The sequence below is a fragment of the Rhinolophus sinicus genome, chromosome 8, assembly GCF_057876585.1.
Source record: "Rhinolophus sinicus isolate RSI-liver-muscle chromosome 8, RSI-T2T, whole genome shotgun sequence".
Taxonomy (NCBI): Eukaryota; Metazoa; Chordata; class Mammalia; order Chiroptera; family Rhinolophidae; genus Rhinolophus; species Rhinolophus sinicus.
This window is the reverse complement of record NC_142508.1, coordinates 795,218-938,240: the sequence shown is the minus strand read 5'-3', so window position 1 is coordinate 938,240 and position 143,023 is coordinate 795,218. Positions and strand designations below refer to the sequence as shown.

The 143,023-nt window shown below is 47.9% G+C and overlaps 1 protein-coding gene and 1 long non-coding RNA gene across 3 annotated transcripts; one reads left to right on the top strand and one right to left on the bottom strand.

Annotated features, from left to right (window-relative positions):
• Positions 1–26,469: 26,469 nt before the first annotated feature.
• On the bottom strand, positions 26,470–35,943 carry LOC148757355 (uncharacterized). Of its 2 annotated transcripts, none has more exons than XR_016021868.1 (3): positions 35,841–35,943; positions 28,075–28,146; positions 26,470–27,719 (listed from the first exon to the last, which is right to left on the bottom strand). It is a non-coding gene; the product is annotated as an uncharacterized LOC148757355 (long non-coding RNA). The 2 variants fall into 2 exon arrangements; XR_016021869.1 differs by lacking the exon at positions 35,841–35,943 and adding an exon at positions 35,691–35,825 and having other exon boundaries at positions 27,541–27,719.
• Positions 35,944–36,349: 406 nt separating this feature from the next.
• On the top strand, positions 36,350–117,993 carry UBE3C (ubiquitin protein ligase E3C). The gene is made up of 23 exons (XM_074315031.2): positions 36,350–36,488; positions 50,358–50,411; positions 51,723–51,797; positions 52,267–52,413; positions 53,996–54,111; positions 55,840–55,997; positions 58,864–59,017; positions 59,436–59,656; positions 60,125–60,279; positions 63,240–63,427; positions 70,332–70,418; positions 73,823–73,980; positions 74,129–74,361; positions 82,328–82,432; positions 84,491–84,578; positions 84,829–84,926; positions 86,080–86,212; positions 89,556–89,803; positions 103,353–103,565; positions 110,008–110,196; positions 110,277–110,343; positions 113,359–113,489; positions 116,443–117,993. The coding sequence occupies exons 1-23, from the start codon at positions 36,423–36,425 to the stop codon at positions 116,611–116,613; spliced, it is 3,255 nt and encodes a 1,084-aa protein (XP_074171132.1). The 5' UTR covers positions 36,350–36,422; the 3' UTR covers positions 116,614–117,993.
• Positions 117,994–143,023: the final 25,030 nt, after the last annotated feature.

Here is a 143,023-nt window from a genome sequence, read left to right as displayed (position 1 = left end):
TTTGGGCACACAGAGAGGGCCACCAGGGCAAACCAGTGACAACTCACGGAGAAAAATAGCCGAGTGCCAGGGCCATCTGAGGCAAATGAAGACATTATAAAGCTATGCTTTGGTGCTTGGGGATGAGGCAGACAGAAAGAAATGAGAAAGAAGATGGAAAAATCTCCAGGCAGTTCTGGAAATGGTTCCCAATACTGCTCGGTAAATGTTAACCATAAAACCGTTAGGGATAACCCTTAAAAAGCCAAAATAAAAACTACAGAACTCTGACCAGAAAAACAATCGTAGCCACAGGGGTGGGGTGGGGGGGAAGAGAGATGCATTAAAATCTTTGAGGCTGCCTTCTCTGGCCATGTCTCGGGATGGACCCCAGTGAGGGGCGGGTGGCTATGGGTTCCAGCCTTTCTGTTCCCCACTTGGGGGAACTCCCAGGAGATAGGTCCCTCTAGGGTAGAGGGGCAAGCACCCAGGAATTGACATAGGCAAGAGCTAGTGGAATCTGAGATGAGAGGGGCCAGGCGTGTAGCACTGGGGAAGGAGAAAGGGTAGAATTCAGGCCAAGGTAATTGTGGAATGCTGCCCGAGGTGCGTGTTTGTCTGCTGGACCTCAAAATACCATGAATCATTGACAAGAAACCAAACAGTGTTGGATCTATGCAGCAAGTTGGACCCGTAGTGCTCCAGGTAAAATCTACTTTCCCCAAGTAGATTCTGCGAATGCTCACACAGACCACAGATAGAGATGTGCTCGGTCCACGTGATGGCAGCCCCCATGTCACACCTCACACGCGCGGATCCTCACAAGCACAGAGTCCCAACACCCAGCTTGTGTCAACACTCCACCTCTAGGTAATGAATATGAGACGCCACAAACACTGCTTTTAATTGCATCGATAAACTGGGATTAACCCCCAAGTCAGGCTTCACTATTGCAATTAAATGTCCTCAAATAAATTGTTTCCTCAATAAACAAATGGAAGGGGCTGTGTTTGCCCTGAATAATAACAGGTGTAATATTTTACTGGCTACAGTTAGCTATTAAGTGGAATCACTTGCTGGACCTGATTTATTCCCTGAGATTGGAAAGTCATTTTTCATCCGTCATGTGCTTCTTCGGTACTGTATAAACAGCTAATAATGCACTAAATCAGCCTCGCGTGACCTTGCGTTTCAGCTAAAGCCACCAGGCCTCAAAATACTGGTGTTGAGGGTTCTCGAGAGAGGGCAGTAGACACTGTCCTGGGGAGACAGCTGCTTTGGGGGTTTTGTCTTTAGCTTCTGGTTCTAAAGTTCCTACGTGAAAACCCACGGAGTCTGAACAATCCAAGAACTCTCTGTGGACTCCCATTCTCTTTGGGGTTTCTGGTTGCAGTAGAAGGAGCCGGAAGGCTTGTCCTCAGGGGAGGCTAGTCCTTTGGCCGAGGGCTGACTTTTTGATGGGGTGGGGTGGGAGGTGGTGATGCGTCCTGGGAGGCTGTTCACGAAAACGGCATTGCTTCTGAAGTGACTGGGACCTACTCTTCTTCTAGAGTCAACTAGGATAGAGTCATATTCTTGTTCTATGGGTCGATCGGGGGGAGGTCAGTGTTTTCTAAATGGTGAGTGGCGATTTGTTAGAACAAGGACGACTAAAATGTCCTGACGACTGGTTCTTAATTTTATCTGGTCCTTTGGAATGTGTGTATTCCTTTCCTCTGGTTCCTAACCAAATATCTAGTCATGAGAATTTGTAGTCTAAGCATGTTGGTGCTCATTAGACACCTATTGGATACGTTTATCTGTGTATACCCTTTCTATAATTTATTTAGTCTTGCTTCTTAGACTTTGCCGCATGACAGCTCCCTCTCACTTTTCCCTATAAACCTTATACTTGCACGCCAACCTGTATTTAAAATAACGCCCTGCTCTGTCTTCTGATTAGTCAACTACCTCCTGAGCTTCTTGTCCACATGTAAGCGACAACACCAAGCTGAGATAATGTCGGTCCAACCAGACATTCTGAAGCCTTTAGTTAAGGCAGCCTCATGGGGAGGAAATGCAAGATTTCTGTTAAGCTTTTAATATTAATACATTGCAATGATCTGAGAAACACTGCCCTCCCCTCCCCCATGACTCACTTCTTAGATGCCTGGAGACCTGGGGATTCCAGGTTGGGATTTATTGATTTACTTAAAGAGCAATTTGGGACACATTTTATTAATATTCCTATCGTCAGCATCACCATCACCCTAACCTTTTCAGTTTTCATCATATCATTCTAAGTGATTACCGAGCCACACTTATGTGTAGTTAGTGAATCTTTCACACTTACGTTGCCACAAGGGGAAAATGCTTGCTCGGGCTCCTACTCAGACAAAAATATGCATAGGAGTCATTTCATGTCTTAAATATATCAGATAACCTTCCTTTAAACGAAGCTCTGTAACTGAGGAGATGGAGAGAGTTTGGTTTGCCTGACTGTCATGAAACATCACTAGGTGACAAAGGCTATCAGAGGAAGACGATGAAATATTCAACGCGCAGACCCTCACTCAGCATGCATATATCCATAGATAATTGTAAGCTCCACGGAATCCTTGATGGGAAATGTATTGATAATGCAATCTTTCTTTTGAAAGGGATTGTAATGATTGCAAATTTGGTTAAATAATTAAATTAGTAAGAACGATTTGATTCCAACATGGGCCTCTTAATGATATATGGCGATTAATACTACCTGTCTGGCCAGCTAAGAAGGTTTTAAAAGACCTATTGGGCCTCTTCTGATTAGGCCACCTACCTGCCCTTTAGAAATGCAGTAATCTTTATATAAAAACGCACTTAAACGTGGCCTCTGAAAATATTAAAGAAAAAACAAATATAAAATAGTTCACAACAATATCCTTGTTTTACTGTTGCAAATAAAAAATGTTAATATTTGTCCATAAAAGAGGGCTCTTTAAAATTTAGGCATCTGTGGCAAATAGAGACACAAATATCGAGTGTTAGAGCGTTTTGGAGCAGGGTCGCACCAGCTAGTGATATGTTAGATGTTCAGAAAGCAGTGTCCATATTTTACACGTAACATGTGCCCGTGCGACCAGCTGCTGCCTGTGAGGCAGCGTGCGTCATATGGGGGCCACACTGTATGTTGTTACGTGACCCTGGGGAGGTACACGTCCTTCTCAGCCGCGGTTTATCTGTATCTGATCTGCAAAATGGGGATAATAGCACCTGTCAATCCTAACAAGGCTGCTGGGAACGCTGATGGAAGCACACGTATGGGTATTGGCATATAGTAAGTTTGACCACATGCTGGTCCACTGGGGTCCGTGACGTTTGGTATTGACTAGTTGTGACCAATGGTGGTGGCGAGAATTTACATGGGTGTGTGTGCCCGCGTGGGCTGAATGTTGTGTCGCCCAAAACGCATATGTTCAGTCCCGCACCCCTACGTTGTGGTACATGGAGGTGGGCCATGTACACAGTGGGGAGTCCTTCAGATGGGTTGGGCTGACTAGAGACGCAGGGGCCCTGGGGAGGCCCCAGGGGACTCCAGCTCTGGGGGGGGAGGGGGCGGCTGAGCCTCACCTTCCCCAGCTCTGGTCACTCTGGTGTGACCGGGAGCTGATGCTCAGTTACCCTCCGCATCCGTCCCTGTGGGGGCTTTTCAAGGGAGTGACTCCCTGGTGCCACCAGCGAGCCAGCGCCTAGGGCAGCGTATCTCCAGGTAGCTGACCTGCTGGTCATGACTTTTCGCCCTTTCCAAGGTCAGACAGTCACAGAAACCTTCCACAGAGTGAAGAGCCTCGGCAAGGTAACTTGTCCAGGCCATAGAGCAGCTGGGTGGCAGGGCCAGGATGAGAATGGGCTTGTAAGCATCTCAGTCTTCTGTCTCCTGGGCAGGGAGGGGGTCCCCAGGGCAACGCTGGGAGCAAGAACTAGATCAGGGAGTCTGAGCCTAGACCCAAAGGGTGGCCAGCATGAGTGACAGCTCATTCTAGGCTGGGCCTGGTTTGCAATGTTTGATAGCATCTCATCTCATTCAGGAGTCACGCTCACAAAGGGGACGGGTGTTCTTAGATCCCTGTTTTCAGAAGTGCAAACTGAGAAAAGGAACTTGCCCAAAGCAACAGAGTTTGCAAGGGGCACAGCTGGGGCCCCAACCCAGCGCATCTCCGACTGCACTCTGGGAGCACGTTTGGTCTGATTCCAGCTGGAATCCTGGCTGGGTAGCCCCAGGTCCCACTGGCTGGGGTGGGGTTTCCAATGTCCTCTGGATGGGCTGGAGGCTTGGCCAGGCCAAATCTTCAGTGTAAGGGGCTCACCATGTGCTCACCAAGAACAAAGACACCTTAGGAGCTCGGAGCACCAGCCTCCGAGCTCATCTGCGGGTTCTCAGCCTTCGCTCCGCCCCTCCTGCCCCAGGCGATTCCAGGTGAGGAAGGTCAGTTCCTCTGTGCAGGTGACCAGTGGCATGCGCGCCAACGCCGCCGCAGACATGCTGAGGGCTTGGCAAAAGGACCGGCCTGCACGGCGGTGGCTGCGGAGAGTGGTCACGGAGGGGGGTCGGTGCAAGTCCACAGAGGCTGCAAGAGGCACGGAGGCCCCAGGCCAGAGCAGACCCTGAGTCAGGAGCTGGAAGCCCAGCCAGGGACAGGGACATCGCGTGGGCGTCGTGTGGAGCGGAGTCACTTCTTCCCCACAGTCTCCTGTCCTCTGCCCTGGGCAGGAGCTGGGCGGCCTGAGGGCAGGTGGGAGTGCTTTCCAGGGGCTGCCACGTCATTCGGGGCTGAGATTCTGCCTCGGCCCCAGGCTGTGGGACGGGAGGTGCCCTCAGGGTCTGTCTGAAGAGGACAACCCTTTATATGCTTGGAAACAGCTGGAGGAGAAATGCCCTGGCGATGCTAGGTGGCTCGGGGATGGGTGGCAGTGGGCCGCATGGGCACGTGACTATGTACACGGACATGGGTGCCACAGAGCCAGCCACCTTCAGGGGACTTTCTAAACACTAAATGCAATTTATTAAAAACTGTTTTGTAAAATATTGTTCATTTCCCAAGAGGTTTCTCTATATTCCTCTAATTGCTTTTCCTTAGCTGACTAATTTTTTAAATAGCTGTTTTATGAAAATAAAGATCTAAGTATTTCTAGAGGAGAAGTGTCTCGGTGGGAATATGGCTTTCAGAGGTTTGTGATCTTTATTTCTGGGTTTATCTATCACCCTTCTATTGACACTGCTTTTTGATTAATACTGTGTATAACATTCCTTAATGCATCAGCAGAATTAATTATGCAGAAACATTCGGGCGCACAGACATTCTATTGATGAAATGACGTTTTATTGACAAAATGACAGTTTAATACCGAGCCTTCCTGAAGCTGTATATCTAATCGACCGCCTCAGTTCTGAGTGAACCTGCTGGGTAAGGACGACGCACGTGTCCTGCCTGTACCACGCGTTCTCCGGAAGTCGGCTTGGGGCCGTGTCCAGCTCGGGGCATCTCGACAACGTTCTGAGTCTGGTTGAGCTTTACATGATACCACGGCCTGTCCATCCTGGCATAAAATTGATCTGGAGTATATCATGCTGTGTTTCTTTTACAAAAGTCTGCAATTTGAGCCTTTTACTGGCTCAGCCTTGCTCCCCCTGTTTTATGGGTTCAACTGTTTCCCCAAGAAATGTTGATGTGGCCATCCTACCCGCCAGGACCTCAGAATGTGACCTAGAAAGTGGGACTTTACAGATGGTCAAGTGAAGATAAGCCATTGGGTGGGTCCTTCCCAGTGCCACGTAGCAGGTGTCTTTGCGAGCAGGGGACATTTGGACACAGCCGTACACACGGGGGGGATGCCATGTGATGATGTGGTTCTGCTGCTGCAAGGCAAGGGCCCACATGCCAGGGGACAGGCCGGGAACAGACTGGTTCTCAGCCCATTGGGCAGGAGGGCACTTGACCTTGCACTTCTGGCCCCCAGAACTGTGACACAATGCATGTCCGTTGTTTAAGCTACTCGTTTTGGGCACTTTGTTCCAGCAGTCCTAGAGACGAATGCATCCAGATTCCAAATCATAAGCCTTTTTTCTCTGTTGGTTTCCACGTGGAGGCACCAGAAGCAGGGCTGTGCAGAAGCTGTGGTTGCGTGGGCTTTGCTGTGGACCCAGGCGGCTCCGGCTCCTGTGGGCTGGGGAGGATGTTAAACATGGGTGGTGCGGGTCTGGGGTGAAGGGGTGCAGCCCCCACAGCTCTAGAGACCCGTTCCCTCCACGTTGCAGTGAAATCTGAGGCCAGTGCAGGCCGGCTGCAGCATGGCCCTTGCGCCTGCCCAGGAGGTCCCCAGTTGCAGTACACCCTGCCCTGGCTGCGCCTCCTTACACACTTGTGGCATGCGCGGGGCTGCTCTTTCTTTCATTCCCACCCACCTGGAGGCGGGCTGGGGTCACCATCTGCCAGGTGCTGGGCTGTGAAATGCATCCCAGTGGCAGAGGCCGGCCTTCGCCACAGCCGACGCAGTCAGGTCAGCGTGGACACTAGCGAACCCCAGCAGTTACACTGCAGTGCCCAAGGCTGTCTCATCTCGGGGACACGCAGTGAGCACCTTCCCCACGTTCTTCCTTGGGCCCAGAAGCAGGTCAATAGCGGCTATGCGGCCTAGGCACGCAGAGCCGGCTGGCATCTGGTGTGAGAGGCTGCTTTCAGGCCGTCCTCAGAGCTGGCGGCAATGCACGTTCCTTTGGAAGCTCTGTCATAATTGGCAATTTCAGCGAGAGGTCTCAGAGTGAGGAGGGATCGTTACGTGGTGGAGTGCCACCCGCGCTTCTGTGGTGGGAGCGTTTGTCAGAAGTGCCACACGTGTATTTTCATTCTTAGTGAGACTGCCTACGTTACTTCCGTCTCTTCTCCGTTATCCAGCTCAATGGCTGTGTTGGCACGTCACCCTGCACTTGCCTCCAGTCCGTCCCTCCTGGCTCTTCCTCCAGCACTGCAGTCCTGGCACCTGCCCGGGCAGGATGGTCGCCTGAGCCCTCTACGAGCGACTGCTGCCCCCTGCCCCGTTCCCCGCGGGTGGGTACTGACCCTCTGTGCACAACCTGACTTACTGCCCCTTGAGGAATCGCTCGGCTGAGCTGGGACCTGGCCTCAGTGTCAATTCAGCCCTAAATCGTGGCCGTGTCTGCTGTGGAGGACGTTCTTTTGGAGGCCATCTTTGCTGGGAGGGAAAGTCCTACTGCCCATGTCGTTCCCGCGGCCTCGTGGATGGTGGCAGGAACCATAAGAGGTGCTAGAAGGTGGCGACTGTGGCTTCCTGGAAGTCAGGCTTGCTTGAGCAAAGGGGTGCAGAGTGAGGGCTGCTTGGGTAACAATTGTTGGGGTTCAAATCAGATGTTCTTGCTCTTTGGGATGCCTGCCTCAGTATTGGAGCCCCTGAAAGGGTCAGCGATGGCACTTTATTCTGGGAAGCAGCCCATGTCGGCCAGCTCTGGCCCACTCACCAAAGGGCAGCCCACAGCCAAGGACAGCAGGCCACCTGGGTCACCGCCAGCTCTCAGGTGACATATTCCTGAGATATGTCTGGCTTCTTTTACTCAGCATAATTATTTTGAGATTCAACCATGTTGTATCATGTATCATTAGATCATTCTTTTAAAAAAAATGGTAAAAATCACATTTCTAGGTAATATTTTTTGCCATTTTTTCCTTCATGGGATGTTCAACTTTTCTTATTGATTTATAAACGCTCTTTATATACTGAAGGCCTTACCCTTTAGTTATCACATATGTTGCAAATATTTTCCCCAGATTTTTATTTACCATTTAATTTTGTTATTTAAAAAATATGCATCAGTATTTTAAGAAGAGTCTTTTTGTTTGTTGGTTTGTTTGTTTACAAAGACCGGTACTCATATAATGGTCAAGGAGAAACAGAGCCAATTTCCAGGTCATCTAAGATAGTCAGGGCAGCGTGTGGGTGGCCGGTTAGCATGTCGGGCTGTTCTGATGTCTCTGTGTCCCGTGGATAGATCTGACTCCAGCCATAGGCTGAGTAGGTCAAACTGGAAAACAAGGCAGAGAACAAGGTCATGGCTGTGATTTGCCATCGTAACTCTTTCCTTTAGTCATTTACATGGGCATTTTCTGACTTCAGTGTAGAAAAGCAGCTGATGAATAAGCAAACGGAAAGCAGCATGGCTTCCTCCTCTCTGACAGACCCTAACCTGCTCAAGGATGAGAAGGTCACTTGGGGGGACACATCCTCTACTCCGGCGTCAGCCTGGGCCAGCCCGTGGGCAGCTCAGCTGCTTGTAAACATTGCCTCAGCCCAAAGATCTCAGGATCCGTTAGGGGCCCGCTGAGCGGCGTGGTTAGCATAATGAAGTGAGAGGTGATGTTGCGTCTGTGTGTGTGCATCCTGACGATGCCGCATGAAAGGGATCTCTCGGTACTAATGGGGACGTAATTGATGTACAGCTGCGAGTCTTACAAAACTGGGAGGCAGAGAGCTGGCTTGTAAGACAGATAAGACCTGAGCCCCCAGCATCAATCCTACTGGCGGCCCCCGCTCATCAGCAAGTGACTGATTCACACAGGTACCACCCACATTTATTCCGTTCTCCAGATCAGGCTGGCCTCCTGATGGATAAAGCAGAACAGCCTCTCATGATTTCATCTCTCCCCCTCACCCAGTGTCTGTGGCCCAAGTGCCCCACGCTCTTTTATCATGGATGTGATGGGCCCTTGCAGTCCTCACGGCGATTCCATGGTCTTCCACGTGCGAGGGATCACAACTACATCCTTAGCCACAGGCACCCAGTACCGCCCTCGGGATGTCCGCCTAGCCCGGCCCCAGGGACGCATGTGTCTTCACATGGGGTTGTCTGGTTACAGAGGAGTAGACACCCCGTCAACCTAGCTTGGATAGAAGGGGCTTTGCTGAGAGAGTGCTCAGGCTGTGTCGCAGGCGCCCAAGGTAGAAGCAACACAGCTCGGCTGTCTGTATCGCACAACTGGGCAGTCCAAGGCCAGGCCTCTCGCTGTTTCACGGTGATTTGTGGCCTCTGATGCACACACGTGCACACACGTGCACACATAGAACATGCACACACATAGTGCACACACACACACACACACACACACACATGCCTTTAGCGTCCTCAGCACTGACTGGCTCGGCCCTACTTGACCTTCCATTCAAGAGTTCACCATCCACTGCTCACCCCGGTCTCCTGGTTCAGATTCTCTGGGGACAAAGGAGATACGGATTGATTGATTCTTCTTAGGTGTTTTTCCTCAGTATAGTCAGCTGTGGAAGGAATTAGACAGAGAAAAAAATTTCAAAGGCAAGGGCAGAAGCTAGGGCTGGAGCAAACTCCCTAGGAAGGGGTGTGGAAGGGAAGCCAAGACAATGACTGGTGTTTCTATTTCAATGCTCAGGAAGTGTTTATTGACTGATGAACAGTGACCCCAAAAGCGATGGAACAGGTGACTGCCATCCACACAGCTGTCTTCTGCCAACACCCAAGTTCCATGCTGCCAGCAGGGGACCCTCTCCTGACTCTAGGGTGAGAGGGTCTCCCTCTCCCTGTGGAAGCCAGAGGGGTCCAGTCCACCGTTCTAGCTCCTATGCCCCTGCTGGTCCAACAGGTGCTCCCACACATGCGTTGAGCCTGGAGGTGGTGGCAGTGATGAAGGGACAGGTCAAGATTCGTTCACAGAATAGCGTCCAATGGTGGCAACAGACAGCTCCAGCCAGTCTGTCCCTGCCCCACACCTTGTCTGTGATTCTGCCGTCTGCCACTCTGCAACCCCTTCAGCTTCCTGCCATTTCCTGAGCCTATTCTGGAGCCTTCCATTCATCCCAGGAACTAGCTGATGTATTTCCAATAAATTCCTTTGTTGCTTAGTTAACAAAAAGTCCTGTTTCTTGTAGCAAGGACCCGACGCACTGGCGCTTAGCGATGACTGTTTTGTAGGTGAGTGACAGTGGCGTCCATGGGTTGCAGATGGAAGATTGCTGTGCTTTGAAGGAGCACAGACTGCCCTTGACAGCTACTTCCTCTGAGCTGCGTACGTTGGTGCCACTGGGCCAAGGCCGGCTGTGTGCGCTGGGAACCCCGAGTCCCTGCTGTCTTTCTGTTGGGTGATGGCAGTGCTTGCTCTCGGCAACCTCTGAGGGACGTGGGTATTGTGTTCAGTGCCCCACACTCTCTGCTTTGATGCCTTCCCCACCTGGCCGATGCTGTCATTGATTAGGCTACAATGGTTAGGTTAAATATTTATCAAGAGCGTGTCTGATGCCAAGCAAAGATGAGGGTCCCTTGAGCCAAGATGCCATAAAGGTGTTTTGGCCCATGTTTACAGGATGTTTGCAGAGAGGGTCTTGGGTCACAGGATATGTTCATTTAAAGATTTGAGAGGTAAGGACAAACTGCCCAGCACACACAGCACCCCTGCACCCAGCTGTGTGTGAGAGGGCTCGTTTCTCTACGTGAGACATAGTCCTTCGATTTAGACCTAATTTGCATTTATGGTTTCATTAACAGTAAGGATGGAGGATCTTTTCACGTGTATGAAACTCTTTGTATGTCCTCAGGCAAGTTACACAACCTCTTGACTGTCCACTTTTTCATCAAGAAAGTGGCACTAATGACAAGCATATCCCAAGTGTTGTGACAATGAAATCAGGTGTGCGCTATAACAGACACACAATAAATGTTATTACCTGAGGGTCTAACCAGGGGCATGAAACTAGGGGTCCGTGAAACATGAATCACAGAAAAGAAGCAAGAAGAGACAGAATTTTGTTCAATGTGCAGTGTTGGCGATTCAGCCAGTCCTGATACAGTCTGATTGGCAGGGTGCCCATTCAGAACAAAGAGCGGGTCCCTTTCCCTTTGAGGCCCCCCAGGCTGGTGAGAAATTAACTGACTTTTGACTGAAAGGTAGATGGCAAGAAAGGCCTTGGGCACTGGGGACCACCCACAGGGACCCTGAGGTCATTTACTTCTTGTGAGGGTCCCCACCTGGGCACAGGTGGGCACCATCACCACCCTTGCCTCCTGCTGGGTGCTGGGAGCCTCCTGGGGGGGGGGTCCCTACCTTCCAGGAAGTGACTTTCCAAATGTCACCCTCCTGCCCAGGCCCGGAAGCATGCTGTGCCCACTCCTTTCTGGAGCCTTCTTTCTTTGTTTGAGCTCTCGCCTGTCTGGCTGAAGCTTCCAGTAGGCACCCCTGGTGATTTTATGTAAAACACAGGAGCCCAGCCATTCCTCCACAGCCCCCATGCCTCCATGCACAGTGTCTGCTTCCCACCCTTCGAGAAAACCCTGCCCTGATGTCCAGGGTGCAAGCAGCCGCTTGGTTTCGGTTGAAATGATGGACAGTGTATTAAAGCCATTTTTAAAATAATTAAGTGAAAAGTATCAAAAACAAAACCACAAGAGTTGCTTGTGAATAAAAGAGGCATCTTGACACACTGAATAAGCCAGGTTGGTTCTCCACAGTGATGGAGAGAGTTCAGCTCCTGTATGTGGGCCTCTGGGGACATGGTGGGGAGGTGTCCTGATGAGCTGCAGGAGAGCCCGTGGGGACCCCTCAGGCTCTAGCCTCGTCCCCTAAGCTTTGCAGAGGAGACTGCTGTGCCCAGCTTTGAGGGGCACTTCCCTGTCTCTCAGGGTTGCCTGGACCATCAGAAGGGTCATGCTAGCTGTGCCCCTTCCCCATTATAAGGCCCGGCCCATTTCAACCGAGTGTTTGCGAGTAACCCAAAGCCTTTGATCCAAGGTTGTTTACCTGCCCAGGGACAGCAGGGAGGCTCCTGAACAATGGCACAGCTCCAGGGGCTTATCTGAGGCCAGTCAGTTACTTCCAGAACAGTCAACTGTGGGTTGTTTAAGAAGACTGCGTACATTAAAGCAGCCATAAATCAGGTGAGAAAAATTCATTACACATCTGAGCCAGGGGCTGTTCCTTCAGACGCTGGAAGCTCCCGCCTTTGAGGGCATCAAACGGGGCCAAATGCAGTGTTAACACATCTCCCGTCAACAGAGAACATTGCACATTTGGGGGGGGCTGAAGGGAAAGAGCCCAACAACCCACCCAAATGCAGTGCTTTATTGTTTCAAGCTTTCTTTGGGCCAACGGTTTAGCAAGGAGAATTTATAAACATATTTCAACCCTTGGCAGTATTTCGGCATAATTTGGGGCTCTTTAAGCGAGGGACAACGCTTGTCTCGGTCTCTGCAGAGTAACAAGAAAGAGAGAGGTCGCTGTTTATGTGTCTGAAGTCCCGTCACGGCCCCGAAACCCTCGCACTGTCCAAACAAAGTAGGTCTGCCTCCCATCCTAGTAGGACGGAGGCCCGAGAATGTCTGGAAGAGGCGCAGGGCACTGAGGCGTGTGCCTGCCAGGCACCCAAGGTCGGCTGTCTTTCTGAAATCCTTTCCTTTGGAAGTGAAAACGCTGATGCATTTAGACTCAGTCCTCATTTGATTTCCATTTGCAAATGAACAGGAATGATTTCTTCCACTTACCCTTGGTGATTAACCGCTGGCAGTCAACACTGCACAAACAAATGAGCCTGCCCCAGTTTTCAACTTCATAAATTGGGCACTTCAGAAATGTCACATCTCAGGCGTCCAGGCCAGGAGGGAACAAGCACAGGTAACTGCAAGTAGTCAGCAGCGAGCTCGGGGTCTGGGCTGGTTCTCACTGCAAGTCTCTTCCGTTATTAGCCCTGTACTGGGTTCTTTCAAGTGGGTAGTCGCTGTGGAAAGTGGCTTTTTGTAAAAAGCGCTGTTGGCTGGCCGGCCTTGGTGATCTGCAGACGGAGAAACTGCGGGGTTATTGGGGTGTTTGTTCCAGAATCAAGACACCTTTCGGAAGAGTTGTTAAGGGTCCGATTGCTTTGGCTGTGTGGGAATCCTGCTCCCCCAACCCCGGAAGCTGTCAGAACAATTTGCCACGCTCTGGGCTCTATCAGGGTGGCCCTCACTTCCCTCAGAGGGAGGTGCTCAGCACCCAGGGCTTCCTGGGGCTCTAGCTGAGAAACCTAGGGACACTTGTCTGTGGAAGAGAGAAGGAAATCTGCTTCCAGGTCCACATATTCCACATACTCACCAAATTTGACCTTGGGCAGTCCATCAGGAATGAATATTCAGGCTGCAAGGAGCATTTTGTCACCACCTGGGTCCCCCAAAGGGCAAGGGGAGGGCTTAGGGCAGAAATGTCATCGGACGGAGAGAGAGGAAGAGAAGTCACCTGATGATCTTAGACGAAAAGCAAGCGAAGATCCAGACATTTTTCAAAGGACAGTTATATCATTAACTTCCCTTCCCTGGCTTCCTCCTTCCTCTCTGGCTGCAACTCCCTTGCTGGGTTGCAGGGCACATCCATTTTCCATTTTAAAAGGAACTGCCAAAGCATATTCCACGGCGGCTGTGGCGGTTTATAAAGGGGTGCAGTGGGGGAGGGGACGAGCAGGTCTCACTGCGACCTGGACACATTTTCAAGCTCTCCGTGAGTTTGGTGTGGAGGTGGTGAAGCAGCACATGAAAAGTTGGTCAACGTCAGGGCCGTCAGAGACGTGGGCAGGAAGAGCACAGTGAGCTGGCTCTGTACACCCCGCAAACGACTGCGAGGAAAATTGTGATCAAGTCAGATGCCAGCGGGGCCACTGAGCAACCAGACCCCCCGTATTTCCTGGTGGGAGTGCAAACTGGCTTGGCGGCTGTGGAACATTGCTTGGCAGTTCCTTTCAAAATGAAACGTGGACGTACCCTGCCACCCAGAGATGGCACTCTTGGGTATATATTCCAGAGAATGAAAATTTACTCTCACATAGAAACTGGTACACAAATATTTAGAGCAGCGTTGCTTGTAACAGCCCCAAACTAGAAGGAATGAGGGACCCATGACGCAGCTGCTCTGGAAACTTGGGACTCAGCGGCTGCCAGTGTCCACGGGTGAGTCCGGGAGCAGCTCTGACGATGTACCAGCTGCCGTGTGCAGTGAGGGGCAGAGAAGGGAGAGGGCACAGGCCTGGGGGCAGCGAGTGGGCGGGTGCCGGCCTGGGCGTTTCTCCCTCTGTTTCTGCCAGGACTGGGCTTTTCTCTTACACACCCCGTTATCACCTTATTAGTATTATGCTAAATCCTACCTCTGTTTTTCAAAATCGTGGTAAAATACACATAAGATGTGCCACCATTCCCTTTTTGAGCATACAGTGAGTTCAGTGGCACTAATGCACCCACATTGCTGTGTAGCCATCCCCTTTCCTCTGGCAAAATGGGAGCTCTGTGCCTGGCTCCCTTCTTTCCTTCCTTCTTTCCTTCCTTCTTTCCTTCCTTCTTTCCTTCCTTCTTTCCTTCCTTCTTTCCTTCCTTCCTTCCTTCCTTCCTTCCTTCCTTCCTTCCTTCCTTCCTTCCTTCCTTCCTTCCTTCCAGTAACTCCAGCCAGTTTCTATTACTTGCTGTAAGCAGGGCCTGAGGGACGGAGCAGGATGTGTGTGCGTCGTGGAGGGTTTGGCAGTGTCCAAGCGAGAAGTCGCGGGTGGAGGCCAGACTGGACAGGGTTGCGGTGGGTTCTGAGGTTGGCTGAGCTGGAACCTCATTTTCCTGGCGATGGAGGACACTGTGTATTTGTGAGCAGCGGTGACAAGTGTAAAACTGTGCCTTGGGAAGTTTGACTTGGCACGGTGAGTAGTGTAGATAGAAGAGAAACATGAAAGGAAGAAGACACGTGCTTTCATTCAACAAACATTTATTGAGCTCCCGCTATCCACCAGGCCCTGGAAACAGAGCAAGGAACAGGCTAGACAAGGTCTCTGCTGTCATGAAATTTATGTCTACACGTAAATGATGATGAATATACTTATTTACATATAATGTACAAGTCGACAGATGCACAAGAGAATTTCAGAGAGCAAACACTGCTATTGAAGGATAAGAGAAACAGTGACTGAGGAGGCCGGAGTCTTGAGCTGAATGACAGTGGGACGTGGAAGTGACAACTAGGGCAGAGTTTAGCCCATGAAGAGCTCAGCTCACAAACCGGAATGGAGCATCTGCCTGCATCAGACGCTCTCCGTGCCCACACCTGCTTACAGTCCGGTGGTTTTGTGCCTCAGGGGATGGAGATGGGAAGGAATAGAGCCACAGGTGAGAGGGCGCACAAAAGGCTGGTGAATAAAAGTCATACAGCCTTTGAAAGAAGTCGGAATGTCTGAAGGAGAGTTAGTTTCAGGGGAAAGTTGGTTCATTCAGTTTGGACATGGCCATTTGGGGGTATTAATGTGACACCCAACTGGACGAGTCCAGCAGACCCAGAGGTCAGGCCTGGAAAAGTCAGTTCTAGAAGCATCCGCAGCGCCTTCTCCTGCCACCTCCTGTCTCCGTGGCTACCTGGCACTGTGGCATCCACCAGCTGACAAGCCAGCGTGGGCCTTGAGTCCCCTCACTGCCACGGCCTGAGGCCGAGCTCCCGACACCCCGTGCTCTGCAGGTTCCCTCAGGACGCGAGGCACAGAGGAGGTACTGCACAAAGGCTGGCGGTGAACGGAAGGGAGTTGCACCTGAGACGTGCAGAAAGACGGCAGTGTTGCGTTGCTGAAGTTAGGAGCTGGCAGCATTTTTATACTTCTTTTCCAGACTGGTGGGAAGAGGAGGCGAGGGGTTACGAAACGCCAGTGTGGCAGGAGGTCTTGGCACGTAGGGCCACCAACCCCATGGTGCTCTGTTGTCTGAGAGACGTGCCACAGCCCAGCAGCTTGGGGCTTTGGGGGCCCCCGGCGAGTGTCTGGAGACCTCGGAGCATGGCTGAGCAGTGGCATCCACGTCCTGGGTTGCAGCCCAAGCCCCCTCCCCCATTAATTAACAGTGATCTGGTGACCTCTAAGTAGCTGGGTAATTGGCTTGGTGTCAGGACAAGTCTTTGCCAAGTGAGGTGCAGGCTGGGGCAAATCAAGGCTCTGAGATCGCAAGTCAGTTCTTCAGGGCCACACGGTGCGGCAGTGGTGGCAGATGGCAGAGGGGCGTTTGCACTCCGGAGGGCGAGGTAGCTCCGGGGTGTCTAGGTGCCTGCTCTGTCCCAGGACGAACCCCCTCTTCCCTCCTCGGCACCCCTGACAAGATTTACTGAAGTCAGGTGAACCTTGGTTCAACCTTGTTCGCAGGTTCTAAGTGGTCGTTTCATCTAAGACATTTAACTAAAAGCCCTTTCCATAAACCAACTCCCGCAGGCACGCTGCCAGCAATTAATGAAAGATGATAAAATAATAAAAGGAGTAATACATTAGCGGTATTATCCTTGCGCATTTGGGCAGTCCTTTCATTATGTCCTCCTTGTGGACGCCTTCCAGCAGCATCTGAAGAGCTCCGTTATTGCTGTGCTCTGACTGCCCGGGTCTGCAGACATTAGCGCTGCGGCAGTGCCCACAATGCCCTGGCTCCATCTTCGCGTGGTCTCTGACGCGCCGGCCCAGGGGCCTACGTCACCTCCCTACCTTCTCCTCCGCCTGCGAGTCAGCTGAAAGGCCACGTGGAATGACAGATTTCATACATGGACTCTTAGCCCTGAAGGGGATTGGTTGGCTAATTAAGAGAAATGATGCAATTGGCCTCCATCTCTAATTTGCTTAAAGAACAGTTTGATCTAGAAGCTAAGCATCCCCGTGGAGACTTACAGTTTCCAGCTCACAGCCCATCGTGGACATGACTGAGATCTTTCCTTCCTGAGCAGGAGGCCTGTGGTGACACTGCATACTACATACCAGTGCCTCTCCTCTACCCTCTTGCCCTCCCACCTTCCATTTGTGCTTTTACCAGCCTGATACCGGTTGGATATGTACACCTAAGCCCCAGGGCCTTCCTTACAGAAAGAGCTCTGACGGTGGAGGGCATGGAGTGTGTCTAACTGAAACACTAGCTCTCCAAAGCCTCTTCTGCAGCTATGCTGGCCATGTGACACGGTTCTGGCCAATGGGATGCGAGGAGAAGTATGGAGGAGACTCCTGGGAGAGTTTATGTGACCATGTGACCCAGTTCTGACCAACGAGATGCAACAAGTGTAGTGTGATTTCTGGGAAGGTCCCGCCGGCCTGAACAGGAGGCACTTATTCCTCCCTCTCCTTCCTCCCTGCGTTTCCTTTCCCTTCCCGCTCCTTCTCTTCTCCTCCCTTCTTCTTCCTGCCTGGGAGGTGGGCAGATGACTGACAGGCAGCCTGGACCTGGAACCACTGGCTGAACCGCCTGCCTCTGGAAGCACCCGTTTTGGGGAGGAGGAGCAGACAGAGCCCAGGTCCCTGGTAGCACACCTGAGCGGCGCCACCTGCAGAGCTGCCCTGCGCCACCTGCAGAGCTGCCCTGCCTCGGGACTGCTTGTAGCACCAGACAGAGTCCCCAGGCGTTGGAGCCACTGTGGACAGGTTTTCTGTTACCTGCAGCTGGTCCCCTTCCTCACTGATACAAGACCTCGCCTGGGAGAGACCTGGGCTGCATGAGCTGCGAGCACTAGTAAGCTGGAGAGGACCGAGTATCAGGCCAGTGCCAGCCTCGTTTCCGCTACAAACTTGATTCTCATGACCTCCCTTCCTCCTGTCCTGGTGGCCCTTGTCCCAAGCTTGCCTGGCAGTAATTAACCTCTTGAGCCCCTGGCTGCCTTTGGCTGGGGGCCTCTCTCCTTCCCAGCATCCCATCTGGTGTTCCCACCTCAGCCTCAGCTTCTTGTCTGGACTGTTGCTAAAGGAGACGCAAGCCCTCTACCTCTCCTTCACCAGAACCAACCCGCGCAAGGGACGAGGCTGTAGACGGAGCAGACAGAGGGAGAGGGAACAGAGGGCCAGAGCTGTGGTGGGCGTTCTCATGCGCGTGCCGTGCCCGCCAACAGGGAGCACATAGGGCAAGGCCCTGTGTCTTCCTTCCTTCTCTAAACCCTCATCTGGGAACGTGGCTGGCTTTGCCGAGCCAATCGAAGGAAAGGCATGAGCCATAACAAAACAGAGTGCCAGGGGAGAAACTGGGCTGTTGGACTCCAGTGACAGTGGCTTCGCTCGGGGTGTCAGATAAATGCTGTGAGAAGGGGAGAGAGTCTGTCAGGGAGCCTGCAGCACACATTTACAATTGCCTCTAAAAATTTTATTTTCCTGCTGTTTTTATCAAGAACTTAATTCCCCCTGCAATGGAACTACTGGTCCCTTTGCCTAATTGTACTTCAGGTCCTTGGAAGCTGGCTGTCGTTTCAGTTGTGCTTCCAATGTGACAGCTTTCTGGGGCAAGGCCTTGCTGAGTTTTGCTTCTTTCCTTCTGTCCTACACCCCCTCCCACAGAGGGCAGCTGCTCTCCTGTGGCAGCTGCGGCCCCTGCCCCACCATATCCTCAGCGCTCGGGGCCTCCATTCTTTCTGATAAAGGGTAGAAGCAGGTCTAGGCTCAGGTGTGAAACACAGGACTGAGATGGAGGAGGAGCCCCCAGCACAACTGAAGGTCAGGAGCCCACGAGCTCAGTCATTGCCAGGCCAGCTCGGGAACAAGGACAACCGGTGACAGGAAGGGAGTCTAGGAGCCAGAGAAGAGAGCAGACCTTTTCCAAGCTTCACGTGCCTCCCTGCTCCTCCCTTTCTCACAGGACCTTCTGGAATATCTTCTCCTGGCTGCTAAGGCTCAGGTGTCGGTGGGCTACCTGCATTCACAGCAGACCTTGGGCTCGACCCGCTGGCTGTGACCTTGTTGGTCAGACCTCTCGCTCCTGGGCCAGCTGCAAGCACGTTGCACTCCATCCCGGGGGAGCCCGTGAGCTCGGCTGGACAGTCAGAATGTGGGGTCCTGACCTTGGTCTCTGGCCCTGACTCCCATGACCAGCCACCCAGAGCTGTCCCCATGGGAGTCTGAGCCGGGCTGTGAGCGCCTTCGGAAGCCCCTGTGTGTCACCAGCTGCTGAGGGCGGTGGATGCTTGTGTCCAGAGAACAAAACAGGACCAACACTCACAAGTCACGGTAAGAAAAGGGCCTCCTCGTCACGCTGCTTAAGCTGACTTGTTCAGTGACATTGATTTGCTCACCGGTAAAACAATGGCATATATTTCCTCTACTAAAATTTTGTGAATGGTAATTTTTATGTATCCTCTTTTAGTCCTTTTCATTTTGATCTTGGAAGACACCCTCGTAACCTTTCAATTTAGAGATTTTTATATTATTCACTATGGAAATCAAAACGCTCTGCCAGATGGGAACTGAAATGTCAATTAATTGTCAATTCATCACATTGAGTAATTGATTAATTGGCACAACGTTAATCTCTAAATCAGTGCTAATAAATTACTGGGTTTTTAATCTTGACCTCCAGAGTGCTGAAACTCTTCAAATTGCCATTGTTTCTGCGGGAAAATGACTGATGAAGCCACAATACTGCCACTATTTCTGTTGCTCCTAAAATGTTGACCTAATTGAGTGTCACGCAGTGCCTGGAAGCCAGCTTTGACGACACAGCCCTACCCAGGTCAGGTGGGACTGGATGCGAGCTGGGCCTTCTTGCTGGCTGCCCGGGCACACATTCAGCGGATTTTTTTTTTTTCAAGCCCAATCACTTTAATATATAGAATTAATTTAATAGGTCCCCAATTTATCACAAAATGTATAGCCAAACTATCGGGAAAGTGTTCTTTTCCCTTTTGTTCATTGATGAGGCCAAACGCAGAGGAAGTGGGAGTTGCATGGCTGTGTGTCCTCTGGCTGTTGTACCTGGCTTCCTGGTGTTTCGGTTTCACGGCTACAAATCTGCAGCCTGACCCCAAATGGCTTTTAAAGGTTAGCGTTTTTATCATCTGGAAAGCCGTGGAAATAGCTCCTTTGAATTTTCTTTTGAGACCTGGGCTTCGATTTTTGTCACATGCAGGACACAATTGGGGTGACACTGAGAGGGGGGCTGACATGCTTCTGGTCGGCTGGGCTCTGCTTCAGCCCACGGGACCATCCTCCCTCCTGCCCCGCTTTTCTCTCTCTCCTCATAAGGTGAGCAGATGACGAAGTGTGGACATGCCCCGTTTCAGGGCTACTGAGAACGGACGCCTCCCCCTGAACAGGCCGCAGAGCTGTCCCCTGGTGCCCTGGGAGCCCCGCGGGCAGTCCCGTCACCTCTCCCCCTCGCTGCCTGAGGCTTCGTCTCACATTGTTCTTTGGCTGCTTGTTCGAGGCTGTCCTGGGCCTGGAACACGTGCTCCTCTTGGTGGACTCACACGGGAGACTGAGGTCCAACCCGGGAAGCTCTAGCAGGTCTTTGTCTGCGTCTGGTGGTCGCAGGAGGCCGTTGTGAGCGCTGCCTGATGCCCACGCAGCACAGTTCTCCCTGCCTCACGCAGCTGCTTACTGTTCTGTCTGTGGGACGTCCCTTGATCGTCCCCAAGGGTTCTCCCATCAGGGAGATGAGACTAATACTGCTGGCCTCATAGGACGGTTTTGAGAAGTAGACAGTATGTGAACAAATGTTTAGGAAATGCAGCATTGTGTATATGTAAATTAGGTAGTGTAACTTGTTTGATGTTTCTGGGAGTTCTGGTAGAATTAGTGGCTTTTCTGGGAACCATCAAGCATAGGGCCACCAGGCCTGGGGACCTCCTGACACGAGCAGACCACGTCCCTCCATCCTCCAGAGGGCTCAGCGTAGTGGCGTGGACTCCTAATTCTCGTGGGAAATGCCCAGCCCTGTGTGGCATCCTGTGCGAGTTCAACACCCTGGACAGAAGTCCTTTCCTAACAACAGTATGAAACATGCCGGGAGGGGGCAGCGGGTGCGGACCCGGGCTTTCTGACTGCGGGAGTGAGCACAGGAGAACAGTGGCCCCAAGCTTGTGGTGGTGGCTCGGCCTCTGACACAGCCGCCCCCAGGAAGTCCCCACACTGACTCATGTTCCTCCACCAACGCAGCCTCGGGGTCGGGAGAAGAACCAGGAGATGTTAGCACAGAAGCACGGCTTGTCACGTCAGGTTTCCCAGCCCGAGTCACACATGCGAGGCGATGGGCTCCTGCAGTCAGGTGCCCCCGACAGTATTTACACCCTCGTTTGCCAGGCTCGCCTGGGCTTCAGTGTGTGGAAGTGACCCCACAGCCAGTTTCTTCCAGGGGCACCAGCCGAGGAGCTCACTACCAGGTCCACTGGGGGGGTGTCAGGTGGGAAGGCAACACCCCCTTTGAGAGCATGAAGGGCGTCAGATTCTCAGCTCTCTCTCCTCTCCCCGTAATTGGATTCATGCCCTTGGAGAGCACTTCTGGCCTGAGACCACTGACCTTGGGTTTGGAGGGGTTTCCACAGGCCCATGAGAAGGAGCAGGGGACACACTTCCCATTTGTTTGAAGGCAAAGGGCCACAAATCAGTATGGGGGGGTGTGTGGGGGAGGGGAGCAAAGGTCAGGGTAGGAATGAGGGAAAGATAGGGGAGGCCACAGCCTAGGATGAGGAGAGGAAGTATTTCCAACCAAATCCCACTTTTTACACCTACAAATATAAAGCTGTCCATTTTCATTAAGGATGAAGCAAATGAAATCTAGAGGGTGCCAAATAATTAATGACTTTAATAACCCTAATAAATTTGGATTCCATCAAAACCGTGTTGCCTATCGCTGACACTCACCAGCAAGAATGGGGAGCTGTTAGGGGGGGTCCCTAACACCTGTGTGAAAATGGATGCCGCCAACAGCCTTCCCAGGTACATCAATTATAATTAAGGAGTAATAAGAAAGCCAAGATGGACTTCTTTAGCACTCTGATACGGAGGCCCTTGCGTTTAAAATTCAATCCATTAATTGTAACTACTCCGCTTTTGTGATCGCACTGGTGGGGCACAAACTAATTCATTGCTGGCAGTCATGCCAGTCTCTGCTAATTAAGTGTCTTGATTCATTCACGTGGGGAGGGTTGCACGCGTGTGCCCAAAATCATGCTGATAAAGGCTCGTTAGATCATTTTGTTTAAGACAGTTTGGAATATGATGGTAGTGACATGTGCGCCTGGAGCCCAGCCCAGAGCTGGCTGGGGGGAGACGCATGGATGGTGGGTGCCCAATTGCGTCCAGCCATTTTGAAGCTCGTGGGGAAGGAGGCGTGGTTTCCGCTTGCCTGCACGGTGACAATTTATTTTAAAATAAGATTTTTAATGGCCCTTGGCATTTTTTCTGATTATCCCAGATGGCAGCCATTTTGATTCCTCAGTTTTGACACTGGCCCGGGGAGGCCATGGGGAGATGGAAGAATTAGCCCCCCAGCCCACTGGATCCTCTGGAGGAGGAAGGCGGTGGAGTGATAGACTCCAGTAGGGCTGCCGTGTGAAAGGGCGCTCCTCTGGGTGGGTGGGGCCCCCAGAGACGGGATCAGCTCACACCAGGCCCTGGTGCCCACGTGTTACATTTCAAGGCCTGTGGGACTTTGCAGCAGGTGGGCAGCTGTGTCTGGAGCTCAGAGTGACATCCGAGCTGGATAAGCAGGTGGGGGCTGCCCTGTGTGGAGACTGGAAAGGAGAGGGGGGCATCCTGGGGATGTGAAGAGCGGGATCCGTGGGGGAATCGTGAGGACCATGTCTCCCCTTTGTCTTTGCACCGGCTGTGGCTTCCCGGCTGTGGCTTCCCGGCTGTTCTCATGTCCCTGGGGCAGTCCCTCCTGATCTCACCTCTCAGTCTGGCTGGGCGCCCTCGTGTGTAGCGCTGGGTGTGTTGTGTGTCCTTGAACTTGACAGTAAACTCTTCTGGACATGGTGCCTCTCAGTCACAGCGCATAGTAGGTGCTCAGAAATGCTTTGGTTGGTGGGTTGCCCTGAATGGTGCTGTTTCTGGTCTCAGAGACCCTTTTAATTTGTGGGCGAGACATTGTTATAAAAAAATGAACACAAAAGATGCCTACTCTCAAAAACCAGAAAACAACCAGTGTTGATGAGGATGCAGAGAAAATGGAGCCCTTGGGATTGTGGGTGGGAGTTTAAACCAGTAGAGTCACTGTGGAAAACAGTACGGTGGTTCCTTAAAAAGTTAAAAATAGAACTACCACAAAACCCAACCTCTGGGTATACATACTCAAAAACAAAACAAAACGAACAAACAGAAAAAACAACGTACACGAGTCGTGGGTGGAATCATTTGCTCCCCCCTGGCTGGGGTTAGGGACAGCCCTAATGAAGCGTCCTCACATGGTGTCACCAGCTGATCACTCTGCTCTGATAATACTGAATTCTGCCCCCTGGAGCCCCTCAGAAAACTTCCTCCTTCAACATGACTCCGTCAACAGTCTCCCAAATATTTTGAACAAAAAATACATTTGCGGTAGGCAGAGTAATGGCCCCCAAAGATGTCCACATTATAATCCCTGGAACCTGCGGCTGTCACCTTACAGGACAAAGGGGAGTTTTGCAGAAGGGATGTCAAGGGTGTGGACACGGGTGGGCCCATTATAGTGTAAGTGTCCTCACAGAGGGAGGCATGTGGGTCAGAGTCACAGAGGGACTTGTGATGACGGAAGCAGAATCACAGAGGGTGATGTGACTCCCAGAGGAGGAGGCCATCAACCAGGAAGCAGCAGCCTGTGGGAGCCAGAAAAGGCAAGAGAACAGACCCTGCCTCGGCCCCTGGAAGGACCCAGCCCTCTGGCCACTTGCTTCAGCCCAGGGAGACCGTGAAGGACTTTGACCTTCAGAACTGTCCTGGAACGCAGTCATGTTGTTTTAAACACTCAGTTTGTGGTTGTTGCTTACAGTCACCATAGGAAATGAAGTAACACTTACAGTCTCATCTCCTACACTGAAAACTCAAGCCTTCCTTGCTCCATTAGAGTGAAGTTTAATAGAATCAAGATTTGCTGAGACTCCCTGGGAAGTGAGGACCTCGCTGCTCAGGGCACACAGAGCCCAGCCGCCCCCCCAGCACCTGCAGACACCCGCACCTGTGCGATGGATCGACAGGGTGAGAACCAGAAGGCCATCCCTGCCCCTGCCCGTCGCCTCTGGCTCAGGATTTTTTCAGCTACATCACCACGAGGCCAGTGTTTGAGGAAGGCCCGATGGGCTCCTGTGCTTTATTCAATTCTTTTCCTAGGGCAGAAGTGACTAGCAATTATTCACATTATTCAAATAACGGCCATGGTGGCAAGACAGATGGGGCGTTCTCTGCTTTTGGATTTTCGACACTGTACTTTTTGTTTTCATCTCAGTAGACCTCTACAACGTACTCATACCCTCACCCATCCACATCATCTGATGTCCACACTTTCTTCTAAGTCAAAGAGAGTTAAAATTTATTTTCATCTTGAGAATTTTTCCAGCCTGTGTTTTCAGTCTCTGACCTCCGTGGGAAGGCCTGCAGTTTCACCAGCTCAGGCGTGGAGCTCTGACAGGCAGCGGGATTGTGGCTCTCATACGGGGTGACCAGCACATGTGCCTGATTTATTGCCTGTCACACACGGCTCGTTGTGGACAGAACAGCACTGTCCCAGGCTGTGCCATTCCTGAGTGAGACAATATGGAACAGTCGCAACTGTGTGCTGCTTCGGTGACAAGACACCGCTCGAGCTGCTGTTAGGTGGGTCTGAATAATTCCTGGCAGCGTGGAAGAAACAAATGAAACTCACTCCACTATGGGACACCTTACACGTGTAGGGAGAAGAAACGTCCCAGACAGCAGGGACGTGTTGAAATGCATCAGGGCTGGCAATTTCTAGAGCAAGAAACTCGGCGAGGTTGTTATTTTGGTTTATGAATTGCTTGTCGAGAAGTGCAGAACCCTGGCAGTGGCCTTCTTCTGGGCCCGGGGACAGAACTAGTAACTGGAAAGATTAGCTTTGTCTTGATTTCATTTCATCTCACAGCCCGAGTATATTTTATGGGTTTTCACGAAAGGTGTGATTTATGCTTTGAGACTCCTGGAAAAGCTCACGGCTTTTAAAAATAATTTCTGAAAATGAATTTCTTTTTCGGGGTCAGTGACTTAAACATGGAGCTCAGGAAGACTCGGGCCTGGCCCCAAACAGAGTTGGAGATATTTTCCTCTTCCATTGAAATTCGTGGGTTCTTTAGAAATCTTTCAACAAAATATCAGCTACGTAAAACACACACCTCTCGTGTTCTTTGACACATTTGTGTTCCCGGCCCCGGCATTATCTGGGGCAGGCTAAACAATAGGCGTTTGTTGATTGAATTTCAGGGAGCTCACAGATAATTCAGCAGAGGCCGGGCTGTTGTTCCAGAGCCGAGGGCCTCGCGGGTGTTCTGACGTATGTCCACACTGTGAGCAGGTCAGCACACGCAGGCTGATTTGCATGTCTGTCGCCTCACAGTTGCCATTTTTTGCGTGTGGAGTGGGCTGAGATTTAAAGTCTAACTTCTTTGGGAATTTCAGGGGCACAACAGAGGCTCATTGAGTCTGGTCACAGTGCTGGCGTCTCTGGGATGCATTCAATTTCTTTATCCACTCACCCATTGAGGAACATTTAAGTTGCTTCCATATCTTGACCAGGGTGAATAATGCTGCAGTGAACATGGGGGTACGGGCATCTCCGAGAGACCCCGATTTCATTTCCTCTGAATGAATACTCAGGAGTGGAACCGCTGGGTCACATAGTAGCTCTAGTCTTAATTTTGGGGGGAACCTCCAGACTGTTTTCCAGAATGGCTGCACCAATCTGCAATCCCACCAACAGTGCATGAGGGTTCCCTTTTGTCCGCATTCTTGCCGACACCTGTTGTTTGTGGGTTTATTGATGATGCCACTCTGACAGGTGTGAGGTGGTACTCATTTGCATTTCTCTGATGGCTGCAGTGAGCACGTTTCCATGCGCCCGTGGGCCAGGTGTACGTCTTCTTTAGAGAAATGACTGTTTCCTTTGCCCATTTTTAATTGGATTCTTTGGTATTTTTGCTATTGAGTTGTAAGAGAGCCCTGTTTTAGTTTGAAGCCACTATGTGATTATGAAAACCATGTTTGTATATTACTTTGATGAAAAATGATCTACACAAGAATAGGCAGTTCACGCCATACTCTACATGGACACATAGGTAGTAAAAAGAGTTCCCTGGAATGTGGATGATGGCACATCAACCTGAGAACAGCCACCTCTGGGGTGGGAGGGCAGGAGCGGGACCTACGCGGCACAGAAGAGTGTCAGCTATCTGACACTTGTTTCTTTAAGGCAGAGGGCGAGAAGCAAACGTGGGGAATATCTCCTAAGTCTGCGTGGTGTGTACGTGGTGTGTGCTACACGCTCTGTACTTGTGTTTCCAACATTTCATAGAAAACTGAGAGAGAAGCTGCCCATTATGGTGACATCTCCAATGTCAGAATACGTTAGGATGGGCTCTGTCAAAAATGGAACAGGAATCCTAGAAGTTGAGCCTGGAATATCTTGTCATTCCAGATGGAGGAAGCCATCAAAATGGCAAGAGTCATGTCAGATGGGCTCAGGACCCAGGTCTCATGGGCTCCCATTAGCCAAAGCTAGGCAATTTGAGCACAGATAAATTGCTACGGTTTAAAACATGTTTGTGTGTTTATTGATACTTATACAAAACCCTTCATTGGGACTGAGTGAGTCAAACTCAAGGTGAGGGGCACACTCGTTCTCCACAAGTCTGCCTCCACTGACACCAGCTGGGAGTCTGGGGGTCCCCAGGGCTGCCTTCACTTTTGGCCAGCTGGCTCCAAATTCCTGGGTTCCCAGGACCACCTCAGGTTCAACAACTCACTGGAAAGACTCACAGAACTCAGGAAAGTGCTATACTTATAACCACAGCTTTGTAATAGCAAACGGATACAAATCAGAAGCAGCGGCAGGATGAGGGCGAGGGCTGGTCGGATGCCACATGTGGTGTCCTTGCCTCCGAAAGGCGGGACCCTCCCGGCCACCACGTGTGACTGTGCTCACAGAAGCTGCCATTCCTCAATGGCTAGCCTACTCCCCCCCAGGTCAGAAGCCTCTAATGAGGGCGGGTCTTCCCTGCCCCACCCCATCAGTGTAAATGCCCAGAAGTGCTCTGTGGGAGTGACAAGCGCTGGGTTTAGAGCTGCCTCTCAGGGACAAGGCACAGCTGGTAGTGTGGCCATGGCTCAGGAAACAACAGGTTCTTTTCAAAGGGCACAGACACAGGTAAGAAGCAGTCGAGCACTCACCCTTGTCCTTTACAAGTTGTTACCAACTATCAACGAGGGGATGCGGGGCGGTTTCTGCGTAGAAACAGTTCAGGAAGCAGGAGTGGAGCACACTGGGTACATGACCTCGAGCCCCTCCCTTTGCCAAGCTGCTCACTGAGTCAGGGATCCAGGCAGTGATGGTCGGGGACAGCAGGACAGCCCGGTGCCGGGCCTCCAGGAGGCACAGGATGCCACACGGGGAGCAGTCCTGCCTAAAATGGAACCTGAAACTGACCAGGACTCCAGGTCTGACTTGTCCCCACATAGGGTGCATTTTATGAAGCCTGCAGGGGGCCTCTCCAGGACAAAGGATCTGATCTCTTCCAAAGGTGAATTGTCATAAAAGAGACAGATAGAGAGGGGCCCTAGAGATTAAAATAAACGTTAGAGATATCAACAAATTGCAACCTATGAACGTTACTTGAATCCTGACTCAAAGTGAAAAATTACTAGACAATCAGGAATCCACACACAGTGAGGCCATTCGATGAGTTGAGTAATTGTTTTTAACTTCTTTGGGTGTGGTCATGGAACTGTGGGTCCGGCTTCGGGAAAAGCGGTCCTTGTCTCAGCAGTGCGTCCTGAGGTCTCTGTGGATAAAATGATACAGGGTTTGGAGTTAGCTTCAAAATTATCTGGAGCTGGGAGGATGGTAAGTGGTGGGGGAAGCAGGTGGCCAGAGAGGAAACGAGATGAACGATGGGGTTGGTGATCGTTGAAGCTGGAACATCATTGGGTAACTGGAGCATGAGGATTTATGATACCCGTCGCTTTACTTTTGCATATGTTTAAAATTTTCTCCGATAAGAAGCTTTAAAAAGTTCTACGATATTACTTGGGTAGGTGAAACAGTAACTCACTGCCACTCGTATCCAGCTCCGCAGCTGAGGCGAGGGACCCAGGGAGTGGAACATAGCACCGGTGCCCTCAACAGAAAGGACTTACCTGGCCTTGCCAAGGAGAAGCAGGTAGCAGCCAAGGGAGGCTGCCCCGGGGCCCTGGGCAGCAGCAGGGGTCCTGCGAAAAGAAGGACCTGTGAGGAGGGAGCGACGGCTGGCTGCTCGGGCCAGCTCTCGGTGTGTTGACTTCTCTGAGTTCAAATTTTCTAATCTGTAAAGTGAGAGGGTTGGACCACATCCATGGCTATCAATCTTTGTTCTACTTAATATTGATCTATTTAATATTTGTATGTCAGTCTTTGCATCTCAAAAATACATAAAATATTTTAAAGTAATTACGTTCCCTTGGGGAAAATATAATCATAAACCTACTTAGCAAATTTAATTTGAAAGATGAGCTGCAGGTGGATTAGAAGCCTTGCTTTCTATGTGGTATCTGACCATCGGACATACATTTATTTATTACTGTACTCTGTTTTTCGTGTAGAAATGACTGCCAAACCCAGGATATGATTAGGTTGTCCTATGAAATTTTAAAGTTTAAATCTCTATAGCACATTCATAATACAGCTTTTTTATTACAAAGTCCCGGAGCGTCTGCTCTTAAATAGGTGGTGAATCCAGTCATAACAGCCAGTTCCGAGAGCAAACACCCACGTGTGTGAAGCCTTACCACTCTTCCCCACCAAGCCACCAGCCTTGCAATATCCTCGGAGAAGTTGTCATGGCTGGAGAAGCAACTAAGTCAACTTTTGTTTTCACATGCAGACTAGATTTCATGTTTTCTTTATGTGGCTATAATTTTTCCCATAGCAGAGATGAAATTTTGCCGTAAAAGTTTAGTTTTATTCAACTCCTAGGTATATGCCCCAAGGAATTGAAAATGGAGACGCAAACCAAGAACGGTGGTAGCGACATTTATTCACTGTAGCCAGAAGGTGAAGACAGCCCAAGTGTCCACCAACGGATGACTGGATAAACTGAATGTGGTCTATACATACAATGGGATATTATGCAGCCTTAAAAAGGCAGGACATTCTGACGCACGGTACAACCATGGATGAAGCACCTTGAGGAGATTTTGCTAAGTGAAAGAAGCCAGTCACAGAAGGACAAATACTGCATGAGCTCACTTATATGGAGTCCTCATATCATAGAAAGTAGAATGGTCGTGCCAGGGGCTGGGGGAGGGCAAGGGGACTCACTATTTAATGGGCATAGAGTTTCCGTTTGGGAAGACGGAAAGTTCTGGAGATGGTGGTGGTGATGTCTGCACATCAATGAAGGTACTTAATGCCACTGAACTGTGCACTTAAAATGGTTAACATGGTACAGTTTATGTTATGGGTATTTTACCACAATAAAAAAAGCCATGAATAAAAACATGTTAGGCTGAGTTCATTCATTAGATTTCATGACTTGACTGGAGGAGGTGTGAAAGGTTCTGGAAGAGGGACTGGACATTTTTCTGTAGCCATTTTTAGAAAACAGTCTGCCACATTTGCATTAACTTCTGTTTGTGACATAAAGATACAGTAGCTCGCTCAAATGTGTAACACATTGTGCTGTATCATTCAATTGTCTGTTACTAAGAATTTCCTTCCTTTTAAGATAGATTATAATGGCAGAGAGAACTGTTGACAGAATCCCTTATTCTGAAGGAGACCTTTGTCCACTGGCTGCCTGCTAGCTGTCGACCAGTTGTCCACTGGTAGAGAATGTGCTGGCTCCACTGAGTAGGCTCCTGGCTTCATTTGATACCCGATGGGGAAGACTCCATGCGCTTAAACAAGGGGACCCTGAGGAGGAGAGAGAACCGCAGTAACCGAGCTCTGTGACAGCAGCATCATGTGCCACAGACAGGCACAGGGCCCTAGGGGAGCCAACGAGAGAAGACAGAGGGGTGTTGGCTCAAGCAGGAAGGACACCCCAGATAGAGAAGACAGAGGGGTGTTGGCTCAAGCAGGAAGGACACCCCAGATCCAACCAACGGCTGTGGCCACACCATTCACAGTCCTAGAACAGGCAGGTGCCAGGTTTGAATGACGTTTCCAGGACATTTTCTCCCCTGAAATGCAAACCCACAGTGGAGGGCTCTGATAAAAGCGTTTTCTTTCATGGTTCTCTGACACATGGTCCTGTAACCCCTCTGCGAGGGGAAGTGAGATGAACGCACTCCTCCAATGACCGGAGAGGGGGGTCCTTCCCAGGGACACTGGCTGTAATGTCATTGAGGGAGAGTCATTTCTTCTAGACTTGGATATATTTTAAGGGGAAAAACTGTGCTCAAAATACGGCACATATGGCCATATCTTAACTTCACGAGCAAGCAAGATAGGGAAGGGGAGAGAGGATGAGCTGGTCAGGTAAATACCTGAGGTAGTAAACACCCGCCCACCTGTGAGCACCTACTCTGCAGACCAGCCTCTGTAGTGCCCACCCCCATCACCTTCTCTCTGGGCTCTCACACTGCGGCTACTAGTCACCCAGGGCCAGGTCCCAACAACTAGGGTGGCTCCTCGGCCCCCCAGAACCTGCCAAAATTATTCAAAGCTGCCAGTCCCAAGCCCGCTCAGCCCGCCTGGCAGCTGCTTCCTGCAGAAACCATGTGCCCCTTCCCCTCACCCCCATCCTGGATGCCCCTCCTCTTGATCCTCTGAGTGACACTGTCCTTTCAGCGGCAGGGTCTCCTGATCTGTTGACCTCACAGCCTAAATGGTAAGACCGGCCGCTGTGCACCAGACTGTAGCCTGCTCTGAGCATCTCGCAAACACGCGCTGCCGCAGACGGGCTGCTCACTCCGTCACACTGAGCTCCGCGGGAGCTCCTTGTATCAGAGATTTACTGCCCTACCTGTAGCTGTGTCTCAATTGAATGAAAATGTTAGCTTAGGGCTACTCGGATGGTCCTACGCCAGTGTAATTTTAAATAAAATGTCTTCTCTCTTTGGTATCACCGGGCGCCCTGGTGTTTAACTGTTGGAAAGTACTTCAGGGAAGTGCTCTCTGCAAGTCTTTACAACACCGCTGTTTTACAGCACTGTTCCCCGGAGCAAACAGAAAAAGTTTTATGAACATCTTTGAGGCAGGGCCTCATCTGTGTTGGTGTTGATAGAAATCAAACCGTGACCTACTGCAGGTCACAAAGCCACGTTCTCCAGGGAAACTCGGGCTCTGCGGGGTTACGCGGTAATTCCCGGCTTGAGTCCTCGCTCTGCTCAGAGCAGCAGGCAGACTTGTCAGCTCGCTCCCTAAGGCCCAGTTTCTGCATCTGGGAAATGTGGACGGTACTATTTACCTGGAGGATTGCCTGAGAAGGAAGTGAGTGCAGGGCTGCACCCAGGGGCAAGCGTGACCGAAAAGAATGCGCGGTACATGGCAGCGTTTGCTCTCCGCGGCCGCTTTCTATACTCGAGCACTTAATTACTTGGAGGTGACTTTGAACAGGAGCGAAAGTATGTCTTTCCCAAACACAGCACGCTTGGAGATGTAGTACTTTGGCCGAGCTGGGGGTGGGCTCCGGGACGGTCCTGGCAGCTCACCTCGTCCCAGTTTGGCCCCGTGTTCCATATGCCGCTGGCTGCCAAGCTCACTCTTAATTGTCTAACCTTTTAAAATGATTAAAATGGTGATGATGACGGTGATGATGCACAGACAGTGTGGGGAGGATGTTAGAGTGTTACTGATACTTGGCCTGTGGATGCTGTTCATCGTGGAACTGGTTTTTGGCCTATGAACTAGGCAAAACGCCCTTCGGGTGCAGATGTTTGGTGCTAATAACAGTCTGAAACGACCAGGCTTATTCAGTATATCTGTATCACCAAAACGCAGGTCCCGAGAGCCATGAGGCCCTGCGGTCTGTCAGTGGGGCTGGTTTCTTGGCTCGAGAGCCAGTGGGAATGTGGGGAGCAGGTACAGTCGGGCCCAGCCACACACGGGATTCTCAGCACACTGAAGCAGACGCAGGATGCTGTATGTGAGCTCTGCCAGGGAAGGGTGTCCAGGGTGCATTCTGTACAAAAGCAAGTTGTTGGGGCTTGTGGGGAGTATGATCTCTTTTAAGAACAGAACAATCCTAGATACACAGGTTGGCACACAGAATAATGTCCCCCACACCCAAAGATGTTCACACCCTCATCCCCAGAACCTGTGAACAGGTACCTGACCTGGCAATAGGGACTTTGCAGATGGGATAAATTAGGAATGTCGAGATGGGGCAATAGTCCCGGTTATCTGAGTGGGACCATGGTTATCAGAGGGAGGCAGGAGGGCCAGCGTCTGACATGGGAGGACAGAAGCAGAGGTAGGCGTGATGCCGGAGTGGAAGGCGCCATGTGCCAAGGAACCCTGGAAGCCTCTAGAAGCTGGAAATGGCAAGGACATGGATTCTCCCCAGAACATACAGAAGGAGCACAGCTCTGTACACACCCAGGTTTTAGCCCAGTGACACTTCTGACTCCCACACTGTACGATAATCAGTTTCTGTTGTTGAAGCCACTAAGTTTGTGATCATTGGTTACAGCAACAGTACTAAGAAACTAAGATGGGTGGGCAGATAGATGATACATGATAGGCAGGTAATAGATGATAATAAATCATAGATAGATGATAGACAGATAATAGATGATAGATGGGTAGATAGATGAGGGTGTAGGGTACATGGAAAGTTTCTCTTATACTTTGCTTATATTGGTATTGTTTTGATTTTTGTTAATAATTAATATGTATCATTATTCTAAATAATAAATCCTTACAATAAAAATCTGACTAATCTTTCCCGAATGTTTGAATTGTGGGTCACTTAGACAAGGTGTGTGAGAGAGGAGAAAAGGAGTAAACGCAGTCCTGGTGGGAGGAACTCTTTCCTTCCTCTCCTTCTGCAAGTTGCAAAACACCTTCTGAAACAATTTACAATTTTTAGCCAGAATCTTCACATAAATTGAAGTCTTACAGCTTCCCAAACAAAAGCTTAAAAATATACGGCATATGTTGCATTACATTGATTTGGAGCAAAGAAATAGAAGAAAGGAAGCATGCTTTCTAATTGAGGAGGACAAAGCATTCAGGGCTCTTTCAAACACTAGAAAAACTCACCTGTAAGGGGTATTCAAGATTATTATTATTATTATTTTAGGCTATATCTGAAAATTCTATTTTGAGATAGTTATAGAATCACAGGAAGTTGCAAAAATAGTGCAGAGATGTCCTGTATGCGCCCCCCAGATGCCCCATTGTTGCGTCTGACATAATGACAGCACAGCAGCCAACCAGAGCCATGACACTGGCAGTGTGTGTTCACAGCTCTGTGTCATTTGGTCACATGGAGTTCATGTAACCGCCACCGAGACCAAGACGTGGAACTGACCTCCCTCCTCCTGCTGTCCGAGTCGTCCCACCCGCCTTCCCCCACTCACAACTACAAAGCCAGTCTGTCTCTACGATTCTGTCATTTTGCCATATACGTGGAATTACCCAGTATATATGTGACCATTTGGGTGTGACTTTTTCACTCAGCCTCACCCCGAGAGCACCCAAGTCGCTGTGTGTGCCAATGGTTTGTTCTTTGATCACTGCTTAGTAATACCCAAGCTGGGGTCGCAGCAGTTGGCTTGACCGTCACTCTTTTGGTTGTTTCCAGATCTGGGCAATACAAATAAAGCTAATGTGAACATTTATGTATAAATGTCACGTGAACATACATTTTTATTACCCTGGGATAAATGTGCAGGAGTGTAATTGCTGGGTGGTAAGGTAAGTGTATGTTTCATCTTTTAAAAAAGAAACTGCTAAACTCTCTTCCAGTGTGGCTGTCACATTTTACATAGGGGAGGTCAGGTTTCTCTGCCTCTTTGCCAGCGTTTGGGGTTGTCCCTATTTTTCATTTCAGGGGTTCAAATAGGTGTGTCATAGAAGTTATGATTTTCAACCTACCTCTTTCCACTGCCTTGTATTAGTAATTGATTGAATTCACATATATTTGAGGGCCTGTCATACGCACTGCAGCAGGTACAAGAGTGAGCTGCTCAGCGCCTTCACGCCTAAGGAGTCTGTGGGCTGGAAGAAGACAGGTAAGGCACCGGGAGTCACGTTTCACAGGCACTCAGTTCTGAGGCAAGCACATGTGGTTGGGAAGCTTTTATTGTCAAAATTATCGTGGAAAATTACTGTTGGTTTTCGTAGGGTGATAACTATGTCTTCAAAAACATCCCGCTTTTAAAGAAACACATACTGAGATATTTACACGTGAAATAATGTCAATAATGGAGGACAGTGGTTAATGAGTGGTGTGTAAGTTACACGAGATTGGCCACGAGCTGATAAGCATCACAGCTGGCTGATGGGATTGATTATGCCATTCTCTCCGCATTCTTAGGCTTGAAATGTTCTATAAAAGGGCATTTTAAAAATCCTTGAAAATCCTTCAGTAGGTATCATCCTGTCGGAGACACTCCTTGGAGAAGCCAGTTTTCCCTCTGGCATGGGGGCAGGTTACTAATTCTTCAGTGGGGTGAGTACCAGGCGAAGTGGTCCCTCACACGATGGGGCCACCCTGTAAAAGCACCCGAGTTGGCACAGGGGTGCTTACACCACAGCAGGAGGGACACGTGAGACCAAATGAGGGGACAGCAGTGCTGGGATTTGTAGAGGCCCAGTAAATACAGCACCATCTTCCCTCCCTACGTTCTTAGCCAATGAGAAAACTTGAACAATCCCCAGCAGATGGAGACAACACACCTTAATTACCAGCAAAGCTGACAATGGAGAACTGGGCTTGGTGTTCCAGTCAGCGGGGCTTGCCCGCTCCTCACTCCTGGGCTAGACCTCAGCGAGTTAATCTGAGGCAAAACCTCAGACCTCAGAGCAGTTCACCGACTAAGAGCACATGCTGCATATCACCAATATTTTTAATCTTTGCCCATTTGACAGCTTAAGGAAAATGTGATGGTCTATTTACAAAATCTGTAACGTTTCAAAATTGGTACAATTTGGACATTTTTGATGAATCAAGGATCTTGATATAGCAGAGTAGACGTCTGTATTGATGGGAAGCAGCACACTAATCCAGTGGCTTTCAAGGTTTTTGATCCTGACTTATAATAAAAAAATACTTTCAGAGTCTATAGGGTGACCTAGTTCATCTATATATGTAGTGTATGTGTGGGGGGTGGGGGCAGGATTTTTCTGAGATTGTGTACGTTTCATCTTTTAAAGAAGAAACTGCCAAACTTCCCCAGCGTGGCTGCCACATTTCACATATGGGAGGTCAGGTTTCTCTGCCTCCTTGCCAGCATTTGGGGCCGTCCCTATTTTTTATTTAAGGTGATTGAATAGGTGTGTCTTAGAAGCTACAACACAGTGGTTTGCAAACAGCGTTAAAAAAAAACCAGAGTAAAAAAAAAAGCAAACCAGTGCATCCCACACGATGATAAGTATTACTTTGTAAAACTTGGTTTTTAGTCATATGTCTATGATACATATGTATGTGTATATGTTGATGTACACATGTGCGTGTGACAGGTATCTGTACGTGTACATAACATACAGTTCTGTACACGTGTATGCATGTGTATGCTACACGTGCCTGCGAAGTACCCACGTGAACCAGGTGACCACGTGAAATGTATGCACTCCCTGCAGGAACTAAGGATGTAATAAAACGTACCCTTCTCTTCCCAGATCAGTCGTTGGGCATCACACTGAAGGCTACGAGCCCGCTTCCCAGACAGACGCACACCCGACATCCGAGTCCAATTCCGGGTCACCAGCACCCACGACCCTCGGCCCCGCCCACACGGCCCCGCCCCGACCTCACCTACGCGCCCAGGCTCAGGTCACCGCGGCACGTTCCCACGCTCCGACGCGCCATCAAGGGCGGGCGCCGGGAGGAGTGCCGTGGCGTCGATGTCGGGCGCGCGCACGCTGGCAGGCCGCCGGGAGGAGCGCCGCGGCGACGATGGCGGGCGCGCGCACGCTGGCAGGCCGCCGGGAGGAGCGCCGCGGTGTCGATGGCGGGCGCGCGCACGGCGGCGGGGCCGCGCACGGCGGCGGCGGCCGGCGGCCATCTTCCCTCCCGGCGGCTGCTCCTGGTGCAAGTGCGGGGTCCGCTTCCCTGCGGCGCCCTCAGCCTCGACCGGAGAGGTGGGGAGGCGTGGATGACGGGGGAGGCGAGGAGGAGCCGCCCCCCAGTGTCGCCGCCCCCCCACCCGAGGGCAGGCCCGGGCGGGCAGAGTCCCCAGGGTGGTCTCGGGGTCGCTCCCAGGCGCGGCCTCGTCTTCCCCGCCGGAGACCCCCCGCAGGAGACCCCTCCCCCGGGACCTCGCCCCCGGAGCCCCTCCCCGCCCGGCCCGCTGCTCTCAGGATCCGGGGCTCCTCCCCGATGGGATAAGCTGTAAAGATGTTTAGTTTTGAAGGGGATTTCAAAACGAGGCCCAAGGTGTCTCTCGGAGGCGCGAGTAGGAAGGTAAGAGCGGCCTGCGTGTGTCCGCGGCGTCTGGGCCCCCGGCGGGCGGGCGGGCGGGGGCCGGGCGGCCGCGGGCTGCTCTCCGCCCACGACACCGCGGCCGCCCTGCTGTGTCACCTGCTCCGGGCGTTGGGAGCAGGTGTGGAGGGAAGGCTGCTGGAGGCAGGGCTTCGACCGCGCGCGCCCGTCGGCCCCGCTCCCGGCGTCGCGGATCCTGCGCCGACGGCCCTTCCGCTCGGGCCGGGGCAGAACGGGGCACCGACGCAGTGTCTTCTCCGAGTGAGCTTCAGGCACTTTGTGACACTTGGCCGAGGGCGGTGCCTCAGGGCTGTGTGCTGTCGCAGACAGTAAACAGGCGTGTTCGCCGGTGGCGGCAGCCCGGGAAATGGAGGCAGAAGCGCGGACGGGCCGCGGGTGTGCACACGAGGCTGTGGAACGTGCTCTGCCAGCCGGAAGCACCTTCTGGGGAGAAGTGTGTGTGTGACGTCATGTAATTATTCTTATCGTAACTTTAGGATAAGGGTGGACGAACCATAGTCACTCCGCACGTGCGCGCGCACAGCAAGGTAGGCAGGGGCCCCCCCAGGATCCGTGTCCCTTCACTGTGTCGCGCCCGGGGCTTCTGCTGCACACCGGATGCCCGGGCCTGCCCTGCGGGGACCCTGCCCTGCGGGGACTGACCCTGTCTCCCACCGAGTCGCCCATCTCCTCTGGGGAAAGGAGTTGTCATTTGACCAGACTCTCAAGGGGGGAGCGCGCGTCTTGCTGTTTAACTGTGCAAAACAATTTTCCCCTTTTTCCCTCCTTTTTATTGACATGCAGACTTAACATCCATCACAGACATGAAGTGCACATGCGCACTCAGGCTTTGTCCCCTGGAAGGGCCTGGGACATCCCTTGTGGGCGCCGCTGGGGAGGCGAGGGGGGCGGGGGGCGGGGCCCAGCCCCGTGAGAGCTGCGGTGCGGCGGCGTCCGAGTCGTCCCTTGTGGAGGTTGCGGGCTGGCGTTTCGCACCCCACGGTGGTCACTGGCTGCAGGCGGCCGGCGCGGGACGGTGGGGGTGTGACGTGCTGGCCCCTCCGCCGGGGCCGTGGTCCTGAGAAGGCAGCCGGGCCGGGGATGCGCGCACGGGCGTGAGGGCGTCTGGGCTGCACTGCAGGCAGGTCAGCTTGAGGGGCTGTGCGCTGACCCCCGGGTCCCCAGCCTTCCTCCTGCCCCTCCCCACGCGCGACTGCCGGCCCACCTGTTACCGCACGTTGGCTTCGCCTGTTGAACATCGTGCGCAGGGCCACATGCGGTTCGTCTCTTTCCGTCCGTCGGGCCTCTGGCTCCGCATTCTGTCTGAGGTGGAACCACCTTGTTTTGCGTTGTGTGAACACACCACTCATTCTGTCTTACGGGCAGTTGCGTGTGTGTCGTGGCGGCCTGGACGCTCACGCTGGGTCGTGCGGGACGCGTGGGCGCCGGTGCACACGGCCAGCCGCCCGGCGCGGCGTCCCTGCGGAGTCGGAGGGTTTCGTGGCTTCACTTCCTGCCAACACTTAGTACTGTCGGTCCTGTCATTCGGCAGTTCTGGCGGGTGTCCTCACTGTAGTTTTGATTTTGCTTCCTGACAACTGCGATTGGAGCAACTACATACACTATCCTCCTAAATTCTCCTTGGCTGCAGCTTAGGCCTTTTTCTCATTGAAAAAAACAAAAGGACATAATGATCTGTTCTGTGGTTTAAATTATTTGAATCTTTTCTTTCTTGAGCCTGGTGGAAAACTGAATAGTGCCACCTTTTGAATAAATACAACTTTTTTCTCAAAATAAATGAGTGTTTTTAGTGTTTATTTCTCAAAGCTCTGTGTAGGGTTTGAAACCGAAGGAAAAGTCCGCGTCCTCAGTATGAGCTTGTTGCGATGTGACGTAAACAAGTTAAATAACGAGAGAGTAATTACTACACCTGCATTGCCTTGGGCTGACCCAGGAAACGCTCGAGTTGGTTGGGACTTAGCCTCGAAGGACCCGCAGAATTTGGGGAGGTGAGAAACAGGTTCCATCCCAGCGCATGGAACAGTGGACATGGAATAAGTATTTACTGGGTCCCATGGTGCTGAGTCACAGGTGCCCGCTTTTTAATATTTCTGAAGTCAGGGTGCACCATGGTGGCAGGACATAGTTTATTGGCAGTATTTTTCCGTTTCTTGGAAGTACATAGAAGGATATCTTAGAGGTCATTTGATTACAGGCATAGGAATCCACTGAAACTGGCTTAGTAGGCAAAAAATACATAAATAAATAAGCATATGGGAAGGGTAAGATGGTATCTCCCAGAATGGACGGACAGGAACATCCGGCTAGCAAGTCAGCACCGAGGTGGTTACTGGCTTCCTCCCGGGGCTGCGCCATCGCCTTCATTCTTGGCGCTCTGCAGACTGGCTTTGTCCTTTCACCTGCACGTGACCTTGGTCCGTGTGCTTTTCTAGTTCAGGTGTCCAGCTGAGACGGTTGTATCTCAGTTCCAGTTCTCAGGAGAGAGACTCTGGCCTGGGCAGCTTTCCTCCTGACCAGCTGAGTCTGGGCGGCGCTGGAGCCCTGGCTTCAGCCACAGACGGGGCAGCTGGGTGTGTGAGGGCTGTGGAGTCCATGCCCCAGGAGGGGAAGTGGGTACTGAATAGAATGTCTGGGTTCCTGTGGCCCCGGGTGGGGCTGTGGCACAGACTGCACATGTGTGGAGCTGGGGAGAAATCTGCGAGTTGTCAGCAGGTAGGTGACAGACAGGTCGCCTCTGGAGGAGGCATGGAGTTTAGGACGGGTGGAACTTGTGGGGGATTGCAGCAGTGTGTAAGTGAGGCAACTCCTTAGGACCCAGGGGCGAGGGGGGGACGCGAGTGCTGTGGGGGTGCAGTGACGAGCAAGCGAGAGACTGACAAGAGGAAGCCCTCAGTGATGTTGGAGGGAGCGCGTCCCAGGGCCGTGGGGGCAGCCGGTGGACGCCTGGCAGGAAGGAGCTCACACCCGGGCTCTAAGGGAGGCTTCTGTTTGCGTGGTTTTCGCATGGGAGGAACTTGAACAAGTTTAGGGGAGGGAGGGTTGCAGGCTTTCAGAGTCCTGGCCGAGGCAAGAGTGGGAAGAATCGGGTGCGAGCAACAGAGGGGGATAGTTTGAGGTTTAAAGGAAAGAAATGGATGTGGATACAGAAGAGTTTATAGATAGGAAGGAAATTAAAATTGCCAACCTTCCATCAATAGTTGAGGTGAAAGTGGCAGTAGAATTAGTATTTCTTTAATGTTTGTCCATTGCTTTTAAAAAAATGAATAGACTTTCCCCCTTTCCTCCACCTCACGTTTCTCCTGTAGTTAGCGTCTTGCATTATTACTGTGGTTCCTTTGTTAGAATTGATGAACCAGTATCAGTAATTAAGGCCCACTCTTTGTGTTGTACTTTCTGTAGGTTTTGATAAATGTATAATGACCTGTATCCATGGTTACTGTACCGTACAGAACAGTTTATTGCCCTAAAAGTCCTCTGTGATTTACCTGTACATCCTCCCCCTTACCTCAGCGCCTGGCCACCCGACCTTCTTACGGTCTCCATGGTGTTGCCTTTTCCAGAATGTCATGTGGTTGAATCATACAGCGTGTGGCGTTTTCAGACTGGCTTCTTTCACTTAGGAACATGCGTGTGAAGTTCTTCCATGTCTTTTCATAGCTTGATAGCTCATTTCTTTTTATTTTTTATTAACAGATTAGTTTTTTAGAGCAGTTTTAGGTTTACAGAGAAATTGGAAAGTACAGCGAGTTCTCACAGCCTCTATCTCCCCAGCACACTGTTTGGTCTGTTATTTACATCTCGACGGGCTGGGGTGCGTTTGTTACAGTTACTGGACCGATGTCTATATGTTCTGATTAACTAAGTCAGTGTGTATTAGGGTTCACTTTGGGTGTACATTCCTGTGGGGTTTGCGTCAGATTTGCTTCTATCACTTAGAAATATGCTTCTGAGGTTGCTCCAGGTCTGTGACTTGACAGCTCTTTTTTTTTTTTTTTTTATCATTGAATAAAATTCCATAGTCTGGATGGACCAGTTTGTTTATCCATCACGTCACTTCCAAGTTCTTGCGATTATGAATGAGGCTGCTGTAAACTCAGGTTTTGTGTGGACGTAAGTTTCAGCTCCTTTGGGTAAACACCAAGGAGCACGATTGCTGCCGTCACATGGTGACAGTGTGTTTAGTTCTATAAGAAACCACCACTGTCTCCAAAGTGGCTGCACCCTTTGCGTCCCCACCAGCAGTGACTGAGAGTTCCTGTGGCTCCACGTCCTCGCCAGCATTTGGTGGTGTCAGTGTCCGGAATCTGGCCGTTCTGATAGGTGTGGGGGGTGTTTCGTTGTTTTAATTTGCATTTCCCTGATCACGTCTGATGTGGAGCATCTCTTCACGTGCCTGCTTGCCATCGGTCTTACTGGGTGAGGTGTCTGTTAAGGTCTTTGCCCATTTTGTAGTCAGGTTGTTTGTTTTCTTGTTGTTGAGTTTTTTGGGTTTTTTTTATTAAATTTATTGGGGTGACAATTGTTAGTAAAATTACATAGATTTCAGGTGTACAATTCTGTATTACATCATCTATAAATCCCATTGTGTGTTCATCACCCAGAGTCAGTTCTCCTTCCATCACCATATATTCGATCTCCCTTACCCTCATCTCCCACCCCCCACCCCCCACCCCCCTTACCCTCTGGCAACCACTAAACTATTATCTGTGTCTATAAGTTTCTATGTTGTTGAGTTTTAATGCTGTTGGCTATTTATATAAGCTTTCGAGTCAGTTGTCGACATCCACAAGGTAACTTGTTGAGACTTTGGTTGGATTATGTTGACTCTCGATCACGTTCAGAAGACCCGTCTCCACAGCACTGAGTCTTTCTGTCCGACACGGACTCTGCCTCCATTTGTTTAGTTCTTGGAGTTTGTTCATTAGATATCTGTAGTGTTCCATAGATAGACCAGATCTATATTTAGTTAGACTTAGACCTAAGTACTTCATATGTATGTATTTTTTTGGTACTGATATAAATAATGTCGTGTTTTTTCATTTCAAATTCCAGTTGTTCATTGCTGGTATATAGGAAAGCATTTGACTTTCGGGATTTTTTTTGGTATATATCCTTTTACCAATTTCTACTTCCTCCCCACCCCCTACTCCAGCCCCTGGCAGCCTCTTTTCTGCCCTCTGTTTCTAAGCGTTTGATTCCACATATAAGTGCTACGTAGAGCAGTTTTCTGTTTCTGTCTGGCTTATGTCCCGCAGTGTTACCGCCACTGCTTTTGTGTGCTGGACCAGGTTCTCACTACTGATGGCATATGAAAATCGTTGCCACCAGCAGGAGGGACAGCGGGGGCAGAGGGGTCCTCCCCGGAAGAGGGGACCATAGCCTACAGATTGTCTAATGTGGCCAGAGTGGGGACGTGGAGAAGAGAAGGCTGGGGTGACAGGCAGAGGCCAGACCATCAGGGTCTGTAGGACACACAAAGGCACATCAGGGGCATCGAGAACCCCTGAAGCTTGTCAAGCAGCGAGGTGAAGAAGCAGACTGGGGTTTTCGAGAGATGAGTGTGGGGCAGTGCGGGTGATAGGCAAGCGGGCGCCGTGCGTTGTGCAGGTGACATTCTCCTGAGGCAGTGGCGTCAGGCTATGAGGAGGGACGCTGGATGAGATCTGTGACAAGAGGGTCCCTTCAGGTGTCTGTCTGGGGTGACTGGAGTGACTCCATAAAGCAGGACAGCGTTAAATTCTAGGGACGAGTCTCATTGGCGGTGTTCGGGGGCAGGTGGGGCTTCAGGTAGAGCCTGGCAGTCCATTGGTCCGTCAGTAAGTTGTCGTTGAAATTGTGGGGTGCGCTGGAATCCTCCAGGAAGAATGTTCTAGAAGACCCATGGCTCAGGACCGATCTCCGAGGGACGCCCATATTTACAGAACAAGCAGAGTAATGGGTGTGCAGAGAGGGTTGTGCAGTTGGCACATGGTGAGTGGAGAGCCATCGTGCACGTGGTCGGGAGACCTTGGTGTTGCTGAGAGGGAACGAGGCCAGGCAGAGTGGGACGCACGGGGCCTCGGAGGACCCCAGACCTCTGTCCTGACTTCCGGGCTTCATTTGCTATGGCCGTGACTCGGACCCTGGGGACTGACCACAGACAGTTACACTCGAGGCTGAGGTTCCCAGAGCAGAGGTTCGAACTGTTCAGTCTCGTTTCTAAAGTTAAAATTTTCTTTTTGAAAATGACGGGAGTGCTCATTGTATGACCTTTGTATGAAGCATACTTGTTCATTATGAGCAAGCTCTTTGTAGCCAACAGTTATACCTGCTTTTTAGGGTAAGTTGCAGAAAGAAGTTGACTTGCTTGGTCTAAGTTTGCACAGAGTACAGGCTTTTGATGTACTTGTTCTCTGGAAACAATCCTATGGTTTCAAATCCCTGCTCTAGCTGGGTTGCTGTGAGCCTGGGAGGGCCTTTTCCCTCCAGGGTGTTTCTCTTCTCTCTCCTTATTGTTGCTGCTGTTCTGTTTTGTCCGCCTGCAGGGTGCTTGGCTGCTTGTGCGCTCTCATTTCATCTTGGCTCGTGTTCTGGGAGGCAGACTTAGTGTCTCACGGAAACAGACGAAATCAGCGCTTAGAGAGTCCAAATCATTGTGTGAAAACCACAGAGCTCAGTATTGGAACCGTGGTCTGCTCTGCTGGGCCGTGTGGCCCGCACACAACGTGCATGTGTCTCCTGCTCTCCTTCAGCTCTCCTTTAACTGCCTGGGAAGTCGAGAGCCTTGTCCCGCACGCACCGAAAAGGTGGTTCGCGTAGGTCTAGTCCCTGAAAATTAACTGTCTATAATGCAGCTTTCATGCTCTCTCCCTGTTTTCAAGGAACATTGGTAAACTCGTGTGTGTTGGCAAGCAGCATGGTTTATAGCACATCTTTACTGCAAAACGAAATTGTAAAACATTTAATGGGAACTTGAAAAAGTGTTTGTAACCGTTCATGACTTGGTCGTCCATCTTTTCTGGGCTTCTCTTTTTCTCTTCTCTGTTGTGATGTGAATGTCATAATTCTTGATAAAAATGCGAAAGTCAAACCCGATTATCACGGGTCTCTTTGCTCTAGTAACATTTTCATTTCCAATCTCCAGTCAGTGGCCTTTAAAAATAACTTTTTTAATTGGAAAAACAAGAAGTGGGCTCCTTCTAAAGGGCACATAATGAAGTCTTTCACTGAGACGCCTAATTGCCTCACTATTCCCAGTTTGCTCAATATCTGCGACGTCTGTTCAGAACTAGTCTAAATGTAAATAAACAAATAAAAGTGAGAAAGCATACCTTCTAAGCACTCCAACTTTATAGTGATTTCATACCAGCACCTTTAGATCTATGGAATTATTTTTCCTGGATGCTATTATTTTACTACATGGTTTTTGTCACGTAGCCACTTTCCTGTTGGTGGATACGTAAGTGTTGTTTCCAGGGTTTTGCTGTTAAAACAGTACTATGTTTACCACACAATTGTGGTATAAGGAAAGAAAGTCTTGGAATTTATGGTAATGGGACTTAAACTATTGCATTTTGCTTTGAACACCTTATTTTAAAACGAGCTCTTTTCTGATTACAAAGTAGTGTCTATTGTAGAAAATTTTAAGTATACTGAAATATATCAAGAAAAATGATGTATTTGGAACCCCAACCACCACTAGAAATAAAACATTGTTAATATGTGAGTACATTTTTTCCTAGTCTTTTTAAATGTATTTCTTGAATTGGGAGTCATGTTGCACATTCTGTTTTATAAATATGATTGTGGGTAACTTATTACTATATTTTGACTCACCTTTAAATATTTTTTCATGTATGTGAAGGTGGTTGCTCTTATATTTTCATAGAGGTTCTTCTTCCTTATAGGTCTACAAAAAAAAGGAAGCACCCACAAATTGTAGGTTTTGCATTATTCACAAATAATGCACTTTTGCTAACTTTTAGCAATTTAGTTAACTCAAAGGGAAGTGTTTTACTTGAATATTCTTGGAATTGTGTAAAACTGTATTATGTTAGTGCTTAAGAGTGGGAAATACTAACTTGAAACAGATGTGAAACTGATTATTCTATTTACATTGGTAAATAGAGTAAATTGCTAAAGAAAATAATCCAAATAAACGAAAGACTGGAAACCTCGTGGTTGTTTTTCTTTAACATCAAGGTATCGATAAACATGCTAAAGTTCTTTTTTATAAATGATTAGCAGTCAGTTTGAGCATTTAGCTTTATGGAAATTGTCGTGTTATATAAATTCACTTTGACATATACCTGAACTTTTTACCATATTTTTTTTGTTCTGATGGTTAATGAAATCTAATTTAAACTATATATAACTTACTTTTTTTAGAATTTCATTTTGTTACCACTCAATTTATTTGCATGAAAAAAGTATTTTTTCCCATTTAAAAACATCAGTATTAATGGCATTTGTGAAGGTTGCTCATATTTAATTTTCAGAAGAGATAAGCTAATGTGCCAAAGCTCACAGATCAAGTAGAGAAGTTTGCTGTAACTTACTGTTGTTTACACATTGATGAATAGGTTTAGTGTCACAGTCGGGGGCGAGAGTGGTTAGCATTGCAGGTGACATCTGTGCTGTGAGAACAACGGGCTTGGTCTTTCCAGAAACACCGAAATGATTAGTGTGTTTTAGGAAAGTGCTACTAGGAATCCCTAACTTTTTTAAAAGGTAAGAGATGTTTTCAAGTGTAAGTACAGTAAATTGAAATCAGAAACTACTTAAGAATCAAAAAATTTATGTTCTTATATAACTTCATTAGTTTTTATTCTAAAAAAGTGAGAAAGTATTACCTGTACATGGATAATATTTCAAATACAAAATAAAGCTTCAACTAAAGTGGTAGAAGTGCCCCCCACCCCCCACTCGCATGTTCCCTGACACGGTGTTCAGACCCATGACAGGTCTTTCCTGTCCTGTCGGCACTCTCCCTCCGTGTATGGAATCCTTGAGGTGTGCGGACCTCCTCTTGTGGAGACAGACACACGTTAGAGCTTGTTAAACAACGGAGCCACTTCTCTCCTCCCCCTAATATCCATCTCAGACATCGTTCCAGATCAGTGCAGTGGACCTACTGTGTGGAACCTCATGTCATGGATGTTCTCTAACTTACTTAGTTGTCGTGTATTTAATGGCCATTTAGGTGATTTTCAGTTCTTTGCTAATTTAAACAGCGAGGTGCATGTCCTTCTGTATGTGCCTATAACGTGTGTAGGTGAAATTTCTAGAAGTGGTAGGTCAGGGGCTTCGTATGTCCTGTCTCTCGGCACCTAGACGCACACCCTCCTCTTTTCTAGATTGAGGTCTCATTTGGTAGCTACTTGTACTTTGATCATTCATTACTTGCTGTTTAAACTGATGTAGGTCAAGTTTTATTTTCTTATTTTCTGCTCTGAGGGCTAAGAATGCACCCTGGTCCAAAGTCATTCCACCCACGCTCAGCACTGTGACATCGTTTGCTGAAGGGAGGTCGTGTCTTTGGAGGCGGTACTTGTTTGGTCCCCAGGGTTTGCCCATTGCATAGTCATTTCCCACTTGTCACGTACACTTGGATGACTGTCGTCTGTGCCAGAGCAATCTGTTTCCATTAGTGAGCTGGCCAGTCCAGCATGGGGAGGAAAGGGCATGGTGGCGGTCGTCTAGGGAGAGCTTTATGGTAGGGACGGAAGGGACCACAATGGGGCTGTGTCGCCTGAGACCAGCAGGTGCTCATCAGGCGCACTTGGTATCAGCAGCGAAGACGGGGCGCCGAGACTGGAAGGGTATCGGATGCTGTGCTGCGGCCGCATCCGGAGGTGGTGCGGAATAGGGGGCCGAGGCGACGTGGGGACTGGTATTCCTGTGCGAAGGCTGTGTTGGAACTTGATCCCTCAACTTAGGTTCTCAGACAGGCTGCTGTGAAATGGAAAAAGAAGGGCAGTGCAGCAGGTTTTACATAAACTTGGTTAATTTAAGTAACTGAGCTTTGAGAAGAGGGGTTTTCTTTGTGTTCAGTGATCTTTTAGGGATGGTTGTTAGAATAGATGGCAGTGTTTTGTTTGTTTTAAAGGGTGGCAGCCCAGTGTAAGGTGATGCAGACAGAACTGGGAAGCCACAGGAGGAAGAAGGCACGGAAGGGGTTTAAACTGAAGCAATGGGTGATTGGAACTTTCCATTTTCAGCCCCTGCTTCTTCCCTATTACTTTATTGCCTATTGACTTACTGGTCAGCCTCATAGACATGTCGCTGTCGGTGAATTGTAAGTTTATCATCGTCCCCTTCCATCGCACGCTGTCTGGATATACAGTTTGCAGAGCCAGAGATGGAGTTCTCAAGACTGAGCCTGGATTCTGACCTCTGACCCCTGCAGAGAGGGTCGGTTGCCCTCTTCTCCTTCATCCTCTGCTTGTGACTCTTCTGCTTCCCGGGCTTTCTCCCTTTGCTGGCATGTTCTCCCATCTTGTCACCCACTAAACTCATCCTTCCAAGGTGTCGCGAATTCACCTTTTCTTCTGAGTTTCCTCCGAGTTCCCGTTCTTCCTCCCTGCTGCCTCATGCCCCGTGGCACCTCGAAAGTGGACGCTCACAGGGCAAGAACCATGTGCGTTTTATTCAGGCGTTAGTGCGCCATCTGGGATCATGTCTGCCCCACAGGAGGTCCTCAATAAACAGGCTTCTTTTGTCCCCAAGACTGTGACCTCCTTGGGAACAAATGCTTTCTTTACCTAAACTTGCCTGGTACCTAGCAGGATCCTGACTGTAAGTTTCTGCTGAATGAGGAAGTGGTCTCCTGTTCTTCATTTGAATGTCTTCTGCCTGGAGCCGTTCTCTGAGATGGGGAGTGTGGGAGAAGAGGCTCTGGTTCCAAGTTCAGGTCCCGCCTGGACAACGCCCGTCGTTCCTGGACTTGGCTGTGTGCTCCGTCCCCGCTGGGCTTCCCGTGCCCAGCCCGCTCTGATGGCTTCGTGCGCCTCCCTCTGGGCGCTCTGTGTGCTGCGCTTGTGAAGCCCACCTGTGCCCCATGCTTTCAACACATGCCGAGTTTGGGGTGATTCAGATTTTCTTCTGCGGCTTCTTTCCCACCAGCCTCCCTTCTGGAGCCCTTCCAAATTTCTCATGGATTATGCAGACAGAAGAGTTTTGTAAATTTCCCCAAATGTAAAGAAGTAAGATCATCTAAAATGTTCTTTTTCTAAGGAAATAGTGCGCTGCTCAGCGGCTTAGGCCCTGGGCCCACCAGAGTTCAGATCTTGAACCTCACTGTGAACCTCGCTTTTCTCTAACAGGACAAAGGATAGTGCTTTCCTCCTCGGGTGGTTCTAAGGAGTGCGGAATTCACACAGCCCAGGGCCCCGAGGATTGCTGAGCCTGGGAGGCTAAGTCCCCAGTCCTGGTCGTGCTCTGTGTCGCACGTGTGCGCCAGGACACAGTGAGTGGGCATAGACAGCTCAGTGTTGGTGGCTGCTGGCGCTGTCTTTAGAGTCGACTCTCCGGTGTGACCAACTCCGTGTGAGGGATTGGTTGACCTTTCTCTATAGACTTTTCTCTTTTTTCTGTCAAGTATTTCAGGAGTTTGAATACTCTTTGTTGAAATCACATGTCAGGGGTTTTTGTGGGTGTGTGTATCCAATACTTTGGATTTGCTTGCTATACTTGTTATTATTTTTGAAGTGAGCTTTCAAGCAGGAAACTTTATAGCCCTTCAGGACAGCAGGAGCGCTGACTGCCCCATTGACGTGGTGCCCTGTGTCTGCAGGTGGCGGAAGGCTAAGAATCCTCCTCGTCAGCGCAGCCAGCGCTGCCTCTGGTGCTTTCATAGCCCCTCCCACACCGCCAGCGTCCGAGAAATTCCACTATTCAGTTAGAGTCCAATTATGGCTTTGGTACCTAGTACCTGTTTTGGATTTTAAAATATTGCAACCATTACGGTTACTCCTTGTTTTAGACAACTTTGTTTTACTTAAAGGTCATGTTCATCCTCTCATTTTGTGACTGTTTGTTGAATACCTACATGTGCCAGACCCTGAAGCAGATGACAGGGACATGGCAGTAGGAAACACATGAGGTCACTGAGGCCGTGGGACTTCAGTGACGACTAAGCTCAGATCGGTGTGTTGAAGTCAATTAGTGGCTGTTTTGCCAGCATGTATCTTTTTTTAAAGGTAAAATGTTGGTTTATTTAATTTCAGACATTAAGTACATTTTTTCATAGTTGTAACAGTGTATACCATTTTAGGATATCTGAGTTCTTTAGCTATAAAGAAATAATGAACATATATTAAATCTGAACAAAGGGAAATTAGAAGGAAAAGAAATCATAGATCTAAATGTACCAGTTCTATTCATGAATAAAGGTACTGACCAGAAATATGCCTGTTTTTATCTAAGTTTTCCATAATGCTGAACATCATAACTGCACGTTTTACTTCAGATTTTACATTCTCCTTTTGATTAAGTTTAAAACAAAATATTTTTTGACTTTGGACATGTGGTAGATAAAGACTTTTTATTTGAAATTCGAGAAATGAAATTTTCTACACTGGAAAATATCTGGAGGATTTATTTCTTTGGCTTTAAATTTTGTCAGTGAGTAACTATTCTACGTATTGTGTGTTCGTTCACATATCAGTGTATTATTTTAAATTGGTAATTACTTGCCTTCCAACACTTCTGACAGGATATATGTTTTTGTTAAGAAATTTAAGTTTATTAATTTTTCTAATAATTTACATGTAGGGTCTTGGGCCTTTAATGTTATTTTGGGTTAAATTTATAAAAATAAAATGCCCATACGCTATAGACTGGAACAGTTTTGTGGGAAGGAGGGTTGTCTTTATGTACTTTAATTTTATTCGAAATGTTTAACTTTCCTAGTTATTATTTAGTTCCTTCTCCATACCAAGTAATTTTGTTCAAAATTTAGTTTTACTTAGGATGAAAAAAATATTTTTTTAATGTTGGTAACAGTAAAGAAATTGATTTTTCATTGAAATTTTTGTTAACATAATTGTAGACTCCTGTGCAGCTGTTAGAAATAATTCAGAAAGATCCCTTGTTCACATTACCTAATTTCCCCTGGGTCCGGATTTTGCAAAACTGTAGTATATCCAGCTGGCCTGGTGACTCAGGTGGTTGGTGGCCATGCTCCTAACACCGAGGTTGCTGGTTCAATTCCCACATGGGCTAGTGAAATGCGCCCTCTACAGCTAAGATTGTGAACAACCACTATCCCTGGAGCTGGGCTGCCATGAGCAGCCGGAGAGGAGATCGGTGTGGGCTGCCGTGGGCTACGGTGTGATGCCATGAGCAGCTGGTGGTCAGCGAGAGCGGCCGGCAGCCGGTGAGAGCTGCCGTGAGCTGCTGTGAGCGGCCGACTGACCGACTGCCTCAGCCGCGGGGAGCACAAGGCTCATAATACCAGCATGGGCCAGGGAGCTGTGTCCTACACAGCTAGACAGAAACAACGGCTTGAACTGGAGTGTGTGTGTGTGTGGGGGGAGGCAGAAGAAGGGGGGGAAAAAAAACAAAAAAGCTGTAGTGTATCATCCCAGTGGGGATGTCAGCATTGATACAGTGTGCCAATCTTCTTCCTGCCTCCCCAGCTTTACCTGAACTCACTTTGTGTGTAAAGAAGTCAGATTTTATTCTTAGAAAACTATGAAATACCAACTTTAATTAGATCTGTGACCTTAGAAAGCCATTTAACCTCTTGTACCTTAGACTTCTCATTCAGGTATGTAGTTGGGTGGGATGGTCTTCAGAATCTTTTTTGGGTCAAAACATTCTATAATATTTGGATCTCTTTGTGTTTAGGAAGAAAAGGCTTCTCTTTTACATCGTACTCAGGAAGAAAGAAGAAAGAGAGAGGTAAAAACAGTTTTATAATAGGCTCTAATAAGGATTTTTTCCATAGCATTTAAATTAGTCTTGGCTTTACTGTTATATATGGAGATGTGTGTGTTATGTATGAAGTAATACATGTATATTTATGTGTATGTATATATTAAGCTTTAGAAAAATTTCTGGGTATGTTGGGTTTTCCAGTAAGTCATTTATTCTGGAACCAATGTGGGAAAGATGGACTGAAAGGACCCTCTCCAGGGTAGATGGGATTCATAGGAGACGTGAGACAGCGTCGTGTAGTAAGATGGAGTGCAGATTTTTAGTGTCGCACCTGAGTTTGAATGTTGAGGCTTACGTTTTTCAACATTATTTAATCTTTATGGAAATTTCAGTTTCGACATTTTTAAAACAGGAGTAATACTGACCTGTAAGATTATTGTACAAGTGCACGTAGAGTGTCTTTCTTAGGGCTGGCACATGGTAGGCCCTCAAACAGTGGTAGCTGCAATGGTCAGAATGAAGATGAAGAACATATATTTTGAAACAAAAACGTGACCTTTAAAATAGATGTTTGTGTTGCCTGCATTGTTTTTATGTTTAAAACTAAAACTTTTTTTAAAAAGTCTTACTGCTGGTGGGATTGTAAAATAGTGTAGCCATTTTGGAAAACAGTCTGGCAGTTCCTCAGTTGTTAGTTTCACTCCTACGTATTCACCCAAAAGAAATGAAAACCATTTGTCCACACCAAAATTATACATGCATGTCCCCAGCCGCATTATTCATAATTCCGAAGTGGAAACAGCCCAAGTGTCCATCAGCTAATAAATGAATAAGCAAAACGTGAGGCATCCCTATGGAGGACAATTAATCGGCCATCAACGGGAGTGAAATCCTGATACATGATACAGCATGGCTGAACCTTATGACATCACGCCAAGTGAAAAGAGCCAGACATCAAAAACCCACACATTCTAGGATTCCATTATATGAAATGTTCAGAATAGGCAGTTCCGTACAGACAGAAATTGTAGTGGTTGCCAGGGGCAGAGAAGTGTGTTTGGGGGTGGGGAGGGAGGGAGGGTGAGGAATGAGGGGTGACTGCTAATGGGTACAGAGGCTTTTGGCCGGGGTAGGTGATGAAAGTGTTATAAAATCAGGTAGTGGTGATTGTTGCACGATTTTGAACATACTAAATATTGGTGAATGGTACACTCAATAGAGTGGATTTTGTGGTATGTGAATTATATAGCTGTAATTTTTTTAAAAAAGTCTTTACTAACTAAATGTCATTTTCACTGGTTCTGACTGATTGACCCTCCTCCCTCCATTATCCAGGAAGAAAGGCGAAGGTTGAAAAATGCAATAATTATCCAGTCATTTATTCGAGGCTATCGAGACAGAAAACAGCAAGTAAGTTTGTTTATAAATTGAGAATTAGAAAGGCATGTGAGAGCTTATTTTAAATAATGACCTTAGAGTCTTAGAAGTGGAGTCCCTTTTGTTTGTCTTTTTGTATACTTGTTTAATGAAGGTTAATGTTCATAATAGTATTTCTCCCAATTATTAATTTTAATAGTTTATATTTACATGAAGATTTATAGATAGGTGAGTTTGAGGTTATTTTTAAACATTAAAATGCAAATATAGGCTACACCACAGCTGAAGATCCAAGTAGAAGGACGTGGTGGAAGACTTTCAGTGGGCATTTAGGGTCTGTCATTACAGTCCACGTGTTTGTTTTTATTTAACCTTTTGCTGATAACTCCGTAGTCGGCATCTTAATTGTCAGTGTCTCCCACTCCTGTTGAAACATTTGGTGGACGTTTAGGCCATAAATATGCGCCTGAGTGCTTACTAATTTGTTTTGTTTTCTTTTCAGTATTCCATCCAAAGAAGTGCATTTGACCGCTGTGCTAACTTGTCACAGTCTGGTGGTACTTTTTCCATTGCTAATGGTCCCAACCTTACCCTTTTGGTGAGGCAGCTTCTGTTCTTTTACAAGCAGAATGAAGACTCAAAACGTTTGGTGAGTGTTAACTGTGTTCTGACTTATCCTTGTTGACATACGTTTCAGCTTTTTAAAAGGTGGTCAGGTGACCCCTCCTGTATGTCTCACCTTCATGAACTTTTCTCCGGCCACCTGTCATAGGCCATCTTGGTCATGTGTTTTACCTCTTAAACATTGATGTTGGGGGCGGCCGGTTAGCTCAGTTGGTTAGAGTTCGGTGCTCTTAACAAGGTTGCTGGTTCGATCCCTGTGTGGGCCACTGTGAGCTGTGCCCTCCTCAACTAGATTGAAACAACTTGACTTGGAGGTGATGGGTCCTGGAAAAACACGCTTAAAAAAAAAAAGTTAAAAATAAAAAATCACATTGATATAAATTTTCAGTAGGTTTTTTATTTTTTATTATGGAGTATTCCAAAAGAGTTTTTTTTTTCTCAGTTTTTTTGGGAAGGGGAACAGGACTTTATTGGGGAGCAGTGTGTACTTCCAGGACTTTTTTCCAAGTCAAGTTGTTGTCCTTTCAATCTTAGTTGTGGAGGGTGCCGTTCAGCTTCAAGTTGTTGTCCTTTCAGTCTTAGTTGTGGAGGGCACAGCCCAGCTCCAGGTCCAGTTGCCGTTTTCTAGTTGCAGGGGGCGCAGCCCACCATCCCTTGCGGGAGTCCAACCGGCAACTTGTGGTTGAGAGGATGTGCTCCAACCAACTGAGCCATCCAGGAGCTCAGTGGCAGCTCAGCTCAAGGTGCCGTGTTCAATCTTAGTTGCAGGGGGCAGAGCCCACCATCCCTTGTGGGAGTCAAGGAGTTGAACTGGCAACCTTGTGGTTGAGAGCCCACTGGCCCACGTGGGAATCGAACCGGCAGCCTTCAGAGTTAGGAGCACGGAGCTCTAACCGCCTGAGCCACCGGGCCGGCCCGCAAAAGATATTTCTTTATAGGAATGGGAGTTCTGGCAGCCCGGACACACGCCAGGTCTTTTTATCCAGCTGTATTGAGGTGTCACTGCCAAAGTTGTGGGACATTGAAAGTGTCCATCCACTGTGCTGGTTTGACATACACACACATTGTGAAAGGAGCCCCCATCTAGTGAAGTCCACAGCCATCAGCTCAGTATTAACAGACCTGACCTGCTACTGGGCATAGTGGGGCCGTGTGCGTGCCTTTCCTACCAATTTCCAGGAGTTAGGGAAGTGGAGTATCCAAAAGGAAAGGATGCTAGAGACATGGAGGACAAAGGTAAAAAGGAAAAACAGATGCCCTGTGTAACTTCGGATTAATATTGCGTTTCTCGTCTCTTTTTATTATGGAATGCTGATTTTTGCAAATGAATGGTTTTTGTTTCAGATTTACATGAGTTTTAAGTGTACTTTGTTTTAGTAATAAATTCAGTAATTGAGCTTAATACTGATGTGCCATTTTAAGATGGAAAACCCAAAACGTATATGCTACTAAATGAAACGTGACTTGAGAGTTTTACTTCTTACCGTGTTCTAATTGATTTTGATTAAGTATCTGTTTACCACCTAAGGTCATTTGAAATGTTACGTAATTCAGTAAACAGCTCTTTATGGATTGAGAGTTGTAATTTATCTGTTTTGCTGTTTCAGATATGGATGTATCAGAACTTAATTAAACACAGCTCTCTGTTTGTCCAGCAATTGGATGGATCCGAAAGACTTACATGCTTATTTCAGATAAAGAGGTTGATGAGCCTCTGCTGCAGGTAACCCGTTGCAGTCACACCTGGAATGTTGTTTTGTTTGTTTTTGAGACTATGGAATGTTAGACGTTTCACTCTTGGTGATTTGGGCCTGTGAAGTTAAAACGTAGATATAAATTCCTTCAAGATGATGTTTTCTTTCAAGTGCAGACTTTCTGGTTACTAGTGACTGGACTGGCTGGTCTAGAGGACTCCTGCTGTGAGCAGGTCCCAGGGTCCCTGCCGAAACGCAGGCTCTCAGTGTGATTTATGTGTGAACTTGAAACAAGTCACTGCGTGACTTTCTTGGATTCAGTCTCCAGAAGAGCACATTTAAGGGACATAAGCCCTTGGTGCCCAGATGAAAGAGCACGTTACCATCGTCACCCAGTGAGTGAGCTGGACAGGCCCCCCCCACCCCCCGTAGTCGTCCTGTCTTCCCTTTTTGCCCCTTTCAGTCTTTGGCAGTTCTTCCCAATAGTAATACTATTGGCGACCTCGACGAGAGCAGTGGTGGGGGCCGGGCCATGGATATGTTTAACAGGAACTATAAATAGTTCTGCAGAGGGAACAGACACGTGGAGTAGGAGCTGGTGCGAGCAGTGGGATCCAGAGATGGTCTGGAACTTGGAAAAATTGGTAGCGTGCTTGTCACTGGTCCAGCGGGGAGGAGCGCTGGGGCAGGAGGACATGCACGATCGCTGGAGCCGAGCCCCTGAGCGACTACGCAGTCGGGGTGTTTGGAGGGCTTTGGGGTCTGGCTAGGGGCAGGCACAGGTTGGTTACGTTTTTAAGAAACAAACAGCCCAGTTAGAAGATCGGGTAAAAGATTTCAGCGCTCTTGAAAAGGGGACATGAATGACCAATACGCCTTGAAAAGATATCATGAATAATCAGGGAAATCAATTCTAATTGCAGTGCAGCTGCACACCCATTAGGGTGGTGACACCGAGAGTCCTGCGTGGGGTGCAGCTGGGCCTGTGGGATGCTGGGACAGTTCAGTACATGGCCCCAGGAGAATGCAACAGGCCACACACAGGCTTGTCCCTGCGGGTCCCTAACAGCTCTGCAACTCAGTGTCTTCATTGTGATGTGATCTGTCAGAACCTCTCGGGGGCCTGCTTCCAGTGAGGCTACATTATTGTGTGTAAATAATGTTTATAAAGTTGATTGTAAGAAAATACATTGTTTTTACATGAGACTTAATTTCATGACAGCTGAGCCTTCCCTTCTGCCTGTAGTTTCCATGTAATTCTCTTTAGTCGAAATGATTGATGACGTAGGGCCAGAAGTAGGTTTTCACTGTTCTGCTGAGGGGAGATTGCAGGCATGGGAAGTCCTGAAGCGTCTTTGGAGGAGGCCATAGGCACTTTTAAAGAGAAGACATCTTTACCTGAGCTGACTCAGGTGCAGCTTCTCTTCGGTACAGTCCGTGGATTGTAACGCTTCTCACACTGAATTTGTGGTCTTTGGTTTCTCTTGTCTGTTTCTCCCTCTGTGATTGTGCATTTTTCATCTCTCTTAGCCCAGTGCCTGCATGCTGTTTAGCACAAAATAAGGACTGAAAAAAGTGTGAATGACAGAGTGTGATTGTTTCGCTGTCTGTCTGAGTCGTGCCTGTTTTCGGAGCTATCCTGGTACTAGAACAGAGCAGCTCCAACACTGACCATAGTGAGGGACGGACATTTGAGGGAACTTCTGGTGACATTTGCCATCCAGTAAGTATGTGAATACTTTTCTTCATTTTTACAGGTTACTGCAAAACTGTAACGATGACAGTTTGAATGTCGCACTTCCAATGAGAATGCTCGAGGTGTTTTCATCTGAGCACACTTACTCACCTGTTTTACAGGATGCTGGCTACGTGGTGTCAGTAATCGAACAAATTTTGCACTGCATGGTTCAAAATGGTAAGTAGTCAGTGGGGTCAGAGCTTTGGGTTGGTGCCGTGTGACGAGCAGGGGCCAGGGTGTCCGGAGGGGCCTGCACAGTCACTCCCCACGTCAAGTGTGACTTTGTGGCAGAAGCTTTCGGCACCGCTGAGGGGACGCCCACTGGGAGCCACACTTTCTACCATTTGTCCTCATCTCTGCTCACCCTGGGATTTGGAAATGTGTTTAATCTCTACGGAAATTTTCCTGCTGCTTGAAAACGATGCAAATGGAGGCATGCTCTCAGAAGGTGTTGTGGCGCTCTGGGCACATAGTGTATCTGCAATGCAGCGGCCAGTCCCTCCTGACTGAGCAGTGCCCCGCACACAGCAGAGAGCCTGCCTTAGGTCAGCACGTTAGATCACGAGGAGAGGAAGAGGCTTAGTTCACTTGACTTTGTCACCCACTCGGTGTTAAAGCTTTTATGCATTGATCTCTTCTTAAAATGACTGCATTACATAAGACCTCATGACCTAGATCTGAAACGCTTCTGAGGACACATCAGTGACACCATTTTGGAGAAAGACTGTGAAATACATGATTTAAAAACTTTTATGATGAATTAAGCAATGTAAAATTAAACCAAAACTTTAAAAAACTGATCTGCAGTTTTTCACTGGTAGAGAATCAAATACTTCAGGGCTTGGACTCCCAGAGTATCTGTCAGCATTAAAAATCCATGTTGTTATCAGCGTCAGAGGAGCTAGCTGTAGGTACTGCTGGTAAAACGTAAGTCTGCCTGTTTCTTGAAGTGGTGGCTTAATCTAAGTTAATCTGGCTAATTTAACCCTCAGCATTAGAACTGTAAAAATTAAATTCTTGCACATCTCAACCTTACTGTTTGGCTTAGAAAGAAACCCTACATAGTTTGTTGAAAGACTAGGGAGTTAATTAAAAGTAAATTGAAATTTGTGGAATTTCATCTTTTAAAAAACAAATCAGTGGTAATTAGAAATGGTCTATTATATAATTGAGGCATTGAGTATATTGATTAAGGCAAAGCATTTGATTAGAATTTTTACTTTTCTCGTTTTCTGAAATTGTAAGTAAAGAAGATAACTAAGAAACATGCATTAGTTTGCAATGTGTCTAGAAATAGGAAATGCTTCAAAATCTTACACTAAAACTGCTGCTTCTAGCATTTTCTGTGGTGTAGCCATTTTCAGCTATTTTAATAAGTTACTTCCTGACATTATCAGTCTATAAAATTTTAGCATTCTGTTTATTATAGTCTGTGTTGTTGTATGGTATGTGCTATGACTTAAAATGAAGCTTTTTAACAATTGCAACTGAACTTTACTTAATAGTCTAGTCATGCTGTCAGTTTATCAGTTTAATGTACATATATATATTTCTGTTAATATATAGAGGGTGCCAAAAAAGGTATACCCATTTTAAGAAAGGAAAAAACTATATTAAAATTATAATACAATGAAATACGCTAGCATTCATTTGATTAATGTCATCTTTTGAGCAAACGTCACACTACAATACACATCGCTACTGTAATCCAACTTTGAAAAGTTAATACATAGATAGCATCTCTTAAAATGTGTACATTTTTGTGGCACCCCTGGTATTAATGATGTAACACTTTAAAAAAATTTCTTGATGTTTTTTCCCCCCAAATTCTTGTTTTCAATTTTATAGTGAAAGAGCTTTCCAGCTTCTTTGTGAGCTTCACTGGTAATCAATAGATGAGGTTAGAATTGGGGTAGTGAACAAAGTAGGTCTAATGATGGGGTGCCGAGTGGCCAGGACTCGGGTGCCAGGCTGGCTGGCACTGTTTCCAGAAGCAAACCACGCGCGTGGTGATACCCGCAAATGTGTCTGTACAGTCACGAGGAGCTCACAGACCGGCCCTGGACTGTTCTCACTACATGTTTAAAAGGGACCAATACTTGTAAAAGGCTCTGTGATGTGGTCGCTGGTGATTCTGCAGGGTCTGCTCCCTGCACACCGAGAACTCCCAGCAAAGGCGTACAAGGCAGGAAAGTTGTGGCTTCTCTTACATAGAAATTGCCTTGAGAACAAAAACAGTTGTATTCCTTGTGCCCAGCTTGTGATCCTCAGACGTCATTTCCTCCAAAAGGCACTTAAGAGACTCTGGAGCAAAGGCTGATTGCAGGTCCTGGTCAGGAAATGAGAGAGTCACAGGGGCATCGTGTCCCATCAGAAAGCAGGATGCTCCCACTGCCCCCCGGGTCTCGGGAGCCCCCAGAGGTCTCCCCCGCTGGCCGAGGACGGGGCGGCGTGACTGACTGCAGAGAGGATGAGAGCAGCAGTGGTCGAAGCGCATCAGGGTATTGAAGTGCATGAATTCAGCAAGACGTTTTTTAAAAACAAAACTAATTAAATATTTGGACGATGCCTAGGAGACAAATTGTAAAAATCACAATATAGGGGCCTTACTTGGACCCGATTCAAGCAAAAGAGTAAAACAAATTATAACAGACACTTGGGGACTCAGACACTGACTAGACATTTGTGATATTAGAGTTACTACAATTAACGTACTTAACTGTAGTAATGGTCCTTTTAAGAAAAACACAGCCCTTGTCTTGGATGATACACTGAAATGATTTGCTTCCCAGTGAGTGGAGCGTTCTGTGATTGGCTGTGGTTGAGAATTGTCAACACTGGGTGATGGGTCCAAGGAGCTTATGTACCATTGCAGGCTGCTTACGTATGTGTTTAACGTTTCCCTTAATAAAATGTTGACGAAGAGTAAACTTAAGTTTGGACCTATAGAGGGTTGTAAAAAGTATTTAAAAACTGACAAGTTCTTTTCCTCATTATAAGAAAAGGTACCAAATTTTAAATATGTGTTTTTCCTTTCTTTTAGGGTATTATAGATCTCTCTATTTGTTAATTAATAGCAAGCTTCCATCAAGTATTGACTATTCTGACTTATCTCGAGTTCCTATAGCAAAAATTTTGCTAGAGAATGTTCTAAAACCATTGCACTTTACCTACAACTCCTGTCCAGAAGGAGCCAGGTGAGACTGGGGTCATTCTTTTGTCGTTTGTAGTTTGACGAGATCTGTGTCCAACAGTAACTGTGGCGCAGGATGCTGTCTTAACTCGCAGACCCGAAAGTCAAAGTTTTACTTTGTTAATGTGACTCAGTTTAAGGAAAAATGTACTTTTCCTGTCTGGCCTGTACCCTAATATAAATATATAATTCTGAAGACCTGGTTATTTTCCGGCTTTCTAGCCCCTGTCAAAAGAGACAAAAACGCGGCAGTGTTTTTTAATAGGGAAGACCCAAAGTTAAGTTCGTTTCAGGGTGGCCTGGTTGATACTGAATACCTAACTTTGATTAATTGGAAGGATAGTTTGAAAGTTCATTTTAATCAATGATTTTATGAACAGCATGTTTTGATTTTACTAAAAGCTTCCATTTTTCTCTTTTAGGCAGCAGGTTTTTACCGCCTTCACGGAGGAGTTCTTGGCAGCACCTTTTACAGAGCAGATTTTTCACTTGGTCATTCCCGCGGTAGCAGATGCTCAGACTGTCTTCCCCTACGAGCCCTTCCTGCACGCACTGTTATTGGGGGGCAGCAGGGCTTCCGAGGCCAGTGGTGGCGCGCCTTGGCTTTTCTACTTCGTTCTGACTGTTGGTGAAAACTATCTGGGTATGAAATACACGTTTCAACTGAACTCACACATAGCTCGTAATGCGGTGGCCGGTGTCCTACTGTCAGCACGGCCTCCGGCATGAGGGTTCCTTGGAAGGGTGTGTTTGCTGAAGGGCTGTTCTGAATGGGGCCCCTGGCAGTTGCTGGGCAGAGGAAAACCCTGAGTTACACACTTGTTATAAGGCCACACCGATTAAAAGGAATTTTAGCATTGACTGGGAGAACTCCTGTGCGGGTGGGGATGCTTTCCCCATGTATCCTACTAAACTTCTAGTGTGCCTGTTCTAGAATTCTAGCATCTTCCCTCTAGTATATTTTGATGCATATGTCTATACATGAATTGTTGGAAATATAGTAAGTTCTGGTCACAAATGCCTTTCTGACTATAGGAAAAATGATACCTGAGTTTTCCAGTTTCTTTTTTATTTGTTTTAATCAAATGTTATAATTGGTTGTTTTACAAAGGGACGCTCTCTGAGGAAGGACTGCTAGTGTATTTAAGAGTACTCCAGACGTTTCTTTCTCAGTTACCGGTGTCACCTGCCAATACAAGCGGTCAGGATTCAGCCAGTGACTCCGAAGATGAGAGCGAAGAAACAGACAAGCAGATGAGCGCTACAGTAAGCTCCTGTGGGCCTGGGCGTCGGTGGGAGGGTTAACTGGACGGCTTCATCAGGTTTTCACGTGCCTTTTACCGTTGTGTACCTCTCGTTTGTAATGATCCAAGTAAACCATGAGAGCACTCTTGTTGTAAAGCATTCAAACTGTACAGATGACGTGCCCTTACCTCCACTGCCGTCACCTCTCTTCCCAGAGATAACCACCCTGGTGATCACAAGTACATTCGTCCATGCCTTTTGTGTACATCTGTACAAATATCCAGGGAGATCCATAGTTCTGTGTGTGTTTCTTATGCAAAATAGGGTCATATTGTATATTATTTAATTAATTACTCACGAAGTATTTCCTAGAAGTGAAATGATTGGGTGAAAAGGGTGAGTTCCTACTAGTTCTCAGGAAGTGTACTTACTGAGTGCCAGGAGCTAGTCTGTTGTGTTTTTGGGTTTTTTTAGATTTTATTGGGGAAGGGGTACAGGACTTTATTGGGGAACAGTGTGTACTTCCAGGCCTTTTTTCCAAGTCAAGTTGTTGTCCTTCAATCTTAGTTGTGGAGGGTGCCATTCAGCTTCAAGTTGTTGTCCTTTCAATCTTAGTTGTGGAGGGCGCAGCTCAGCTCCAGGTCCAATTGCCATTTCTAGTTGCAGGGGGCGCAGCCCACCATCCTTTGTGGGAGTCGAACCGGCAACCTTGTGGTTGAGAGGACACGCTCCAAACAACTGAGCCATCCGGGGGCTCAGTGGCAGCTCAGCTCAAGGTGCCATGTTCAATCTTAGTTACAAGGGGCGCTACCCGCCATCCCTTGCGGGAGTCGAGGAATTGAACTGGCAACCTTGTGGTTGAGAGCCCACTGGCCCATGTGGGAATTGAACCGGCAGCCTTCAGAGTTAGGAGCATGGAGCTCCAACCGCCTGAGCCACCGGGCCGGCCCCGGCACTATTCTGTTTTGAAAAGAATGTTCTAGTAACAGCTTGATTGAGATACAGTTTACCATTACATTTCATTACCCTTTTAAGTGACATACAATTCAGTGATGTGTTTCAGTATGTTAACGTAACTGTCCAACCATCACCACTATCCAGCTTTAGAACATCTCGTCATTCCAGAAAGAAATCAGATACATTTGCCGTCACTCCTTTCCCCCTTCTCCCCAGCCCCTAAAAGGACAGCAGAAGGTTTAGTGCCTTCTTACCCTGTCTTGTGAACAGTAATGTCTTTTGTTAGTTTTTGTCAATTGTATAGATGATAAATGTTACGATTTATTTATTTAAAAATTAGTTTTAAGTGTATTGTCACATTTTTCTAAGTCCCTCTCTCTCATTTCTTACCTAGCATTTTTTACTGTGTATTTTCAAGGGGGTGAAAAGTCATACGTGATATGCACACATGATGTGTCTTACTTAAGTGATACAAGTGCTGCTGACCTCTTTTTCTCTTAATTACACGATTGAAATGGCTTGAGGTATGGCTCTGATAGGTTCTAAGTATTTGTTGTCGTTGCTGTTAGGAAATTGCACGTTGACCAGTATCGTCTCAGGGAGAATACACTTGGGAGTGGGGCGGGTGTCCAGGGGAAGCAGAGCTTCAGGCTGTCGGGCAGTGAAAGGGGGTGTTGTTCTGTGCCTTCTGGATTCAGACAGCTTCGTAGCACGGATGAAAAAGGCATAACCATAAGGAAAGGAAAGCAGATCGCCGTTTGCAGGGCTTCCGCCAGGAGGGAGGGTTAATTACACGGGGAAAACTGCATTTTGGGGTGGGTACTGGAATTGTTGCATCTGTCAAACTCAGAACTGTCCACCAAAAACTGAATTTTATTGTAGGTCAAAAAAAGAAGTGGGATCCTCTAGATGGAATGTAGATCAATCTTTTGTTTTTAGAAGATAGTTTTTTAATACTTCTGTGGAATTAAAATGTTATTATGCACAATGTCATTTGTGCCCATGTGAAGAAGAGGCTGTGGGCTGTGTGTGCTGGCGACATCTCGGAGCCCATCCTCAGTGTGGACGCAGAAAAGCAGACTGAGGACACACGAAGCAGGCACGGGCCTCAGACTCGCCTGTGCTCACACCTGAGTGCTCAGAAGTGCAGCTTGAGCTTCTCGTTACCAACATCTGTGGCAAACTGTACTCTGCTTCATTTCAAAAGAAATTGTATTTCAAGCTTAAAAGCACGCACTACAGAACTAGCAGTGCTCATGTCCTGACATCTGTCATGGGTGCACGTTACTGACAGGTTCAAGTGTGGCACAGAGTTTGTCACCTTATCTGTAGAGCAGTGTTTTCTTAGGAATTACATAAATTCTACCCACCTGAGTTTCCAAACAGTGCAGTCAGCAATGCCCATTTCATGTATGTTCATGTTACACCTGTCATACATGTACGTATATGGACAATGTATGCATCTTTGGTTAATACCCCAGATAAGTAAACCACAGAGAGCGTTAGCTCAGGTTTTATTCAGTGAATCAGATGTAGAGAGATTAAGACATCAAATAAGAGATTTATATATTTCATTTGATTGTTTCTAAATGAGTTCTTTATTATTCTGACTATTTTGCTTAAATTGATCTCTCAAATCATTTAAAATGGAAATTCTGTCAATGAAAATATATTTTCACACTTGTATGCTTTGTACAATGCAATCTAAAAGGTATGAAATAAAACTTTCTTAAAATGTAAATGCTGTGTCACATCAGTAGGCAAAGCTGAGTAGTCACCATTCCTTGTCATTCTGCTGGACAAAATTGGTGCCTCATATAGAGACGATCTCCGGTGGGTGTCTGGGTATTTTAGAGGATGCATTGGTGGAGAGAGCGATAGTCGGTGTGGTATGGATCACTTGGGGATAATGCCCATCTTTTAGTTTCATTTGAAAAAAAGTAAGATTTTCTATATGTTTGTAGTTAGAGGTGAGTTCTCCCAGAACGTCACTAACTCAGACTAATTTACCTGGTGTGTTTTAGGAGGATGGTAGACTGTCAGTACCCTACATAACAGAGGAGTGTCTGAAAAAGCTGGATACAAAACAGCAGACCAACACGCTGTTGAATCTGGTCTGGAGGGACTCGGCAAGCGAGGAGGCCTTCACGCTCATGGCCTCTGTGTGCCACACCCTGATGGTGCAGCAGCGGGCAGCGGTGCCCAAAGTCAGGCAAGTAGGCGGGCACCCCTCCCCCGCCCTCCCGCCCCTGCTCCTCCCGTCCTGTGCTTTGCTCCCAGTCTACGTCTGTTTGTCTGAATATGACACAGAATGTTCCACTGTCCAAGCATTTCGTGACAATGAAAGTTGGTTTTTCTCTCCCAAACCAGAGAGAGGGGCCTCTCGCTGGCCTGTGAGGTGCCCTGTAAGTGTTAGCAGAGGAGCTCATCTTTCTATAGAATTTTAGGAATGAAAGAGGAGGTGGGTCCTAACCGCCCATTTTAAAAGTCAGACTTGTGCTGGCCGTTATATTGTAGAAACAACCAAAATATGACACAAAATATGACACATCTTTTTAGACTCTTTCATAACACTCTTTTTATCAGATTGCCCTGGCAGTTTACTCTGGCACTCTGAAATTTTTGTTTTTAAAACTTTGATACAAACTTTTGAGAGGGACAAAACAACATACATGTTAAAATGTGGTTCGTTTATGCTTAGCTAATTGTGACGGTAATCTTGCACTATTTACTTCCCTCTCTTTTGAGTGATATTTTAGTGGTTTCTTGGTAATTTAATAGAAAAATACTTAACAGTTCAGTAGTACTTCTAGGACCTGAGGGAACGATGTCACAGGCCACCTGCCGAAAGGCTCTGTCATAATGTGGGTGCTGTGTGCAAAATACCAGGTGACTCATGTCACTCCAAGGGATCCGCTCCGGGTTTTACAAACCGCTGTCCCACAGCAGGAAAAGAGCTGTTCCTTTGGGTTAGGACAGGCTCTTTGAAATGAACTGTATGTGGGAACCACTAATGCAGCCAGCTAATTAGACGCTATCTTCTAGCTTTGCTGACTGGTGTTTATTACAGGGGAGGAAGTGGTGCCCCCAAGGTGATTAGCCCGGGGCTGGTGGCATGAGTGCAGGATATGAGACCCTGCGGGGCACTCGCTTTGATTGTGGCACAAAGTCCAGCCTTTGGGTGCTGATTGCTCTGCTACATGCTCAGGGTCCTGGGCTGGGCTTCCCACGCGAGCTGCTCGGCGCTGTTTCATGGCTGAAGGAGCTTTATGTCAGCCTCGCTTTATGAGTACAGCACCTATTTCCTCTAAGAAACTACTCTGGGATGGCCTTTATGGTTCACGTCTATTAGCCTGTACGTGTTTAGAACGTCTTCACAGCTCATGAAAGAGCAAACAGGCTTACTTTAACTGTTGTAGTTTTTAACTGCTTCCAACTTTCTTTTAAAAGGTATTTAAAACACGATTAGTAAATCCCTGGGCTGATAACCCACTCTGAAGTCCTCCCAGGCTGTGTCAATCCCTTTTATTTTCAAGGTTGGGATTTGCAATTCTAATTGGTTTCACATTGACTGTCAGGCTGTATAAAAAATGCAGAGGCCCTTTTTACATTGATATGGAACAGTTTCCAAGGTGTGGTTTAAGTGAAAAAAGGAAGATACAGAACAATGAATAATAACCAATAGGCAGTCCTACCTTTTCCACCTTTCTGACACAGAAAGTAGGTTCCTATTCACGTTGTTGTGTATCTTCCTTTTTCACTTAAAGAGGTGACGCCCCACAGGCCGCCTGCAGCCCCACGCTCAGCCCAGACTCGGGGTCCCTGTGCAGGCACCACCCTCCCCCCTCCTTCCTGCCCCCCTCCTCTCTTCCTGAGCCCCTTTCATGTGTTCCCCCCACAGACCCCATTCCCATGCGTCTTCCTTTACTCTTGCACCTCTCCCCTCAGTTTCCTCCACAGATCTTTTTTGTCTGTTTCAGTGTTTTCAAAACTTCTTAGCCTCCTTTTTTGGTTCAATTTCTTAGGACTGTTCTACTCAGTTGATTCTCTGGGTGGTCTCTTCCATACAAGTGGCTCCAGCCTTTCTGGAGCTCTGGACTCTTGCTCAGCGGCTCCCAGGGCTGTGCCCAGACCCTTACATGCCCACGACTGAGCTCTGCGTCGACCTCCAAGCCTGGGGGTTCCCAGGGGTTGTCCTGTAGGGCAGCCACTTGTGAAACGTGGCTGCTTCAGTTTAAATTTATTAAAATTAGTGTACAAGCCCAGTTCCTCGGCCACACTGGCCCGTTTCCTGGGCTTAGGAGTCATGTGCGGCCAGTGGCTGAGATCTTTCGTCAGGACAAAGTCTGTTGGACAGCGCCAGCTGGCGGCCCAGGACCTAGGCTTAGACAACGCCTTCCCCAGTCAGCCCGCTCGCACTGGTCACCACGACGCATGCCTGCTGCTCCTCTTATGTCGGGTTTTGCCAGACTGAATTGTCAAAATACAGCCCTGATTATTTCATCCTCTTGCTTAAACTAAACATCTACCGGTGGGTCTCCTTTGCTTTCAGGAAAACAGCCCACAGTCCTCAGCGTAGGGCCTCGTGGAGGACTTGTCTCCTGAGCATTGGGCCACCGCTTGGACTGTATTCCCAGCCGCAAAGCACTTTCTGCTTCCGCCCTGCTTCATGACTTGCCTTTTTCTTGATCCTGTTGTGCTATTTTTATGCCACCCTGGTGTCGCATGTCTCTCAGCTTTTGCCTACATGGTCTCTCCAAAACGCGTCCTCCTGTCTCCTATCTCTTGTGGCTGAATTAATCTGTTAGATTCATCAGAGGTTACCATCTCTCTCAAGCCTTCCTGAGTGTACATACTGAGATTTCTCCTCCTATTCCAACTCCAGGGAATTTTCATTTTCCGATAAATAGGTGCTGCCGTTTAGAGTGCTGATGCCAAGGAGGTGGGTAGATGGGCATATTCTTTGGGGCTGGCTCTTTTGTTCTGTTAATATCTAAAAACTTTGAAACAGAATTTTGAAGGTAGTGTTTTAGGAATCAGAAAGGTTGATATAATTTGCCTATAGTTTTCTTGTAAATACATCAAGTCTTAAGGCATCACAAATCAGTTTTATTACAACACATACTTGATTTTTCTACCCAAAACTAATAGAATGAGCCCGCTTAATTGTGTGTTATTAATCATTGTGATTTAGACACAGTCGTGTGCCCTGGATATGTATGGCTATTGCGCCATCTGTTCTCCAAGCACTTGTAAGTAATGTGATAATGGCTGCTCCTTAGCTCCTGATTCTAAGTCCATATCTTTAATAATTTGAGGTAGAATGATTATGCAGATGGCTTCAATGGATAAAAATATGGATTTTTCTTTGTAGAGTGTAGAATTATTATAAACTTCATGGTTTTGTAAACCGATTTTTATATACTTTAGAAAAAATACTGAGGATGTACCTATAGTGAGAGACAGTTGTTTTTTTGCCTGTGATTTCATGTTTGCTTTTATTATTAGTGATAGTTCCAGTATAATCTGTTGATTTAATCAGCTATTGATTCATGTTAAAATTTGCATTCTGTTAAGTCAAATAAAATTCATGAGCTTTTTAACATTTCAACACATAATGATTTAATTTTATTAGTAAATCTATTTTGAAATCATGGGTAGATGATAAACTAATTGGCAGGAGTTATTGGCAGACACATCAAAATCATAAAGAAAGTTGTTCTCTTCTAAGAACAGTGTTAAGAAATTGTAAGGGAAGGGGACATCAGGGACTTGTCCAAGGTATCGAGTGCTGCTTTCCCCCATTTAATTTAAACTTAGTGTAAGGGAAAGTTGAGTCTGTTTATTTTAAAATTAAAGAAAGTCAGTTATCAGGTAAAGGGAACTGTCTGTTTAAACTGGTTAGAATTTTAGCACTGGGGTGTTAATGTAACACAGCTGTATGTCCAGAGCTTATCTTTCTAGTCTTAGTTCCTCATTTGTCGGAGAAGAAAATTTTTTGGCAGGTTGCTTCTAACTGAAATATGTCTTAAAGTTTTTATTCTCATTAAGGAAATTTAGAATTTGCTTTTAACCTCGCTTTGTCTTAGAGGTGAAATGCATTTTAATACTGTGTTTTTAATATCCCTTTTGCCAATAAAGTGACACTTCCAGCAGAAAACACAAAGTGTCACATTGGTACTTGTGTGCTCCAAGTGTGGGAGTGTCTTTGGGTGGCTGGCTTGTCGTATTTCTTTTACCTGTGACAGCTTTACATACAGAGGAAGTACCTGAGAACCTTTTGCTGTCGTGACCTTCACTGCCTGTGTGTGAGCTGGTGTCGTCTATTGTCTTCTAATAACTGGAATAGTCCCTGCAGACAAGTGGCCTGAATTTATGACCTGGGTCGGAAGTGTCAGCCTTTGCTAATTAACTCATAGGGTTGTCGCAGCTAAAGAAAGCTTAATGGGTAATTTTTAATCCATCCCAGCGTATGTAAAGAGTATGTCACTTCTTTGCCATTTGGCAGTAAAGCCCCAAACTAAATAACCTTCAGTAACTTACAAAAATATTTAATATTTTATTTTATTATTGAGTGGTTAATTTAGGAAATATAATTGTTTCAAAGTTAACTTGAAATATAACTTTGGAAATGTGTAGCTATTAAATGGTGTTTCAGATACATGTGGAAAGATGTTAAGTATAAACATGTTAATTGTAGTTTTTTGTGAGAAAATGTTTTATAAGAGAATATGTTGGGAGAACCTGTTTTTGTTTACATATGAACAGAGTATCTGTATGGTTTATATACCTAGGTATTAATTCTGATTATTTTGGGCAAGATGGGATGAAATGTTGCTAATTTTCTTTTGTCCTCTTGTTGTGTTGTGAAGGAAAAAAAAAAGAAACACACCTATTGAAAATGTGTAATTTTTTTTTTCTGATTTTTGAGGTGCTAAATTTTAGTATTTATATTTAACACATTTTAAGCAATCTTGGTATCAATAAAATTATACTAGATAATATGTTTTTTTAAAAGGACTCAATTTCTTGACCCAAAAGAAATAAGGCAAGCAAATACTACCTTGTAGAATTCTTTGGTGTTAAAAGTTCGTGTTTTTCTTAACTTTTTTCTTATTCTTTTGTTCTGTGTGGTGGTTTCGGTAGCCTTGATAGCCTATAATACTTCATAAAGTCAGGAAAATCAAAATTTTAGCACTTCATTTATATACTTGGTTTATGGTAAGTGTTTAAATATGTCAGAGACGGAGTCTGTGTTATGCCTTTCTGATACAGCTCGTTTTCAACACTGACGTTTGGGTGGAAATTTGTGCATTAAGACAGGGACTCAGAATATTTGATAACACGGTTTATTTCCTTGATCTCCTGTAAGTTACTGTATTGTTACCGTTTTTCATTATTCCAGTAAATTTTTGTTTTTAATTTCTCACCCTAATTTTGAGCTTTACCCAGTTGGCTTTCCTATGAATTAGTGTAGTGTGGTTACCACTTTGTCACAGAGTGTACTTGTGACAAATGTAACACACTTGATGTAGAGTCATATATTTGAGCTGGGAAAGACCTTAGAATTGATGTAGTCCAACCTCTTCATTTGCTGATGAAAACAGATTGCTTTTGGCCTCCATGGCGTCTGAAGAGTGGTTGGGCTAAATGAGCTAATAGATTCTTTCTCGCCTAAGATTTCTTGATTCTAGGTAAATTTCACATACTTTCATTATTTTTTATGATTGTGCTTTTAATGCCATTTGGACATCTCAAACTGCACCACATGGAAATGAGATTGATTTCTTTTTTAAACCTCCGTATCTGTCTGTACGCTCAGAAAATACCAGTCCTGATATTTTGGATTGAATCCAAGAAAACGATCAAATTTCAGATTTCTTTTTTTTATTGAAAAGTGACTTATTTATCAAACTTTTTTTATTTCTCTTCCACTATTTAAATTAGTACACTTCTTACAAAATTTAGTCTGTTTTTAAAGTGTTTTGTATTATACCCAGTACAGTATTTGCAGTAACTACAGTAATTAAAGCCGTGGAGAACTGTGGATAGAGACCACACCCACGACTGTTAATGGCCACTGCTCATGAAGGGAGCTGGCAGGGGTCTGGGGGGGCCCTGGCTGTGGTCGCTGTCAGGAGAGAGAAGAGCCCTCTGTCCTCAGGAGCCTTGGGGTTACATTGGCTCTCCCAGACCTCTTCCCCTTCCCCCTCAGCACCCCACAAAAGTGCTCAGACTGGACAGAGTCCTTCATCTTCAGGTTTTCTCCGGGGCCCTTCTCGTGCCTCTTCCATTCCTTATTCTGCTTCCAGGGCCACCTGTTGTCGCACTCCACCTTCCTTGTTCTTCTAAGATGGTGCAAAAGTAAATCACATGTGGATCACATTCCTGTCTGCAAACCCTGTTTCCCACCATCCTGAACCTTTTTACTGTTAGTCTCATAAGGTAGAAATTTACTGTTTGACTCCTGCACTTCTAAAAATGTTTTATGCGAGTTGTTTTTCAAACATTGTGACTATAAAGTACATTTTATTAAAAAATGTAGGGTGCTGCATAGAGCTAATTAAGTTATCCACAAAGTTCCTCAGTTTTAAATCATTGATATTATACAGAGGGGCTTTTAACCTTTAAATATATTTTTAGACTTAAAAATTTTAGATGTTAGTTAACATTAAAAAAACATTTTTTGTGTTTAAGAATGGTTACTTAAAATCAGTTACTTAATACTTAGAAAGTTTACACTGTATATTAGTAGTAGTAACATCAGTGATACGTAATGTTTCAGGATGTTACTATGTTACGACGTGCTCAGTAGGGAACAACTCACCTGTGCTGTGGAGCAGCCAACCCAGTCCCTCGGGGTAGACGGGGTAGACCAGGTAGCCGCAGCGCGGGGCTCCCAGCTCGGGGCACCCGTGGGGGCAGCAGGCACAGCCAGTAGCGGGGGCGCCGGGGCCCTCCCATCACACTCACCAGGCAGCTGTCGTAGGGAGCATGCCCTTTGTGGTGTTGACGCAGATATATTCCAGATTGTCTGTTGTGCTCAGTGTGTAGCTTTTGTTGAAGAAAGCCATTGAATGAGTATTTGCTCACTCTTATTTCCCCGTTCCTTTTAGGCTTCTCTACAGTTTAGCCTTCAATGCCAGGTTTCTGAGGCATCTTTGGTCCCTCATATCTTCAATGACAACACGGATGATCACAGGGTACGTGTCACACGGATTTCTAGACTGAACTGAACGTGGGAAGTGGCACCTAATGAAAGGACTGTAAAAAGGTGTTGTAAGGACTGCTTATATCTAGCTTATTTCATATTAGAATGTAAATTCTAGATGGTCTCAATTTCACAAAAAGAAAATTATGCCAATTTCATAGTTGTTTATATGTATTATTAAGACTATGGCTTTATCTGAGGGTAAATTTCTTTTAGAAATTCTAGTCATTTTTTGCAAACCAGAGGCTTGAAATTTCTTTTCTCCAAATGACTTTCCTGTGCTTCAGATAGTGAAAACATAGATTTGAAGCAAACTTAACACATCAAAAAATATCAAATATTGTAGAAGTTGGTTTTTAAAACTTTATGTAGAAATAATTTAATTTCTCTTACCTGAGTCTTGATGTAACTCGAAGGCTAGAATCTTTAATACACGTATTTTATGTGAATGTGTAGTAAGTAGAGCATTTAATCTCATGGTAAACTGGCTTAGCCCATGACTGTGTTGAATTTCCTGTCTGTCGAGTCTGAGCAAATCCATCTGAGCAAATCCGTCTGTGCTGTGAGATGAAAGATGAAGCGTGTAACTCAGGTCCTGGGGGACTGAGCTTCACAGTGTGACACTCGCTGTTTTGGAGGTTACGGCCCCGTTCTAGGGCAAAACTTTGGAAGGAAGAGTGTTTTGTTCTGTTTTGTTTTGTGGCTTTTTGAGGGGGTGGACAAGAAGTTGAAAGATGGAGGGTGGGGTATCCAGAATTTTAATCTGCACTCATCTGCAATCTAACTCGCTCTGTGACACACTAGGTGGTACTGGAAAGTCTTGTGTTGAAATTTCTGGACCTTGAGCTTTTCACTGAGATATGTGGAGGAAAAGGTGATCACGTGTCAGTGCCTTGTGCCAGTGGTCAGCCCCGGTGCGAAAGGACTCTGGTGTCCAGCTCAGCTGCACCAGCTGTTCTTCCAATAACAGGGGGCTGTCTGTGTTTTAGCAGCATCACTTTGAGTTACTGTCATGTTTTTTTCCTTTCATTTTATGCATCTTAAGTGAGTGAAGGGGCTTTTTAATGATACCACTACAACTTAACCTCAGGAAGGGTAAGTGGTTTATCTTGTATCAACAGTGCGTAGCAGAAGGAGAGAAACCCAGAAATACTCTTTTACATCTCTTCATTTTCAAATTAAAACATGAGGTTTTTAGGTATGTCTGCTTTTGGTTTTGGTGCATTTCAGCTGCTTCTGACAGTGTCAGCCTTGGCTTTCCTGAATGACAGGTTTGTTTAAGGCTGAAAGATATCGGGGATCATTGGGACAGGAAATTGTCATTGACCTCTTGTGTGTCAGCTTAGCAACTCATGCTGTCGTCGCTGTGCCTCCTGACGGCCTGTTGGTTTATGGTGTTTGTCTCTTGGTGAGGAAATGGAGTCGTGGTGTGTGAAAGAGAAATGAGGTACTGTTAATTACATTCAATTAGTAACATGATTTAATAAGTTGGTAAAGTTCTACAACTGTTTAAAATCATTATTTCTTAAAAGTCAGTGTGAGAATTTGAGTTTCTATGTACTTGTCCAGTCCCTCAAGAAACTTAACCCTGATGTATACCTCATATTTGTGCTGGAATCAAGTGCCCAAGGGTTCTGAAACTGGTGTTGAGTTTAACTTGAAACTAGTTTTACAGCAGGACTCACACAGCCGGAATGGGACACCTGAGCTTCGGTGAGCATAAGGGTCACCAAGGGAGCCAGTCAAAGGGCAGATTTCCTTGTCCAACCCCTGAGGCTGGGGTCCGGGGCCCTGTGTCAGAAGCCCAGGGGTCTGCGACTGTCTGAGGCTCCTCGGGGACTGAGATGGAGGAAGCCATGGCCGGCTGGTTTCTGTTGTCTTCCGTTAGACACCCCTTCCCAACACAGGCTTGTGCAGTGACCCCACAGCTGGCACAGCCCCTTACTGTCTTTAACTCGCAGGGACTGTTCTGATGACACGTTGCCCACTTTCCACATGGGGAGTGACAGGAGGTAGAGAGGGGTCCCTGCTGTGCACTTAAGCCGCCCCCATGCCTCCTATTCTCCACATACATGGCCTTTTCTGTCATCCTGGCTTTGGCGGTGAGATGGGACAGTGTACTTTGTCCCTTTTTGTATGTCCTCGTGCATTTGTACTTGGGACCAATCCCTTCTGTTCTCTGACTCATCCAGCTGGTGCTCAGTGCTTGGTGCTCAGTGTTCACGTCCAGGGCTCAGGGCTCAGTGACCGGTGCTTAGTGACTGGTGCTTAGTGAGTGGTGCTCAGTGCTCAGGGCTCAGTGCCTGCAGTGAGGACTAAGGCATGTGCAGGTGGGAGGGGCAGTGGCCAGAGGGTATTTCTTCTCAGTGGGAACAGAGTTCGTTGGGGTGCCTGCTGATGGCAGTGCTCACCCCTGAACTGCGTGCCATGGACACCCTGAAGCTTCAGGGGTTCATCCAAGCTCACTGCCGGGCCTTACCTCCTCATCGCCTGCTGTGCTCTCCCCCCTAGAACTTGCGCAGTGTTGGGCAGCAGTTATCATTTGTGGGGCCTGACTTCGTCATATGTCATCTAATATAGAGCTGTGGTCTTGTGGGAATAGACGTGCAAGGTATAAACATACACGAAGGAAGATAAGAGAATGATCTTGCCCACCGTGTCTAACGCAGGAGTGATTTGACATGAGAACTTACAGGTGAACCTGTTAGCTAAATGTTCAGTGAGATAAGGAATCACGTCGAACCAAGAGAGAAAGGGCACAGATTCCAGGTGAGAGAAGTAAATCTAATAGGTCCCAGCTCTTGGTAAGTGAAGGAGCCTACTGAGCGCCCCCAGGACCGGGTCACTTTAGAGCTGCTCTGGGGGTTGGGCGACCCTTGTAATGCAGGACCAGGAATGGAGCTGGCAGGCAAACTTGGGTAAGAGGAACAAGGCCCAGTATAGAAAAGGGGAGACTATTCCTGAAGGTTCTAACCCGGGATCAGTACTCAGCTGATTTCAGTGTTCCTAAATGTAAGTTTTCATGAGAACTTAGTAAGTTTTCATGAAAAACAAAGTTTTCATAAGACCAGAACGATCTGCCTTTGTTAACTATGTTAAGGAGGGGGCAGGGGTAGTTTTCAACCAAAAAGTGAAGTGTGCTTCTTTAATAGCGGCGTTCATACTTTTTTTCACTGAGAACATTCATTAGTGAAGAGTGGGGGAGATGGTGTCCTGTTTTTTAATTTGTTACTTATTAACATAGTGTTAGGATGACTTTACCTTCTCTTTAAGTAGATTGCTAATGTAAATATCATGTTCCCTGGTTATATTTGTCTTAGGTTGTGTCTTAATTTGTTCCCAAACTAAAATTAATCTGAAAATTATTGTTTCTTCTCTTCCTTTCCCCAATTCAAGGTCTATGGTACCACTGCTCCAGGTGATTTCAAGGGGTTCTCCCATGTCGTTTGAAGATTCTGGTCGTATCATCCCACTCTTTTACCTCTTTAGCTCCTTGTTTAGTCATTCACTAATTTCCATACATGATAATGAATTCTTCGGCGACCCAATAGAAGGTAAGAATTTTGAGTCATCAGTTTGTTGCTGGCCCCATGGCCTATCCGTTTTCATAGATGATAGAACAATTTTTAAGCCTTTGAAGTCTTTCTGTGTGTTGAGAAATTAATAAAAAATTATGGCAGAAGATTGCATTGTGTTTTTCAGTTGTAGGCCAGAGACAGTCATCGATGATGCCGTTCACTTTAGAGGAGCTGATAGTGCTGTCTCGCTGCCTTCGGGACGCGTGCTTGGGCATCATCAAGCTGGCTTATCCAGAAACCAAACCGGAAGTCCGAGAGGAGTACGTCACGGCGTTTCAGAGTATCGGAGTCACGACTAGTTCTGAAATGCAGCAGTGTATACAGATGGAACAAAAACGATGGATTCAGCTCTTTAAGGTACAGAGTTTATTTTTGTTTACTGAGGTCAGATAATGTACAAATGTGTTTTGACTTGACTCATTTCAGAAAAGAAATACAGGTTTGTTTTAGGTCTCAGTTTTAATTTACGCAACTTTTAAATTAAGAAGTCATTTTCATTTTACAAATAAAATCCTTCTTTTAAAACCTTATTTTTATATCATTGCACTGCATCTTTTATAAACTGCCCTAAGTACTTTTAGTGACAAGGTATATATAGTATAAATAAAATTTTTTTTTAATGTTTTCATTTTTCACTAAAAGATCTCCTATACAGATTTTGTTTTTTAATCTTTTAAGAAATTGATTGACAAAGGTGGACTAAAGTCCTCAATTTAATACAAGTTGGATATAAATTATTTAAAATTATCTTCATTTTTAACCATGCAGAAGGAGAACTTAGGAGTTAGTGTGGCTGGACTGTTGGCAGGAAACCACCACCACTGAGAATATGACTATTGGGGCAGAAAAAAAGAAAAGAAAAAGGGTGCTTGACTTCCCATGAAATTTCTGCAGCAAACACATCTAGTCAGCTAAAATCGCTCATTAAAGGAGTGAGAGCAGAAGAAATGCATTTTCCAAATTGAATGCTAGATTTACAGTCCGTTTAGTACCGGCGACCTCTCGCACAGTAATGTGCAGTTCGAGTCATCAGCTGTCCCTTCAGGTCTTTTATCACTGCTTTTGTCAAGCTATCTATTTAATTGAAAGAAGTTAATTGAATGAAAATGATCAACTAAGCTTGTATTAATATTGCTAATGGAACTTTCTTCTTGGCCATGTTTGGAGAGAGATGTCAAGCTAGACTTTAGGAAAGGCCCATTAATGCTTGCACTTAACCTGATGGGCTAATTAAGGACTGCTTATTCATCCGACGAGCGCTGCACCGTCTCTATCCAGCCCGTTCTGCCTGATTTTACAACACATTTCACTTACGAGCACGGGCATTAGTGGCAGTGAGAGTAACTGATAATGTTGGGATTGCACCGAACACAGTACTAATGCATCACTGAATTTATAATTTGTGCAGATTAATGTAATATATGTTTGCACAATTTATTTTAATTACCGATCTCTGTATTCCTAAGTAAATTTGGAAGGTCACATGTTGAGCCCTTAATATATCCTTTTTTAAAGATTGACCATTTTGCAACTTTTCTAAGTTAAAAATAAGCTGTCTTACCCATTTAAAACCTATAATTCTTATGTAAGCTTTTCCTGAATATGTGTATTATGGTACCATATGTGTTTTTCCTTAAGTTTTTAATTAAACTCTGGGATCTTTGTTAATAAAGCTTTCCATTATGTAGGATATCAGGCATTGTGTACAGTGTCAGATAATTTCATCATTTTATAGCACCTGTTGAGAATTTAATAATCTTCACACGACAGCCTTATCTTTAGGACCTGGAAATCTCTGGATTTAATAATGCCATGTATTTTACACCTGGCCCTGTTTTATTTTGCTTAAGCGTTAAGTGGAAATTTTGTGGTGAATTTTTTCTTATGCCTGAAATGACTTAGTACTACTTTATTAAGGATTTTAAGAATTAGGGTGAAAGTTCACCTTTTTTGGTATCGATTGTTTTAGGTAAGACCTTCTGAGTTTAGAACTGAATTGTTTGAAGACAGATTTTTGAACAGGATTTCTGTTCTTTGGAGAAAAAAAATTTTTTTTTACTACCTGTTAATGAGCTAAGCCCTAAAAATAAGAAAAAGAAAAATTAAGGCATAATCTGAATAGAAAAGGTTTCAGCTGCTATTAGCTTTTTTTATATATATATATAGAAAAGGTTATCTTTATGTGACGTAAGAATTTACCCCTCAGTTGTTGCTATGTCCCAGACAGCATTCTAAGAGCTTTCCATTATTCACGCATTTAGTGCAGCCGCTTGTGAGGAAGACACTGGCGTTAAGCGCATCTCACAGGTGAGGTCGCATGACCAGTAGGTGACAGAGCCATCATTTGATCTCAGCTGCTCGTTTATACTCCCCTCTGGGAAGCACTAAAATAAAACGTTAGCATTTTTTATGTCCCGGTGCCAAGTTGAGTTGAGGAATTTAAAGCAGAACCCATCAAAGAAGGTAAAAGCGTTTTGCCAGTGATTTTGTGCCTTCTGTTGATTGTGACACAATTGCAAATGATGAGACCCGACTCCTTCAGGCACCGACCATTTTCATTTTTCAGTCCTATGCTGGTCCTCGAACTAATTTCTGTGAGAGGCTCTGCCGGCTGTTCCCAGGACATTGAGTTTTAAGTGGATAGAATCATCTTTCTTTGTCACTGTGAGAGTGAAGGTCAGTTTCTAAGGCCTGCATCGACACTGCTAAAACAGTTGATGCATTTATCAAGTTTATAAACTCCCGTGGAGTGTAATTTACAGCTGTGATTGCTTCAGCCCCGGGAGGAGACAGGCGCTCCCGAGTGAAGCCCTGGGCGGCCCCGATTGATGAGGGGCTCTGCGCCCTCCCCGCACGCTTTCAGTCCAGAGCCATGGTCACTGTGTAGGCTCTCGGGTGGGGTTTTCCGGTTTCAAAGCCGTTCAGAAGTTCGCAGTCAAATCAGGGGCGGAGTGCTGACTAACCCTGCCATGCGCGCCCCGTGATCTGTCGGTGGTGACCACGAGGCTCAAGCCACAGGCCGTGTATTTTTCTGTCTTCTTAGGGTTTTATTTGTTTTGGTTTTGACTGTAAAGTAAGATGGAAACATGCTGGTGAGCACTTGTCTTTAAAAATAAACCTTTTTAACAAGTGGTCGCGGAGGGCTGTGTAAAACGTGGTGAGCCTTTGGCAGCAGTAATCCATATCAGACACGTCATGACTTTTCTAGGTTAGGGGTTAGGGTGGCATTACTGTCACATATTCCATCACCTACTTGCTTCATCCTGGAACACTGACTCCACCCTCTGCTGGGGGAATCATAAGTGAGGCCAGACTGCCAATGTCATTGTACAGTGACAAGGACAGCTTTCCACTAATGACACTGAGAGAGAACAGAGTTGAGAGGTGGGTGCATTGGAGCACACAGGACGGAGAAAAGCGACTGCTGGTCCCGTGAGACACTTGATTGACGGGGACACTCACTCAGGTCGCCTGTGAGATGATAATCTTGGAGCTGGTGCTTTACTGGTTTTTCTTGTATTTCATTTTCACATATTCTTCATCATGGTATCAAAATCCTAAAACGTCCTTATTTGATGGATATTTACCACATTACACATTGGCCACACTTAAAGACTCATAAATTATATGCCGTATCCTATGTTTTGCATTGAACTATCTAAAGAATTTCCTTAGATGTTTGATTTAACTTACCAGATTTTACATATCAGATTTAAGATTAAAAAGAGATTCTTATATTATAATGTAATTTAGTCTACAAGGTGCCTTTCAAAATTTGGACTATGTACTTTTTTGGTTGCAATAATACAAATATCAGTGATCTTCATTCAGAAATGTCATACTTGAACGTCAGCAACCTTAAGTAATACATATGTGTATGTGCACACTTGTTACATGACAGAGTGTATGAAATGCTTAAGAATGTCTCCCTCAGGTTATTGGTCAGGATTGTCTTGTGGTCCTCACAGCCAGTGAGCTCGCAGACGTACAGTGATCGGTGAACATTCATGACCTTGAGCTTGGACAGTTATTAAGTGTGCTCCTTATGAGGAGTCTGTATGTTCCTGAGCAGTTACCTACTTATCCTTTTTTTTTTTTTTTTTTTTTTTTAAGATTTTATTTGGGAAGGGGAACAGGACTTTACTGGGGAACAGTGTGTACTTCCAGAATTTTTTTCCAAGTCAAGTTGTCCTTTCAATCTTAGTTGTGGAGGGTGCCATTCAGCTTCAAGTTGTTGTCCTTTCAGTCTTAGTTGTGGAGGGTGCAGCTCAGCTCCAGGTCCAGTTGCCTGTTGTTAGTTGCAGGGGGCGCAGCCCACCATCCCTTGCGGGAGTCGAACCGGCAACCTTGTGGTTGAGAGGACGCGCTCCAACCAACCAGGAGCTCAGCGGCAGCTCCGCTCAACGTGCCGTGTTCAGTTTTAGTTGCAGGGGGCGCTGCCCACCATCCCTGCGGAACTCGAGGAGTTGAACTGGCAACCTTGTGGTTGAGAGCCCACTGGCCCATGTGGGAATTGAACCGGCAGCCTACGGAGTTAGGAGCATGGAGCTCCAACCGCCTGAGCCACTGGGCCGGCCCCTCTACTTATCTTTTTAATATTGGGTTAAGGAAACCTGTTTACAGGTGTCACTTGTTTTTTAATTCAAATAGTAAATGATAGAGCATGTATGACAATTGTATGCATTTCTGAGTATTTACTTAAATAATTTTATTAGTTTTTGAGCAGGTATTTACTCTGAAATTTAACTCTAACATGGAAGAATATGAGACAGGGGACAAGACACATCAAATCAGTATAATCCTGTTGTAGTATATATGTATGACTGTGAAGCCTGCTAAAACTGTATATTGAGCTAGGCACAGCTTGTTATTCCAGTGTTTGCTTGTTTGCTGTTTTATTTTACTTCATAACGCAGTGGTTCGTAAGTCTAAGTGCGTAGTAGTCTCCTGGGAATCGGTGAAAAAGTTACCGACTGGTGTCACCTTAAAATGGGGGGTGGTGGTGGCAGCCTGTGTGGGCATTTATGACTTAGGCTCTGTTTAAGTGTAGAATTCTATAAGCCTTCAGTTTCGGGAGAGTCTTTGTAGTGGCCCTATCTGTGCCAGAAAATTTGAAAAAATTAACTGAGAAAGAACTATCTTTTGGTCTCATTACTGGCTATCAATTGATTCAGCTTAAAACTGTTACTCTAGTTTTTCTTACCTTTAACAATCTTTAGTCGATTTATGTCATTTTTTTAATGGTTACTTCCATAAACTTTGCTTTTTTGGTACTAAGTACTTGTACAGCGGGTGATTTCATAATACTGAAAATGAATGTAGAGAAAAGGAATGTGTTTTAAAGGTGTTTTGACATCACAGAATGGATTCAGTTAAATTTTCATGGTTTCTTAAAATGTGTATTTTAGTTTAAAACTTAGAAGAAAAAATGTGTAAAATGAAGAAGGTACTGTTCTCAGTTGAATTTAAGATACAGGATTTGACATTTCTAAAGTATTTTGGACTGGATCCAGAGCTGGTGTTGCCAGATTTAGCAAATAAAAATGTGTCACCTAATTCAATTTGAATTTCAGTTAACAAATGCTTTTTTAAATATCAATATGTCCAATGCAATATTTGGGACATGCTTACCCTTTGAATAAAGTGATATTTGGGACATACCTATACTAAAAAATCGTTTGATGTTTCTCTGAAGTTCAGATTTAACTAGGTGTCCTGTATTTTCTCTGGCGATCCTGTGCAGGCTCATGTTCAAGTTTGGTTTACTGTCAACTGTAATTTGTTAAGATTCACTTTTCCACAGTGACTGCTACCTTGACATCCCTTCCAAAGCACTTTCGTATCTTCTTTCTTCTCTCCCCCACATTCTCCGCTTACCTCTCTTTTCTTTCTTTCTTTTTTTTTTTTTTTGAAAAAGGAACAGTGATCTAAGACATTTTATAAGTAATGTAAATTATGGTATTCATTGCCTCATAGACAGTTTAATAATGTTTGTGACCTATGTAAAGTGTTCCCATAAACAGAGATTGCATAGACATGAATGCCAGGAGGCAGATACAGTTTTGTGTTCTGGAGTTAGGCTGCCCGCATCCTGCCCCTGCGTGCCCTTGAGCAAGTTACTTACCCTCTATAAAGCTAAGTTTCCTCAACTGCACAGTGGGGATGATAAATTCATGAGCAGGTCAAGATTCAAGGGGATGATACGTGGAAGCCTTAAGTAATAAGTGGGTGCCGCTAAATAAATACACATAAGTACGAGTATTCGTTGGAAACCATGTCTTTTGTTAAGTTGTGGGGTATTATGGGTAAATTGCAGCACAATCCTAAACTGCCAGTGTGATCGGTTATGAAAATGGGAGGTAAGACATTGTGTTCTTCATGCAGAGCAGCTGTGCTGCCGTCTCCACTGCAGGGAGGGCAGTGCTGCTCTGTGTGGATGGAGCTGCGCTTATCTGAGACCCAGAACTCACTGGGGTTCAGTCTTCCGTTGGAGAGCACGTCTGAGAGATGCCCAAGGATTAAGTCACTGGGCCAGTGGCCACAGGGTCGTGACCAGCAGTTAGCCAGGCAGAACCCACACCAGGCGATCCTCCGTCTCCTGGGGCTGCCCTGGAAAGCAGAGGTCATAAAACACCGCGTCTGCGGAGACTCAGCCCTGCACAGTCACAGCAGAGTCCAGGGTTAAGACGCCACCCCGAGCTCTTACCTGAGCTCATTCCTGCTCGTTCACAAAGCCGGTCACCATGGTATTGTGGCAGGCTTTAAAATGCCACCGCTGAACCGGTAAGAAATATCTACCGTGTTTCCCTGAAAATAAAACTGGGTCTTATATTAATTTTTGCTCCAAAAAACACATTGGGGCTTATGTTCAGGGAATGTCATCCTGAAAAAGCATGCTATGGCTTATTTTCTGGTTAGGTCTTATTTTCGGGGAAACACGCTAGACGTTAAAAAGCTGTATTGTAGATTCTGAGAGGTTCTTACGATGCAGCTTTGTCTGCATGACCAAACGACTCAGGTCTGCTTTTCTCTGTCCGTGGGCGTATCATCCAGGCGGTGTCTACATTACAGTGGCCTGAGATGTCAACCACGGACCCTTTCTCTCCCACTTGTGTTGGACACACAGAATTTCTGATATTCCCAGATGCCAGGATTTGCATGTTGTTTGTTTTTCTGTTGTATACAGATGCTACAGTGTAGGATTTTCAAGGGAAATCTCTATTAACAATCGAGACTTTGCCATCTTGCTTGCTTGCCCAGTGGATGTATTTGGAAATTAATCACATCACCTGATTTTATTATTCCTATCCAAGCTATGTTTTATCCAAATTGTATTTTACTTAACTAAATGCAAGGTACACACAAGCCTGGCGTGCTTTCTCAGAAAACACCGTCAGTTTCACGTTACATGATGGTTGTGTGATCAGATCCTGCTTGTAATGATTTAAAACTTTGGGTTTACAATTTTATGTTGGTTTATCTTTGTTTATGACAAAATACATTTCTATTTAATATGACACTTCAATTCTTTTTAAATAGTGCTGTTAGATCTCTTTAATCATTTGTTATAAAACTGACATTTACTGATCCCACGTCAGTCATCACGTCGCTGCAGGTTCCAGTAGTTGGTTGGGTTCTGTTTGCAGGAGTTTGCTGCACAGCCAGAGAGGAACTACTGCTTGTTGGCAAAACCATGTAGGCCTAAGCTGTGCCTGGAACTGGGGGTGGGCCGGAGACGGGGGAGGCTTCAGGGAGGAAATTGCACTGAAGTTTGTGTGGAGTTACAGTGGGAAGTAGACCTGACTCCAGAGGCTTCCATAAGGGAAATACTGAAACCATTTTCTTTTTGGAAGATGGGAGAGATGTGTCTAGGATAGTTCCTTTTCCCCCCAACGCCCTTAATACAGTGTTTTTCAGAAAAAAAAGAAATGGTGTTTTACCTCGGGAAAAAGTTTTATAAAATCACTCTACTTAGGAAATGTCTTTCATTATAGCTCCAATGAGCTAGTACATTCCAAATTTGTGTTTCAGAACTTCATTACTGTCTCCCTTATAGTTTTAACATCAAGCTTTGCACATATTTCTGTTAACTTTTCTCTCTTTGTTGGCAGTAACTAACTGCTTTGTACTTGGAACTCATTCTTGCAATCATAGAATGAGACCCTTTTCTGTAAACTGGTGTGGTGACCTGGGCCAGGCCTTGGTCACTGAAGCCCCCGTGCCCTCAGGCGTTTGGGTGACAAAACACACCATGTCCTTTGCCCTCAGACTGGGGCACTTCCTGAACTCATTTATGTGACATGGTCCTTTCCTTTCTCATCAGGTCATCACCAACCTGGTGAAGATGTTGAAGTCCAGGGACACCCGGAGAAGTTTTTGCCCTGCAGGCCACTGGCTGTCGGAGCAAGAAGACATCAGAGCAGACAAGGTGCTACTGAAAGAGCTTTTCAGTACTTTTCGTTAAACAGATTTTTGTTAGCTAGAATAATAAATCTTTTAAAATTGTTTAATTTATTACTTATTATATAACTAAATATTAACCGAGTCAAGGGTTAAGGAGTTAAACCTTTAAATATTAACTCTTAGGTCACAGAATATATTGCAACACCGTTGACTAAAATGTGCATCCTGGGTTTATTAATTTTATTTTGCTTTTTAACCACAATTATATTGAAGCCTGATGGTTCTTTTTTATGGCTGAAAAAGATTTTGCTTTTATTAGTATTACTTAACAATATATGTTTAGTACATAAAAGAAGTGTTTTCCCTTGATTTTCTAAAGGAACAAAGTTGAATATTATATTACTAAGATTTAGATCTAAAGTAGATTCAATAGTATAATATATCTTTAAAATTTTAAATAATAATAACAAAGGACTTGAGGTGTTTTCATTTTTGTTTGTCAGAAAAAGGCATGATTAGATTCATTTCGAAATCTTGGGGATGGGGCAGAGGGGAGGGTATAGAAGAAACAAGATTGCAGAAACCTTAAAGAAAGGAGTGTTGTAGAACGTTTTAGAAGCACTGCTGTGTCTGTACGAGCTGCTATGTTTACAGTAAGCACGTGGCTTCTAGCTCTGTGCACTGAGCAGGCTGAGCCACTGTGACAGGTCCGAGACCACTGAGCCCCACCGGGGCCCTAGATGGGGCCTCTCAGCAGCGTTCCCTAAAAAGAAGCATCATGGGCCTGATGGTCGGTCCTGGGTCTGAACAAGCCGGGTGGGGAGTGCTTGTCGCTGGAGAGCAGGGGAGCCCAGGAGACTTGGTGAGCCGGCCAGGAGTCCGACAGAGGTGGGCAGTGAGCAGCAGGCAGACGGGCACAGCGGGCCAAACCTCAGACGTGTTTGGTCTGCGTGTGCATGAGACTCCAGGAAAAAGAACCTCATCGGCCTTTTTGTAGGATGCAAAGCAACGATGTCATCATTTTGAATACAGGTTTGGAAAAAAGGAGTCACACGTTTAGCCTGCCTTTCCTTTATTCCTCGAGCTACCCAGGTAGCTGATGATGAGAGAGCCTTCTCGATGGAGACGTATTCCAGCTAATCACACACGCAGAAGGCATTTCCAAAGTAGAATCTCACTATATTCTGCAGGCTCTGATGAAGTAAACAGCCTGCGCGGTGCCAGTCAGAGTTCCTTTCACACTGGGTCTGCTGAGAGCATGCTTGAGGCCCCAGGAGCAGAGGGTCACTGCTGCCTCCCTGCTCCAGAAAGTTTTGCTACAGGAAAAGTGTTGGCTGAACCAAACAGTGCGTCTAGTGCGTGACTGAGTCATGTTGTGGTGCAAATTCTTGACCTAATCATTGATGATGACATGTAGTCCACGGACCTGCAGCGTCCAAACACACGTGCCTCTTGAGGGAAGAACAGGTCCCTCCCGGAAGGGTCCTGCCCAAATCTCTAACCTGAATGTGACCAATCGTCTGACATAACTACTGCTCGATAGGAAGCGGAGGGGCTAGAAATGCAGGCTCGATCACCCCAAGGGCTGCAACTACCGGTAGTTCAACCCAGATGGTAGGAAACGCTACCGGCCACATGCTTCTGCTTCTTCACCAAAAATTACAAGGGCAAAAATAAGGGTTGAGGGGAATTGACAGATTAAAAGAATTTAAGATACAGTGTACGTACTGCACCAACCTTATTTGGATACTACGTAATTCAAACAAAATAATTTTTAGAAAATTATGAGGAAGTGATTATTTGGTAATAGTAAGAAATTGTTAATTTTTAAGCGTGATATGTGTTTCTTTGTAAAGCGGTCGTGTCATAGACGTGTACTATGTCCAGACAATACACTGTAAAAGTGTGAAAGGACGGCCAGCATAGGACAGAGGACATGAAAGGCCGCCTAAAAGGACATGAGGTCTAAGAGAGGGACGTAGCGAACTCTAGACACATGTAAAGTACTGATGAGTTCCCATGTGCGTTCCACGCGAAAGTGCTAGCACACAGGCAGCACTAAGCAAAGGCTGTGGTCCCACAGGTCACCCAGCTCTACGTGCCGGCCTCCAGACACGTGTGGCGCTTCCGGCGGATGGGGCGCATAGGCCCCCTGCAGTCTACCCTGGATGGTGAGTCTCGGGCCTGGCGCTTCCCTCTCGAGTGTGACTTCCATACTGTGCAACACATCTCCTTCCATACTGTTCTGTGAGCCTGACACCATGCACTCTGCAGCCGGCCTCGCCCGCCCCAGCCCCGCAGCCATCGCTGGCCTTTGTTCCTATAGCTTTGCCTTCTCTGGAATGTCTGACATTGGGCCATAGAGTGGATAGCCTTATGAGTCTGGAAAGGAAAATAACTGAGGTTTTCAATGTGTCATAGTGGGTCTGGAGTCCCCGCCACTGTCTGTATCTGAGGAAAGACAGCTCGCCATCCTGACAGAACTCCCCTTTGTGGTTCCGTTTGAGGAACGCGTAAAGGTAGGCAATTTACTCTCTTTATCGATTGGCTGAGAGAATCTTATTAATATCATTGCAGTGTTAAGAACTAACACCAATGAAAAATCTCAAAAGTTGCTTAGTGCCCAGCTAATTATGTAACTTATATTTTCTCATTAGATTGTAATAGTTGACAATGATTTATTAAAGTGTAATGCAACCAAATATCTGTGCAAACTTGAAATGTTTTTTCCTTAGTTGTAACTATTTAAAAGGCTTGTTACACTATTGTTTTCTTATAATGGGAGTATAAGGTCCTTTTTGTCTAGTAAATTATACATTATTTTTGAAAATCCAGGTTCTTTGAAAAGATATGCTCTGTACATTGTTACAGTTATTTATAAAACACTACTTTTTTATTATGTTAAATAATAATGTTTATGTTAAAAAACACTGAACTTATTTATAAAACACAAAAAGATGGACAGGTATCTTAATTTCTTGCCTGGTGATTTTTGACTAATGTACAAAAGTCTTCATTTACATTCATCTGCTTCCAAATGTAATTTAAAATGTTTTGTTTGTATTCACCAACTTAGCAAATTTCTATAAACTACTAGGCTCTATTCTTAGGTCATGGCTTCACGAGGTGATGTTTTAGGCTTGCCCGTTCTTTTTACAGGATGAACACAAGAATGAGTTCCTTTTAAAGCTCTTAATGTTTCTTCATTAAAACACACGAATACACATGCATATATGATCTTGCATAATTCCTGAGCTCCCTCTGCTGGATTTTTAGCGTCAAAAAATATTACTTGAAGTTTATCATTATGGAGATATCCCTACTAATATTCAGACACTTTACAAAGCTATTTTTCTTCTTCTCTGCACCACCTGGGTTTTTATAAAGGATTTGCAGAAAAAATACTAAAAATATACTATAGTATGGAATTTTAAAAATTAGTTTGTAAAATGGGAAAAGGAGCAATGTTACAAATGCATAAGCGTAAGTATTACACATTTATTGATAAGGCATCAAGTCAGTATTTGATACCTTGGCCTTTAAAATGGTTTCAGAATTTATGGAGATACAAAAGTTAAGATTTAGTTCTAATTAGTTTTTCTTTTGGTTGCTTATGTGTATAACAAAAAGTCTGTTGTCTCAAATAACCTTACAACTTCCCCTGTTTCTTAGATCTTTCAAAGGTTGATTTATGCCGATAAGCAAGAAGTTCAAGGAGATGGTCCATTTCTGGATGGAATTAATGTCACAATAAGAAGAAATTATATTTATGAAGATGCTTATGACAAGCTTTCCCCAGAAAATGGTATGTATAATTCTCTCTGTGTGTATGCATATGGCTGGGAGACGGTGGAGAATTATTTTAGGAAAAGGTAATCATTAACAAATTAGTGTTGGTCATCTTGTTCAGTAATGACTTTTTAAACTGAAATACAGTAGATCAAATTTAGGAGGTGTGTATTATCAAATAATATTCCTAAGATTGGCAAATAATTATTGCAACACAAGACTTTCAAATGCTGGGGTTTTTTTAAGGCAAGAAAACCCATCCCCTGTACCCCTAAATGTCTGTCTCTAAAATTGAGTTGACAACCTATAATTCTAAAAATGTGGATGGACAGCCATTTACATTGTGTATTTTGGATATGACTGTTTATGTAAATATTATAAATTGTAAGCCAAATTAAATACACTAAACTAATTGCCATTGCAATCTAAATTTCTTTATAGAATGGTAGTGTGCTTTGATGACAGTGCTAGTAGATAAAAGGGAATTCTATTGTAGCAGTAATTTGGACAGCATTTAGAGGTCAGTGACACATTTTGTCTTACGTTAATATTTGACACTTTTTGTTAAAGTTTTATTATTACTCATTTATATATTAATAACTTTAACTTCAGAACGTGGGATTTGTGATGTTGCAATAAATCGATGTTAAATCAATGCAGGAGATGAAAAGCGGAAGCTTGGCAGGATCAGGGTCACAGGTGTGGGAGGCGGTGGGAGGTTGTCAGGAGTGGAATAATAGTTGCCTTTTTTTCTAGGGGAGCAATTTAATTTTCTTCTAGGGAAGCAAAACCTCTTGTTTCAAATACGTTTTTTCCCCTTCGCTTAAAGAGCTAATTTTGTCATACTGTGGGCACAATGGAGGGAGGCTGCCATCACGGGTGCCCTCGCTGTGCTCAGGTTCCTTGTACACGTTCTTGTTTTTCACATCATTCAGTGTTGTCATTTAATCTGTGCCCGGGTCCTCTGAAGCCAGATACCATAAACTGAGACAGTTTTAAGTCACATCTGCCCACGGGAAGTGCACTCTGCAGTGTACCAGGTCACTCTTGCCCAGGACACTGTGTTTCCAACATGTTGTGCGTGAATGAGGCAGAAATCAGGCATTCAGACTCCTAGTCGAACATACTTTTGGAAAAAGCAGTAGTTCTCCCTCCTTTGGGAGCCACAGCGCCCCGTAAATCCGTTGGAGTAATAGCTGTGCTGTGTTGTTGTGTTAGCAGTTCTCACGCGTGCCCCATGTGACCAGCAGCCTCGCAGTCCAGGACAGAACCAATCCTTACCTTCGTCAGCTCACACAGCTGCTGCTCAGGGATGTTTGTTGAATTTGTGATTGATCTTGGGGAAAGCACAGTAGCTCTAACGAAAGGATCGATTCGCAGACGGTTAACACAGTGTTCAGAGAAGAGCTGACGTGTACTTGATGGTGGTGGGGGGACTTGAGCCAGGACTCAGGAGAGGGGACAAGCCCTACCGGTGCTGTCACAGCGGACGGAGGGCGCGTGTCCCAGACTCTGCACCTGGTGGACGGAGACTTCTCCGGCGCTGGTGTGTGTGAGCGCCAAGGCCGGCATCAGGCCTGTGCTTCTCAGTGACGGAAAACGATTTCATGCAGACAGCATGCGCAGCTGTAACAAGCCCCGAATTGCCTGGTGTGTCCTTAAGCTTATAAAGTATTCAAAAGTTGATCATACTCCAAATTCTTAAGTGCAGGCTGATAATTGCATTGAGTTTAAAGGACTTGGAAAAAAATCTCATAATATTTTGTTCTAATGCTTGAAATCTTTACAGATGTTCTCTAATTCAGGCCTTATTAATAAGAATTTTTAAACCATGTGTTAAAATTGTTTGATATTTTGTTAGGCAAATTAGTGAAATTAAACATCTCAGACTGTTTAATTTACTTACAGCAAATCGGTCTAAAGTGCTCTGTTGACCGATCATTTACATATAATCAATTAATATTCTTATTCCATATATCATCTAGTCATTAAAGCAAGGCCACCTCTTGTGGACACTCAGTACCTCATACCCTCTGAGGACAATATCCTGCAGTGTAGGTGTCAGCTCCATCAACAAGTGGGTGACGGCTGGGACTCAGAAGTTGAGTGACTTCTCTTTGCAGTCAGGAGCTAAGCAAACAGTGACACGGGGCCTGGCACCGTGACCCCCACATGGTCACTGCAGCATTTTCCCCGGGTAACAGCGTCGGTTGGTCCTTGATTTCTCCATGTGCAGAAATGGTCATACTTCTTCTTGGGCCGTTGTAAGGATCACGGTCGTCGCCACCGTGGGCCCTCGGTGTCATTCACAGGCGTGGGTGCATTCACTGGCACTGGTGTTGAATTAGGCTGTAGTCTTTCCCTCGGGGCCTCAGTCGTGTGTGCTTTGTGTGCTGCTCGGTTATGTTTTCTTTTGTTGCATGGGCAGGGTTTATTACAGTGTTTTCCAGAAGAAGAAATGACGCTAGGGTAGAATCGGCGTGACATTTCACTGAGGTTCTTTCTGCAGGAACGTACTGTGTGAGTAGGTGTTTTAAATGCGTGCTTGGCCATAGCAGAGGCGCACGCCTGAAAGGCCGCTGGGGGTCTGACATGCTCTGCGCTGTCACGTTCTGCTCTTCGTGGAGATGCGCTTCCGAGAGCCGCGAGGGAAGGGGATGAGTCCAGGGGAGACAGTGACCCCCACGTAGAACATGAACCCCACGGTATGAACGAGAGGGCTGACAGATGGACCATGGTTGAGCATTTCCCATTTACACAATTTTTACAAAACCTGCTGCTAACTGTTGACAGTCATCTTGAGAAATATTACAAGTGACAAATCAGTGCCTAGAGTTAGTTCATCCTTAAAACTGGGTGTTAAGAGGATATGTGTAAAGGTGAGAAATCCCCAGCTACATCACTGTGTTTCATCTATAATTATCTGCTTAGGTTTCATTTGACATTATATCTAGAACTTGAGATTGAACCTATTTTGTAATGGTATCAATCAAAATAGTAGCTGCACATAAGTGGAATTAAATCATCAGGGGAAAGCATGTCTTTGTGTAAATAAGTATAGTTAAATTCCAAAAATCAAAGAGAATGTGTTTTAGTAGAAAAGAGCCTCTGCTTTGCAGCCACTAGACATATGTTTAAATCCGTTCTTCACACAGGAACGCACAGGACCCCTCTCTCCTCTCCCACGGAGGCTCTGGAGACGCTGTTGGTCTGTCTCCCAGGCTCCTTTAGCCTCACTGACTGTGTGGAGCCCTGCATTACAGTAGCTCTCACGTTCTCGCCCCTCCCCTGAACTTCCTGTAACACCAGCTGATTGTATTGCTTTCTTTTCACCCTTCCCCCGCCCACCCCGCCAACAGAGCCGGACTTAAAGAAGCGGATCCGCGTCCACCTGCTCAACGCACACGGCCTGGACGAAGCCGGCATCGACGGCGGCGGCATCTTCCGAGAGTTTCTCAATGAGCTGCTGAAGTCAGGGTTCAACCCCAACCAGGGCTTCTTCAAGACGACCAACGAAGGCCTGCTGTACCCCAACCCAGCTGCTCACATGCTTGTGGGGGACTCCTTCGCCAGACATTACTACTTCCTGGGCAGGATGCTTGGAAAGGTGATATAGACTGCCCACCACATGGGTCTCAGGCCACGGGGTGTGGGCACTGGCGTCCCTGTGTGGTGCCGACTGTGGCTTTGACGAGCGTGCGTCAAAATTGCTTAAGTAGTTGATGACCCTGACTAGATTTTTTACTTCAGAACTACCTTTCCTTGTTATACTTGACATACACGGTAGTTAGATGCATAAAAATCGTTGGTGTGGTCTAGAAAACAGGGAACATGCCATCACATTATGTTCAGGGAAGTCTTACAGTAGTTGTCTGCTGGCATCGGTGTATGTACTGTAAACAGTTTGCTCCCGTTGATGTGAGTGTTCAGAGTAATTCTTTGAAAGTTCTGTACAATTTTAAAGTGCTATGAGGTGGAAGACCAGAGTTGTTCAGTATGGTTTTTGTTACATTTGTATGCAAATTCTGTGAAAATTGCCCATTTAAAGATGGTATTATGGTAATGCTCTAGCAACCAAAGAGCTCTACCTGCCGACCTTTATTGTAAGTGAAAGGAGAACCACATTACCTAGTGGAAATTTCCTACTTGATGTTGAAACTTGCAAAACCCTGCCGCCGGTAAAGTCAGAACAAGACAAGGACACCCAGTGACGCCAGCCCGTCCGTCATTGGACGAGGTCAGTGTGAGCCTGTCTTCACCCTTCCAGGCTGCTGTAACACACACCGCAGACCTGGCGCTTATAAGCAACAGCCACTGATTTCTCACAGTTCTGGAGGCTGGGAGTCCACAGTCAAGGCGCCCCCAAGGTCGGTTCTAGTGAGGACCACTTTCTGGTGCATAACTGGCACCTTCTCACCGTGTCCACACAGGTGGAAGGGGTCAGGAGGTCTGTGGGGTCTCTTCTGTGGGCTCTTGCCCCATCTGGGGCTGCACCCTCATGACCTCATGCCCTCCCAGAGGCTCCGCCTCCTGACTTCATTCTGGGGGTTAGGATTCAGCCTGTGAATGTTGGGGACACAAACTCAGAGCACAGCACAGCCTGTGGGTGTGTCATTGTGGGGAGAGTAGGTGCGACCTCATGTCAGTCAGAAGTGGCCGACTGCTTCCCCACAGGTCAAGTCCAGTCCAAAGAAGCAGTGCTTTTCCTTTTTAATTGATCACTAACAGTTTAGTAATGGGGGACATTTATACAGAGGTTCTACTTCTGGGTTAGTTTATTTTATTGTGTTTGCTTCTTTGCACTTTAAATAAATTTGGTGTTGATAATTGCTAATCCTAGCAGGATGTGGTTGGCAAGTACCCCAATAAAGTCAGTAATTGAAAGTTATGCCTCAGCTGTTCTAAGTGAGGCAGAAAATCATCGTGGTCATTCCCGCGGGAAATCGGAAATCAGCGACTCCTGGTTTTTCTTTGAATGAATGAATTCATTCCACTAGTCGTGACAGTATGACAGAGAGTGTGCTGTGTTTGGGGGAGTGTGTGAGGACTCCCCAGTATTCACACTCTCACCACCAAGTACTCACTGGAATGACAGCGAGAAAGTTTACCCCGAGTTTGCTGTCTGAGTCAGTAGCCCTTTGTAATATCTTGCAAGTTGAGGTGGAAGGAGAACGCGCTGAGGTCAAAACTCAGTGTTTCCTGCTGGCTCGCCTTGTCCCCTCGTCACCAATGCCCTTCCAGGCTCCTGGCGGCGGCTTCTGCCAGGCACCCGGGGCCAGTTCCGAAGGCATGTTCCTCGTTTGTCTTCACTAACGGATGTTTCTGCAGTGAGAGGAGAGCTGTGACTCCCATCAGAACCTGGGAAACACTGCAGTGCACACAGCCTGCCCGCTGGGAGGATGTTGTTAAATACATTCACGGTTTATGTTACCCAGGAAGCCTTGGTGTATTGTTACGTAGAGAGGTAAACGTTTTTTGTGGTATTTTGGGGCAATTTGTTACGGTTTTTGGATAGCCTAGGAATATATTTTTATTTCCCCCGTTTAAAACAGTGAACTAAGAAAGCCTGGTATTTAGTGTTTACTGTCCAACATGTTTTAGAGACAGTTGGATTGTAATCAGTATGGCATCTGCGAGTCAGAGGTGACATCGCAGGTGACAGACACTGGAACGGGGAGCCGCAAACCACAGCCTCTGGCCGGGGCCGCCCACGGGTATTCTTGTTTTTAAAAGGTTTTACTGGGATGCAGTGCAGCCTGCTCACGGGTGGCCTGTGTGTGGTGGCTTTCCCTCCACGGCAGAGTCGGACGATGCCTCCCGGGTGCAGTTGGGGCCTGTTGAGGACGTACTTGCCGACCCTGCATCCAGCTCAGCCCCAGCCGGAGCGTAAGGGCCTCTGTAGTCCATGATGAAAAGTCTGGTCGTCACCCTGTGGGTCATGGAAAACCTTTGTGCTTGGCAACTGGCTGAGATGACAGACTTACTACATTCGTATGGAGACAGGGTGGTTTCCTTGAGGGGAGTGGATTTCAGAGGCCAGGACAGGAATCTGGTCCTGAAGAAGGTGGCCTGGATTACGTGGTGTTGTGCTGGAAGCACAGGGAGCTGAGGACTGAAACGTGACCGCTGGACTTATTGGCTAGATTTTCTTCCCTTGGTGGTTTTCTTCTAACAGCTTTATTGAGATATAATTTCCATACCGTGCAGTTCACCCATTTCAGGTAGTTGCATATATTCAGAGTTGTGTGGCCGTCACCGCATTCCGATAGCCATTCAGTTACTCCTCGTTCCCTCCCCCAGACCCTAGACCACTGCTCATCTACTCTGTGTCTGCGGAGAGCTTCCTATTCTGGGCATTTCTGTCAATAGGTGGCCTTTGTGACTGGCTTCTGTCACTCAGCACGTTTTCCAAGGAGCATCCAAGTTGCAATGTCAGCAATTCATTCCTTTCTATTGCCACGTAGTAGACCCTATCTGGTGACCACATTTATGTATCCGGTCTTCAGTTGCTGGACCTGGGGGTGTGCCTGCGGTGGTTTTAGTGAAGCGGTGTGATAAAATGAGTGTCCTTTGGGGTGAGGGAGAGACATGGCGGGATAAACATGGAAAGGAGGCCTTTTCAGAAGGCTGTGAAGGGAAGGGAAGGGGATCCCTAGAAAAAGAACAAGTTCCAGAGAAGAATGGGTGCGTGGGTTGGTCTGTTTTCAAAGATTGGGGAGCTTTGTGCAGGTGGAAGTTCCATGATAAAGAACCATATACGAGGGATGGGTTAAGATACTGGGAAGACACAGCAAAGAAGGGACGAGCCGCGCACAGCCCGGAGAGCTTCCGGTGATGGTGGAAGTGCTCTCGAGCTGACGGGCTGGGGCAAGGAATCACACTTGTCATGGAGCTGTCAGCAGCCTCTTGTGGCTCCAGAGCACATGTGGGGGTGGGGGTGGGGTGGCCCCGGGCCTGTGTGTGCAGGCGGCTGAGTGAGGACGGTCAGAGGTGGGCTGTTACCATGGGGGGGGGGTTCAGCCCTCAGGGCTTTGGCGGCAGAGCGACTTGAGTGGAGGCCACTCACTCACGTGGGCAGGAAGATCAAAGAAGATGGGCTCTTCGGAGGGAGGGAAGGCGGAGTGTGAAAGGCTGCTGTGAACTCAGGAGGGGGAGCTGGGAGGGCCATGATGTGCCCCCGCAGTGACAGTGGGCCGTGTGCACAGGCTGAGTGTTCGGGGGTCTGATGAGTAAGCCTGATCGTTTTAACTACATAGTTAAGAGTAATGTTGTTGTTGGTTCACTTTCCGTAAGAATTACTCAGAACTAGTCATTTTCAACTTTATAATAAATTTCTTCATCTGTCGCATTTGTAGTTCTCTGTGGTCCACACTAAGCAGACCTGCCACTGCTCATCTTGGAGCATAGCGTCTGGAGTTGCCCATCTGAGAAGCAGCTTAATTCAAAATCAGAATCTGCAAAGCAGCAGATTGTGCTCTTTGTGACTTTTTTTAAGTAACAGCTTTTTTGAAATAAAAATAGTGAGGTAACATCTCTCCGTCATTGGTCCCTTGTGTCTCAGCTCAGCTTCATCTCCCTCTGGAGGATGTAAGTGTCACGACTCATTACGTGAAAGTCTTTGAAATTTGATGTGCCATAGTTCTTTTCGTTACGATGAGCCCAAGAACTTGCTAAGCCAATAGTAATACACTTAAAAATATTAATGAAAGTGAGGTCGTATTTTGCTAGACTAACCTGAAATTCTCCCTAAATTTGGTGGTTCTCACACAGTGCAGTAGCAGGCAACAAATAGAGTAATCGTATTTGCATGAACTAAAGTCTTACTAAAATTTTACATCCTTTTTCCTTCTTGGATGTGTACATTGTCCAAGCTTGATCTCTAGGGAGACAAGGTGGTCAGAGAATGCTGGTTCACGGACGTTTCCGGGTTGGCTCACATTTGTGTAAGTGGTGAGTGAGGGCCAGTCATTGCTCCCTCCGGTCAGCTGGCCTCCTGTTCGGAACCGCAGCCGTTCTGAGGCCGACTTCTTGGAACATTCTGCAGACTCCGAGGGACAATGGCTTGCTCTTACTCATCGACGTGGGAATATGCGTCTCTGTAAACCAGGTTCCAGGGATCAGAATTTGGGGTCTAAGCCTTTCTCCCAACGGTGAAGTTCATGTAAATTGTATCTCAGTAAAGCCCTTTAAAATAATGACGTCTAGACGAAACCAGTATTTTCAAGCTAGAGTTCCGGGAGGGTGGTAGTTAGCTTAGGTCCACACTTTGAAGACTTTTATAATGTTCTGCATGGAGATTCCTAAGGGAGCATTAGTTTCTAAAACAGCTGATTATCATTTGATTACAAATGGTTAAACTTTGTACCAACATGTTAAAAATTGTCCAGGTCTAAGAGTGTAATAGTGTAGTACTAATAGTGTGGTATCTGAACAGTAAATCTCTACGAGAAGAAATTGTATATTGATTGATTATGATATTTATTGGGTCATAATGTATTTAAATTTTCTTTAATGCATATGTTAGTGATTGTTTACTGTGATGAAGTGCAAAGAGGTCCTCAAGAGCAGTCCTACGTAGGAAGAATTACTCCATGTCACTGGTCACTTCTCAATTAAAAGTTCCATTAGCAGATGATTCCTGCTTTTGGTGTGGGTCGTGATTGCATTTTATCGCCTGTAAATCAGGCTCCAGACGGGGAATAAATAAACAGCTCAGTGTGGTAATGTCATCTTGAATTTTTTTTTACAAATAGAAGCACCTAGGTCCATTTAAGCCAATTAAGTTCAGAATATTTATTGAAGGAAATCTTTTATCATATTTGAATTCTGTTTGAAAATGGCTCTTTTTTTTTCTTGCTTTACAATATTGATTTAATTGGAACAGACTACCTATAAATCAGATTATTTGATAATATCATGGTCATATATTTCAAACTTTTAATTAGCAGATTGTGAAGTGTCAGCATAGTTTATAATTTTGTATTTTAGTAGAATTCAGTGTGCCCTTAATATATCATACAATGCAATGTTGGCAGTTAACAGTTTGTCCTGAGAGTTTTGAGAGTGGGAAAATTTATTCTCCTATATCATTAGAGTCCTTTTATAAAATGTTCACTGAATTTGCTGAGGCTTTGAAACTGTAGGTGTAGGTGAATACTAGTAATTAAAGTTACCTTGGCCCTTGAATGGCAAAGCTCCTTTGTTATTGTTGCTTGTTTTGAACTCTCAGACTCATCCACATTCAGTGAAATTGAGCGTCTTCGTCTGATTGTCACCAGACTAAGTGCTGCGATCGCTAACGTTAACATGTCTTTTCCCTAGATTTTTTAAACATAATATTCAGCAAATAGTTGATTATTTTATGCTGAACACAAGCCTTCCAATCAACGTTAAGACTTTTTTACTTTGATGTCTAGCAGATTTCACATGCGTGCTTTCTCTGAATCTCCCAGTTATGGACAATTCCTTATCAGCTTGCTCTGATTCACTGACAGCTTTTTTGGAAGCAGAAAAATGAAAGATCGTTATTTATAAATGATCACTTTATTTAAATCTTACCCTCCGGAGAACTGTGCCTGCTTTTGTAGCATTCTAATAATCAACAGTTTGTATTCTTTTTCATGAAAAACAAAGCATTCACAGATCTGGAGATTATTCTTCTTGTCACTGAAAGTCATGGTTTTCTATGTAGTTCATTTTATTTCTTCAAAATTAAACATGAAATGGGAATGGTGTAGATTGGACAGTGAAAGTGACAGCAGCAGTCCAGAATGCAGTTCATTCCAGCTCCTAAAAATATCATTACAGTTTTAACCACTCCGAGAGCCACCAAGATTTGTTCTGCTCCTAGATAAAGCAGGTCTTGTGTACTCGTGAGATGTCCCTTCTCATGGTTTTTAAGCTCTCCCAGACAACTAGCTGAACGGGTCAGTGCTGAGGCCGTCTCCTTTTTCCGGCCGTGTTCAGTTGTCACCATGACAGTGAGAAACGCACTCTTGCCAGGCCTGCTGCATCTCTTGGGCCTTCGTGCACTAAGGACAGTGAGTGTCTAAAACTCAAATACCGCTAATTTAAATCCTGTAAACATTTAAATACACATTTAAAATTAGTACATTGAACTTGATGCAAAGCAAGCCAAGTGAAGCGGTAGATTGTTCCTCTTGCTGCTAACTAAAACTGATCAGTTTGTTTGGGGCCAGAGCATGGGGTTGAGCTCAGGCTCTTGAGTGACACAGACCAAGCTGGGGGGTCCCGGCTCCAGCCACAGGGACCTTGGCAGCAGCGTGCGGGGTCTGTGTGATGTCTCAGGTCTCCTGGGTGCCTCTGACGGTGTGAACCCCTTAGGTGGCAGCAGGGACGCGAGCAGGAGACCGGTGGAGGGGTCCCAGGCGTTCGGGTTGAGTGGGCATGGAGTCTCCTTCCTGCAAGGTAGTGCTGGAGAGGAGTAGTCGGGGCCAAGAGGATTTGCAGACGAGTGGATGTTGGGGTGTGAGAGGACTGCATGGGTTTTGTTGTGAGAACTAGGAGGGGCAGATTTGGGGTGCTGCTGAAATGTTTGCTTCTCCTTCAGTCCGAGCTGTCTGTCAGACATTCACATAGAGAATGAGGTGGCACTTGAGTGAGGGGCCATGTCTGGGCTGAAGCGTCCCCTTCACATCGTACTTGACGTGACACTGGCTGCTGTCACCCAGGTAGTGAGTGCAGCGAGGGAGAAGGACGGGCTGAGCACTGAATCCCAGCCGTTTCTGCACCCGGAGCTCGGAGGATGTCAGCCGGGGAAGTTGAGGAGAAGCAGCTGCGAAGGGAGAGGAAACCAGGACAGTGTGATGTTGTGAAGCCAAATATGGACTTTCAGGGCAGAGAGTGATGAGGCATGTTAGACAGATAAGGATGGAGAGGTGACCGTCATTTAGCAGGAGGGGGACAAGCAGCTTCCAGGGGCCGTGGGGGCCAAAGCCTCAGCGCATGGGCCGAGAAGAATGGGAGCAGTAGCTTCCACAAGTATCTGACGATGTCCTGTGTCCTGTGGTCGAAGTAGCCCCACAGAAATAGGCACCTGGGGAAGCATGTGAGGCCATAAATACCACCCCACGCGCCCTCACCAGTACATTGGGGGGCAGTCGTGTGAGCTCTTGAGTGAACAGACTGCAGTTTTCCCGGCAGTGTGGGGGGTGACACAGGCCTGACCTTGAGTGGGAGAGGCCAGAAACGGTGCGTTCTGCAGGCCACCATTGACGTAAGTTCACGAGCAGGCACAACTACCATGTCGTTGGACATCAGTGACTGTCACTGGTGAACGCTTTTGGTCATGAAGATGTAAGTTCTTCATGGCATTGTTGGTGGGCAGAGTGGGAGGAGCAGACCAGTTTCTTCTCCCTTGTGGAGCCTGAACTGGGAGCCATGGAGCTCGCAGGAGGCAGGAGAGAAGGATCAGCTCGCAGCTGGCCAGTGTTGTGCGCGTGCTGGGGGCTGATTTCTGGATAGCCAACAAGGAAAAGGGGATAGGAGAAGTGGCTTGCGTCTCCACCACCCCAGCACCCCCTACAGATTTTCGTGAAAGAACTGTTGAAAAAGAAAGCTGTCACAGCGTGAGGGCACATGATCCCCTGCAGTGGACAAGTGGACGGCGCCCCTCCCGAGAGCTGCCATGCAGAGCTGGGGGTGGCTGCACTCGCGGTTCAGGGGAGGCAGCGTGCATGGGGGGTCTGGGACGTGCGTACTGGGGGTCTCAGTGGGGGAGGGGACGCACCCTCAGCCTGCCCGTGGTGCCTTTTCCTGACTTACCACCCAGTGCACCCTGCTCTGCCCCTCCAGTGGACACATGCTGATTCATGAATGAACAGCGTCCATTTCAGCTCCGTCGTGTTTAAAGAAACTGCAGGGCGCCCGAGTGAGCGCAGCGTTTGGTTGTGCCGGGGAGGAGGGTGGAGGACCTGGCCCGTGCACAGGAGCCCTGGGGTCCTGCGTGGTGTGAGCGCACGCGGAATGCAAGTCCTCACGTGGAAGACATGGGACTGTGCAGATGGGGGTAGAGGAGTGACTGGTGTGGGAGGGTGTTGGTGTAGGGTTGTGACGGCCCAGGATTGACAATGGGTCTTGACGTTTTTGTACTTTTGTGTAACCTGAAATGTCCCAAAAGAGAATGTGTTTTCTTTGCAAACAAATTCATGGGTGGTGTGGTTTCCCAGCACACGGCTGGCAATTTCTAAGTGTTTGTTAGATGCTCGGGCGCCATATGCTGTGTGTAGACTCATGCGTTAAAGATGAGGTGTGCTCGCTTCAGCAGCATGTATAGTAAAAGATGAGGTGTGTTCCCTGCCCTCAGGAGCTTCCAGCAATAGAAATCGGTGGTAGTCCCGGTCAGACCACATTGTCAGCTCTTGGGTATTAACTCTGAAGCACGAATGCTGCGTTTCCCCGAAAATAAGATCCAGCCGGACCATCAGCTCTAATGCATCTTTTGGAGCAAAAATTAATATAAGACCCAGTATTATATTATACCGGTATTATATCATATCATATATCATATCATATCATATCTCATACCTGGTCTTATGTTATAGTAAAATAAGACCAGGTCTTGTATTAATTTTTGCTCTAAAAGACTCATTAGAGCTGATGGTCTGGCTGGATCTTCTTTTCGGGGGAATAAGGTATGAAGTTAAATAGCGTATCGTTGTCAGCATGGTGCCTTAAACTGCAGTACTAGCTAGCATGGGCCGCAATAATTAGTTACCATCTGCTTCGCAATAGGATGGCTTTGTAAAAGGACACCTGATATAGTTTTTAGATTAAGTTATAACTGTTCACTTTAGAGCCGCCTGAAGATTGATAAAGATGCATTTGGAAAGCATTATTTTTTTATTGATTCTTAATGTAGTAAATTACTGAAGTGACTGGGCAGCGAACAGAAATGGCCTGTGGTGGGGTCGGCATTCGAGCTCCTGAGCACCACAGCTCGCAGTAATTGCACAGCCACTGTGCTCACTTCCATTAAAAGGCTTCTACTATAATTAATCCTTTTTATTTCACATCATGTTGGCACAATTTCTCGCTATAAACACTCATAAAAGACAGACAGTTGAAAAATCCGTTACAGGTTTTTGCCATATACCTATGGCTACTTTTCGTGACAAGTTATTGAGACGCTTCTAGGAACAAGAGTGGTGCAGCTGGCTGCGAATTAAGCCAATGTGAAAAACGCTAAGTGGATTATTTTGCATAAAAAATAGGCAGTTTTTGAAGTAGTATAATTAACCTGTGTTTGGAGAATACCTTGATTTATGCTTACATTTGTATCTCGGTTGCATACATTATGGAAATTTAATTTATAATCCATTTAGCTGATGCAGCCATAGTTTTAGTGCCATCATTTATTAGTGCTTGTGTATTAAATGCTCTGAAGGTTTACAGCTGCCTTACGTAAAAAATTATACCTATGCATTTGCATTTTATGAGTCACAGTGGGATTTCTGTTTAAAATTCAGGTAGCTCTGATCTATTTAACGAATCTCTCTGGTTTATTGTTACTAATGCAGAAATGGCAAACAATGACCTTACATATTGAGCATCAAGTGATTTACACTCCAGTTTACTTTAAAGTCCACTGTACAAATGAGGCTTTTCCTCAGCACCTGGAACCAGTGCTGCCGTCTTTGCAGAACGTTCTCCTTGGCTCTGAAGCCATCACTCACTCAGGAGTCCTGTGGCCGGGGAGTGCCCCGGCTAGCAGTGTTGGCCATTCCTGCCCCGCGCAAACCCGCCTTCCAAACAGCTCTTTCTTTACGTCACCGGTAGGTGACTTAAGTGCTGGTTGCAGTTTATTATTCAATCTCTCGTTAAGAAGTCCTTTTTGCCATCTTTTCAGAATTAATGGGGAAAGCATTAGTCTTCAGATCAGAAATAAAAGCACAGGGACATAAAGCCTCGGTTCCCTGCATTCTCGGGGGAACTGCGGAGAACACGGTGGACGCCTGTCACCGGAGCTCTTCCGTCGCAGTCGCCTTTCTGGTTTCCTCCCGTTGTATTAGTGGGTGAAACTTTGAAATGTAGGTCTGAAGGGGTATCTCAGTGTTCTCTGGTTTTTGGGAGGAAAGGAAAAGCATTCCTGAGTGTGTAAATTTGGTGTGTGTTTAAGGATCGTGATTTTATGGACGGCCACATGTAAAACAGTTGGTTAAATACTGTAGCTGTGCTGGAAGCTATGACTAAGGAAAGGTTTCGCTCCAACCAAGGTGAACAGCGGTGTCGGCTACACTTGTCTTCTTTGCTGGAAGGTGGGAGGAGCTGAGTTCCAGCTCTTGTGTGCGTTAGTTCACACGCAGCTGTCTCGTTGAACCCTCGTTTCACATGTCGTGTGGATGGATGTGGTCAGGGCGGCGGCCTCCTGGAAGAGCGACTCCTGCAGCAGTTACAGCTTCGTGCTGGGGATGGCCCTTAGGTGAAAGTTGATTTTTATTGGGGTTTTCCAGGTGTAGTGTGATAGCGCCCGAGTCTTAAAGCAGTGGCCTAGTGAGGTCTGAAGGTACCGCAGAGCTCGTGGCAGGGGTTTCAGAGATGGGGTTCTTCCAGCCCTCACCCTCTCTGTCTCAGGCTGGGTCACAGGCTGCCCCCAGACAGAGAAATGTTCACGGTCACCTGAGTTTGAGACTGTGCCTCCAGCTGTCCATTTACAAGTTGGGGGTGTGGCATCATTTCTCCTCTCACCTGGGAAGGTGGGGAGCATGGCAGAGGAGTCTGGTAAATACGGATCTCAACAAAAATGACCTCTGTAGAGGAAACCCAGGTTGCCCCTGACTCCCAGGTAAGAGTCACGGGTACCATGTTTCCCCAAAAATAAGACCTAGTTGGACAATCAGCTCTAATGTGTTTTTTGGAGCAAAAATTAATATAAGACCCGGTCTTACTTTCCTATAAGACCAAGTATAATAATAATATAATACCACGTCTTACATTAATTTTTGCTCCAGAAGACGCATTAGAGCTGATGGTCCGGCTAGGTCTTAATTTCGGGGAAAAACGGTACCTTACCACCGGGTGGCTTTGCACGTGGGCCAGGGGAGGTGAGGGAGTCAGTGCCCGGTGCTTAGCCTGGCGCCCAGCACAGAGCAGCCACGCGGTAAGTGAGAACTGTGGTTTTCAGGAGCACATTTGCTGGGGAGCGTTGGTTCCGCCATCCCAATCAGCCCTGTTAGAATCACATCAGAACCTCTGGAGGCTCTGCAGTGCCTTGCGATTCTCATGCATCTTACAGCCTCAGGCCCTAGGAGGCTGCTGGGAAGCCTCCTCCCCGTCCTCTGCTAGAGTGTCTCTGAGGTCGGTACAGTATTCCCCAGCGACACCCACCCAGTACCACTCGGCATCGAGGAGCAGTGAATCCAAACCCCACTGCCACCCACTGTGCCAGCCAGAAATCTGAAATGACAGAGACGGCCGTGCTGATCATTGGTGATCATTGTGTGTCTTGGTGGCAGGATCACTGCATTTTGGAAAACAGCCGGGTGACCCAATACTTCCACTGTCAGCAGATCTTAAGTATCACTAACGAGAAATGAGAGCAGAGAGCCACAGAAAGGCTCACACATGACGTTGTAGCAGCTGTATTTACCGTAGCTCCAACTGAAAACAACCCATGTGTCCATTACCAGGCAAATATGTGTGTATTTATTACACAGCAATAAATTAGAGAACAAACAGTAACATAGATGAATCTCAAAAACATTGTTGTGAGAAGACATACAAAAGAATACATACTGTATAATCCCATTTATGAAGGGCTAGAACTGGTAAAACTTAGGGTGGTGGTAACAAAATGGGGGTTAGCAGGAGTTGGTAGGGGGGTGTTGCCTTAAGGGGCTGAGGGAACTCTGGATTTGTGGAAGGGGTGTAAGTGTTTTTATCTTGATATGACAGGTCGTTACACAGGTATAATCGAATATGACAATTCAGTCTGTACCTGTAAGTTGCACGTTTTCTCTTACTATGTGGAAATTACACTTTCTGTACACGCGCAGGGCGTTGCACATGGCGACCCTGAGGCATGAAGGGACGCAGTGACAGCACTGGTGTGGGCCGCAGGGAGTCTGGGCTTGGGTCTCAGTCCCGCCACCGCCCAACTCCTGACAGCTACACAAGCCTCTCAGTTCTCAGGCCCAGGTCCAATTTAGGATGGCGGTTGGCACACCTCGGCCTGTGGGCCAGACCCAGCCCGCCACCTACTTTTGTGTGGACAGTGTGCTAAGAATGCTTTTTCCACTTGCTGGTTGAAAAAACATTTTAAAGAACAGTAATATTTCTTAAGTTGGAAATTATGTGAATTGCCACTTAGCACACAGCTGCCCTCACTCGCCATGCTCTGCACTCCCTTTGTGCAGCCAAAGCAGAGTGGGGGTGACCAAGGCCGTCTGGCCTGCTGTCATGGGCTGAATCGTGACCCCCAAAAGATATGCTCGAGTCCTAATACCCCGTGCCTGTGAATGTACCTTATTTGGAAATGTGTCATCAGGTTCAGATGGGTTAGAGTAGGTCCCCAAATCCAGTGACTAGCATCCTTATGAGAGAGTAGACAGAGATTCAGACACACAGCGGAGACACAAGGCGGGGGCAGATGGGAGGGATGTGGCTGCCAGTCCAGCTCCACCACGGACTCCGGCAACGCCAGAGGCCGGACGAGGCAGGGAAGAATCCTTCCCCTGAGCCTTCAGCGAGAGCTCGGCCCTGAGACACCTGATTCTGGGCCTCCAGACCGGGGAGGCAGTAAGATCCCGTTTGCTGCTTTGAGCCATTCAGTTAGTGCAGCAGCCTGGGAAATGGATGCACCTGCAAAGCCCTTTGCAGAAAATGCTTGCCAACCTCTCGTACGTGGAGGATATGGCCCCTTCACATCTCACTGGTGTTAACACTCTAATTTCAGCCCCAGAATTCTTTGGTAGTCTCTTCTAGAGTTTTCAACATACTGAATGCATGAACTGAATCCTTACCTTTGGCACATGGTAAACGCTCACCAAATACCAGCTCCCGCCATCCTCTTGTTTTATGGAGGGAAAGTGTCTACTCTCTCAGGGCTGCTAGCTGTCCGTTTGCACAGCCTCTTTCGGGAAGTATGAAGAAGATGCCTGTGAGATGCTGACTGACCCTGGTCCTTGCTCTCCTCTCAGGCCCTCTACGAGAACATGCTGGTAGAGCTGCCCTTTGCTGGGTTCTTCCTGTCCAAGTTGCTGGGAACCAGCGCCGACGTGGACATCCATCACCTAGCTTCCTTAGATCCAGAAGTGTACAAGAATTTGCTTTTTCTCAAGAGCTATGAAGGCGACGTGGAGGAGCTGGGCCTGAACTTCACCGTGGTGAACAATGAGCTCGGGGAGGCACAGGTGAGCCTGACAACCAGCTTCCATCCATGTGGTGGGGGCAGCTCACCCACCTGTGTTTCCTTCTGTATAGAATCATCCACTTTATATTGTTTGAGCTTTTGCACATTTTAGTTGGAAGAGTCACAGTGGCTGATGGTTCGAGAGGGAGAGTTGAAGGGCCTGCAACACTGCCCACCTCAGGCTCACAGGTGGGTGATGGGCTCTGCCCCCTCAGTGATTGGGTACGCCCCCTCAGTGATCAGCCCCACCCCCTCAGTGATAGGCTCCACCTCCTCGGCAATGGGTTCCGCCCCCTTGGTGATGGGTGGTCCTGCACACTGACCACCCTGGGAAACCCAGGTAATGAAGCCTTGTTTTCTGTCTCACTCATGGTTCGGGTTCCAACAGCAGCCCTGGGTAGTTCCGCTCCCTCGGTGCTCGTCCACTCACTGCACCTTGCTGCTGTAATGCAGGTTGCCAGGATGTTTTTTCCGATCTTCATTATACATCTGATTGCTCTTAATATTTTTATTCTTTATTTTTAAAAAGCGTATGTTAGAGACTCAAACTAATTTTTAAATAACAGCTTTCTTGAGCTACAATTCACACACCACATAAGCCACCAGTGCAGTTTAGTACGTCCATTGAACCGTGCGCCATCACCGACATCTATGCTTAGGATATTTTGTCACCCCAGAGAGACTGTGCCCGTTGGCGGGTCACTCCCACCCCCAGTCGAGGCCAGCACGGGTGGCTTTCTGCCTGAACGTTTTACTTAATGGGATTCTCACAGCACGTGGCCTTTGTGACTGGCTCCTGTCACTTACTGTTGCTGGTGTCAGTGCTTTGTTTCTTTTTCTGGCTGAATGATGTCCTGTCGTGTGGATGTGCCACAACACACGAACTATTTATGGTGGGTTGACAACATCTGGCATTTGCTACCACCATTATGAGGATGGGCAGTAGGTAGAGGTACAGATGGCCTACGTGGCCACGAGGTGACACTTCCTGAAGCTGGTGGTAGGGACGTGGGCGTTCGCCATATTGTTCTGTCTACGTTTATGGGCAGATGTTCCCATAATTTACGAAACTCATTTTAGCATACATACAAATCAAGGATATTCCAAGTCATATTTGTTACCATCTCTCATTTTATTAGATTTTAAAGTAACCAACTGTGTTTATCTAACTTATGTTTGATTTTCAGACAAGTATGTCTTTTTCACAGGGGAGAGTATCTTTTCTATGACTCTTTTTTTTTTTTTAGTACTCACACATACACTCACTGACATACACCAACACATTCTCTCACATAATTTTTTTTTAAAGATTTTATTGGGGAAGGGGAACAGGACTTTTTATTGGGGGACAGTGGTACTTCAGGACTTTTCCAAGTCAACTTGTTGTCCTTTCAATCTTAGCTGTGGAGGACGCAGCTCAACTCCAGGTCCAGTTGCCGTTGTTAGTTGCAGGGGGCACAGCCCACCATCCCTTGCGGGAGTCGAACCGGCAACCTTGTGGTTGAGAGGACGCACTCCAACCAACTGAGCCATCCGGGAGCTCAGCGGCAGCTCAGCTCAAGGTGCCGTGTTCAATCTTAGTTGCAAGGGCGCAACCCACCATCCCTTGTGGGAGTTGAGGAATCGAACCGGCAACCTTGTGGTGAGAGCCCGCACTCCAATCAGCTGAGCCATTTGGCCACCCGGGAGCTGAGCGGCAGCTCATTGACTTCATTCTAGTTGCAGAGGGCGCAGCTCGCTGGCCCATGTGGGAATCAAACCGGCAGCCCCATTGCCCAGAGCTCGCACTCTGACCACCTGAGCCACCTGTCCGCCCTTCTACAATTCTTAGGTACTCATAGATCGATAATCTTTTCTGAATCTAATAGTTGATTTTAACTACAAAAAATATGGTATCTTGAAACTTTGTAATTGTTGCTCCAAATTTTTGTTATTACTTGGTTTCTGATCCAGGCTCTCAAAGATCCCCAGCTTCGCCAGTTTGAAATTAACTGCATATTAAATAGTTGAATCACCATTGAGAAAGCATCGACCCCCACGGGGTCCTTAACCTACTTCCAGGTCGAAACACGAACATTTCATTATGCTAAACACACATTGATCAAGTTTGGATCAGTGCCATTTGGCCTTTTTATATCCCATTACCTGCTTGTCACCGTGCCTCGTCTTTATTTCCTCGTTCATTCATGACGTACCCGTGACGCTCTGTGTCCTGGCCACTATGCTATGCATAGGAGGGCTTTTTAAACTCTAAGACCATGTACGTTGTAACGAGAGAGGCAGAGGTGAGCTGTGTAGTAGATGTGAAGTTTAGTCGTAGCTGACACGGAGGCCAGGAGGGCTGTCTGCGAGGGACCCTGGTGGGTGAGAAGGAGATCACGTCACTGGGAGGTGAGCAGGTTTCCGAGCGGCTGAAGCTCACAGGGCGTGTAGAAGAGGAGGTAGATGGCGCCGAGGCGTCTGGGCTGCTTCCTGTCGTCGTGGAGAACCGGCTAAGGCCTTGGGCCTTAGAAAGGCTAAACAAACTCAGAAGGAGAGCCAGTGTTTCGTTGTTGTTGTGTTTCCGCGCCTCAGAGTACGATGGTTAAGCAGGTGCACTTCTGAGCGGGGCGAGTGAGCAACAGGAAGACGTTTGGCCTCCTGTCGCAGGGAGCTGCGGTTTGCTTCTCCGAGTCAGGGCAGCACACCTGGGAGCAGCCCGGTGTCCTCTGGGTCTGTTGGTCCCAGGATTCAGAGATGCCGTGACTTCCCCTGCAATCTTCATTTGTAAAGTCATGTTCTGTAGATGAGTGTCTTGAGCTAAGTAGGTTTTATGTGAGTCGGGGGGGGGGGCAGGCAGGATGTCATTATGCCAACTCTCCATCCCCCGCCCCAGCCCCGACACCCACCACTCCACTTTCTGTCACTGTGAGTCTGACGACTGTAGGCCCTCATATGAGTGGACTCGCACTGTTTGTCCTTTTGTGACTGGTTCATTTCACTGAGCAGGAAGTCCTCAGGGTCCATCCACATCGTAGCCGGTGTCAGAATTTATTCCTTTTTAAGGCTAAGTAATATTCCATTGCATGTATGTGTTGCATTGGTTTATTCATTCGTCTCTCAGTGGACAGCAGAGTTGGTTCAGTTCATGAATAATGCCACAAAGTGGAACTGTTGGCTCATGTGGCAGTTCTGTTTATCTTTTTGAGGACCCTCCACACTGTTTTCCTAGTGGTCACACCATTTTCCCCCACCAGCAGTGCATGGCCGGTCAGTTTCTCCACATCCTCCCAAGACTCATTTTCTGTTTTCTTCTCTCTCTGTCCCTCCCTCCCTCAGTGCTGTGCTGTAATACTGAGTTCTTCACGAAAACTAAGATATGTAGCATGTTTTCCTGGCGCCCTCCCTAGACTGCAGGACTGTTCCGTGGTTTCTACACGGCAGTGATGTCTTCAAAACTGAAATAAAAAGCACACCAAGCTTATACAGGCATATAGTGTCTAAACTTTCTGGATGTTTTTTAAATGATCATCTTTGTGGTACTTGAATTTTCTGTCTGTTCCTTAATCTTTAAAGCTCCCTATTTCAGAAATAGGTATGGATTAAATCCTAGGTAAGAATAAAGGAAATGATGCTGCCTCAGGCCCCCGGCGCTCCCAGCACTCGGTCATCTCTAGGCATTTTTGAGAACAGACATCGACGCTGTAAGATAGAGTAAGAGTGAGGAAACCAGAACGGTTTTATTTGGTTGCAACTTATGTGGTTGCTTTTGTTTCAGCCTCTTCTTCTGTCCCGTAGAGCTGAAGCCTCAACAGTGCAAAGTTCAGATGTTCTTGGAAAGATGAGGTTTGTTCCGAAGGAAATTTCGGACGTTCACAGCGGTGCTGCTGCCTCGCTCCACCTGCGGTGATTTCAGAACGGCGTAGAGGCTCTGGGGCGGTCAGGTCATAACGAACCATGCAGGCTTTGCTAATGGAGCGTTCCCCACTTTTCTTTCGGAAATAGATGGTAATAGGGAGATGTCGCCTGGGTAAGAGTTCCATTAAAGCGCCACTGGTAATGTTGGAATCTGCTAAAAGGAAAAGTGTACAGGGAAGATGTTCCGATTAGTGATAGAAATGCCCCCTGAGCAAAGAGGTTACAGACGATAATGTGCACGAACAGTTACACTAACGAGGCCAACTGGGAAATTTAAGAAAGTCACTGGTAAAGCAACTCGTTTGGGGGTCGATCTTACAGATTTCTGTAGAAATGGATATAGAAACATGGTCCTCTGTACAGCTTTAAGTTTATAAAATACCATGACTTAAAGGTCTGTAATATGCAAATACTTCATTATGTTGGCAGGTTATGTTAATTAATCTTCCCTTTTAAAATAATGGTTTTGCTCTCAAATTTGTTTCTTCAGGGTAATCAATATGGCTGTTTGTTAGCCTGCTTAAAAAAAGAACATGAAATTTTAGACTACTAATTTATATCCACATCTCCCTTGAGGAAATGCTCAGGGTCTAAGATGGACCCATAAATAATCATCTGTTGTGTAGAAAAGCATTGAACTTGAGTCATGAGACCTTGGTTACAGTCCTGGTGTTGCTGCTTTGCTGTGTGACCTTGGGCCAGTCGAAGAAGACTTTATCTTCAAAAGGGGCAGAAGTTGCTGGAAGGATAGATGCAGTCTGTGTGTGAGGGGAGGCCCATGCCCGAGGGGAGGCCCCTGTCTTCTGTGGTGCTGGAACCTGCCAACTTTCGGAAGTGGCTGGGAGCGTGGCTCTTGATCTAGCTCCTGTTGAAAGATTTCAGAATGCCCTGAAAACCGACGTCTTGGGACAGTGTGACAGGATTTTAAACCGAGGTAGTTGATTAGGAGTTTAAACACCCACAGTGTAACCGCTTTAACAACACTAGAAATGTCAGTGCTGTCTGATTAGGCGGCGGGGGGCTTTGGGGGTCCTTTAACTGATCGCTTCTTGGGCCCTGCGTCTCCCACATCACACAGTAAGTAAGTACATCATCATTTATTACCTGCGTTAATCCACTTAAGGGGTGGGTGCTGCTTATTCATTGAAACAACTCCAGCCAGGCGACAGATGGCCTGTCAGTGGAGAACCACACGGCCCCCCCCAGAGGGGCTGGGGTTTGGAGCCCTTTCTGAGACAGTGGTTCAGCAGTGAGAATGTGATTTAGTGAGAGCGAGATGTCATCTGGAATGTGCAGAATTGAAAGAAGCACTGTGATAAAGCTGCATGACTTTCATAACGTGAGGTGGCCATGTAACCATCAGACTTAGCGTGATTTAAGGGAAGCTCATGAGCAGATTTTAGGGTAGCCTTTCTATAAAGGGGAAAAGTCGGGGAAGCTGTTGCCCAGCAGGACTGGTGTAGTCTTTCTACTCTTGGAATGGAACAGCTACCAGGACAAGTGATGGCTCCGAAGAAAATCACATGGGGGCTATTAATAGTTTCCCTGTCGTCCACAACCTGACAGCCCCAAAATGTTTGCCACCTGCGCGGCAGGTACGTGAAGCCTGTTCCGGGATGTCACTTGGTTCCCACTAGCAGCAGTCCCCGTACTAAGTCACTCCGGAACGTCTGCGCTCACTTAATTTGCATTTATTTCATATTTTTCTCGGCCCAGGCCTGGATAGTTTCATTCGAATGCATCGTGAATGCGTCTCGCTGTTTAAGTTCTAGTCCACAGCAGTTCCAAGAGCACACGCCTGTGCATGAACTTACAGGCTGATAGTTGTCCATGGCGTTTGTCGGGCCACCTGTTCTTGTCAGCTTACCTACGTGCAAGTCCATGTAGGCAAAGCAGATGTCGTCCGTCGTTTTACTGATGACAAAAGGGGACATAGTATATGTGTGGCCACACGTCAGAGAGGAGCAGGAACCAGCAGGTGCCTCTGGGACCACAGTGCTTGCCCACGGATACGCTGGCCATGTCCGCAGGGCTGGTTTCTGACCCGGCCCAGGCCCTGCAGGGTCTGAGTGTGGTCACGTGATGACCAGATGGGCAGACGTGGACTGGCCAGTTACCGCTGATTAAACCCACTGCCTGTGAGTCACAGTAAAGGACTTTACAGTAGCAGTGACGTCACAGAAATACAAAGAGACGTGGACACTGCTGTGTGTGCCAATGTGAGCAGTCGTTTTCCTTCGGCCTTAATCCCTTAAGCTACGTTTTCTCCAACGTGAATCCGTCTTATTTGTGCTGATCATTTGGTCCACGTCTTTGCCCACTGTGATTTCTGGTTTTCTTTCATGGAAGCGCCATGATTTCACGTGGCCTCAGTGCTTAGTACTTCGGAGAAAGCAGTCAGTGCTCTTCTAGACAGGGAAACGCCAAGCTGTGGCCCGTTCGGGCACATTCAAGTGTGTGGGTGCCGGCTGTGTGCTGTGTGTGCTTTCCTCTGTTTGCCCTGCAGTCCTTTGAAGACTTGCAGACCCGGGTTTTCATGTTCACAGGTGGTGGAGCTGAAGTTTGGCGGGAAGGACATCCCTGTCACCAGCGCCAACCGCATCGCGTACATCCACTTGGTGGCAGACTACAGGCTGAACCGGCAGATCCGGCAGCACTGCCTGGCCTTCCGGCAGGGCCTGGCCAACGTGGTCAGCCTGGAGTGGCTGCGGATGTTCGACCAGCAGGAGATCCAGGTTCGCTGCCAGCCTGCCCCTGCCTGAAAAGGCTCGCTTCAGATCTGCCTCCACCCTCATGAACTGAACCTTTTTTTCAGGTGTTAATTTCTGGTGCACAAGTTCCCATAAGTCTGGAGGACCTGAAATCCTTTACAAACTACTCAGGTATGTTATCACTACTGGTTACTTTTTCCTGAAGCTGGTATCGGAGGCCTGTTTCCAAAGTAATTTTTCATAGACTTTCTTGTATAGGTAGCACATTTTTAACTATGTGGGTTCAAAACCCAGAATGTGTAACGAGGCCCACAGTGAAGGTCCTTCTCCTGACTTTCCATCTGTCCCGCCTCCCTCCCCGCCCACTGGGAAACTGGACTTCCTCAAAATTAAAGCCTTTGTGCGTCAAAAGACCATTAAGAAAATGAAAAGACAAGCCACAGATTGGGAAAAACTATCTGAAAGTAATAACATCTAATAGTGGACTCGGTCTACAACATATAAAGGACTCTTGCAACTCTGATAGACAAACAACTGAATTTAAAAATGAGCAAAAAAATTTTAACTTCAGAAGATACAGATAAATGGTTAGTAAGCAAATAAGCACATGAACAGATATTTAACACCATTAATCATTAGGGAAATGGAAATTAAATCCTAATGCTATACCACTACAGACCCACTAGAATGACTATAATCAAAAAGGTAGACAACACCAAGAGTTAGTGAGTATGCGGAGAAATTGGAACCCTCTTGACTGGTGGGAATGTAAAATGGTAGAGTCTCTGGAAAAGTTTACAGCTATTTAAAAAAGTTAACTGTAGAACAACTGAGTTTTTGCAACAGAATGGGGCTGTACCCGTACCTCACACCATATACAAAAAATTAACTCAAAATGGATCAACAACCATATACAAGAGCTAAAACTATAAACTTCTTAGGAGAAAATAGGAATAAAGCTCCATGGCCTTGGATTTGGCAATGGATTCTTAGATATGATATCAAAAGCACAACTAATGAAAGAAAAAATAAACTGTACTTCATCAAAATTTGTGCATCAAGACATTGTCAAGAAAGTGAAAAGACAACCTGTAGAATGGAAGAAAACAGTGGGAAATCATAATTGATAAGGGTCTGGTATCCAGAATACATAAAGAACTTTTAAAACTCAACAACAAAAAGACAACCCAGTTCAAAAATGGGCAAAGGACTTGAATAGACATTTCTCCGCAGAAAATATGCAAATAACCAGTAAGCTCAATATCACTAATCATTAGGGAAATGCAGATTGCAGATCCAAACCACAGCAAGGTATACATAACATCCTTTAGGTGGCTGTCACACACACACACACACACACACACACACACACACAGAGAAAACAATGCATGTTGGTGCAGATGTGGAGAAATGAGCCCTCGTGCATTGCGGGTGGGTATGTAAAATGGCCACTGTGGAAAATGGTTTGGTAGCTCCCCGAAAAGCTAAACATGGAATTGCTGCATGACTAGCAGTTGTGCTCCTGGGCATATAGCCAAAGGGGTTGGAAGCAGGGACTGGAACAGACACTTGTATACCTGTGTTCATGCAACCAAGAGGTGGAAATCACCCAACATCCATCTACAATGAAAGGATAAACAAAATGTGGTCTGTACATACAGGGAACATTAAGTGTTAAAAAGAAAAGAATTTCAAGTACATGTTACAACACGGATGAATATTGAAAACATTATGTTAAATGAAATAAGCCAGACACACACTAAAGGACATATATTGTGTGATTCCACGCACGTGAAATACCTGGACAGGCAGAACCCTAGACGCTGAGAGCAGATGAGCAGTTACCGGGCGGGGCAGGGAGTGGGGACTTGCTGTTGGGCTGACAGAGAGTTGGTTGGAAAGAACGGTGACGGCTGCACAGCAGTGTGAACATATGTAATGCCTCTGAACTGGATGCTTACAAATGGCTTAAATGGTGAATTTTATGTTATTTAAAAACACGAAACCGACCTAGACTCCTGCTGTGTTCAACGCTGTTCCCCCACCTTTCATCCAAGGCAACTTTGAAAAGTCTTTGGCGCTGGGCTGAGGTGAAGTCGCATAGCTCGTGGGTATGGTTTTGTTTAGGTGGGCGTCTGCAAGAGCACATTCCAGAAACAGACCAGGGCGTGGCTGTCTGTGGGTGGACGGAAGTGGACTGTGGTGACAACTGCAAACTCTCTAAACTCAAGCCGTTTACATGTGTGCATATTAAACGTGTATCAATGTGTGCGTGTCCCCCGTCTGTAGTTAATTCATATTGCTCTAAACTTGAACTCTAATGTCTGTGTAAAGGCAAATAATACCTAAGGTCACATTGTCCCCACTATCAAGTCATGAGTTTAAGAAAATGAGATCAATCCGGTCTCGCCTTTGCCAAGAAATTGTCTTGGGATGTTTGCATTACCCTATCTGCATTGAAAGCTTCTACCTTTAATGATCTGAGCTATTCCAGTAAATAGGTTTAAAATATTATCATATTCATTTTGGTGCCAATTAATGCACTTAAGATATTTTATTGATGTTATTTCTGTGGTATATTAACAATGAGGGAACAATATATAGCAATTATTTCAGTTTTAGGAAGCACTTAACTAGATGAAAAGCTGTAAATAGCAGACATTACACTTCAGAAGAGTGGTCTAATCGTGTGCTGGGTTGGTTGTCAGCCATGGTCTGTACCTCATGTCAGAAGGACAGACAGGTAATAAAGCAAACTAGACACTGAGGTCCCGTTGCCAAAATAACCAGCTCTAGTAGAGATAAAAATCCCAAGTCTCCCATTTTTAGATGTGTGACCATCAGTTAGGGCCTGTTACTTAGGGTCTGCTGCTCGCCACAGGTTGATTTTAACTCCCAGCAGAGCTCTGAAAAATCTGACCCCTTTGCAGCATTGTTTCCTGCCACGGCGCCTTGTAAATGCAGGGCATCCCCCATTCTGGCCTGGGGTGCTCTGGTACCTCTGTACTTGGCTTTCATCCCAGGAACAGCACGAGAGGTGTTCTTTAGATGTGGCTTCCAGCCGTGAGCCCTGCCTGTCACTGTGCCGGGCGCAACAGGAATGGGCCACCTGTACGTCTGACCCTTTACACTGTCCTGCTTTGGCACGTAGCTTATTTTTACTAAAACGTGTTCATTGTGTCACAGGAGGCTATTCTGCTGACCATCCTGTCATCAAAGTCTTCTGGCGAGTCGTGGAAGGGTTCACGGATGAAGAAAAGCGGAAACTGCTCAAGTTTGTCACCAGCTGCTCCCGACCCCCACTCTTGGGGTTTAAGGTACACGACTTCTGGGCCATGTCCTAGGAAGAAAGGCTGCAGGTTGTCAGGTGTGGTCACGTGAAGTACACAGCACACACTGTTTCCAGAGAGTCAGGTTTACAGTGGGGTGCTTTGGAACCATGGTGGTTTTGTTCACTCTGTTTAGCTACGTTAACCAGGTGTGTAGCGGGGTCAGTGAGGTGCCTCTTCTATCGTCCCTTACGTGTGCGGGGTCGGCCCGCGATGTCATGCTCGCACACGGTGGTGGTGATGGCCTGTGATGGTCTGCATCTGCCCCGCTGACTAACGTCAGTTCCCCTCCTCCCCGTCTGTCACCATCTTGGGCCATTGTCATTGTCACTACCGAGCTGAGCAGAACACAGGCTCAGAATGGGACAGAGTGTGTGTGAGCAGAGAGGTGGGAACTGCAGCACGTTTCCTCCTGGTGGCTCGCTGTCACTCATTTTGTACCCTTTCTGATCATTAATGTTGACCTCATATAATTTGACTTAATGTTTTTAGTGGTTAAAATTGGTCGAAGCATAGTTAGTGTTCCCCTTCTTCGTTGTAAATTAAAATGAAGCAGCATTAATAGTTTAAAGATACAGTGGTGTTGGTAATACAGAAGAAGGACAGGTTAGGTGACCTGGTGAAACTTCAGGTAGGTCACTCCAGCAACCTTTGAAGATGAGTTAAACCTGAGGTATTCTTTTCTTTAACTTTTTACGTTGAAATTATTTAAAATGTGTAGAAAGGTTGCAAGAATTCAACAAAGAACATCTTAACCCACGATTGCCAATTGTTAACCTTTTGCCACATTTGTGTTCTTACTCTGTTTCTTTTCTGAATCATGTGAGAGTAAGTTGAAGACCTCTCTCTCCTGTTCCTTGTACCCGTTTACTAAAATACAAATACTCGTACGTAACCGCAGTTAAATGTTCCAAATGGCCCGCGGTGAGACTGCTGTTATCTCACCGAGCAGCTCGCAGTGTGGGCCTGGGACCGCAGCCTCATGTACCTGAGACCTGGTTAGAAATGAGCATCTTCAGCCTCCCCCTGCCCCGTGACTCAGACCCCAGGAGTGGGCTCAGCACTCCAGGGCGTGGGGTGCGCTGAAGCCATACCCACTGTCCCACAGCATCCCTCACACAACGTGTGTCCCCACTGCGGGGTCCACGCCAGGGCCGCACATCACAATTAGCTGTCCTGTCTCCTCAGTTCCTGTTGGTCTGTGTCGTGGACGTTTTCAGTGGGTGCAGGCAAGTTATCCTGAGACTGTTGCTGGAGCAATCCCACTCCTCCGAATGTGCAGTAGTCAGGACAGATGACGACATATGCTCACACCGCACTCCTGCAGCCGTTGCGCACAGCATGGTTCGTGACGGCCCAAACCTGGGACTAGCTCAGACGTCCATCAGGTGGTAGTGGCTAAGCACAGTGGTGTGCCCACACAGTGGGCAGCTGCAGAAATCAGAGGGAGCCCAAGTCCTCTGTCCCCTGCGTGCGTGAGGAGTTGACATTAGCTTTCAAAATCCTAAGTAGAGTCACAGTGGAAACCTTCTCTTCCCTGTTGATGGCCCCGTACCGCCAGAATTGAGTTATCGTCCTACCATGAAGAATACTTTTTTGGAAGCCATGAGACATTCTTCCTATTTTAGAATTTTTTCAATGATCTAAAATAGATTCAATGTGAAATCTAATTAAGAGTTTTCAAATGTTTTTGCAATTGTCAGGTTAAGACTCCAGATTTGGAAAAATCACCTTAATATTTATGCTTTCCAGTTAGTTGAGCGTGCACACTGAAAGGGCTGGCAGACTTCAGAATTAAAAGAGGAGACTGTCTTTGAGTTGAAGTTCCATAAGTAGCAGGCACATGCATAATTTAAAAGTTATGAAACTCCTTAGTGCCAGATTATCGGAGAAGAATAACATCTGCTAAAGCTAATTAAAGTTTAATATGTTTAATGAATGTGATTGTTACAGACAAAAAAATCATTAAAGTGCTGTAGAAAATTGTTAAGTTGCCATCAGGCCACATAATAAATTGATGATTTTTCTCACTCTGAATTAATGCAAATTCCCGTTGTACTCTGTTGAATTATGCATGAAATGGTGCCCTTGACTCAGATTTCAATAAAGAACTTCATTTTTTTTACTTTTAAGACTCGAAGTAGGAAATTCAATTAGCATTATGAACGAAACACTAAAATGTGACATTTAACTGCAAAATATATTTCAAGCTTTCCATTTCCCCAATCACTTGACCATTTACCCAGCGCTCACTGGCCCTACCTTCAGAGCCTTTTCTATTTCAAAAATGTGATGGTTTTATTTTACTTTACTCAAGCATTTGAGAAAATTGCTGTCTTCAGTGTACTCAGAATGCTAACTAATAAATGTTGTTTCTGTTTCTCTTTTGGTTCCTGTTCTAAATTTTCATAGGTATTTCAAGTAGTGTATAAACTATAAATAGAAGACAAGACCGTGGTTTTGTAGGCTGTATCACAGGCCACCTGTCGTTTCAATGAGGTTTATATTGTAACAGTGAAGAGATGTACAAAGATTGATAAAAAGCATATAGGTCTCTTTATGCAGCGTTTTGTGGGCTTCGCCCATAGATGAAAGAAAATGCAGCTGCAGCGTGCCTGCCACGCTTGGTGAGGTGGCGTAGACGGGCCAGGGACATGGCTCTGCTTTGGTTCTCTGGTTCCCACTTCAGTGGTGAGCGGGTAATTATTTCCTGTACTGTTTGGGTAGTTTCCCTGTAACAAAATTAATGTTTTCACTATAGGAAAATCGGAATTGTGGTTGAGTGTAAGAAATTTCAACTAGAATAGCTGTTACGTCTCCCATCCGGGCCACTGGCGCGTTTGCACAGCTCGCGTCTGTGTGGCTATGTTTGTGCAGAGGACAGGGTTTGGGCGGAATGAAGCCGCTGTGCTCACGCCGGCCCGCGCGCCCGCTCTTGCAGGAGCTGTACCCCGCCTTCTGCATCCATCACGGCGGCTCAGACCTGGAGCGGCTCCCCACGGCCAGCACGTGCATGAACCTGCTGAAGCTGCCCGAGTTCCCAGACGAGGCGCTGCTGCGCAGCAAGCTGCTGTATGCCATCGAGTGCGCCGCGGGCTTCGAGCTCAGCTGAGCGGAGGCTCCGCCCGCCGCCGCCGCCGCCGCCGCCGCGTGAGTAGCGCCTTGGGCTGCCCTCCGAGCGAGCGCTCAGGCTGCACCCCAAGCTCTCCCAGGCCCCCGCCCGTCACCCCCTCCTCCACCTTTCACATGATTTGTTAAGATGTGCTCGCTTATGTAGACGGACATCACTTTTCAGATAACTTAAAGTGACAAATGTCATGTGCCATGTGGCTAAGTTAATAATTTTGCCAAGAAGAGCACAGTTTGAAGACTGGTGGCAGCTCGGTGAAATTAACCAAAGATGCAGCTCTGGCTTTGCCAGTGGGTTCCAGGCTCGGGGGCGGCTGCGGGCTCGGCCTGGCCCTCGGCCTGCGGAGTCGGGTCTGAGAGCTGCAGATGCTGACTCGCAGGGCCTGGCTTCTCCTGCAGTTGAATTGTTTACAAGCCTAATTATCAAAACTGAAGGCGTTTCTTCCTGCTGCCTTTTCCCAAAGTGGTTAGGTTTGGAGAAGAGCTAGAACGATTGTATTTTGTTTGTGCTTTTTAAGCCATTTCCCCACCATAGGACTAGCATGCTTGTGTTCGGTATACCATTGACCTGCATCATGGTGGTTGGGGTATTACTGCGTGTGGGTGTATGTGAGGTGGGTACTTCATTCTTGTTCCATTTCTGTCTCCACTTGGTGCCTGGGGAGCGTTCGAGGAGGGGAGGGTCTCTGTCTAGTTCCTGTGGCATGTGTGTGACCTACGATACATGATGACTTGGGGAGAATAGACACTGAGCATCGATTCCAGTCACTTGAACCAAAGTGCTGGGCTGCACCTTTGCCTGCAGCCCACTGTGGCTGGGCCTGGGGCCGCCCGCCCGCCCTCTGCAGCCCGGGCTGACTGGCCGGTCACGTGGATATTGGGGTAACTCACCACGCGTCTGCACCCTCCGCTTCCTCAATGGTGCTGCTTGGAAGGAAGACGGGACAGTCCCCGACTCGTGTCCAGGGGAGGAGTGTTGGAGTTCTCTCATAATAGGCACTTTATCAGGACCTGACTTGTTGCTGGGTGATTTCAGTCTCTGGACACGGAGTATTTCAGCGCGGCGGCTGTGAGAACAGTGACCTCGGCTGATGCCGGGGCACGGAAGGTCTCGGTCTGACTTCTGTCTTCCACGGCCGGCATCTGTCACTGGAGCTCTGGGGGCTGTCCTGTTGAATTGGCCAGAACTAGCAATATACTTTTAACTGTGGGGAAACTGAATGACACTTTTAAGACAATGACCATTATCAAAACAAAATGTATAATTTCTTAATTTGAATAATAAATTAAGTGTTTAAATGCTATTTGTAGTCTTGATATACAGAAATAAAATAACTAGGGTTTGTCCTTGGTTTTATTTTCATTTGAGGTTGTTTTATGTCGAATGTTCCATATCTTCTTCTTAGTTAATTTGTACTTTTTTTATCAGTATTTTGGAAATATCTGGGACTGAAGAGAAATGGGCAATTACACTTATTTGGGTTTTTTTCCTCAGCTATCCTGAGCTTATTTATTTGTATGTTCTAATGGCTAAATATTTGCATTAAATGTTTTTTTCCCCGAGGTTGTGTTGGCGTCATACCCCAGATCATTGTGGTTAGTTCTGTTCTATCCTAGGAAAACCACGACTTCTCAGTGTGAACTAGTTTTATCACAGGTGTCATCGGTGAATAAGTGTGACAGTCAGATGTGCTAGACAGTGATCCTGTCCTCTGAAACGCACTGTTAGAAGCTCCAAGCAGGCTGTGCCCCCCCCACGTGTGCTGGGAGCGTGCCCGTGGCTGGTGGTGAGAGCCCGCGCTCTGCTCTGCGGGGAGGGATGGTCACCTTGCATTACATTGTTAAGAAAAATGATACCAAAGGGACATTCTCCTCTCCTCACTGTTGTGGCGCCTTTTTCTGTGTTCTGCTCCACTTTTTTCTTCTGGTAATTTCACGCTCCAACCTAAACATTGAATTAAAGGGAAGGTTATCTCAGGCATTTCTCACAAGCTGTTACCTGCAAACAGGTGTTTGCTAGGTGTCCTGCGCAAGCTCATTGGGGAGCTTATCTCACCAGGGTGCCGACTCCACAGTGCGCTGCGCTCCTTCGCGCCATGGCTCTGGGGGGCGCGGAGCCTCTGTGGCACACAAGCCTGCAGTCCGCTCAGTCACATCCCAGACACGGACCTGCTGGTGACAGGCCATACAGATGGAGGCGGGCTCTGCTGGGGTGGCGGAGGGGGCATGAGCTGGAGCAGCTTGGTGTTCAAGCTGCCTCGTACTTCAGAGAAGGACAAACAGCTAAAGGTCTACAATGATGCGAGTGGCCTAGGAGCCTAAAATCGGAGAGCAGAGCTGCAGTTTCGTGGATTTCTTACAGCCAGGACCAAAACACAGGCTGAGAGCAGTCAGCTTTCTGACACGTATACTCCAGGCCAGAGCGCATTCCGTCAGCAGCCACACACTGTGCCACACAGGACGGCAGCTTTCCCCAGAATTTGTTTTAGGGGGACATTTCTCCCCGAGTGAAAGGTGTGTAGTTGGGCTCTTTTGGGCTTCTGAAGGCTTGTTCCTGGCACTGCGGTGTGGCCAGAGTTGACGATGTCAGGAGGCTAGGTGACCAGCAGGTCCAGTTGGGAAGTCAGAAGAGAGTGGGGAAGACCAAGGCAGGCTGCAGGTGGGGGGCTCCCTGGGCCCTTGGTGGCCACGGCCCATTCAGAGGTCTCTGCTTCCAGAAAACTCTGAGGGTGAGCTCTTAAGCCCGGGTACTTACGTGTCTGTGAAAGGGGACCCTTACATACGGTGGCTTCCCAGGGATGTCAGGAAGGTGTGACGTCGGGTGCTTTGGACCTTACCGTATTATAACCAGTGGCATCTGCTCTAAGTCGTCTTCCTATGTGGTTTGACATCACACATTGCAGGTAGCACTCACTGCAGCTACAACCAGCACTGCACTGTAAGTGTGCTGCCCTGCAGGGCCTCGTTACTGCTTTGCCCCGCAGAGCTGGCCAGAGGACAGTCACCCTCTGTGCTGCCCTTTCGGGTCTGGTTCCAGAAGGGCCATGGCAGTGCTGGCTGAGATGGCGGCGAGGTGGGCTACCCATCACCTGCCTGCTTCTGCGTGATCTAATTGGCACCGTCAGCTTCTGTCTGCACCGCCATGCAGCTCACTGTGTCATTTATGAAGCGGTGGCTTTGCATTCCTACTAGTGCTGCGCTTCGGGCGAAGGCTCGGGCTGGCCTCCTGGCCTGGCCCGCCCGCCCCCAGGGGCAGAGCAAGACGAAATCCTCGCTCCTAAGGCAGTCCTTCCCTCTCCTCTGGGCAGAACTTTCGGTGCCTCTGTCTCTGAAAGAGCAGGAGCCCTGATGACTCGGCACCTCGTGCCCTCCCATGCCACCTGCCCTCGTGCTGACTGGGCCCCCTGCTTCCTTCCTTGTGCCCTCCTGTGGCCTCAGGGCACGGAGGGACTGGCTTCCTGCTTTCTTCAGGCACTTCTTTGCTCAATGTCACCTTTCCTTACCCTACTGTTAAAAACTACAGCTCCTCTGTGGCACTCCTTCTGTCCAGTACTTTGGTATTTCGCTCATATTCCCCCCCCCCCCCCCCCCCGGAATGTAAGTGTCATTCAGGTAGGAGTTTGTTCAGTAAAGTGCTGTATACTGAGCTGCTGGAACACATCCCGGCTCACAGTAGGTGCTCAGTAGTTATTCGTTGAATGGATGTGCTTCATCTGTGAAGGAGTGTTTTGCTAACCAAGATAAATTTAAAGTGAACACCGCGTTTATAAGCTTTTGAACTCTCTGTCTTGGGCCCCAGTTAGATGCCCTCTGCATGCAGCTGTAATGCCCCAAAGCAGACCACCCCCAGGGTGCTGCCCCCCACTGGGCATGTAATTTCTCCAGTGCTGCTGTTTGGCGCCTCTAAGCCCAGTGAGGGCCTTTCCTCCTTCCCCCAGGTAACCGCTGTGGTCTGTGTTCCAGGGCTGCGACAGGCTCGTCGCAGGTCTGTGTGACTACCTCTGTGACAGTGGGGCCTCCCTGCCAGTCCTGGGACTCGCCCAAGTCTTGTCCGGTTTCTCTTAGTGACAGCATTCTGCCTGGCTGCATCCAGGAGCTAGTGACTGGTCACGAGGGTTGTCCTGCCTGTGTCTTCATCGTGAGGTGGCTGAAACAATAGGATGGAAAGCAAGGCTTTTACCAAAAGTTTCAAAAAAGGTTTGAGATGTTACAGAGTTAGCATATGAGCAAGCAGTTCCGCTTCTAGGTTTATACCCAGGCAGTGGACACGTGTCCACACAAAACGTGTCCACAGACGTGCAGCAATGTTATGATAGCCCAAAGGTGGGGGGAACCCAGTACTCATCAACTGATGGGTGAATAAATAAAAAGATTTCAGCTTCTTCATGGCAAGGAAGCCATCAACAAAATGAAAAGGCAACCTACCGATTGGGAGAAAATAAGTCAAACAGACGGTAAGTATTATATTTCTTCTTGAAAGGTCACCATGAAGAAGAGCCTGGGCTGTCAGGGTAAATAATTTCTGTGATTTTATAGACCAGATCAACTGCTTTCCTAATGTTTGAGTATCTCAGATTCCACAATCAAGATGGGACCTCATGCGTTCCTCCCCCCTTCCCCCTGAGGTCATGACCACACTCACCACTTGCCCATCTTGTTGGGGTCCCCAAGACCACGCCCGGGCCCAGTGATTCACTAGGACTCTGGACTTAAAGGGTTCTGCTCATGGCTACAGCGTATTATGGTAAAAAGGTGCAGATAAATCAGCAGGGGGAAAGGTGGGGCAGGGTCCTGGCGGGACCCCACCCAGGAGCCCAGCGTCCAGGGTTTGTACTGGGGTGAGGCTCGTAGGCACGCAGCACCCCCATGACCAGTCCACAGGCATGGAGGTTCTTACCGGGCAGAAGGTTCCCAGAGATGCCAGGTTTCTCCAGTTCCCAAGACCTTTGGGGCAGCCTGGCCTCCTGAGTGTACCCTGTGGCACACAGCCACCATCCGTGACCAGGCCTTGTGTGGACCCCATCCTTCTAACTCCATAGATGGATCTAGAGCTGGATAGATGGAGGGCTGGGTGGCTCTGTGCGTGCTGGGCGCCAAGGGGCAGGAGGCGGCACTGGCCGAGAAGACCGGGTCAGGCTTCCCCGGGGGAAGGAGAGCATCTGGGAGCAGCCTTGACGGATGTGCGGGGTTTCAGCAAGCCGGGGTGGGGCGGGGAGAGGCTCCGAGAAATGGAACCTGCAAGAGGCTGGAGCCAGGTCCCCCAGGGAAGGCCCAGGCGTTCAGCTCATTTGGCAGGACTGTGGGGAGACACTCGTGTGACTTGGGGGTGTCAGGGCGAGAGCCTGTCAGCACGAGAGGCGGTCAGACCCACCAGGCACTGTGGTCTAGGAGACCAACCACTTATAAATAAGTGCCACGTGGTCACCTCGTGGCAGCAGCCCCACGGAGTTGGTTAACTGCTGACCAGCGGGGGGAAAGGTCCGAGACATCTCTGACCCTGACCATGGCCTGGCTGGGTGCTGGGCTCAAACCACTGTAAGGACTAGGGTTTTTGTGAGGAGATGGAGGCATGAAGGCTGTGCTGGAAGTGGCCAGGAGGCGGTTTCTGGTCATTGAGAGGGGCTCTGCAGGGCTGCGGGACGCTGAGCACGGTGCCCAGGTGGCCCAGGAGCCCAGGAGAGGACAGTCGTAACCCTTGGTCTCTGTCTCAGCTGAGTCGAGCTAATTCCCTGTGGCTACAGGGTCGGGTCACGTCCCACAAAATACTGCTTGAACCCACCTCTGGGTCATGCCTGTGGCAGGGACCGACACCCACAGCCACCCACCAGATTCCACTGAGAAATGGGATGGGAGCCCAGGCAGGGGGCGGAGGGGAGCACGCTGGTGGCCTGGCAAGATGGCAGGTGAGCAGCCCGGCAGCTCCAGATGCTGTGTGGCTTCACCAGGGGCGGGAGGCAGCGGTGAACGTGAAGCGGAGTCTGGACCGTGGGAACAAGGAGCAGGGCCCGCTGGGATCAGGGACAAGAAAGGAGCTGGGGCTGCGGTCCGGGACTTAAGGGGACCCTGCAAACAGCACTCTGCCCAGGAGTGGAGGGCCCTGCGGGGGAGGGTCCTGCTCCTGAGTTCGGGATGGAACCCCCATGCGCTCTGAGCCCCAGGGAGGGGACCCCCGACTCAGCCTCACGGGGAAGAAGGGCTGCGAGCCACTATGACGGAACTGGGAATGGGGACCCCAATAATGGGCTCCATTCCAAAGGGATGCTTACCCCACGCTCGGCTGCCCAGAGCCAAGGGTAGGAGCCCCCAAAGCCAGGTTCCTGGGGCCGGCCCGGTGGCTCAGGCGGTTAGAGCTCCATGCTCCTGACTCCGAAGGCTGCCAGTTCAATTCCCACATGGGCCAGTGGGCTCTCAACCACAAGGTTGCCAGTTCAATTCCTCGACTCCCGCAAGGGATGGTGGGCTGTGCCCCTTGCAACGGGAACTGGACCTGGAGCTGAGCTGCGCCCTCCACAACTAAGATTAAAAGGACAACAACTTGACTTGGAAAAAAGGCCTGGAAGTACACACTGTTCCCCAATAAAGTCCTGTTCCCCTTCCCCAATTTAAAAAAAAAAAAAAAAGGGTTCCTTGGAACCGGTTCCGAGCACTCGGGTGCTGCAGGGACAAGTCAGGACCGCCCTGCAACAGGCAGGTAGCATGGCCCACATAGGACCTGCTGCGAAAGGGGAAAGCCTGTGACTGGCACGCGCTGTCTGGGGCAGCTCGCTCCGGTCCTCCTGGCCTCCCTTCGAACCTGCAGTGGCCGGAAGGGAGCCAGCCGCGTCTGGGCCGGAGGCGCGGCGGTTCCTGATGTGGCCAGCAGAGGGCGCTGGGGCTGCACAGGCGCGCGCACAAGTCGCACGCACACATGTACCGGTATGTACGTACCGGCATATATATGCACCAGTTCCCCGTGCGGTTGATGAGGGGGAATTGAGCCTTTCTGTGGGGTCTGCACTAACTCCAGGTGTCAGAGCTGAATTGCAGGATACGCGGCAGGGGTAGCAGAGAACTGCTTCATGTGGGGGCCCCACCCTGATGTTGGGAGCCCAGACCTCCAGCCCCCAACAAGCTGCAGACACGGGTAGGCGCTGGGGCCTCTCACTTGGGGAGGAGCTTCGTCATTTGGCCCCGACAAGCCTGGGGGGCAAGGTGGGGAGATGTGACAGATAGACCTGTGAGAGAGACTTGAGTCCGAGGGAGGTCCTCCCTGGGGTCCAGCAGGGTCTCCACCTATCTTGGGCACTGAGCCCGCAGTGTCACAATCCACTGTCCACTCGCCTGTCTCTCCCATTAGATAGAGGTTCTGACTTGGTACCATCTGGAGACATTCTTGGTTGTCGCAACTAGGGGGAGAGAGTAGTTACTGGCATGTGGTGGGGGAAGGCAGGGGTGCTGTGAACATCCCACAAAGTTAAGGCACCCCACAATACAGCGGTCAGCCCCAAGGGCCTGCAGCCTCCTGCCCTGCAGCCCTGCCCTGGGCCGGAACCTCGTCAGCTCCCTTCGCTGAAAGAATGAATGAATGAATGAACGAATGAATGGTGGATGGATAGATGGAATGATGGATGATGGCCCGGTGAATGGTCTCCCTATCTCAGCTCTCCCTTGCTGCGTCCGAAACCTCCTAGTCCCAGAAGTGGCCTTCTCTCAGACACCAGCAGCATGTAGCTTTCACAAGTGGCGTGAGGCCAGGCCTGGTGGGATAGTAAAGCACATTTAATCTGTCGAGTAATCGGAGATGCCGTTTCAATTATTTACGTCTCTAGCAAAACCATCAGTCCCATTAAGTCAGCTGTCTGTGCGTACAGATCTGTGAACAGGAGCCTCAGGCCTGGGACAGACTAGCTCGCTCCTGCAGACTGCTGCGGCCGGGCTCCTGGGCCACGTGACGCTGGCACGTCCAAGGGCCCAGCCATAGGTGGGACTTCCCCACAGGCCCCCTGCACAGGGTGTGGGCACCCGCCAGCCATGCCGAGGCCCAGGCACCAGCTGCAGGAGCCGCGTGCCCAGTGACATGGGACTGTCAGGCAAGCAGTGACAGTACCTGGGAGCCCGTTTCCCCAAGTTGTTCATCTGGAATTCTCACTTCACCGCGTCCTATATTTTATCTGGAGCCCAAAGCAGAGTATGCAGCAAAGACCCCAGGGTCCCAGCCCACGACCCATCCAGGTGGACAGGTGGGCAGGGACGGCAGCCAGGATGACCACCCTCTCAGGCCCATGTGACAGCCTCCCGGTCCTCCTGTGGGTCATGCCAGGGCTGGGGGCATGGGGATCAGCCTGACACGGAGGACCTCAGTCCGGCAGGGATGGGCAGCAGATGGCAGAAGTTACCTGGGCTGGTCTGCCAGCCCAGCCCAACACCTGACGGGCTGCACGCCATCCTCCCTAGGGTGCTGAGCCTCGGGCCTGCTACAGAGACGCCCTCACGGCCCCCTCCTGGCTGGGGGCGAGCTGCCCAGAGTCACCCTCGAGAGCGCACACAGCACAGACATGGCTCTCCACAGCCTCCTTGGGGACAAGGTCTGTGCCCTTGGAGACCCCAGGGCTCCCTGGGAGTTCTGGGCTGGTTTCTGAAGGCTGCATGTGGGAATGCTCCAGGACGCACTGATTGGTACGAGGCCTAGGTGGTGGATGGCAGGGTGAGGCCCTGGCACCAGGAGGCAGGAGCTGCCCACCGCCGTGCCCGAGCAGAAGGCAGGACAGCCTCCTGCAGCAGCCCAGGCTCGGTGCAGGAGCACAACGTTGCCTCAGAGGCAGAGCTGGGGACCAGGACAGGCTCTGCTCAGCGGGATGCGTGGGCCCGCCCCTCCTGAGAGGTCCACTGGGAGCCCACCCAGCCCAGCGCGGACACAATAGCTACGATTCTGACGGGATGCTTCCAGAAGGCAGGGGACGTGCTCGTCCACAACCAGACTGATGTCGTTCCAGCTCTGAGCTCAGCTGGTGCGTCACGAGGATGATGCAGGGCCTGGCCAGGCTGACAGCCTCGCACCAAACCTCCAGTGTCCCCGCTGCTGGTCCCAGGGCCTCTCTCGGCTCTCTGGTGGCTTCCTACCGAGATCAGTATCACGTCCATCCAAGGAGGCAGGGCCACGGTCAAAGAGGTTGGTCCGCGTTTGTCCGCTGTGAGGACCCAGGCGGGCCCAGGAGCCCGTGTGAGTGCGGCTGTGCTGGCTCCTTGCAGATGCCTCAGGTGACAAGGTCGCTGTGGGCCTCGGGAGGGCAGGGCAGAGGAGCACCCCCCACGCCCCCCCGAAACAGGTGCAGGAAGAGACGAGCACAGGCTTGTTCATTATTCACGCCCCAGCTAAGGCTCCCTAAACAGCCAAGACCAGCAAGCAGCCTTCCACCCAATAACAGGGCACCCGCCTCAGGAGGCGGAGTGGGAGTGGGGAAGACCAAGCATAGAAAACCCCCTGTAGGTTCTAGAACATTCCAGAATGTTTGTGCATGTCCTGGGGTGTGGCCCTCATTCAGGAGGAGACCGGTGAGCTGTATGGGCAGGATCGGACTGGCCCTCCGGGGGCTGGACTGAAGGCAGGAGGTCCGGCTCCATCCACAGTGTTGGGGCAGAGGGGAGCAGGAAAAGCACAGCGTGGCCCAGGAGATCAGAGCAGAGCTATTTACTCAGCTGCTCTGTGCCTCAGTTTCCCCTCTGTAAGATGGCGATGCGAAGACCCCCTGCAGACTGATGGTGCATGCTCATGAACACAAACCTGGAACGCCTGCACACAGCAGCTGTTCCCAAGCAGCGGCAGTATTAGGAAGGGACCCGCAGATTGTCACTCACAGGGGAAGTCCTTGATTGGCAGCTACTCACCCTGCAGGCTCTCGGGGAGGGTGAATCATGGCTGTAGCTGCCCCGGGTGGGGCCTCCGACTCGGTGACCTCATGGCATCGTCTTTAATTGCTCTGCCGCTTCTGGGCCATGCAGATTTGCATCCAGGGCTCTGGACCCTTGGGCGGTCATTTCAAGGCTGTTTGCTGCGTGAAGCCAGGTTGTCTCCCAGGCATGGAGTTCTCAGCCCTGCCTGGCCCTCTCTGTCCCCTTCTTCCTGCAGTTCTGCACCCAACCCGTGCCTGAGGACACCCTCTCCTTCTAAGCCTGTGTACTTGTATACCTTATCTGTGACTTATTTGGGGAGATGGCAGGTAACCCACCTCAGCCTGCTGTCATCCTGTTCTAGCTACCTGGTCACGGCCATCCCCACCTTCGTGTCTTCCTAGAGAGCAGGGTCCATGTCCACTCACTTCACATCCCACGGCCTCACCCAGCACCAGACATTGTCAGAGTTCAAGAAACGTTTGTTGAGTGAACAAGGGACCTGTTATAGCTGGGGGTGGGGTGATGACAGCTAGAAATGAGGGTGGTGACAGGACGTGGGTGATCCTTTAGTCACAAGTTCCTGACCGGTATTCATCTTCAAGATGTGGGAATGAGAAGTCAGAATTCCTGAGAGTTATCAGATTCCAGAAATCATAAGTTAGTCTGTCTTTTCTGTACCACTTTATTTTCACGTCTAAGTAATATTGATCGCCTATATGAGAGTGAGTCATTTTTCTGTGATAGGGTCATACTAACAGTTTTGGGGCTTTTCTTGTTTAAAAAGACCTAAGTGCGCAGTTCACTGTAATTTAAAACAGCTCTGGCCGCACCATGGTTGATTTCCTTTATCTTTCTTCAAACACTTGCACGTTCCCTGGACTGCATTCGTCACTGGATACCTGAAAAGCTGTTTCATAAGGAATGTGAAGCTTAGCAGCATTGACAAGCTCTGGAGCCGGGTAGCATGCACATGTGTGGCGCTCAACCTGCCAGCAAGTGAGTACTCAGTGCAGGTCTCCCCTCTGCAGCGCGCCCTTCCAGGACACCGCGGGGAGTCTGGACAGTGTGCCTGGGGAGTGGCTGGCCAGGGCCGCATTATGTGCAGGGGTGACACACCACAGACAGGCCGACCCTCGCTCACGTCGTGACACAGCTCCTGTGGGGCTGCCTGTGCCTCTGCGGCTATCCCACTACAACTGACTGCCCGAAAACACCCCTTCTGCAGCTTCCCACGCGACACCGGGGGTGCTCCCAGCCAGCAATGCCTTCATGTCGATGATAAAGTTCTGATTCTGGCAGAATTATAGTCCTTTTTCCTGCTTTACCAATTTCTCAACTGAATTTTCTCAGGATTCAGAAAAACACATATTTCCCAAGAGCTGCTGGGAAACAAGTTCTCAGGGAAACACATCTAGGAGACCAGGCCTGCGGACCGGCTGGGCCTGTAATGACAAGCAGGTCGCCTTGGGTCAGCGAGGGAACAGCCACAGGTGGGGGCAGCAAAGGGCAGACACCAGACAAGCTGTTTGCCCAGGTCCCTCCCAGCCAGGAACTTTCCTTGGGCTCAGGTGAACAGGTGGGCACTAAGACCATGTGTTGGGCAGAGAGAAATGACAGGTTCTATTTAGACATATTTTTTATTAAAAACATAAGGAAGAATCGAAGATTTATTTATATTTAATACCTAGTTTTGCCATCGTGTAGAATTTGCACGCACAACCATTTTTATCCATCGATGTCTCCAGTCCGAGAGATTTAGAGACCACTGGCTGCAGGCCCAGGTGGGGCCTGGGAGAGCACCTGGGCTGAGGCAACCTGTGCCCTCAGAGGGATCCCCGCCCAGCAGCCACACCTGGCCTGGCACTGGGGGCCTTGGCATTCTGCAGGCTGGTTGTGGTCAGGACTGGCGTGATGTCCCTGGGTGGCAGCCACCCGTGGGTCCCGCCAAGGCAAAGGGCTTAGGCAGGGCTGATAAAAGGAAAGGAAAGTTGTTCCCTACAGATCCAGCTTCCCACAGAAGCTATCAAAAATGGACACTCGTTTCTCTGAGACGCAGACGCTCTGCTCTTCAAACTGCTGCCGGAACAGCTGACCTCCTGACTCGGGCAGCCCATCCCTGTCCCAGCCCAGCGCTGACAGTGTGTCCCAACGTGTCCCCTAAGCTCCCTCCCGCTGGGGCCTGGCAGCTCGTCCACCTGGAATCCTCGAGGGCCCACATTCCTCGTCCTGCTGCGAGGGGCCAGCCGTGTGGGTTGTGCTGCCCATGGCGGATTGTGAACGGGGTCCATACCCTCTTCTAGGACCCTCAGCTCACAGAGCTGCCGGTGCTCCCACCCGCCCTGCCCGCTCAGGGAAAGGCGCTGTGCTCTGTCCCCTGGACACACCTGCATTTTAGGGGAACTGAAGGACCTGCACAGCTGCACCTGCACGGGCAGTGGCATTGCGGGAGGACCCTGTGCTTGAACAGCAGCAGCGTCCATGACAGGCCATGAGCACACCTGGCCTCTGCCCCATATTGAGTCCCTGCCTGATGCGCTGCAAGCATCCATGACAAGACAGCCTGAAACAACAGCTGTCAATGTTTCTGCTCACAGGACGTGCAGAAACACGAGCGACCCAGGGGGAACTGGCTCCCGACAGAAGGATCCAGCAGATTTTAAGTGTTCCGAGAAGTGAGGTGTAGGTGTTTGCTAGGCTGTCACCTGGAGGAGACATTTGGGAGCAAGGCCGTGTGTGGTCAGTACTAGCCCGAGGCAGGACGGCTCTCCCTGCTTCCTGGCTCATACAGAGAGAAGCAGCAGATGGTGTCACAGGATGGCCCTGGACAAAAATGAATAGAAGTAGGCATTGCTGCTGGCTCCTTACAAAACCCCGGAAAGAGCTGGAATCCTAAGGAGCAGAGGCTTCCTGTGAGAGCCCGTCTGTCCCGGTGTGACCTCACCGCCCCAGGCGCTTCTCTGAGAAGTCAGGGGAACTTGGTGCCACGCCCCCAGACCAGCGCTCTGGGAAGTGCCCGGCCCCTCCCAGCTCTGCAGGTAAGTCTCTTGCCTGAATGGGTCCCTCTGTGTCAGGTACGTGGCAAAGCCCGCGTGTTCGTTTGTTTGCATTAACATGTAAATGACTGACAGCCTCCAGGGTACCTGGGAGACCTTCCCTAGGACATGGTGATGGGCGGGGCGGCTGCCCCTCCCGCCCTGGCTGGGATGGATGGCTCATTTATGGGCAGGAGGGCGGGAGAGGAGGGTGGAACTGGACTGGTGGCGATGAGTCAGTCAGGGCAGGACCGGCAGGCGGGCAGACAGGTTTGCCTGCCGTGCAGACGGCAGCCTAGGGACAGTGGGCGTGTCACCCAGCAGGGCCGGCCTTTGCAGCCAGGCAGCCTGAAAGGGCCTCTGTCCCCCACTATCGCCCCATCTGCGGGCTCTGTGCCTGAAACGCCACCATCTGTCACATGGACTTGAGGCTTCAGAGGCTCCAGGTGAAAATGCAAATGTGTTCCTGGGAAGAAGGCATAAGCCGCCCTGGGTCCTGGCCCAGCTGGTTCACCTGGGACGCCTGCTGGCCCAGTGGGCACCCAAAGCCCCTTGGACGAGGGTGCAGGTGGCAGGTTCGGCCCCCACACACCTGTCTGGCCAAGGCCTTGGTCCTGAGGAGCCTTGATTTTCTGACGAGGACACAAGGTTGTGGGAGGAGCAGTGGTCATCCCTGCAGACGGCTGAGTGAGGGAGAGACACATGCTCGCTGCTCGGCTCTGCCTCTGCTGAGTGGGTGCAGGCGTGGGTGCTGCCAGGACGCCACTGTCCTGTCTCGGCAAGGTAGTCCTGCCACAGGGTCAGAGGACAAGATGACATGGAAGAAGAGGCCAAACAGACTCCCGTTATGCAGCCCTAACAGAAGACACTGTGACACCTGCTGTGACAAATGCCCCTGCAGGACACGCTCCGTGGACCCAGTCAGGCACGAAAGGACAAATCCTGTGTGGCCCACTCGTGTGAGGTCCCCAGAGGAGTCACTCACAGGGACAGAGAGGAGAACAGAGGTTCCCAGGGACGGGGGGAGGGCGTGTTTCATGGGGACGGAGTTTACTTGGGAAGATGGAAAGTTCTGGAGATGACAGAGGTGATGACACAGTGTGAATGTACTCAGTGTCCCTGAACTGTGCACTTGAAATGGCTAAGATGGTGAGTTTTCTGTCACGTGTATTTTACTACAGTAAAAAAATCCAAAAGTAAAGATAAAAAGCAGATCTGTGAGTGAAAGTGGGTGAGTAGAGATGGAGGGGAAGGTGGGGGCAGGGGAGGCCAAGTCTCAGTTTGGAGGAACTGCGGTGAACAGGTCCGGACCTGTGTCCCCCAGGGCAGGTGACATGGCTGCCTGAGGTTAGGGTGGCGCCCAGAGCAGACCTCTGCCGAGAGGAGCAGCAGGGAGCTCGCTGTCTGTTCTGGGCGCGTGCTTGTTGGGGCCCGGGGTGCTGAGGGGCCCTGGCGCCACCTGAGCTGCCACCTCGGCAGGCCCGCCCCGGGAGTCCAGCTGTCTGAGAGCTCCTGCTCAAAGGGGCGCAGTTTGGCATCACGCAAACTAAAGTGCACATGTCCTCGTCCCCGGATCCCATTTCCAGCTCTTGACCCTGCAGACAGCCTTGGGCATTTGCTCCAAGCGCTGGTCACGGGGGACCCAGGCGTCCGCAGGCTGCGGCAGTGAAGCCGGAGGCTAAGTGTCGCCCCACCGGGCAGCAGCGTGGACAACGCGTGCGCACCAGCCCGGGTGGTCAGAGACACTGAAAGACTGTCCTCCACGGACTTGTCCCTCGCACGTCTCTCTAAGGGCAGGTGAAAGACAACTGACCACGACTGCCGTTGGGTGGGGGACTCATTTGTTTGAATATTTACTATGGGCTTCTGTTATTGTCACAACTTAAAGCATTGTTTTTAAAAAACATTATTCTTAAAAGGACATTATGGCAAAGACACATGTGACATTACAGGTAACGATGCCGAGGTGTGGACCCCCACTTCCTACCCACGTCTGCAGTGCCCGTGACGGGCTGTGAGCCAGCGTGTGTGTTATGTACGCATGTGCGTGTGTGTGAATGTGTATGAGCTGTGAGTGAGCGTGTGTGAGTGTGCATGTGTGTGTGTGAGTGTGTATGAGCTGTGAGTGAGCGTGTGTGAGTGTGCATGTGTGTGTGTGAATGTGTATGAGCTGTGAGTGAGCGTGTGTGAGTGTGCATGTGTGTGTGTGTGAATGTGTATGAGCTGTGAGCGAGCGTGTGTGAGTGTGCATACGTGAGTTGTGGGTGTGCACACTCGTGTGTATGACTTGTGTGAATAGATGTGCAAGACTACATGTATGTGGGCACGTGCATGTGAGTGCGTGTGTGTTAATTGTTTGAGTGATGTGTGTATGTGTGTGTGTCTGTGTACCTGTGGCCCCGCCCTGTCCTGGGGGAAAAACATTTATGGGGTCACAAGGACAGAGGCCTCATGTGCTGTAAGTTGGCCCCACCTCCCCTCACCTGTGGGCACCTGGGCAGCAGCCCTGAGCTCCACGTCCCCATTGCAGAGGGGACAGCCATGGCCGGCTGAGGGGCACACGGTCACATGCTGACCTGCTGCCAGCAGGAAGGCCTGCAAGGGTCCCGTGACAGCAGTACCTGGCACAGGTGAGTGCTGACCGGGATCTTGCTGCCTCGGCCCTCAGTGAGGGAAGGGGCCGTGGGTAATTCCAGGTCAGGCCCAGAAACCCCTAGTCCTGGGCTGGGCTGGGCGCAGGGTCCCCCAGGGCAGCCACAGGCCGGTGACACCTACAGGGAGGCTGATCTGCTCTGGAGGTTCTTTTCTAACATGGGGCTGCCCGTGGCGAGGCCCCACGAGTTGCATGCTCTGCCAGCCCCAGCCCAGGGGGGCCTTGCCATCCCCTCAGCCCCGGGGGCCCCGGGAGCTGTACAAGGGCCCCCATCCTGTTCCCACTCAGGGTTGAGCTGGGCCTGGTGAACACAAGGCCATTGTTTTAAACCACCAACCGTCCTCGAGGCTGTGAAGGACTTGCACTTACCTTAACTCTCTTGTCTCAAAGGAACCCCCAGGCCGCAGTGTCCTGTGTCCTGGTTCACAGTGCCACCCAGCCCTACTGAAAGTCCCCACAAAGCCTGTTACAGGAGTGAAGGTAAGGCCGGGCGCCTCCCGTTCTGCAGGTGAAGGCTCCAGTGAAGAGGGAGTCAGGGGAGGTGGGTAGTGGCGAGGGAGGAGGGGAGGGGGTGCTGGACCCGTCTGAGGGCCACTTCCTCAAGCCCCTCCCACCGTGAGTCTCCTCTCTGAGGAGCACAGCGGGTCTGGGATTGAGGTGGGTGGTGACTCTTAGGGAGTGTCTCAGGGCCCTCTTCCTGCTCCCCATGGCAAGCTCGAAATTCCCCAGAAATCACCTGAAGTTTCTGTGAAGCCAAAACACACAGACGTTTCCCAGCAGAAAACCCCACAGGGCTCACCTGACAGCCTGTTTCCATGAGGCATTTACCCGCCCTTAGGCCAGAAACTCCCTTATTAAGAAACATGGGGGCCACCGCAGTGTGTGGGACTTCCTGTTCACATCCTTGGCAAAGAGCTGCTGCCAGGCTGGAGCCACCTCCCAGGGAGGCCAGCAGGGGCCACAGGCCACTGTGGGGGGCTGGGTCATGGGTCACGGTCATGGTGTGGCCCTGGGCCCCACAGCAAAATGCCTAGCGTCTTGCCAAGGCGTTTACAGAGTGACATTACCTTTGAAGTATTGGACACATGAGCGTGTCACATCGTTTCTGAGTATGAGAACCACATTTAACACCCTCAAATTACCGTGGCCCCTCAAGTAATAGCAATTATATTTGGTTGTTCATTGAAGGAGAGAATTCCAAGGCGCCCGAAAACCAGTATAGATTCACTACCGTTTAAAAATGAGTTTGCATTTTGTTACGCAGAATAGCATACACATTGTGCGTCATAATTATAGGATGTGTACTATGGCCCACAGTCCACACAGCCGGTGTGCACAAGTTTGCGGGTCCCAGACCCCCTCGGATGTCTCTCTGACTGTGGCCCACCAGGAGGCCCCCTGACCCAGAGCTGCAGGCCCAGGAAGCACCAGGTACGATGAAACTGAAGTTGGCTGTTGGGGGTTGAATTGCGTCTCATCCCACCCCCACCCCCCACCCCTGCCGAGAAAGATATGTTGCATCCTAGGGCCTGTGAAGGGGGCCTTATTTGAAAATAAGGTCTTTGCAGTGATGAAGTTAAGATGGTCACACTAGATTGGGTTGGGCCTAAATCCAATGACAGGTGGCCTCATATAGAGGGAAATTTAGACACAGACACGAAGGGAGAAGGCCACGTGACTGAAAGGCAGAGACTGGGTGATGCGCCCACAAGCCAAGGGTCACGGCCACCACCAGAAACAAGGACGCAGGCAGGGGACAGCTGTCCTCCAGAAGGAGCTGGCCCTGCCAACACCTGGATTCCAGAACTTGAAGAGAACAAATTTCTGTTGTCTTATGACACCCACTTGTGCTGATTTGTTATGGCTGCCCTAGGAAACTAATACTATGGTTTTGTTTTTTTATTGAAATAATTGTAGGTTCATATGTGGTTGTAAAAACTAATACAGAGCTCTCTGTACCTGTTGTCCCGTTTCCCCAGTGGTAACAGCTTGCAAAATGATAGCCCTATGACGACCTGGGTACTGACAGGCACACAATCCACCCGTCTGATTTCAGGCCCCCGGTTCCCCGGTTTAGCTGTACGTGTGTGCGCTCACGTGCATTACGTTGTTTAATTTGATCACCTGTGTAGGTTCCTGCACCCACCACCACAGTGAGGACCCCGCCCACCCCTCCCACCCACCCCAGCCCTAATCCCTGGCAGCCACCAGTCCTTTTTCTCCATTTCCAAAATTTTATCATTTCAAGTGGAATTGCATAGTGTGTGACTTTGTGGGACACTTTTTCACTCCGCCCTGTCCCTGGACACGCCTCCAAGTGTTGCAGGATCTATGGCTGTTTCTTTGGATCGCAGAGCTGTGGACGGACCGGTTGGTTTTGCTGACACCTGCTAAAGGACTCTGGGCTGCTTCCAGTTTGGACCCAGGACAAATAAAGCTGCTGTGAGCATTTGTGTACCGGTTTTTCTGGGAAGGTAGTTTGCGTTCAGATAAATGCCCAGCATGGTTTTGTTCTGTAACTCCCTAAGTGTGTCAATATTTGTTAGAGAAATCAGAAGTACCCAGATTATGGGCTCTTAGAAATTCTTGGTGCCATGTCAGCTGCTCCTGCTGTGTCCTATGTGTCGTCCTCTGCTTTCTTCGTTTTACTGCCTGGTTTGCCAACTGCGTGGACAGACATTCTGACCCCGACGAGGTGGGTGCTGGCCCGGGTCACTTCCAGCACCCGGACAGGAAAGGACAAAAGGAGCGGGAAGAAGGGGAGCATGCAGACAACTCCCTGCTGGGCCCTTCAGCGGGACAATGAGAATCTCATTCACTCATTCAGTCATCCGACAGCCGTTTGCTGCACACTCGGAGTGCCGGCTGGTTCACGAGCTCTGGCTGCTGGAGACGGCTTTGCTGAGTGTCCCAGGACGAGCAGGACAGTCACCCCGCAGGGGCTGAGGGAGGAGGCGCCTCCAACACTTCAGTTTGCATCTCTGTAACCCCTCTGGTTAACTCTAACGTGAGCATCATCCCTTTTGGTCCCTCAGAGATGAAAATTCCATTGATCATGCCCCCCGTCAGGGGACTTCGGACTGTGGCCCCAGACCAAATGCAGGCAGTGGGTCGGTGTCTGTATGGCCCTGGGGCCGGGAATGGGTCCTCTGTTTTTATGAAGGGTTGCAAAAAAGAAAACAGGCGAGGAAGAACGTACAACATACCACATGTGTCACAGAAGCCTGGGGGTACCTCTGGCCCTCGACCCAAGGTTCTGGGACCCCTGCCTCCTGCAGTTAGCACCTCAGGGGCAGTTCCAGTGTCCCTCGGACGTGGACATAGGTTACTCTCTTAGAGTTAAGTATATAAGATTAATGAAGAAGGGAAGAAATTATAAGAAGATTTGGGAAATGCCCACATCCAGTAAAGTGAAAATGTGCCAGAGAGATGAGTGTCTGAAGAAAACTATTTAATGGGTCTGGGTGTAAGGGAGGAATTAACAGGATGGTAGGGTAAACACTGGGAAACACAAGCAGTCACGGAGTCAGGTCACCGTGAGTCGTGGACCTCGGGGCTGTGCGTACTGCAGTGGCGTCATGGGAACTCACGCAGCAGAGACCTCAAAGCAGTTACTGTCTTTGCTGGGGAGCCCGTCGCGGTACAAAGAAGCACACACCGGCTGCTTGGACAACAGACACGATCATCCCACGAATCTGGAAGCCAAAACCCCAGATCCGACTGCTGGCAGGGCTGGTTCCTTCTGAGGCCGTGAGGGAGACTGCTCCAGGCCTCTCTCCTTGGCGGGTTGATGCTGTCTCCGCCCTGTGTCCTCACACGGTTGTCCCTCTGTGTCTCTGGCCCAATTTCCCCTTCTTATAAGGACCAGTCAATATTGGGTTAGGGCCCCCCTAGAGACAATGACCCTAATGACGCATCTTCACCTGATCTCCTCTGGAAAGACCATCTCCAAATATAGTCGCATCCCGAGGTACTGGGGTTAGGCCTCCAACATATGACACAGTTTGGGGGACACAGGTTCAGCCCTAGCTAACATGGCCTCAGGAAAGTTGGAGAGCCTTTGCTGTAGAAGAAAACTGGGGTGATCCTTGAGTCCAGGAAAGGCAAGTCCAAGAGCGCAAGCTCGGTGCGCACCGACAAGGCGTGCGAGGAGCTCAGAGCCGGAGCTGTGCGTTTTGGAGGCTGGGCTGTGCACGCAGGGACGCACCATCAGGCTTCCCACCGCGCGGAGAGAAAACCCTGCCATCTGGAAACCAAGCAAACTGAACGGTAACAATCCACAAAAGCGCGGGTGTGATCACCAATGTAGGTGCTGGGAACCTGGTGCCAGGAAGTGGTCGCGCTCTGATCACAGACCCGGCCGGCCCGTGAGTTAGAGCACAGGCACGAGGTTCAGAACAAGCATCCTGTGTGGTTTGACTTATTCGTCTGCTTGTGGGTCTTTGTTGCCTTGTGTTTGCTATGGTTTTTAGGACATGTACCTATAATATATTGAAAAGTGGACAACCCGAGTCAGGGCCGAATGAGCTACCTTTTTAATGGATGCGTAGTGTTCCGTTACATGGCGCTCCGTTGTTTAGTTCACCCTCCAGTAATGAACACTCAGGCAACTCAGTTTTTGCTACTCCAATCAGTGTGTGTGTGGTATGTAACTTCCCCACTTGTGCACATGTATCTGAGGAGTAAGTTCCTGTTAGTAGAACTGTTGGATCAAAGGTTGTGTATACTTTTTTCTCTGAGTACTAAGAAATACTTTTCACACTGACATGTGCTACTGATTAAAATATATGTAGATGCCACTGTGTCTAATGAAATTGAAATTGGTTTAAAAGAACAAAAAAGGGAAAGAAAGAGTGATTTCTTTTACATTCATTGTCCGGAATAGACAGCACACGGACACAGAAGGTAGAGGAACGGTGTACCTTGGGAGGAGGGGGAGTCGGAGTGAGGAAATGTCCCGGAATGGACAGTGGTGGTGTGTACAGCTCAGTGAGTGTACGAAAACTACCTAGCTACACGTGAAGAGGGTGAATGTTATGTTCTGTGAATTAAATATGATTAAAAATCTAAAAATGAATGACTTACAGCTAAAAAGGTAACGTGTCTTTGAAATCTCTGCATTGCCCTCAAGAAAGGCGGCCCTGTTCATCCCCCCAGTGGCCCAGGACTGTGCCCCCAAACCCTCCAAGCCCAGCTATCTCAGGACTGACAAGGGTTGGCAGTCTGTTCAGTGAAAACCACTGACAGGGAGCAGGGAACCCAGAAGGATGTGTAAAGCACCCCCAACTCAACAGTCCAGAGCAGACCTGGGCACTCCCCTTGGCCACGCCCCATCTTCTCCAGCCTCAACCAAGAGACCCTCCCCTCCTGTTCCCTCTCGCAGTTTCTTCCTCTGACCTGTTCCAAGGTACCTAAATCTTCTCAGTGGCCCAAGGCCTCTGGCCAGTCTCACAGCTGGAATGACTGCTCAGGTCCATGAGCATCTCTTCTGGAATCACCCAGGAAGATAAGCCCCGGGCCCAGTTTCCTGACTTCAGTGGGCGTCTGGCTCCAGGCTGCACCACCTGCCTATGTGAGGGTGGGTCCCACCGGACCGAGGCTCCCGTTGGCAGCCTGTCCCATTCATGAGTGTGACACGCCCATCCTGACTTGCTGCTTATTAGGTAATCAGCTGATTCTTTATCTTCTGGTTCCAGGGAGGAGAGTTTGTTTTTAATGATCTTCCCAACACTTGTCCCTGGCGTCACTGTCATTTCTACACTGAAGATACCTCTTCAGGGAAGCAGACTGAGCACACAGACGCAGTCCTGTTGGTGGGGGGAGGCGTCCCAGCCGGGTCCTGTTCCGGAGACTTCAGGCTACGTTTTAAAGAAAATGCTGGAAATTGGCCACGCTGCTCTTAACCTGCTGGGATGCAGCTTACATTCTTATCGGCCGAGAACCCAGGAGTCGGCTTAGTCTGTGGAACGAAGGAAAATGGGTACTGGGAACACCAGCAGTTCTGAACAAATGCACTCTAGAAACAGTTCTCTTCCAGCTGTCGACGTAAGAAACGTCCAAACCTGTGGAGAATTTTAATGAGTTTATTTGAGCCTAAATGACGACAGTTGCTGGGAGGCAACATCTCAACAGACTGAAAAATGCTCCAGCGAAAAGCAGTTTTGCAGCTTATTCTATACATTAGAATCAAAGGAGGAGACTTAAGGAAGGTTACATGGAATCCCTGGGTGGTAGATTAAGGGGGTGGGAGAAAGCAAAGCAGAAGAGCCTCTGGGGTTGGATAAAAAGTAGAAAGGAGAGACAGGTACTTCTTTACATCAGTGGGCACAGGACAGTTAATCATTAACATTACAGCACATAGAGATTTTATTCGGGAAGGAGATAACAATAGGGGTTCTGTGGTCTCTTGCTCAGTGCCACGGATTGTGCCCTGAGGGATCTGGAAAAAGGGATGACTGACATTACAGGGCATGTTATCTTAGATGCAGAAAGACAATACATAGACAGGCTCTCTTCAGGTAAAGACTGACCTTTATCAAGAAAGCTACAGGCCAAGGATGTGACTACGGGCCATGACCCACTTTCAGTTAGGAATTTGTGTGTTCAGCCCATCCTGTGTGGTTAGTTTCCGTGTCTGAGCCACTCTGAGCATGTCAGGTTTAGTATGTGGCCCCTTTCTCGTCCACACAACCCAACTGGGCTGAGGTCTCCCTCCCAGGGTCCTGGGTTCCCTAATGACCAGAAAACCCCCCAGTCAGGACAGAGGAGGGGCCCGCCAGCTGACGGATGCCACTGAGGAGGATCTGCCCTGGAATGCCAGCCGAGCACCCTACATGACTCGGCTTCAGCTGTACCTGCAACCCTTTGGCTCGTCAAGTATTTAAATGTCGTCTGGTTGGATTGTGCCCCTCAAACGTGCGTTCTGCTATCACCACAGCGACTTGCCACGTAAGCGAGGAGGGTGGCCTGGGGGATGAGGCCGGGGCAGCTGCTGTAGGAGCAGTCTGACAGCCTCGGGAAGCACAGAGGGTCAGGGACGTGCAATGTGTCCTGGCAGTGAGAGCTGGGGAGGGCGGTGGCGTCCGGCCTGCCAGGTAACCCTGATGTGGACCGCTCGAACCAGGCAGAATGGCAGCCATTGTTACATTTTCCTTAACTGGACAGAGAACTGCTTGGCCCCACGGGCAAAGCAACTATGAGAACATTATGATTTCATTTCTTATGAATGAACAACGTAATTGCCAGGATTTTCCTACTTTGAAACTATTTTTACTCTGAAGAAAGAAACAGTACCCGATGAAGCAAAACAAGGCCTGTCCTTATTTGCAGTCTGGAAGTATGGCTGTCCTAACTGGGATTTCCTCTTTGTCCAACAGTGTCGGTGTTTCTGATTTCCTCATGTCTGAGAAACCATCAGTGACGTTCCTGTATTGTGTCTTTTAATATGAGACTCCTGGGCAGTCAGATAACTGAGGCTAAGAACCACGGGAGCTAAGGAGGGGGAGGGTGGGGTCTGCGGATCCAGGGGGGGAGGTCAATCACAGGAAGGAGGGAAGGCACACTGCCCGTAACAGGGGTTTGCCACGCCCCGCGGATAAGTCTTTCCCATGTGAAAAGTGATCTGGGGTGATATGTGGTGATTGCTCTCTCCTCGCATGGCCCCCTACCTAAACTCTTTTAGGCACTTAAGGGAGAAAGAAAAGCTTTTCCTGAATCTGCTGGGACTTCATTGTCTTCAGCTCAAAAGAATCACATGCCCAAAATGACATGTTTTGGGGCGGCATATGCTGATCCCCCTCAATTACGTATCATATTGTATTAGTGAATAAATGCTGATTTTCTTACGAGTGATGATAGTATTGAGATTATGTAGGAAACTTTCCTTATTCTTCAGTGAGGCATGCTACAATATTCAGGGGTGAAGTGTCACGATAGCTGACTTGCTTTCAAAGGGTCACAGAGAGATAAAGCTGTGGGAAACATGGTAGCAATTGAGGAATGGAGGTGAAGGGCTTTCATGTGTTCATTTGACTAGGTTTTCAAACTGAGTGTTCGCCCCGTGTCCTGTGTTTGTGTTAGTAGCAGAATGTACCTCTTTGGCATAAGGATTACTTTGAGCCAATGATTTCTGAGGAACTGCAGAGGCAGGAGAAGCTCTGAAACCTAGCGGAAGTTTACCCCTTTGTCAGGGAAATTTACCTGTCGAGGGAAATCTCCATTTGTAAGTGTGTCTCCCTCAGTGCCAGGAAGTGGAGGGCGATTCTAAATTCCAAGAAACTTATCACTAGAGACGGCAGGGGACTGATGTCTGCAAAACCACCTAACCGTTTACCTTGCTTCTCCTGATAGTAGGGTCCCTCATCCAACATCTGTCGTCTTTACCTGAAGATGCTACTGAAGGTGGTGGCTTCTGCTACCTCCTGCAGCTTCCTAAGTGTTCCTGGGTCTCTCCCTGTGCACATGAGCTGTTCATGCTACTGAACTTCTATTTGTTTTTCTCCTTTATTTATCTGTCATTTATTATAGGGAGTCTCAGCCAAGAACTCAGACGGGACAGAGAAAATTGTTCCCCGTACATGTATGTATACACTCATGGGACACACGGTGAATACAGTTTTACAAAAGCAGGATCACTACACCCACTGTCTCAGTGATGCATCTTGGATATATTTGATGATAACTGCATTATTATATTTATGGCCCGTATGGTATTTCCTGGGAAGGAGGAACTGATTATCTGCAAAGTTATCCATAGCCTTGTAAGTATTATACCTTTTGTTCCTTCATTTTTGCTGTTGAAAAAAATACACAGAGTAAATTTGAAGATCTAATTGGGTTTATCAAGCCATTCATGAATCAGGCAGCCTCCTATCTAAAAACTAGAAGGGCACTCCAGCACAAAATCGAAGGTTTTTTATACGAAGAAGCTCGGGGGGCAAGGAAGCTGTGAGCAGAAGAAAAGATTCTTTCTAGACCAGGACTTCATCTTGGGGGGCAGGAGGGAGGAGGGGAAGGGATGGCAAGTTTTATCATGCAGATTGCCTCTTCTTTCCAGGCAGCAGGGGTTGGGGGATGGAGAGGGCCCATACAACGAAAATTCCAGACTGGTTGATTACGTTTCTGGGACAGGTGGAAACAGGAATTAGCTCAGGTATTAAAATCTAGGTTTCATATCATGGGACTTAGCACAAGTGATGCCATTCGGGGCCTGTGGTTTTTTTTCTCTCTCTTTTTTTTAACATTGCACTTACTGTTTTAAGGCAAAATTCTGTAAATGTTATCCTTGGATCTAAGGCAAATTTCAGTTTGATAAAAATTTCCAAACTATCATTCAGGATCTTCACCCGAGGTTGCTGGACTCCTGGATGGGCTTGGCAGGGTGTGGGCGTGTGCGTGGGTGTCTACTGATTTATTCAGGTCGCTTGCACATTTTGCTGGGGAGAAGCCTGAACCTCTTGTTAGTTTCTTGAAGAGGCCATGACACAGAAGAGCTATTATTTACTGAGTATTACTGTGTGCCAGGCACGGAGCTAAGCACATACAATTAACCGCCCCATCAAGCCCATTATCCCCATTTTACAGGTGAGGGAACAGTCATCGAGTCTTCCTAGTCTTCCGTCTTCCTGCAGACCGTAGCGGTGTCATTGCTTGGCTTCCCTTGCCAACCAGAGAACCTCTGCACAGGCCCAACACTTGTCCATCTTTGTCTCTCTTTATCGTGGTTCAAAATGCTTGCTTCCATCAAACCGACATGCTCACTCTCCCTATGCCGTCTGCTTCTGCACGTGGCCTCCTCGGTCCTCTCCAAGGCCGTTCGTTCCCTCCAGTGTAAATACTTGCTGTTCTATTTTGAAGTGATCATCCTCTGAACCAGCGTTCCAGTAGCACCACCGTCTGGGCTGCTACTAACTTTGGAATAAATCATTAATCTTATCTTGAAAGATTTTCTCGGTTGTTTCACAAAGAGTGAAATATTACCTAAATACTTGTGTTATTTTTCAGAGTATTTATTCCTGTTCTCCCAATGTACCATGTGCCTTTCATCAGGGCTGGTACCTTGTTTTTTTCTCATGATACAATTTACTGCACTGACAGATGTTTTTAGTAAATATATGTATATATTTTTTGGAGGGCGCAAAAAGTTATTTGTGGCTAGCCTACCACTTACTATTTAAAGTTCATGTCTCTGTTGTCTGCATTTCAAGATTAGCTCACACTTGCCGTAGGGACTTTTTAAATGTGAAATGTCACATGATAGCACTGTCAACACTGGAAGGGAAATAAAACTCCATCAACCTGCTGGTAGATATGGTTACATGTGCCAGTGCCAAACTGTGCATATATCTGAATGAAATTCCAGTCTCTGCTGAGATTATCTTAGGTTTTATCACGAGATGTCCATACTAAAACCAAATATTGTGATTCCTTACTTTTCAGCAGTCATTTTATCAAACCTACTAAATGAAAGAGGATCAGGTAAACAAAATTTTGTTGTTGTTGTTGCTATGTGGTCAAAAACTATGTGCCGTAACACAGTGAGTGTTTAAGAAACCCAAGAAATGAAGATACACAATATAAAGCAATGTTCAAAATGTAGTTTGCAATTACGGTTGCCACACGTTATCGTCCCAGCGGTAGGCGGACAGCGTAGGGAGCAATCTTGTGCAGCAGAGGAAACTAGAGCCATGGCTACTTCGGGTCCCAGACGCCCGAAAGGAAGGTGTCAGCCTTTACCCACAGAAGCGCTCAGGGTCCTTAACCCAAGCACGTCAGGGCTCCGATGAGCGAGAACTCGCGAGGGCCGTTACACGAGCAGGTGCCGGAGCCAGGGCCGCAGC

Bases quoted from the DNA above. Each gene is read 5' to 3' on its own strand.
- UBE3C (XM_074315031.2), top strand. From the start codon at position 36,423: ATGTTTAGTTTTGAAGGGGATTTCAAAACGAGGCCCAAGGTGTCTCTC. The intron at 55,998-58,863 runs GTAAGTAGTCAG...CCTTTCTTTTAG, and splicing joins GCACTGCATGGTTCAAAATG to GGTATTATAGATCTCTCTAT. The intron at 84,579-84,828 runs GTGAGTCTCGGG...AATGTGTCATAG, and splicing joins CCTGCAGTCTACCCTGGATG to TGGGTCTGGAGTCCCCGCCA.